Genomic DNA, 144,179 nt, shown 5'->3' on the forward strand with positions numbered 1-144,179 from the left:
AGAACACCAAGTTATAGTTCAAGTTTATTCGAAATCACTGCTCTGAAAGCTTGGGATTTCAAATAAACCTGTTGGACTCTAACCTGGTGTCACCTGACTTCTGACTCCACCCCAGTCCAACACTGGCACCTGCACATCATGGCTACTCGATGTGACCACGGATTTGGTAAGTGCTCTCAAATAAGGCTTGGTGATTCACTGCAATGTATTTTGTAGATCACATACACGCAGATTGTAAGTTTGCTCACTGAGCTGGTGGGTTTGTTCTCAGACATTTTGTCACCATATTCGTTAAAATCATCAGTGAACCTCTGGTGAAGCTGGACAGAACATGAGCGCTTCACCAGAGGCTCACTGATGATGTTACTGATCATGGTGATGAAACATCTAAGAGCAAACCTACCAGCTCAGTGAGCAAACTTACAACCTGATCCACAACCCGAGCTACAAATCTCCAAAATCTCACTGGTACACACAGTCGCAACTCTGTGCCAGCAATGGAGGGAGTAAGTGTTAAAAGTGGTGGACAAAGTTCCATCTGTGTTTTATTGGATAAATCAAATGTCCTGAATGTTGTCACAGCTAAATAAATTGAGAGTACTCCATTGTATTGTTGCTTTGTGCCCTGTGGATGGTACAGAAGGAGTCAGGAGGAGTGCTACACACTGCAGAGACTCTACTTATGCAATGTCTTTAATTATTTCAGGAGGTCCCAAAATGTTTTTCAGATGTGTGAAGCGCATAAATTGGCTGCTGCATTTTCTCTATTGCAAGAGTGGCAACAACTTCAAAAAATATTTCGTTGACTGTGCAACACATCAGGTGTCCTGTGGTTGTGAGACGTGCTGTATGTGTGTGAATAAAATTCAACATGAATTACAAGAAAATTACAGGAAGCTTTCAGCATTTGGTGGTTTTCATTTACCAAATATTCTGTTCCAGGTTGCAACAATCCTGATAATGTAACATCTTACTCTATGCAGTGTATTACCTTTGGACAGATCATTGGCACATTCCATTTGAGCTTTATGCGCTTAGAACTAATTTTCTGGTAATATAGGAAGTGGTCTTGGAATTAATTTGCTGTCAGATCAGTGGTGTTCGAGTGAATATTTCATGATTGTGCATTAGCTGTATTTGTCTAAAGTTGTGACATGATTGAGTCATTCTCTGAGGGAAGCATATTAATAATTAAACTCTGTCCAATACACTGCGTCAGGAATGACAGCATAATTGTGCATTTTCACGGGCTATTTCATTAGGCAGAAAATGAGAATGCCCTGCCACCATTTAAATGCCAATTTAAACTTTCTTCCTGAAATTAAAATGCTACTCTGGAATGAAAGTTTGTGTCAAATTTCAATATCATCTCATTGCTTTTGTGCTTTGAACATGGATTGAGTTCAAATGGCTTGTTCCATTTCTTCCGTGTGCAGAATTAACTGTCAACTTGGAGTTTTTCTGAGCTACATCATACTGCCAGCAGTCACCAGACCTCTGCTTTATAAGGGGTAACATGTACCTTCTTCACCTAGTAATACCAGTTAACCAATCCTCGGCTTCTCCCGCTCCACTTCACATAAGTCTATGCTGACTTTTCCTGTGCCAAGTGCATCCTCTCAATTCATCCTTTGAAGCTTGAATTTGGCCTCACTTCAAACGTTTCCCCTCCCCTCCCTCCCTCTAAAATCATAAACTTGCTTTTGCTTCGAATTTTGTTTTATTCATTCACACGATGAGGGCGTCGCTTAATAAAGGCCAACATTTATTGCCCATCCCTCATTGCCCAGAGGGTAGTTCAGAATCAATCAAATTGCCGTGGGTCTGGAGTCACATGTAGGCCAGACCAGGTAAGGATGGCAGTTTCCTTCCCTAAAGGGATGTTATTGAACCAGATTTTCCCAACAATCGACAATGAATTCATGGTCATCATTAGACTCTTGCTTCTAGATTTAATTGAGTTCAAATTACACCATCTGCAGTGGTGGGATTTCAACCCAGGTCCCCAGAACATTACCTGGATCTCTGCATTAACAGTCTAGCGATAGTACCACTGAGTCATTGCATGCCCTGTATTTGACAGCACCCCAGACAAACATGTACAGGTGATCAATTTGTTCAGGGATTTTATGACACACACCTGGAGCAGGTGGGGCTTGAACCCAAGTGTCCTATTTCAGAGGCAGGGATTCTACCACTGAGCCACAACAGCATCCATGAACATGGAACTGTACAGCACAGGAACAAGCCCTTCAGCGCACAATATTGTACCGAACATGACACCAAATTAAACCAATTCCTTCTGCGTGCCCTTGGTCCATATCCCTCCATTCCTTACATATTTATGTCCTTATCTAACAATCCCTTAAACTCCCCTATTGCATCTGCCTCCAGCACCACTCCTGGCAGTGCATTCCAGACTCCTACACTCTCTGGGCATAAAATTGTCCCTCAAGTCTCCTTTGAACTCTCCTCCATCACCTTAAATGCATGTCCTTTAGTTTAAACGTTTCAACTCTGGGAAAAAGATTCTGACCATCAACTCTACCTATGTATCTGATACCTTTATAAACTTCTATCAAGTCTCCCCTCAGCCTCTGCTGCTCCAGAGAAGACACCTCGAGTTTTTCTAGCCTCTCCTTACAGCTCATGCTCTCTAATCCCAGCAAAATCCAGGGAAACCTCTTCTGCACCCTCTCCAACGCCTCCACATCCTTCTTGTAATGTGGTGGCCAGAATTAAATGCAATATTCAAAGTGTGGAGTGTGGTGCTGGAAAAGCACAGTCAGTCAGTCAGGCAGCATTCGAGGAGCAGGAGAATTGATGTTTCGGGTGAAAGCCCTTCATCAGGAAGTGTCAATTCTGCTGCTCCTTGGATGCTGCCTGACTGACTGTGCTTTTTCAGCACCACACTCTCTACTCTGATCTCCAGCATCCGCAATGCTCACCTTCTCCATATTCAAAGTGTGGCATGACCAAAGTCTTATAAAGCTGTAACATGACATCCTGACTCTTGTCCTCAATTTCCTGGCCAAGAAAGGCAAGCATGCATTATACCTTATTTACCACCCTATCTACTTGTGTGGCCACTTTCAGGGAGCTATGGACCTAACCCCAAGATCCCTCTATACATCAGTGCCTACTATTAACTGTATACCTTTCCTTAACATTTTTCTCCCAAAATGCAACACCTTACACTTACTCGCATTAAACTCCATCTGCTATTTCTCCGCTCAAAGCTGCAAATGAACTGTATTCTCCTATATCGTTTGATAACCTTCTACACCATGCACAACACCACCAATCTTTGTATCATCTGCAAACTTACTAACCCACCTATCTATGCTTTTATCCAAGTCATTTATATTTATCACAAACAACAGAGGTCCCAGTACATGTATTAGATTTTTTTTAGATTACTTACAGTGTGGAAACAGGCCCTTCGGCCCAACAAGTCCACACCGCCCCGCCGAAGCGCAACCCACTCATACCCCTACATCTACCCCTTACCTAACACTACGGGCAATTTAGCATCGCCAATTCACCTGACCTGCACATCTTTGGACTGTGGGAGGAAACCGGAGCACCCGGAGGAAACCCACGCAGACACGGGGAGAATGTGCAAACTCCACACAGTCAGTCGCCTGAGGTGGGAATTGAACCCGGGTCTCAGGCGCTGTGAGGCAGCAGTGCTAACCACTGTTCCACCGAAATTAATGACTGTGGTTAACAACGTGATAATGTCCAGATAGTTTGCTTTTTAATGTTGATTGAGAGATGGTTATGAGTCAGAACATTCCAGATAACTCCCTGGCTCTTCACTGAAAGAGTGGCATGGGGTCCTTTCTGTCCATTTGAATCTCGGTTCCATGATACATCTGAAAGAAGGCAGCCCTGACAGTGCAGTACTCCCTCAACACTGCGTTGGAATGGCAGTCTGGGTTTTTTATCCTCTTTTCACACAGTGCTAAACCAGATGGAATCAAATTAACACCCTCTGAAAGGACCAAATTTCCAGTGTCTTAAAGGAGCAAGTAGCAAAAATCAAATCCTTGAGGGAAACTTTGAAAATTAAATTTAAATGCTGAGGACTTGGGATGTCGTGTTGAGGTTGTATAAGGACATTGGTGAGGCCTCTTCTGGAATACTGTGGCAAGTTCTGGTCACCTTGTAATGGGAAGGACGTTAGTAAGCTGGAGTGGGTTCAGAAGAGATTTACCAGCATGTATGGAAGCCAGGTATGGAAGCTCTGAGTTACGAAGGAAAACTGGATAGATTGGGACTTTTTTCACTCGAGTGTGGGAGGTTGAGAGGCGACTTTATAGATGTTTATAAAATAGTGAGAGGAACAGATAGAGTTAATGGTAGGTGCCTTTTCCCTCGGGTGGGAGATTTCAAGATTAGGGCGCACATTTTTAAGATGAAAGAAGAGATATTTAAAAAAGACATGAGGGGCAAATTTTTACACAGAGGATGGTTTGTGTGTGGAATGAACCTCAAGAGGAAATGGTAGATATGAGTATAATTACAACATTTAAAAGATATTTGGATAAGTACATGAATAGGAAAGGTTTAGGGGATATGGGCCAGGAGCAGGCAGGCAGGCAGACTAGTTTGATTTGGGATTATGGTCAGCAAGGACTGTTTGGACCAAAGAGCCTGTTTCCATACTGTAGGACTTCATGACTATGAAATGATGCCCTTTGGTACCCACCAGTGGTAAATTCTGCAAGTATTATAGCTGAAAATTTTCACCTCTCCCAATGCAGTATTCCCTCCAAATTACCCTGGTGTACCAAACTTGATTTTGTAAGCTCAAGCCCTAACGCAAAACTTGAGCCAGCACAATGTGGGTCAGGGTCATGAGTGCTGCTAACTAAGCCACAGCTGGCACCCTACCTGGGGCACCTTCTGCTTTTCTCCCTTAGCATACTCTGGGCTCTGTTGATAATTGAACAGATCAATTGTGCTCCCCGTCCCCTCACTCATTCATCTCGTCTCCTGGTTCTGGTGAACTGAGTGCGTCTCTTACCCACCCCTCCCTGTAGCAACCAATCAATGTCAGCTTGGTGCCCTGCTCTAAAGTTTCCCCACCCAACACTCACTAAAAATCAATCCTTTAACAAAATGAATGATCTCAACTCGAGTGTGCCCTCTGCAATTGGCAGCTCTTACCCCCTCCTCAACCAATGCCATAAACTCCCTGCCCTGCAAACCTACTTTGAATATGTTCTCAGAAGAATTTCAAAGCGATCGAGTTTGAGTAAATTGAAAATTGTACAGCTGATCATTTGTTTAAAATAATATCACCAGAAACCTGTTACCTGAGAAGTAATTCTTAACAGTCCATATGATTTCTGCAATTAAGTTACTGAATCTAGTTTTGTTGCTTTCTTTTTCAGACTGTTTCAATTAAAGAAGAGCAGCAGGTAAGAGATCTTTGTTTTTGTGAATCATGATCGAAGGTTCAGAAACATAGAAAAGAGGACCAGCAGTAGGCCATTCAGGTCTTTGAGCCTGTTCTGCCTTTCCATCTGATCATTGGTTAGAGACAAAAAAAACCACAAGCAGGAGGCAGGAAGAACACAGCAAACCAGGCATTTGTGTGGCATTCAATATGATCATGGCTGATCGTCCAACTCAGTTCCCTATTCCCATTCCTTCCTGTTCCCTTTGAGCCATTTAGCTCTAAGAACTGTATCTAACTCCTTCTTAAAACCATTTAATATTTTAGCCTCAAATGCTCTCCATTCTCTGGATTACAAAATCTCTCTTTATTGCAGACCCAAAAAGGCCTAATTATGTATCTTTAGATTCTGATCTTTCGGTCTGGAACCCACAGCCATCTAGAAAATCTTTCCTACATTCATTCTATCCATTCTTGGGTTTGATCTGAAGCAACTTTGATACAATTAAGGTGATTGCATTTATTGGAATGAGTGATCCAAGATATCCTCACCCTACTGGGGCAAACTGCAGATGTCAATGCAAGGTGAGAGTGGGCAGTGGGAATGTTGCATGATCCCTGATTTCCATTGGGATCCAGGTCCAGCTGTGGACCACTGGTCTCCTGAGGGTTGAGGCATTAATCAGGCACACTGTTTAATTTAACACTGTTCTACCTGATGTGACAGCAGAGGAAGCTGACTGAAGCATATCTCACATACGCAACAGACCATGAAACATAGGAGTTGGGACATTATGTTGAGGCTGTACAGGACATTGGTGAGGCATCTTCTGGAATACTGTATCCAGTTCTGGCCACCCTGTTATGGGAAGGATATTATTCAGCTGGCGAGGGTTCAGAAGAGATTTACCAGCATATTGCTGGGAATGGAGGGTTTGAGTTATAAGGAGAGGCTGGATAGGCTGGGACTTTTCTCATTGGAGGTAGGAGGCAGAGAGGTGACCTTATAGAGGTTTATAAAATAATGAAGTATGGATCAGGTGAATGGCAAGGGTCTTTTCCCTTGGGTGGGAGATTTCAAGACTAGGGGGTGTATTTTTAAGGTGAGAAGAGAAAGATCTAAAACAAAACATAAATTGTATACCTCCAAAAGATGGGACTAATCATGCAAAGTATCAATTACTAGATTAAAAAGATGTAAGAGAGAAATTGTGATTGCAACACAGTGTTCATATACAAGACCTGCATCTACACACGTACTTGTCAAGCTGCTAGTTGTGAACATGCTTCCTTCTTGCATCAATTGGCAATTCAGGGGCCAATTAAATGCAGTACATGCAAAGACATACAGCTACATTCCAACATTATGCTTCAACTCACTATATCTGAATAACACAGCTTATTGCTCCAATTCCCAGCCCATACATCCTTATGGCCTATCTTAGCAAGATCAGCCAATTAGCGTTGAATTATAGGCAGTTATGTGCAGTGGACTCATGTCCACTGGGAAGAGAATTGTGTCTGTCGCAACTAATTTTACTTAGGGCCTTTAAATGCAATTGGAGATTCAACATCTTTTTTAAACCTCCACAGATTCCAACTGTGAAATGAAGGCATCCTAATTTCTCAAGCAATTGCTCAGTTCCATGAACGACATATTATTTTAACACTTGTTTCTTTTTAACTTTGTCTCCAGAATATGAAAATAATGTCCGAGGGGGATATTTTGGAAGTCTCTGTTCCCTTCGTCTTTAAAATGCAAACATATATTTTTTTTGAGCTGTTGAGAAAAACAACCAAGTCATAGAATGTTGGCGCTTTATATGTGAAGCGGAATAAATAGATATTTCTTGCTAAATGTGATCACTAACAGAAACCAATTTCAGTGCACAAATTAAGGAACAGGAGTCAGAGAGAAAATGCCCAGCATTCACCCAATGCATCATCGTTGCGAGTTAAGCACCGCAGTTAATTTTTTTAAGTGTTAGGTAGCCAAGCCAGAAAGCCAGTTTACACACAGTATGGTTTAAGCAATTATTTATTTAATCATTTATGCAATCGCCTAAATCCCATAAGAGTGCATCAGTAACTTGCTCTGCATCTCTCAAGGCAACATAGGAACAAGAGGAGGCTGATTCAAATTCAATTCATTCGCGGCTGATATGTATCTTAAATCCATTGACTTGATGTTGTAACTCACAATATCTGTCCTGACATTTTTATTCCATATAAGTGAATGGGTGGGTCTGCTCCTGGGGCTGGCCAGACTGGCTATAACCAGGTCCAGGCAGCGAGCTGTGGAGGGGATCATGCCTGCCAAATTTTAATCTTTCCACAGCTATGTTCATGCCCGGGTGGTCTTGGAGACGGAGCACATGACATCCACCAGCACTCTTGATCTCTTTAGAAAGAGGTGGGCACCACTGGGTTGGAGCACTTTGTTTCTCGATCCAATTCTGTTTTGATTTAATCCCCTCCCTCCCTCTTCACTGTCTTCATGTCAGCATTACCTTTTTTGGGCTTTGCTTGTCGCTGGTTCCTTAGCATCTTTCTTATTGAATCATTGCATTTACACACACACACACACACACACACACACACACACACACACACACACACATACAGACACATGCACACACACACTCACGTGCACGTGCGCACGCACACACACACACATTCACACACACACAGACACACACACATGCACACACTCTCGCACACACACATTCACACACACACACAGACACACACACACATGCACACACTCTCGCAAACACACATTCACACACACACACATGCACACACTCACACACACGCGCACACACGTGCACACACACACAACACGGGTGCTATGGGGGAAAAAGTAATCACTACTGCTGTGAGGTGGTAGTGTAGGGGGACAAAAAACAAAAAAAACCCAAGGGATTCAGAATCTCCTCAGTTCTGAAACTGAGGAAATCTAAATACAGGGAATAACCTCCATCCAGAGAATGCATGGAACCTCAGGCTTTGAGCATATTCAAGATGGAGATTGATAGACTTCCAAGGTATCAATGGATATTGGGATAGTGCAGAAACACAATGTTGAGCTAGGTGATTGGTCATGACCTGAATGCATTATGTAACAGGCTCAAGGGACTGAATGGCCAGTTCCAGCTCCTATTTCCATTAAACTATGCATGTTGGGCATCTCATTCTCAGTCAACTTCACAGCAAATGGCTCTTGCCACAGTAGCTTGTCTGATAGAAGTGACTAAAATCATGTCTGCTAAGCTCTGCAGCTGTGTGCAGAGGACTCTGAATGTTTGCAGAGGGATATAGAGAGTTTAAGTGGGTGGGCAAAGGTCTAGCAGACGGAGGACAAAGTTGTGAAATGTGAAATCATCCATATTGTTCGGAATAAGGGACTATTGTTCGAGTGATAAAAAATTGCAGCATGCTGCTGTCCAGAGGGACCTGAGTGTCCTTGTGCATGAATCACAGAAGGTTGGTCTGCAGGTACACAACATAATTAGGAAGGCAAATGGATTGAGTTTAAAAACAGGGAGATTATGTTGCAGCTGTACAAGGCACTGGGGAGGTCACACCTGGAGTACTGTGCGCAACTTTGGTCTCCTTAAGAATGTATTGGCACTGGAGGGAGTGCAGAGGAGGTTCACTAGATTGATTCCGGAGTTGAGGGAGTTGGCTTATGAGGAGAGACTGAGTAGGATGGGATTATATACATTGGAATTTAGAAGAATGAGGGGGAATCTTACAGAAATATAAAAGTATAAAGTGAATAGACAGGATCAAAGCAGGAAGGTGGTTTCCGTTAGTGGGTGAAACGAAAACTAGGGGCATAGCCTCAAAATTAGGGGAAGCAGACATAGGACTGAGTCGAGAAGGATCTTCTTCACCCAGAGGGTTGTATATCTATGGAATTCCCTGCCCAATGAGGTAGTTGACGTTACTTCAGTGAACATTTTTAAAGCTAAGGTAGATTTCTTTTGACAATAAAGGAATTAAGGGAGACAGTGAGAGGGCAGTTATGTGGAGCTGAGTCCACAAAAAGATCAGCCATGATCTTATTGAATGGCGGATCAATGGACCAGATGGCCTACTCCTGATCCTGTTTCTTATGGTCTTATTTTTATGTTGGTTGATCCCATAAACCTTCCAAGAACATGCATCAATTATTCATGCCTATCTTCACTGATAGGCATGGGACCCCAGACTACAGATAAAGTCATGAAAACATTATTCACCTGCTTAACAATTGCTCTGGTATTTCTCAGTTTAGAGTTATGACCATAAATTGTCAGAGAAAAAGTAGGCCATTAGGCCCATCAATTCTGTTTTGCTATTCAGTGAGATTCTGGGTGATCTGAAAATCCCCAGCTCCACTCTCCTGCCTTTTCCCTGTAACCTTTGATTCCCTGACTGATTAAAAATATTCACCAATCGTACCCTTGGTGTAAGCCACTTAGAAGCGAGATTAGAAAGCACAAACCACATTTCAAACCTGGACTCTGTCCCCCCAAAGAGCAGTGGAGGTTGTTGGTGGAAGGGGGACTCAGTTGAAGTTTTCAGCACCAACTCTGACCACAGTTTTTGCTTTGTAAAGCTGGGGAGTAGAGGGGGGAAATGAAACAGAGATACACATTCAGCCCAGTTCTTAACTGGTGTGTGCTCAAAGAGTTGAAAGGAGGGCTCCCCCAAGTATTCTTCATCTTGATGTGCTGCTGAATGATATTTACAGAACCTGCTGATCTACAAAAAAACATTAATTTCAGTTAAGAGCTGTATTCTAGAACTATTGCATTGTCATGTGAGGTCTGTGTGAGACAGCAAGATCACAAGACATGGCCTGACTTCTATCATGATGTCCTCATCCTCCCAGTTTCCATGCCTCCATCCACGCCCAGATCTGGAATTCCATGATTGCTGCTCCAAGTGTCCTCTGAGGAAATCAGATATCCAAAATAGAAATCCCAGATCCAATCCCTGCTCTCGTGTTGTGCAATAGTAGGAATACCATAAACATCAACTTGAATCCAATGAGTGGCATTTGACACTGACCGTATTCAGACATCTGAAGCAGAGGTGAAAACTGACTGTGAAAACTTCCATATCATTTGATATCTTATACAGTTCCTTGGATGTATGTTCACTTGCTGAGCTGGAAGGTTCATTGTCAGACGTTTCTTCGCCATACTAGGTAACATGTTACCTAGTATGGTGATGAAACATCTGACAATGAAACTTCCAGCTCAGCGAGCAAACCTACATCCAAAACCTCAACCTGAGCTACAAATCCTCTCAAAACTAGCTGTACATTTCCTGCCTGCGTATCTTACTTCCCTATTTTCATTTCTGCTGATCACTGCAGAGTGTCAAAGTATTGGTTTATGTGCTGAAGACTGTCTCTCTGCACCCAGTGTAAGTGTCAGGGAGGGGACTAAGTGGCTTGCTCAGTTTTCTGTAGATTTTCACTGATTGGGCCTTTCTGACCCTCTGCACCTGGAGGTGTTACCTCAAAGAGCTACCGATTGGAAAAGGCCAACAAAGTTGGCAGCAAGGTGCAATGGTGCCATCAGGAGTGGTGCTCACAGCTGGTACTGCAGCAGGCCCATGAGGAAGAGCTGACAGGTTCACCACAAGTCAAAGGTGAATCCAGGATTCATCAGTGCTGGACTGAAAGGTCTGTTGATGAGATTGGGAATGTATTGGACAAGAGCAGGAGTACTGGGAGGGAAAACTCTTAGGAAAGGGATGGATGGCAGAATGGGGCTGGATTGGATGGGTATTGGGATGGAGGGGGGAACAGAAGGAAGATATACACCAACCACACTGCCTCTCCCACCTCCCCCCCCCCCCCCCCCCCAACTTTCATTGGTCAGCAGGCCAGATGATGTGGCATTAGACAATGTCTTTAAGTGGACATGAATTGTGAGCTCAGTTGGGTTTCAAGTGGGTCACTTCTGCTGCCAATCATAAAGATGACGTGGCACGGTGACCTATTTTGTCAGTCCATTTGCCTGTTTGCCCAGGTCCTGGAGACCGGTGGGGGGAAGGGCATGGTTATTACCTCAGCTGGTTTGCAAAACAATGTAAGACCAACAGCACAGGTTCAATTCCCACACTGGCCGAGATGACCATGAAAGTCCCAGCTACTGAATCTCCCTCCTTACCTGAGGTGTGGTAATGCTCGGAGTAAACCACTGCCAGTTGTTACTTCATCTAACGAGAGAGCAGCCCTGTTGTTCTCTGGGACGACTGTGACATTACCTTGGAATCTAGCGGAATGTTTCCCATCCAGTTTTGCAATGGTCAGCCATCACAGTTACAAGCAGTGTCCAGCAGGTGACACTGTAGAGTGAGGTTTTGAAGATTCTCCATCTGTTGCCATCCTGCACATGAAAAAAAAATTAAGATTCATCAAACATGCGCGCACAGTTATGGGCTATTTACTGGCAGCTTCTGAGGTAGAGTCAATGGAATGAATTCAATCTCCATTGTTGCCAAATTACCCAAAAGAACCACAGCTGAAAGATCTTAATCTTGAGGGTGATAGTGCAACCAGGTGACAGTGTTTCCAGTGAGGAGGTCACTATTGTCACCCAGGATGGGTGACATGGCCCTGTGAGTGCAGCTCCCCTAGCTGCAAGTAAGATCACAGCTCGTGACTTCCGAATGCATCAGAATTTTTAGCGAACATCTTTTGCACGGTACATAAAACAGCCCCAGATGTTACGTGAGTCAGTCAGGGTGTTTCAAAGTGTAAAAGAAGTATAGATCACAGATGGACTCCCCTGAGTTCCTGAATGTGTCACTTTGAATTGCCTGAGATTGGTTACTGGATTACCTGAGCAGCCAATAGGAATCAGCTGCTTGACTGGATATTTTGGGAAGGCATATTGCATTGAAACATGGAAACAGAGTAGGAATCATTTAACCCCTCAGTCCTACTCCACCACTCAGAGAATCATAGAATCCCTACAGTGTGGAAAAAGGTCATTTGGTCCAACAAATCCACACCGACCATTCCCTTACCCTATTACTCTAACATTACCCCTAACTAATGCAGCTAACTTTCGCATCTCTGAACAATATGGGCAATTTAGTATGGCCAATTCACCTAACCTGCACATCTTTGGACTGTGGGAGGAAACCGGAGCATCTGGAAGAAACCCACACAGACAGTCGCCCAACATTGGAATGAAACCTGAGTCCCTGGTGCTGTGAGGCAGCAGTGCTAACCACTGAGCCACTGTGCCGCCCTGTAGAGATACTTGTCCCTTCCCTGCTATATCATTAATTAAGTGCTGAGCGAGAATTAAAGAAAAGACCGACTCCCCAAACCACTTTCAACAGCATCTGTTGAACAACATTGATATGTACCTGGAATCACTTGTAGACCAGTTCAGATTGGGAGTCTTCCTTCATGAAGGTATTAGTGAACTGGACATATCTTTACAACTATTGATGATAGTTTACCGTTGCTAAGACTGACTTTGTATTTCAAGTTTTTTAAAAATTGACTTATATTTCACCAGCTGCTGTGGAGGGATTTGACACCAGTGACCTCAAATATCACCAAGAGCCCCTGGATTACTAAAATGTAAATGTAAAGTTGCCATGGTCCCATGACTAGTGGTGGTTTAACCTGAGGTAAAGGGGAAGGGGTTGAGAAGAGTCCTTCATGGTAATCTCAACCAGTGCAGGAATTGAACCAACGCTGTTACCTCACTCTGCATCACAAACAAACTGTCCAAATTATCTGATATCCTTCCTTCAAGAATACTGGTCCAGCAATATCACACTATCATGTCCCTGCTTTTGGATGAGATAGTTTTGGTTATGAAATGGACATGAAGTCAGGAACTTAGCTCAAATGGGACTTTGTGGTTGCACATGGTTTGGTTTGACTTTAGACCTTGGCCAGACAGAACGACTGCGGCAGAAATTAATCTCAGAAGGTTAATTCCCTGTTTCTCTGCTATGATTAAGTGGCAGAACAGACTCAATGGGCCAAATGGACTAATTCTGCTCATATATCTTATGGCCTTATTCTCTGTATTAACGAAGTCCTTTTTTAATGTGATTTGCTGAAAGACTTATCCACCAATTGCCATCCCGTGGGCTCCTTTGACGTGATGAAACATGCAAAGAAGATAAATCCATTTATCAATTTAAGGATCATGGAGTGCGGGTGAAAGCAGTAATTGGCTCCACAATCTGATCCACAAAGTCCGCAGGTTAATAGATATCAGAGCGACAAGCAATACAGCAATAGGAGACATGTTCCCTTTCTTCTTGCAAAGAGCCGGATGAAATTATTAGCTTAAAAGGCTCGTCAAGACTATAGTAATGTGAGGACAAGTCTGTTTCTTGCCATAGGGTGACAGTTTTATGCATAAAAACTTTGCGGAACATTGCCCTCCTGTTGAGAAGATGAATTAGCCCCGATTTATTTCCACGCGTATTATCAGCCCCACTGTTAGTCTTTGTGTCTCTTCTTAATTTGTGAATTGCAGTCCCCTTGTCCCTCTTGCCAGCCTATTACTTGGTTACAGTTCATTTTAACAGGGTTGTAACTATTCAACATGAAGCAGGTATCTCTTTTAAAAGACTGACTATAAATTGTTCTATAAAATGTTTATGGATGTGAGTCTGCGATTACATTACTAGGCATTAACATTTCAGGTTAGATGAAAGGCGTTCTTAAACTTTAACATGGTTCCTTGCCTTGATCTTGGAAGCTCAAAGACAGTTTTTGTTTTTCCCTCTGTCCCAGTGACGCACCTTGTCATTGCTTTCTGTGTCTAACTAGTGCTTTGAAAAATTATTTATTGGCAAATGAGTGAGCTTTGTTGCTTCAATGGCTGTTGTAGTTATGGATGGGAGAGGATGAAAAGACCAGGCTGCCATTGCCAGAAGTGGGAAGTGAAAGTTGAAGACATTGGATTCACAGAGGCAGGTCTGAAAAGAGAGTATGAGCAATTAGACCATAAAAACCTGAAGATACAGGAGCATAATTAGGCCATTCAGCCCATCAAGACTGCTCTTCCATTTGATCATGGATGACGTGTTTCTCAACCCCATTCTCCTGCCTTCTCCCTATAACCTGTGATCTCCTTACTAATTAATCAACAATTAATAATCAATCTAGCTCTGTCTTTAATGCACTCAATGGCTTGACCTCCACATCCTTTATCAGCACTGAGTTCCACAGGTTCCCCACCCTCTGGCTGAAGGAATTCCTCCTCATCTCAGTTCTAAAAGGTCATCCCTTCACGTCAAGTCTGTGCCCTCGGGTTACAGTTCTCTCCTACTAGCCTTCTCCACGTATCCTATATTCAGGCCTGAACCTGCATGTTAAGCTTAAAAGAATCCTGAACTAGGACTCCCAATTCCCTTTGTGCTTCAGATTTCTGAAGCTTTTTCCTGTTTAAAAAAATAGTCTAAGCCTCTATTCTTCCTATCAAAGTGCATAAGCTCGCCCTTTCTGACATTGCATTATATCTGCCACTCCTTTGCCCACTCTGCTATCCCTTCTGCAGCCTTCCATTTTGTCAACACTATCAATCCTTTTTCCTCCTTGTGTCCTCTATCCAAATCTGTCACCGCGATTGTAATCAAAAGGTCAATGTGCAAACTATTCTTACTGATGTTAATGTTTTGGGTGGGCACTCATCATCATAACACTAGTGACAGATTTATCAACGTTTATCAACCCATGGTTAGATGTTGCTGTAAGCTGCTGGTCATTTACTGTAAGTTCAGTCTGTACCCATCAAGCTTGTGACTCACCCACTCTTGAACCAAGGTATTTGCTGTCTCCAGTTAAGAGGCAGAGCAATTGAATTGAATTGAATTAGCTTTATTGTCACATGTACTCACGAGTACAGTGAAAAGTTTACAAGTCACCAATTAAGGGCTGTAGATAGAGATTTTTTGAGTGCAAATTCTTAGGAAAAGAATAGAATGGTAAATAAATAAAAAGTCCAGTATTACAGACTTCAAAATCACAGTAATAAGTTAGAAAACAAATGAAGAAATAGGAAGTTCAGTATAATAACACTTCCACTATAATAAACAAAAGAAAAAACAACTTGAAAACAGACAAATAAGACAGTTTCGTGGCTTTGGGCTCAAGGATCCACAACTTGCCCCACCACTGCCCCCACCTGCCTTCTCATGCCCTCCCTATCCCCAACATTTGGATCCCAGGCCAGGCCCTGGTAATGCTGAAGAAAAGTCGCATGGAGTCACAGGCTGACCCTGACAAAAAATGTCCCCACCACTGAAACTGCCAAAAAGGAGTCCCAGGCTGGTCATTGGGATCCCAGGCCTGGACCCACTTCAGCTTCTAAGCCACTGTCTGGTCATAGGGCCCACTGGGACGCAGACACAAGGAACGGCCAAATCTACACCGCTTTCTCCACGGCATCTGCCTCTCCGTGCCACCTTCCTTACCAAAAGCAGCCAGAAGAAGATAAGATAAACTCGATGTTAAGGATGTGGCAGGGCCTGATGGTTGGAGCAGATGGGGCCAGGGGTCCTAAGAATAGATGGGAGAATCCTGCAGGCTAGCAAAAGATATGCAAAACTAACACTAAACTCTGATACTCGTGATTGGGCAGAAGAGGTGTAGGCACTTTGTAATTCTCATCACTCTTGCAGTTGCAGCACCAAACTTTCCTTCAAACAGATCAATTAAACCTCCGATCTAATGGAAGCCAGCAAAGAACAACCAACAATATCAATTCTATTCATCCTCAGAGACTTAACTGCTCTACATTACAGAAATAAATGAAACAAGTCAAAGATATGGGATGAGGTGAAGAAATAACGACAAATGAAGAATAAATGTGAAAAGGAGTCATCTGAGTCATTTTGAGTATATACATTACTGTTAATAATTGCTCTTGACAAATGTCTGGAAAGGAATGCTGTGTAAGTACATTTGGACCCTGAAGCAACCTTGTGATGGTATCATCGAGCTGCACATCACTAAATATAAATAGCATACTGTGGGTGGATTGACTGTAACAGATTAGAAGAATGAGACAGGAGCATGAATGAGATAGAACGGTTGATGTGGTTAATACCACAACAGCTGCTGGAAATTGGATTCAATTCATAGCTATTGATTATAAATGGTGACCAAGGGTGGAAGAGTGCCTCAGTAGTTGGCACTGCTGCCTCACAGCTCTAGAGACCCAGGTTCAATTCAACCACCTATGTGGAGATTGCACATTCTCCCTGGGTTTCCTCCAGGGGCTTCGCTTTCCTCCTGCAGTCCAAAGATGTGTAGGTCAGGGTGGATTGGCCATGCCCAATTGCCCACAGTGTCCAGGGATGTGCAGGCTAGGTGGATTAGTTCTGGGAAATGTGGGGTTATGGGGATGAGGTAGGGAGAAGTGCACTTCAGAGGGCAGGTGTTGACTCGATGGGCCGAATGGCCTATTTCTGCACTGTAGGGAATCTATGAAGCTATAATCAATTGTTGTAAAAACCTAACTGCTTCACAAATGTCCTTTAGTGAAAGAAATCCTCCATTCTTGGACAATCTGATCTCCATGTAATGCCAAGCCCACAACTATACTGCTAGCTAAAATGGTCATCCAAGGGGCAATTGGAAATGGGAAACAAGTCCTGGCCTTGTGAATGATACACACATCCCATGAGAGAACAGAACTAAAGTGACAATGCCCCACGGCCAGACACACTCCAATCAGCCTGCTCAGCCTCTACCAAGAATCTAATCTGCAATTTCTCGGCACACACTCATCTCAGTTACATCTGGACAGAACATTGAAATAAACTTCGAAAAATGTTCCTGAGTTGAGTAAAGCTCATTTATAATTCCTCTCAGTTCTGCTGACATATTCTAGATAAAATCTGCCTGCAAAATATTTCTTTCTCTCCCTCCTAGATAATGCATAACATATCATCAGCTGCATGATTTTCTGAATCATCTTTCCAGGGCATTTTTTTTCTATTCATTTATATTTTTTGGTTCAGGAGTCCTATGTAGCCTTCAAAGGGCTTAAAGGGAGTTATCTCACCTGTGTCATTGAAAAGCTTTGTTCCCTTAATATTTCTCAGATACCTGACAGGCTAGTGTCGGTCTGATAAATGGACAATACATCATTGCAATGTGTTGAAGGCATTATGTCTCAGATTCTGGGAAAGCACAATACTCAAACATCACTTTGTCAGGGCAGAGCGCAGTTTAATTTTACTTGATTGAGTCTTTCTGATAGCAGAGACCCATCGATGATGCTTTATTGCCATGTCCTATCAGTGTTACAATGTCAGGGGCATTGTTGTTTTAATGGGATGTTGTTCATTGGGTCCCATCACCTTCTGGCGTTTTATGACCTACTATCTGAAAAAGGAGCAAACCCTCACAGTGCCCTGGTCAAAGTTTCTCCAACAGCCAACATTTACAGGGTATATTGGAGCTGGATTTAAGAAGGTGCCATGGTCTCCCCCCACAACCCTGCCAACCTATTACTTCCGGAGTAAAAAGTCAGGTGATGAGAAACTGCTGCGCCATACCGATAAATGTTAAAAAGCAGGATTTCTGCATCCTGCAGGATTATGCTGTAGGTGTCAAACCGATGGATCCCTACAAATGGTGGAGGAGCTTTCCATATAGGAACAATCACTGGAGTTCTATGACTTTTTTTTGAGAAACATATAAATGTACATTTTTAAGAAAAGCAATTTTTAATTCTCTCCTCCATCCCTGTGGCTATTATACATATAATCCAGCCTAGAGGATCAGTTAGCTCAGTTGGCTGATTTGCAATGCAGTGTGATGCCAAAAACATGGGTTCAATTCCTACACAAGGACTGGTGTCCTGCCTTCTCAAACCTGGCCCTAGAGTGGTGAGTGTCAATAATCATCCCTCTCTAGTGAGGGAGCAGCCCTATGGTCCTCTGGGACTGTGATGACTTTGCCTCAGCATTGACATTCCTCAAGTACTTTGGTCTAGCTGTGCAACCAGCAACCTCTACCCTGGAAGCACTACCACTGCTCACAGTGTATGCTGACTGTGATTTGTCTGCAGCTTCAAATGAAGTGGGTGTTACCATTCCAGCTGAAATGTTACTTGACTAATCTTGCAATGGCTTTGGCTACTTCTTTAGGGACATGGATTCCCAACTGTTGGATGAACTTGAATTTGAGTAATAAAATCTGAAATTGAAAGCAAATCTTTGTAATGGTGGCCTGTAAAACTATAACTGATAGTTGTCAAAAGCTTACCTGGTTCACTGCATCAGTGTTGTCTTACCCTGGTCTGGCCTACATGTGACTTCAGATCCACAGTAATGTGATTGACCCGTAACTGTCCTCTTAAATAGCCACTAACAAACCACTCATTTCAAAGATGATTAGGGAAGGGCACCAAAGTGCTGGTCCTGCCAATGTTCCCTCCAACGGAAGAATAGAAAAGTATCCAATTTCTTTAGTTACTCATTTCAAAAGACCTGGTAAAGTAAAAATTGCCTAACATCCATAGACACAAACAGTTTTATAACAACAAGTGACTCGCTCCACAAGACCAGCTCTGTATTCTTGTCAGTTAGTAGCCCCTCCCAACCACCCAGCATCATGTTTATCTATTTCCCCTGAAATATATCAAAATTTTCACCTCAAACCATTGTATTCGGAAGATTCGCATTTCAACGACTCCATGTAAAGAGATTTCTCCTGAATTTCTCATTGAATAGATCTGTGACTTTTATTATTTAATCATTTAATTTAATTATCTTAATTATTCCCAACTGTGGACATCCCCATAAGTAAAAAAGTCTTTGCCTCAACCTGTCACTCCTCCTCATACTGTTAAAGACCCCTATTGGATCAACTCTCCATTACTTCTTTTCTAGAAAGTCACAAATTTGTCCTCTTCCTCCTGGTATCATGCTTATAAATCCTACTCCAACGACTCAATGTTTTGACAACCTAAAAACCCTTAAACCCACTTCACTGACATAATTACAGAAATTAGGCTGGTTCAGAGATTACAGTCTACAGTCACACTGTGAAATAATGTGTAACCTCACTGTTAAGTCAGTCATTCAGGTCACACAGTGAACAGCCCATCACCAGTGAAGGGATGGATGCAATTAGGTTTTCATTGACATCTCCCCATTGTACTTTGCAAAGGTTGTGCACCCACAAGCCTAAACTGGTAATTGATCTTACATTTAAGAAAAAAAAAATTGTCATATTTTGTCAGCTCTTTTGAGAGCCTGTCCAGTGCTTCTGTTGGGTTTCCATCTCCCTCCCAGGTGTGTGTACGATTATTTTAAATTGTTTCTTTTTGCTCAAATTATAGCCACACACCAAATCGTCTCTCATATGACGGTTCTGACCCTTTCCAAGCTAAGGACAGAGAAGCTGGCATTTCACTGAATTCTGAGGGATCATTAAAGGGGATTTGAGCAAATATCAAACTTTCTTTTTGTTTTCTCTGGGTATTACGTGTAACATAAGTTGAATCCCGACTGAGAGTTAGAACTGCAGTCCTCAGCATAGTAATAATCTCTAAACCACCAGCCAAGCAAATGAAAGAAGTGTTTTGGGTATCAGATAATGATTTTCCTCATTCAAAAAAAACACATATTGAAAATGGTCACTGCCATTTGACCATTATGAGAATAATCAAACAAACATAAAGGTTGACGTTTCTTACATATTGCACTGAGGCGATACTTAGCAAGAAATCCATTTTAATATCCGTACTCTTCATTCACAACAGCATCCTCTAGGCCACACAAAATTCACTTAATAAAACATGTACATGACTGGAGAAACAGAGTTTATTCTCTTTAAAAGAAAGAAAGGAAGTTTGTAAAAGCATGTTCAACATGAAATTGATTTTTGCAGTAGATAGAAAAATCCCATCTGGTTCACTAATGTCCTTTAGGGAAGGAAACTGCCATCCTTACTTGGTCTGGCCTACATGTGACTCCAGACCCACAGCAATGTAGTTGACTCCTAACCCCCTTCAGGGCAATTAAGGATGGGTAATGCATACAAGCCCAGCCAGTGATGTTGTCATCCTGTGAATGAATTAAATAAAGGGATCCAGCATCAGGGGTGCAGTATCAGGAAAGGAGTTGGCATTGAAAACCACTCCCCTGTCATTGCTTCTCAGTCCTCAGCATTCTTCCCCATCACCACACTCACTCTCTCTCTCACACACACATACACACACACACACACACTCACTCGCTATCACACATACACACACACGTGCGCGCACACACACTCTCTTCCTCTCACACACACATACACACTCTCTCTCTCACATACACACACACACTCTCTGTCGCTTTCTCTCTCACACATACTCTCTCTGTCTCTCTCTCTCACATACACACACACACACACTCTGACACACACACACTCTCTCAGACACACATACACACTCTGTCTATTTCTCTCTCACACACACATGCTCTGTCTCTTACACACACACACACACACACACACACACACACACACCCTGCTGGATTAACACTCCAGTGATGACACCAATGGGTCATCATCTCCCATTCTTACTGAAAATGAACACATTTGGACAGATTAAAAGCTGAAACAAAATGTGTCCTTTTTTTCGGAAAAACTCTGTATTCCTCCAATTTTGGTCTCTTGTGCGTTTTCAGTTTATTTTGATCCAGCACTAGTGGCCATACCTTCACGTTGAGTGTGGCCAACCTGTGAAATTCCTTCTCCAGACCTTAACACCTGCCTTGGACACTTGTTAAAACTTTACCTCTTTGAGCAATCTGTTTGCCAACTGTCAGAGCATCAAATGATATTGGGTAACAATCCCGGAAAGTGCTTTCATTACTGCAGAAGTGCACGCTCTTGGTGTTGCAATGAAAGCTCACAAAACGTACAGGCAAAGGAGACAGTTTTTCCTGATTGCTTTGCAAAGATTGATGTGCTGCTTTGTAGTTGCACCACCTGAGGACACCCTGCTTGCCTGGCCCTGAACAGCCCAGCCTGAGCTGTGGACAATGGATGTTCCACATCAATGAATGAAATTTGCACACCATTGAAATCCAGGCAGTACACTTGTCAAAGTTGACAAGTTAACTTATTGATCATTCCAGTCATGCATTTACATCCATCATAATGGTTTAGCTTGATATTAGTGCAAGTATATGAGTGATACCAAGTCCAGGAATTCTGTTGTGCATATTGAATTGTTGTTTTATGTCTGTCAACAGAGAGCTTACTGCATTTTTCTTCTGCTTCTCTACGTAGCCCTTGGACATGAGGTGGAGTTGTTCTAATGAAAATGAATTGGACAGCATTAGACTTTCAAAAGCCTGATGTCAGATATCACCTGACTGTAAAAATAGCTCTCTGGATGCATTCTGTCGCCTCTGGGTTATGTTGAATTTTCAAAATGAGGGAGGTGGTGGTGTTGTTTGGGGGCTGCTGCTTTCAGTCATACATTTACAGGATGTGGGCATTACTGGCTCAGCCAACCCAGTATTTATTGCTCATCCCTAATTGTCCAGAGGCAGTAAACAGTCGACTATATTGATTGTGGATCTGGAGTCATATGTAGGCCAGACCAGGTAAGGATGGCAGCTTCCTTCCCTCAAAGACTTTAATGAATCCAGATGGGTTTTTCCCTTGACAGTTGTGTCATTGTCAGACTTTTAATTCCAATTTTTTTTTGCATAAGTTCCTATGCCGCTGTGCGTTTTGAACCCAGGTGTCGAGAGCAATGCCTGGGTCTCTGGATTAACAGTCCAGCAGGAACCCCAATAGGTCATTGCATTCACTGTGAGGCAGTGCAGTGATTTTGTTATGAAGATGAAGATTTGAAACGGAGTTCAAATTCTATTGGATTATTTGGGTCTCCAGACCAGTCATAACACCACTAAGCCATCACCTCCCCATGCCAAAGCTAGGGAGGAACCCACTTCCACATTAGATTCCTAACAGTGTGGAAACAGGCCCTTCAGCCTAACACTGACCCTCCAAAGAGTAACTCACCCAATTCCCTGTGACTAATGCATCTAACACCATGGGCAATTTAGCATGGCCAATCCACTTGGACTGCACATCTTTGGACTGTGGGAGGAAACCCACACAGACACAGGGAGAATGCGCAAACTCCACACAGACAGTCACCTGAGGCTGGAATTGAACCTGGGTCCCTGGTGCTGGGAGGCAGCAATGGTAACCACAGAGCCACAATACCACCTCATTTGCTGTCAGTAAACTCATTGAAATGCTTGTTAGTGATCTGCAGAGGGATAGAAGGGAGTTTTCAAAGCGAACTGGTGCAATTGTCAGTGTTTTTTTGAAAAGCAGCAAATTAGAGTTTGTACCTATGACCCCAGGGCCACGCCAATGTGAGTTACAAGCCACTCAGTTTGAGGTCAATCAGGGAAGGCAGCAAATATAATGTCTGTGCCAGCAATGCTCACAGGATAGAATGTTATTTTTAAATTTTTCAGCAGCATTGCAGGGAGCCACAATATAGTGCTTCTGCTGAATTAAATTAACAGTGAGCAAAGATCACTGGTGCGGTCTCCCTCTGAAGATTGCAATCCAGAGCCAGTTCCGTAACTACTTGGGGATCAAATTTGCCATCAGCTCAATCATTTTATTTGAATATAATATTAAAATAATATTGAGCCTGTGGCAGAAATCCAGCACTGCGCCTCTGCCTGGATCTGATCCATCCACCAGAATTCCTGATCCTGGATTGAAAATCCAAGCTTGTGATATTGCATTGATTGAAATTCCTCCAGTATGGAAACAGGCCATTTGGCCCATCGAGTCCATACCAATCCTCCAAAGAGCTTCCCACCCTAACCTTGTGACACTTAACCTGCACATCTTTGGCCTGTGGGAGGAAGCCAGAGCACCTGGAGGAAACCCACACAGACACAGGGAGAACATGCAAACTCCACACAGACAGTCACTCGAGGGTGGAATCAAACCTGACTTCCTAACCACTGAGCCATCATACCACCAAAACATGCCATGGAGTGGTTGCAGTTGAGAACTAGCAATCCATTTTATGTGATTCTAATTGTGTACTAAGGTTTTAGCTAACAGCTGGAGGATATTTATTGATTCAGGATCTTGAGCACATTTGAAGGGATCTTCTGATGTGGTGATAATAACCTCTGAGAGATGATGCCTGGGTTCAAATCCCACTTGCTCCAGAAGTGTGTAATAATATCAGTGAGCAAGCTGGGGTAGAAAGAAATATCGCAAATACATTTGGGGAAGGTGGTGTTCTCTGGGTGTTGGTCCAAATCCTGCCATGGCAGACAGTGAAGTTTGTTTTCAGTAAAAATCTGGAGCTAAAAGCTCACCTCATTAGACCATGTTACCATTGACAATTACTGTGATAAAACACCATCTGGTTCACTAATGCCCTTTAGCGATGAAAACCTAGTTTATCCTACATGTGATTACTGACCACAGCAATGGCACTGGCAAGCCACTCTGAACATGAGACAGCCAAGTTAAGGCAATAAGTGCTGGGAGACTGTGAAACCCACAATGTCCCATCTGTCCCTTGTTTTTTAAAGTCATTGCGCTGCCTTAATGGCCTGTGCTCATGATTTATTTCCTTAATTAGAAACACAAATGATTTGGAGGGGGTAAGATCATTCTTAAGTATAGTTGGGAACTCTTGTGGCACAGTGGTAGTGTGCATAAGTTTTCACCAGGAGGCCTGACTTCATAATCCCATATGCTCCAGACTCCCAAACCAATTAGGGCAGCACAGTGGCTAGCACTGCTGCCTCACAGCACCAGGGACCTGGGTTCGATCCTGCCTCGGGTGACTGTCTGTGTGGAGTTTGCACATTCTCCCATGCCTGCGTGGGTTTCCTCCCACAGTCCAAAGATGTGTAGGTCAGGTGAATTGGCCATGCCAAATTGCCCATAGTGTTAGATGCATTAGTCAGGGGCATACCTGGGTTGGTGAATGGGCCTGGGAAGGTTGGTGTGGACTTGTTGGGCTGAAGACCCTGTTCCCATATTGTGGGGGATCTAATCTCTGACAGGTTAATTAGAAAATGCATCTTACCACCTTCAAAATAATTGTCCAGTGAACATTGGGACCTTCAGGGGCTGGTTTGCATCATCATTGTTCCACAAAATGGCATACTAATTAAACTTCTGAAATTTCCTTTTGGATTTGAGGCAACCTGTTCAGGCTTCCAGATTCAAACCCACATTTTCCCACTCAGAGAGAGGAGCGTTATCACAGAACCACAAGAACCTTCGACATTAGCAACTACCAATGGTGCAAACTCCATTACTGGGATTAGCTTCCAACTCCAGATTTCATTCATTGTTTAAAATTCCAGCAGCTGCCCTGGTAAGACTTGAATCCCCAACCAAAGCATTGGCCTGGACTTTTGCACTGTCAATACAGTGACATTACTAACGTGTGACCATCTCTCCCAGGGAATTCTTTCAGATTTTATCCTTTGTTACTGTCTCCCTTAAGGGGAATGATTCAGGTTAATTGTTTTAAGTTATTTTGTCAAAATAAAGTAAAAGAGGTCGCACTGGTAAGATGGCCTCCTTGTGGCAATGTTACTGGGCTAGTCTAGAGGCCAGATTAATGTGTTGGGAATCATGAGTTCAAATCTCACCCATGGCAGCGTTTGGAATTTAACTCACTTGGATACCTAAGTCAGGGCTTAGAGTAGTAATCCAAGATGGAGGAGGGGAAAAATTCTGGCTTTAACAGCTGCTCCTTTTGTCGACGGTGTTGGAGGTGATTTCTTCAAATTCCAAGAGCAGCAATGACTGTTTTATATGCTGTTGAACTGTTTCAGAACTTGAGAGAAAAAAAAAGTCAAAACACTGGCATATTTAAAAGGGAGAAGGGCAGACAAAGGCAGCACATGATCAGGTCAGTGCAGGAGAGAGAGAGAGACAGAGAGAGAGACAGAGAGAAAGAGAAACCCACACTGCTAACTGACACAGTAGTGAACCTGTGCAGTTACTGCCTTTGCTATTTGGATTCATGTATTGCTGGACATCAGATGTATCTGGGAAAACTAACAAACAGCGAAGTTCACAACTGATCGTGGAGGAACCTGTTTGGGTGAGGTCACAGCACAGAACCAGATAAGTGAATAGTTGTAAGTGTGGCCTTTCTGTGAGCCGAGTGGGCTCTTTGTTGATTATATGTTTTATTGATTATATGTTTTATTGATATATGTCCCTTGATTAAACCTAAAGTTATAAGCCATAATAGTATGGACAATTCACCTGACCTGCACATCTTTGGACTGTGGAAGTAAACCAGAGCACCTGGAGGAAACCTACACAGACACAGGGAGAATGTGCAAACTTCATACTTTGAGGGTGGAATTGGACCCAGGTCCCTGGCACTGTGAGGCAGCAGTGCTAACCACTAAGCTACCATGCTGCCAGTTAGAAGCCATAAGCAATTTACCAGAGCAAAGGGGTGTGATGGATGGCAGTTATAGGAAGGGAGAAAAGCTGCACATACAGACAGGTAGATGGGTTAACTCCAGGAAAGGTAGGAAGGGTATGCAGATAGTGCAGGAGTCTCCTATGGCTATCCCCATTTGAAACAAGTATGCTGTTTTGGAAAATGTAGGTGATGGATTTTCAGGGGAATGCAGCACGAACAGCCAAGTTTCTGGTATTGAAACAGCCTCTAATTCAATGAAGGGTAAGTTGGGTTCCAAGAGATAGATTGCAATAGGGGACTCTCTAGTCTGAGGCACAGACAGACGTTTCTGTGGCCAGCAGCGAAAAACCAGAGTGATGTGCTGCTTCCCTGGTGCCAGGATCAAGGATGTCTCAGAGGGTGCAGAATGTTCTTAAAGGGGAGAGGACCCAGCAAGAGGTTATTTTACACATTGAAACCAATGACATAGGAAGGGAAAAGGATGAGATTCTGAAGTGACAATATGGAGAGTGAGGCATGAATTTAAAAAGGAGGTCCTCGAGAGTAGAAACATCTAGATTATTCCCGGTGCTACAAGCTAGTGAGAGCAGGAATGGGGGGATAGAGCAGATGAATGTGTAGTTGAGGGGTGTATGGGAAAAGGATTCACATTTTTGGATCATTGGAATCTCTTCTGGGCTAGAGGTGACCTGTACAAGAAGGACAGATTGCACCTGAATTGAAAGGGGACTAATACATTGGCAGGGAAATTTGCTAGAGCTGCTTGGGCGGATTTAAACTAGTAAGGTGGGGGGTGGGTGGGGGGGGGGGGGGGCGGTGGGGGAGGATGGGACCAAGGGCAATGGCAATAGTGAGGAAAGAGATCAATCTGAGACTAGGGCAGTTGAGAATAGAAGTGAGTCAAGTAGTCAGGGAAAGCAGGGACAAAGCAGAGAACAAGGTAGGACTGATAAATTAAACTGTATTTATTTCAATGCAAGAGGCCTAACAGGGAAGGCAGATGAACTCAGGGCATGGCTAGGAACATGGGACTGGGATATCATAGCAATTACGGGAACATGGCTCAGGGATGGACAGGACTGGCATCTTAATGTTCCAGGATACAAATGCTACAGGAAGGATAGAAAGGGAGGCAAGAGAGGAGGGGGAGTGGCTTTTTGATAAGGGATAGTAGTACTACTGTACTTAGGAAGGATATTCCTGGGAATGCATCCAGGGAAGTTATTTGGGTGGAACTGAGAAATAAGAAAGGGTTGATCACCTTCTTGGGATTGTATTGTAGACCCCCTAACAGTCAGCAGGAAATTGAGAAACAAAGTTGTAAGGAGATCTCAGTTATCTACAAGAATAATAGGGTGGTTATGGTAAGGGATTTTAACTTTCCAAAAATATACTGGGACTACCATAGTGTTAAGGATTTAGATGGAAAGGAATTTGTCAAGTGTGTACAAGAAAATTTTCTGATTCAGTGTGTGGATGTACCTACTAGAGAAGGTGCAAAACTTGACCTACTCTTGGGAAATAAGTCAGGGCAGGTGACTGAGGGGCCAGTGGGGGAGCACTTTGGGGTCAGCAACTATAATTCTATTAGATTTAAAATAGTGATGGGAAAGGATAGACCAGATCTAAAAGTTGAAGCTCTGAATTGGAGAAAGTCTAATTTTGACTTTCAAAAGCTGACTGGGGACAGATGTTTGCAGGTAAAGGGACGGCTGGAAAACAGGAAGCCTTCAGAAATGAGATAATGAGAATCCAGAGAAAGTATGTTCCTGTCAGAGTGAAAGGAAAGGCTGGTAGGAATAAGGAATGCTGGATGACTAAAGAAATTGAGGGTTTGGTTCCGAAAAAGAAGGAAGCATATGTCAGGTATATACAGGAGAGTTCGAGTGAATCCTTAGAAGAGTATAAAGTATACTTAAGAGGGAAATCAGGAGGGCAAAAAAGGGACATGAGATAGCTTTGGCAAATAGAATTAAGGAGAATCCAAAGGGCTTTTACAAATACATTAAGGACAAAAGGGTAACGAGGGAGAGAATAGGGCCCCTCAAAGATCAGCAAGGCGGCCTTTGTGTGGAGCCTCAGAAAATGAGAGAGGTACTAAATGAGTATTTTGCATCAGTATTTACTGTGGAAAAGGATATGAAAGATACAGAATGGAGGGAAATAGGTGATGATATCTTGAAAAATGTCCATATTATAGAGGAGGACATTCTGGATGCCTTGAAACACATCAAAGTGGATGTCTTTTTCCTAGGATGATGACGTCAGCTTGTACGAGGGGGCATAGCAACAAACTGAGGGGTGATAGATTTAAGACGATGTCAGAGGCAGGTTCTTTACTCAGAGAGTGGTAAGGGCGTGGAATGCTCTGCCTGCCAATGTAGTTAACTCAGTCACATTAGCATGATTTAAACAATCCTTGGATAAGCACATGGATGATGATAGGATAGTGGAGGGGAATGGGCTTAGATTAGTTCACAGGATGGCACAACATTGAGGACAGAAGGGCCTGTTCTGAGCTGTATTGTTAAAACAAAAATCCCCAGGACCTGATCAGGTGTACCCTAGAACTCTGTGGGAAGCTAAAGACGTGATTGCTGGGCCCTTTGCTGAAATATTTGTATCATCGATAGTCACAGGTGAGGTGCCAGAAGACTGGAGGTTACCTAACGTGGTGCCACAATTTAAGAAAGGTGGTAAGGACAAGCCAGGGAACTATAGACCAGTGAGCCTGACCTCAGTGGTGGGCAAGTTGTTGGAGGGAATCCTGAGATACAAGATGTACATGTATTTGGAAAGGCAAGGACTGATTAGGGATAGTCAACATGGCTTTGTGCATGGTAAATCATGTCTCACAAACTTGATTGAGTTTTTTGAAGAAGTAACAAAGAGGATTGATGAGGGCAGGTCAGTAGACGTGAGGCAGTCGGGCATTCGAGAAGGTTCCCCATGGGAGACTGGTTAGCAAGGTCCCACTGAATACAGGGAGAACTAGTCATTTGGATACAGAACTGGCTTGAAGGAAGAAGACAGAGGCTGGTGGTGGGTTGTTTTTCAGACTGGAGGCCTGTTACCAGTGGAGTGTCACAAGGATCAGTGCTGGGTCCTCTACTTTTTGTCATTTATATAAATGATTTGGATGTGAGCATAAGAGATATTATTAGTAAGTTTGCAGATGACACCAAAATTGGAGGTGAAGTGGAGAATGAAGAAGGTTACCTCAGATTACAATGGGATCTTGATCAGATGGGCCAATGGGCTGAGAAGTAGGAGATGGAGTTTAATTTAGATAAATGCAAGGTGTTGCATTTTGGGAAAGCAAATCTTAGCAGGATTTATACACTTAATGGTAAGGTCCTAGGGAGTGTTGCTGAACAAAGAGACCCTGGAGAGCAGGTTCAAAGCTCCTTAAAAGTGGAGTCAAAGGTAGATAGGATAGTGAAGAAGGCGTTTGGTATGCTTTCCTTTATTGGTCAGAGTATTGAGTACAAGTGTTGGAAGGTCATGTTGCAACTGTACAGGACATCGGTTAGGCTACTGTTGGAATACTGCATGCAATTCTGGTCTCCTTCCTATCGGAAAGATGTTGTGAAACTTGAAAGGGTTCAGAAAAGATTTACAAGGATGTTGCCAGGGTTGGAGAATTTGAGTTATAGAGAGAGGTTGAATAGGCTGGGACAGTTTTCCCTGGAGCATCAGAGACTGAGGGGTGACCTTATAGAGGTTTATAAAATCATGAGGGGCATGGATAGGGTAAATAGACAAAGTCTTTTCCCTGGAGTGGGGGAGTCCAGAACTAGAGGGCATAGGTTTAGGGTGAGAGGGGAAAGATATACAAGAGACCTAAGGCGCAACCTTTTCATGCAGAGGGTGGTACATGTATGGAATGAGCTGCCAGAGGAAGTGGTGGAGGCTGGTACAATTGCAACATTTAAGAGGCATTTGGATGGGTATATGAATAGGAAGGGTTTGGAGGGATATGGGCCGGGTACTGGCAGGTGGGACTAGATTGGGTTGGGATATCTGCACGGCATGGACAAGGCTCTGTTTCCGTGCTGTACGTCTCTATGACTCGCTGACTCTATATCATCTTAACCCCTCTACCCGGATACAATCTCTTCCATCAGGCAGGACATACAAAGTTTCAACACACATACTAACAGATTCAAGAACAACTTCTTCCTCACTCTTATTGGACTTCTGAATGGACCACTCCAGTTTTAAATTTAATGTTGATCTCGATCTTTGTGCACTTTGTGTATTTCTTGCTTTGTTCTATTACCCTAATGCACTTTGTGTGGTATGACCAGCCTGTACTGCATGCAAAACAAAACTTTTCACTGTACCGAGGTACATGTGACAATAATAAATGAAATGAAATCAAAATTTGTTTTTAATTTCACCAGTTTGTTTCAACAATTTGACTTTTTGTTGTTCTGCTCTTCTGTCATCTGAATAACTGTTTGTTTCCATAAGATAGGATAAAAGGAATTGTTAATGTTCTGTACATGAGGCAGATCTGTGCAATGCTGCAGGTTGGCAGAATCTGTGGCGAGAGAAACAGAATTAGTGTTTCGACTCTGGTACGACTTGTCTTCAGAAGCATCTGTTTCTCTCTCCACAGATACTGCCAGACCCGGTGAGTTTCTCCAGCACACTCTGTGCTTGTTTCAGATCTTTAGCATCCACAGATCTTTGCTTTCATGTGTCATGCTGCACTCTGTGAATAAACTTGAAAAACAAATGAACGATCTACGTCTGCTTCATGTTACCATTTGGCCACTTAACAATTGACTAGATTTCCCATCAGGACAAGGTGTAAAATGCTGTCTCACCAAATCTGCATGCTCACACATAAAATAAAATAAACAGCTGGTCCATCAATGTTCATCACCTGCAGACACCTAGTCAGGGTCTGCTGTCTCAGATGAGATGAACAACTCTCACTGCAAACAACCCACCAAGCCGCTTGGGTGGAAACCTTAAATTGTTCTGGTGTAGAACCCCCTCCTCACCCCTTCAGAAGAAGGAGTTCTCCCCAGTATTCAGGACAGTATTTGTCCCTCAGCAGGAACCATCCATCTTGCCTGTTAGTGGGACCTTACTGGATGCACAAGGAGTCATTTGTTTACCAATATTGCAATGGCAAGGCACAACCTTCAAGCTTTTCTGGATACCCCAAATCAATGCTTTTTAAATGCAACATCTTTCTTTCTGTCATCTTCCTGTGTGCTGTCTCAGATTTGGGGTGAGTGGTGAATTGGTGCTTGATAGTTTGGCAAAGGACAGCACAGTGGCTCAGTGGTTAGCACTGCTGCCTCGCAGCACCAGGCATCCTGGTTTGATTCCATCCTCAGGTGACTGTCTGCCTGGAGTTTGGACTTTCTTCCCGGCCCTTGATGTTGCGTTGACCAGTCTGTGTATTCCTGCCAGTGGGCCGAATAACTGTAAATTACAGTAATATCTGCTCTGGTTTTAAGCTCAAAGGCCCTGCTTTATCACCCTGCTGGGTGCTCTGGTTTCCTCCCACAGTCCAAAGATGTACAGGTTAGGGTGGAGTAGCCATGGGAAATGTAGGGTTATGGGGATAGATCTGGGGGCTGGGCCTGAGTGGGATCCTCTTCGGAGGGTTGGTACAGACCCAATGGACCAAACGGACTGCTTCCTCAGTATCGGGATTCGACGAAACAGAACGGCAGCTGAAAGAACCTGTGGGAGTGCACCAGCGAGACCCTGGAGCCTGCTCACTTAGTACTGTCATGGCTGATCTTCTTCTGCCACTTGACCTTCCAAATCCCCCATTCATTCATATCTCTTGTTTCCCTGAGGGACTAAATATATTTCTATTCCAGCCATGAATATATTCAACGATGAAGGATCCACAACATTTTGAGTATAAAATTCCAAAGATACACAGTGCTCGAAGTGACTAAGTTCTCCTCATCTGAACACTGAATGATTGACCCCTTCTTCTGAGACTGTGATCCTGTGTCCAAGATTTGGCAGAAGGTCCCAGTGATATTTGAGGGGTATACATTTCATGCAACATTCACCTCTGAAATGATGTGAACATCGACAGTACCTGAGAAATGCGACTTTGCAATTTAAAAGAAAACTTTCTCCCATTGAGCAACGTAATTTTAACTTGTTTGTACAATCAGTGTGTTCAGAGCTGTTATTACACACCTCTGGAGAAGGTGAGACTTAACCCAGGCCTCTCAGTTCAGGGAGGCAGGTGGGAGTTAGGGATTCTACCTCTGAACCCTTTACAGCACAACAGCCCCTTGCAGATGCGGTTTTCATAGTTAGTGATTTTCCTGTCAAATCATAGAACGTAGAACATTACAGCGCAGTACAGGCCCTTCACCCCTTGATGTTGCGTTGACCAGTCATACCAATCTGTGTATTCCTGCCAGTGGGCCGAATAACTGTAAATTACAGTAATATCTGCTCTGGTTTTAAGCTCAAAGGCCCTGCTTTATCACCTTTTACACAGAACTCTGTTAAACACCTTCCAGGTCGTTCTGTTGTGCTCCATCCTGAAGTTCATTATCGCTCATTCTCTCTTGATCTCTCTGAACAGTTTGTACTCACAGCCTTTACTGTGGAGTGATTAGATCTCAGCTGTGCCTTTGCCTTCCATCATCCTGAAGTTCACCAGAACATCAGACATTATTTGAGGGGTATACATTTCATGCAACATTCACCTCTGAAATAATGTGAACATCGACAGTACCTGAGAAATGCGACTTTGCAATTTAAAAGAAAACTTTCTCCCATTGAGCAACGTAATTTTAACTTGTTTGTACAATCAGTGTGTTCAGAGCTGTTATTACACACCTCTGGAGCAGGTGAGACTTAACCCAGGCCTCTCAGTTCAGGGAGGCAGGTGGGAGTTAGGGATTCTACCTCTGAACCCTTTACAGCACAACAGCCCCTTGCAGACGTGGTTTTCATAGTTAGTTAATCGACAAATACAGAAACCAGGGCCTCTGCTAGTCACTTGGGAGCAATAACTTGGTTGTTGGCTACGTAAACCGTACAATTGTACTTCCTTTAATCTGTTTTCATGGAAAACAAAAGTTGTATCCCTCGCTTTCAATTGTTTCAAACTTTGATTGTGGCTTGCAGCTAGTTTGGATTATTCATTTCACCGATTATACTGCCATTGCCAGTATCTGCTGACTTCCGGCAACACGTGTAACTGCGCACGCGAGCAATTCTGGAAACATGATCTCATCACGTAGAATTCCGATGTTGTCACACATAAAGGAGCTGCACATGTGCAGAGGAGAAGCACATGGTTGAAAGGGAGTGGGACAGAGAGAGGACATGGGAGATGGGGGGTGGGGGGGGAGGTGCGGGGAAGTGGGGTGGGGGAGGATACGTGAGGGATTGAGCATGCGGGGAGGGGAGAGAAGTCACAGGAGAATGTGAGAGCACAGGAGGAGAGGAGTGTGGACAGTGAAGCAAGGGTGTGGTGGGAGTGAAGACAGGAGAGAGTAAGGACGGGGAGGGAGGCAAGAGAACGAGGGGGGGGTTGGGGAGTGAGGAAGGGGGTGGTAAAATAGAGAAAGGCCATGGGGAGAATGCTGATTTAGGGGGAAGGGGTCACCTCTACATGTGATATCATTATAGCATATGATGCTGAAGGCATTCCTCAGTATTAACCCTTTCAGACCCTCACAGCCTCATGCAACAAATATGTATTGGCACTCTCTGTTGTAATTCTGACGGCGATGTTGTCTTAAAATCGTTATCAGGGTCTTACAAGGTACTGCATCTCCCTTCAGCCTCCTCACCTGCTTTTACCCTCATTTTCAATGTTATCTTATTTACCTACAGGATTCGGATATCTCTGGCTAGGTCCAGTGTTTATTGCCTGTCCCTAGTTGCCCTAGAGAAGGTGGGATCCAAGGAGCAGGAGAATCGACGTTTCGGGCATGACCCCTTCTTCAGGATTCTCCTGTTCCTTGGATGCTGCCTGACCTGCTGTGCTTTTCCAGCAACACATTTTCAGCTCTGATCTCCAACATCTGCAGTCCTCACTTTCTGAGCTGAGCTGCCTTCCTGAATCGCTGCAGTCCATAGGTTGACTCGCATTGATATTTGGGGTTGGGGAAGTTCCAGGATTTTGACCCAGTGATGGGAATGTGATATATTTCCAAGCCAAGGTAGTGAGTGGCTTGGAGGGGAGCTTGCAGGTGGCGTCATTCCCAAGTATCTGCAGTCCTTGTCCCTCTAGATGAAAATGGTCAGGGTTTGGAAGGTGCTGTCCAACGAGCTTAGGTGAATTTCTTCAGTGTATCTTGTACATTGTGCTGCTATTGAGTGTCAGTGATGGAGGAAGTGACTGTTTATGGATGTGGCGCCAATCAAGCGGGCTGTTTTATCCTGGATGATGTCAAGTTTCTTGCATTGTTGTTGGAGCTGCACGCATCCAGGCAAGTGGGGAGCCTTAATCCAGTGGTTGACAAAGATGTTATTTTTCTCTATCACTCCTCTACCTCACCACCCCACACCCCCCTCCTCCCTACCACCATTACGTTCAGACTTGCACTGTCCTCCCCTTCCATCCTGAACCTCTCTCTTCCCACACTCCTGTACAAAGTTCCACAATGTTACATCAGTTCCTGAGGTACTGTCTGCCGAAGTGGAATAACCATGGCTTCTTAACGATTAACAGTTGTGTTATTTTTTTCGCTGAGCCCATTTCCTACAGATGAGAGTAGAGAGTGTTAGGGAGTCAAAAAGGTGGAGGAAGCTGAGGGGATAAAGCAAGGAAAAGTGGGACTTTGCAAGACTCTTTACAGATAGATGGAATTTCTTTTAAGATTTAATGTATGGGATAAGGGTGCTGGCTGATGATTCAACCATCTATATAACCCATTGTATTATCTAGATTAGAGTGGTGTTGGAAAAGCACAGCAGGCCAGGTAGCATCTGAGGAGCAGAAAAATTGACGTTTTGGGCAAAAGAAGGGCTTTTGCCTGAAACATCAATTTTTCTGCTCTTTGGATGCAGCCTGGCCTACTGTGCTTTTCCAGCACCACTCTAATCTAGACTCTGATCTCCAGCATCTCCAGTGGGCGGCACGGTGGCACAGTGGTTAGCACTGCTGCCTCACAGCGCCTGAGACCCGGGTTCAATTCCCGCCTCAGGCGACTGACTGTGTGGAGTTTGCACATTCTCCCCGTGTCTGCGTGGGTTTCCTCCGGGTGCTCCGGTTTCCTCCCACAGTCCAAAAGATGTGCAGGCCAGGTGAATTGGCCATGCTAAATTGCCCATAGTGTTAGGTAAGGGGTAAATGTAGATGTAGGGGTATGGGTGGGTTACGCTTCGGCGGGGCGGTGTGGACTTGTTGGGCCGAAGGGCCTGTTTCCACACTGTAAGTAATCTAATCTAATCTGCAGCCCTCACTTTCGCCCACTGTATTTTCTGTCAATCAGCTGACAGTAAGACAGCAGGTGGGTTTCTTGGCTAACTGACAAAAGGTGGAAGAAGTTTGGAATGCTCTTCCACAAACAGCAGTGGATACTGGTTCAGTTGCTAGTTTCAAATCTGAGATAGATAAATGTTTGGTAAGTAAAGATATTAAGGAATATGGGCCAGAGGCAGATATAAAGAGTCAGGCTACAAATCTGCTGTGACTTCATTGAATGCCAGACTCCAGAGGCTGAACGACCTCCTCCTGTTCTTTTGTTCCTAATTACAGGCCTTGAGAATAGCATCCTGGGTCATGAGAATCAGAAGCCAGCAGCATCTGGGTCCTAAAGTCCATCAGTCCATGTCTAATCTTCAGCTGTTTCAGCTTCTAATACACTTTGTCCTGCAGAGGCTGTGGACAGAGGATGATCATGGGGGTGAGAGACAAAGGCAGTAGGGTGGCTTTCAAAGGCTTTGCTCCTTCCATCCATGACTCCAATTGCCTCCATAATATGGCAACATTATCCCAATCTGACAGGAATGTCACCATGGTTTCCCAGTCAGGACTACAGCCACTTTTCTTAGCCACTGGGGAGGGACATGATTGGAGACTTGGTATGTTGAGACACTTAAGTGGCCATTTATTGAACATTTAAGTGTTACTCTTCGGAGGGTCGGTGTGGACTTGTTGGGCCAAAGGGACTGTTTCCACACTGTAGAAAATTTAATCTAATCTTAAGAAATGACTGTAATGATTGACATTTTAACTTTATTTCCTTTTGTTTCTACTTCTATGGTAAGAAGACTGTATCACTGAACTTCTTAATTTATTTCTTTATTTTTCGATTTCTGTAACTAAGATTTTGTACCTGGGTACTCTCTACTTAAGATGGCACCACGTGTGGTGACATTGTGCACTTTTCACTGTACTCTTGTCCCCCGCACTTGATACAAGTGACAATAGAAAACATAGAAAATACGTACGAGAGTAGGCTTTCGGGCCTGCACCACCAATGTTGATAAAGTGTGGAGCTGGTAAAATCACAGCAGGTCAAGCAGCATCAGAGGAGGAGGGGAGTTGATGTTTCATCAGTCCTGATGAAAGGTCCCGACCTGAAACACTGACTCCCCTGCTCTTCAGATGCTGCCTGACCTGCTGTGCTTTTTCCGGTGCCACACTTTATCAATGCCGATTTTCCAGCATCTGCAGTCCTCATTATCCCCAGCTTGCCCCTCCATTCAATATGATCACAGTTGATCATGCAATCTCAGTATCTCACTCTCACTTTCTCCCCATGTCCCTTGATCCCTTTAGCCACAAGAGCCGTGTGAAACTCCCTATTGAATATAATCTAATGGACTATCCCCAACAGCTTCCTGAGATAGAGAAATTAAAGCGTAAATCTAAATCTAAATCCTGCCTCCTCCTCATAACCCTTGATCCTCTTACTAAACAATTTCCACAAAAGTAGAACTATAAGCAAATCTAGGCCATTGGGCCCATCAACTGTGCTCCACCATATGATCATGGTGGATATGTTTCTCAACTCCATTCTCCTGCCTTCTCCCTAAAACCTTTGATCCCCTTACTAAAAAATCTCTTCAAAAGCAGATGATATGTCTGACATGTAATATGCCATATGGGTTAGAATTCTCTTGCCTACAGCTTTCAGACATATATGTTTTGCTAGCTTGCTGCATGGACAATTATTTGGGTCATATGTAACATCGTTGTTTAGTATCTGTCTTCCACACAGTTCCTCTCCTGATGTGAGTGTTGGTTTACTTGTAAAATAAAATACACAGTGCATTCGCAATTAGACATTAAATCTATTAGGCTATAATTAAAACGCTGGCTCTGTTCCCAACACTAAAGAGTAATGTTGGGGAGAAGAAATTAAGTCTGAACAGCTCGTTCTCCTGTTCATATTCCACTGGGATTTGAATGGCTCAGCAGAACTCAACTGCTTGTATCCATAGAAATATTACTTTTCATCTCATTATAGATTTATCATAAGCTTGTTTTGTACACACTTTAAATGTAATAAATAATCACATTTTACTCTGTATTTTAATTAAGTGAACAAGGGGTTGTAAACTGATTTATTAATTTTGCGGCAGAATTAGCTGTAATTGCACACTGAATTGTCTTTATATTTTTAATATTTAATAAATATCAGAGACCGGTGAGCAGTGAAAGGTCAGTAGGTCCTTAAGGCTTATCCCATATGAAAGCAGACCCTTCCTAATCTTCCGCAGCCATGGAGACAGGAAAAGAATCTGCTCCATAGAATCCCAACATTGCAGCAATTGGCTATTCGGCCCGTAGTGTCCACACTGACTGTCCGAAGAGCATCTCATCAACACCCATCCCATCCCTGTAACACTGCATTTAGAGTCACGGAGGTGAGGTACTGTACGGAAACAGACCCTGTGGTCCAAATCTCCCAGGCCAACTCGATATCCCAACCTAATCTAGTCTCATTTGCCAGCACCCAGCCCATATCCCTCCAAACCCTTCCTATTCATATACCCATCCAAATGCCTCTTAAATGTTGTAATTGTACCAGCCTCCACCACTTCCTCTGGCAGCTCATTCCATACACGTACCACCCTCTACGTGAAAGAGTTACCCCTTAGGTCCCTTTTATATCTTTCCCCTCTCACCCTAAACCTATGCCCTCTAGTTCTGGACTCCCCAACCCAGGGAAAAGACCTTGTTTATTTATTCTATCCATGCTCCTCATGATTTTATAAATCTCGATGAGGTTGCCCCTCAGCCTCCGATGCTCTATTCAGCCTCTCCTTGTAGCTCAAATCCTGGCAACATCCTTGTAAATCTATTTCTCATGACTAATCCACCCTGCACATGCCTGGTAATTTAGCTTGGCCAAACACCTAATTTGGACATCTTTGGACTGTGTGGAAACCCCCACAGGCACAGGGAGAATGCGCAAACTCCGCTCAGAGAGTAGACTGAGAATGGAATTGAACCTGGGTCCCTGGTGCTATGAGGCAGCAGTGCTAACCACTGAGACACCACACTATCAGCACCATTATTCAATGATGGCTGATATGTTTGTCAACCCCATTCTCCTGCCTTCTCCCTATAACCTTTGATCCCCTTACTGAACAACCTCTTCAAAAGCAGATGGTATGTCTGACATGTAAAGTGCCATATGTGTCAGAATACACAGGAAAAGAATTGCAACATATATAGGGAAATAAAATCTGAAGAATTCGTCTCTGACGTTCTCAGGAGATCTCTTGGACAATATTTTTGTTCAATGTAACATTCGACCTCTGCCTCAGGTAAGAAACTCCCTTTCCGAATTCCCTTTTGAGCAATTTAATGCTTGGATGCAAGTTCCTTCCAGAAATTAGATTAGAGACAAGCAACATTTCTCTTTGGGAGCATTCTTTCCTCCTCATATCGAAGGCATTGATTTGGCTGGGCTGGAGATTGACAGGGTACAGATGCTCTCTCATATGGAAACCATAGCAGCAAGGTCAAAGCACAAAAGCTCAAATTACTGCAATAAAGCGGTCAAACCATTGTGTAATTGATTGAGGCTGCGGAATATGGCATGGTGGCTCAGTGGTTAGCACTGCTGCCTCACAGTGCTGGGGACCGGATTCAATTCCAGCCACAGGCGACTGTCTGTGTGGAGTTTGCACATTCTCCCGTGTCTGCGTGGGTTTCCTCCGGGTGCCCTGGTTTCCTCCCACAGTCCAAAGGTGTGCAGGTTAGGTGAATTGGCCATGTTAAATTGCCCGTAGTGTTAGGTGCAGGGGTAAATGTAGGGGAATGGGTCTGGGTGGGTTGCTCTTCGGAAGGTCAGTGTAGACTTGTTGGGCTGTAGGGCTTGTTTCCACACTGAAGTGAACCTAATCTAATTAATCCTTATTGGAATACAATCTGCCAACTTGTATCGCACATGTCTGGAAGTTGGGAGTAAAAACTACCGATAAGTAAGTCATTTGTTTGATCTTGAGGCTGGTGTAATATTGATCCTGGAGATAGGAAGGGAGGTAAGTAGGGTTTAGCCAATTCTCTGTCATAAATCCCAGTGGATAACATAAAATAAAGAACTGTGGGCACTAGAGATCTGAAACATAAACCAAAACGGCTGGAGAAACTCAGCAGATGTGGCAGCATCACTGGAGAGAGAAAGCAAAGTTTTGAGTCCAATCACCAGAGTCAAGTTCTGAAGTACAGTTCTAAAGAAACGTGAGCTCTCTTTTGAGTTTTCGGATTTGGTTCCTGATGCAGAAGTTAAAGAAGAAAATTGTTCTCCACTACCTCCATCTCTGGAAGCCTTGGGATTGGTAAAAGAACATTGGCATGATACACAACCCAAGAATAAATCAAAAGGAACATGTACTACAGGAAGTTTAAGCCTCCACTAAAACTTCAGAGAAATTCCCAAGAGCAATCAAGAAATATATTTGAGGGAAATATGTGAAGACACAGTGGACATTAAGCTTGTACTAGAAACATTGGAGGCTGGCATGGTGGCTCAGTGGTTAGCAGTGCTGCCTCACAGTACCAGGGACCTGGGTTCAATTATAGCCTCAGGTGACTGTGTGGTGTTTGCACATTCTCCCTGTGTCCGCATGGGTCTCCTCCCACTGTCCAAAGATGTGCAGGTTAGGTGAGCTGGACGTGCTGAATTGCCCATTGTGTTCAGGGATATGTAGGTTAAGTGCATTAGTCAAGAAAAATATCGGGTCGGGGAATGGGCCTGGGTGGGTAACTCTTCGCAGAGTTGGTGTGGACGTGTTGGGCCAAAGGACCTGTTGGGATTCTATTTCAAAATGCTGTCTGATGCTGTTTACAAATAGGAATCCCTAATCATTACTGGAAAAATGATCATAACTGGGTTATACTTAGTGAGCACTAATGCGGAGTAAATACATATCTAACATGCTCTGGCTATCCTGTAAGCATTGGATGTTTAGTCTCCCCTAATCAAGCCTCAGCTGACACACCTGTACCTGCTTCTCAGGTACTCTGACAATGAACAGAAAGAAACTCTGACTTTCAATACAAGACTGTTTGCTTGTGAGGTATACATGGGAAAACTTTCTTACTCCACTCTTCAGAATTACTTTTTGGCTGTGATGTGGTATTGCCTCCAGCTGGGGTAATTTTGTTTGGTACAGCACTGTTAATGTTCTCGCTCATTACCTAAAAAAGTCAGCGTGGATATTGTGGTGTTGAAGAATCCAACTGCTGGGTTTTTTTTGCATCTAACTATTGTACACAAAAAAAATGCACTCACAGATACATGTGTTTGGGTTAGTATTAAGGTATGAGATTACAAAGACAGTGTACTTTCAGTAGCATGCAATAAAGTGTCCCTGGGGTAAGATGAGAATGGGACCTTAAATGCCTCAGATCATTTGCAATGATACAGTTGATATCATAAGCACATCTCTTAATGGTACACTGGCATACCAATAGTGAGACAAGATGAAGCACTTTGGGAGTTTTTGAGGTTGTGAAGTATGATTTATCAATGTGAATACCTTATTTTTTATTTAATATCATTTCATGCTTTCATTCTTTCTTTTATTCAAACCTGCTTATAAATGCCTGTGCTAATCTGAGTTAATCAAGGACCAGCTACAAGTTTTAGATTTGAGCTTAATATTATTATCTATATTTCATAGTCATAGAGATGTACAGCATGAAAACAGACACTTAGGTCCAACCTGTCCACGCCGACCAGCTATCCCAACCTAATCTAGTCCCACCTGCCAGCATCCGACCCATATCCCTCCAAACCCTTCCTATTCATACACCCATCCAAATGCCTCTTAAATGTTGCAATTGGACCAGCCTCCACCACATCCTCTGACAGCTCATTCCATACACGTATCACCCTCTGCGTGAAAACGTTGCCCCTTAGGTCTCTTTTATATCTTTCCCCTCTCACCCTAAACTTATGCCCTCTACTTCTGGACTCCCCGACCCCAGGGAAAAGACTTTGTCTATTTATCCTATCCCCTCATAATTTTGTAAACCTCTTGTAAGGTCACCCCTCAGCCTCCCACGCTTCAGGGAAAACAGCCCCAACCTGTACAGCCTCTCCCGGTAGCTCAAATCCTCCAACCCTGGCAACATCCTTCTAAATCTTTTCTGAACCCTGGAGAGAGAGAAAGGTTTGCATCTATAACATCAGTGGTGCCTTGTATTTAAAAAAGATATGTTAGATACAGAGTTGTAAATGTTTACCCATGGATCTCTTATGCTGTTGTAATCAGTAATTGCTTTACAGTGATCAAAGTGTTCCTTAATATAATGAATTGTATTATTCTGCAACTTACTTGTTTGGTTTTTGGCATCAAGATGTTCCAAATTCTTGAATTTAATTATTGGACCCGACATGAAAGGAATGAGATATTTTCAGCTTTTTTATTGATGGAGTGATGCCCACAAAAATACTTTGGAATAGGCCATTTGAGAGCTAACTCATGTTTGGGTGGTAAATAGGGCTCAGACCATTAATTAACACATTGAATTTTTCCATTGCTATGATTTCAGTGAAGGTGAAAGTCAGATGAATTGTCAAATGAGCAAATTATTCACTCTGCCAGTTCACCCCTCATGCAGTAAAAGCTATTTATGGAATGTCTACAGTGTGGAAGCAAGCTATTCAGTCCACTGAGTCCATAATGACCCTCCGAAGATCATCCCACCCCAATCCTGTATTTCCCATGGCCAATCTACCTAATCTGTGTATTTTTAGATTGTGTAATAAACCCAAGTAGACACGGGGAGAATGTGAAAATGCCACACAGAGAGGTGCCCAGGGCTAGAACTGAACCTGGGTCCCTGGCACTGTGAGGCAGCAATGCTAACCACTGAACTATTACACTGTCCTAATCTGTAGGTAGATTGTAGAATCATAAACACTGAGGATGTGTATATGGCCCATTGTGCTTTGAAAGAGCGATCTAATTGACACCACCTCTCTGTCTCATTCACCATTATTCTGCAATGTTTACCTTTACAAGTATTCATTTAATTTTATTTTGAATATACATCCGGCATTGCAGATCCCAACAACCTACAAAAACAAAAGAATTAATCTGATCTCTGGATCTTCCGCTAATTAGCTTAAATCTACACAGGCAGGAGGCTGGAAGAACGCAGCAAGCCATCAGGAGGTGGGGAATCAACATTTCAGGTGTAACCCTTCTTCAGGACGAGGGGTGGGTGTGGGGGGAAGCTGTAGGTAAAGGGGCAGGGTGTGAAGTGGGGATAGGTGAAGACAGGTAGAGGTTACAACCTGGCTGGTCAATCAGCCAGCCCTCTTTTCCCTATCTATTCCTACGAAGTCAGAAGTCACACGACACCAGTTGTAATCCAACAGGTTTATCTGAAATCACAAGCATCACCTGATGAAGGAGCAGCGCTTCGAAAGCTTGTGATTTCAAATAAACCTATTGGACTGTAATTTTATATATCAGAATATAGTGAACAGTTTTGGCCTCCAGTCTGAGAAAAGACATTGGAGACAGTTCCAGAGAATGTTCTTGAGGTTGATCCTGAGTTTGGAGATATTTTTGGTGATCCACAGGAGAAAAGGTTGAGTAGATTGGGCTTGTGCTCACTGGAGCTGAGGAGAACGAGAGGTGGCCTTAACGAAACATATCAGATTCTTGGCAGGAGTTTGATAGGGTAAGACAAAGAGGTGTTTCCCCTAGTTGTAGAGTCTTGGACCAGAGGTTATAATTTCAGAACAAGGAGTCCCTCAGACTGAGTCATCAAGTGTATTCAAGGCTGAGATTGATCGATTTTTAATCAGTAAGGGAATCAAAGGATTATGGAAATAACGCTGTAAAGTGGATTTGAGAATTATCAGATCAGTCATAATTTCATCGAAATCAGACCAGGCAACGATATGCCGAATGGTCTAATTCTGCTCCCCATATCTGCAGGGGACCCTTTTAGTGTTCCTCAGGACTGCATTCTCTCAATAAAACAGAGCCTTTTTTGCAATGGCTATGTTTAGCTTAACTGCAGAAAATTGCCTTTTAGTAAAATTGTCTATTAGTAAAATCAATTTCCATACTAATAGCTATTTGTTGTAAATAATGGTGTAAACTAGCTAAAAAATTTGTGGTTAGACTATAATCAGTGTTCAACGGTCCTTGTGTGAATTACAAGCAAATTAGTTGAATGTGAGTTTCCTGAGCTCCCTGCAATGTTGTGGCTCTGTTTATAATTTAAGGACTTTGCAAAGATAATTTGTTTTGTTTTTGGCATCACCTTCAATGAAACAAAACCATTATTCATTCTGCTTTAGTTGTTCATTTGCATGCCTGTGAGCTGCCATTATTCCTTGAGCTGGTGAACAGCACACCAATGCGTCTTTCATTTATTCTAGATCTACTTTTCCTAATTAACCTATTCAGAGAGGTGATAGCACATCTCTGGAGCAGGAGCGGAATTTGAACCCAGGTTATTTGGTTTCCGGGGAGGAGAGAAATGCTAACACTGTGCCACAAGAGGACCCCTTTACACAGATTGAATAGTGAGCTTAGGGGCCTTGTTCCTTACATGTTGAAGAAGAAGACCATAAGCTTGTTATCACATTTCAAATGATCCGCTGTCTGAGAACAAGACAAAAGAAAGAGCTGCATTTAAGATATTTTCAATCACCTACGGATTTAAAATCTTTTACACAGAGAGTGGTTTGCATGTGGCATGAACTTCCTGAGGAAGTGTTGGATGTGGGCACAATTACAAAATTTAAAAGACATTTGGATAAGTATATGAGTAGGAAAGGTTTGGATGGATATAGGCCAGGAACAGGCAGGTGGGACTAGCTTGGTTTGGGATTATGCTCGGCATGGACTGGTTGGACCGAAGGGTCTGTTTCTGTGCTTTATGACTCCATGACCTTGTTCCAATTTACTATGGCATATCTGCAGAGCTTGGTGAGATGTGAACTCAGACCTCCTCGCTCAGGAGTGAGGGAACTAACACTTCATATAAGAACCAAGAATATGCAACTCTGGACTAAGTGGGACTTAAATCTGGACTGTCTGACATGCATGTTTTTGTTTCATCATTCATGGAACATAGACATTGCTGAGTCAACATTCACTGCCCATTCTGAAGTGCCATTGAGGAGATGGCAGTGAGCTGCCTTCTAAAAATATTTTAGATATTTTTAGCCAACTCTTTCAGAGATAAGTTTGAGGCAGGCGGGATTTGAAGACAGACCTTCTGGCTGGGACATAAGGAAAATACCACAGTGGTGCAGGAGCCCTCGAGATTTCATTTGCGATATTTTTAATCAAACTGTTTACAAGTTGTATAACATACATCTAGGGCAAGTGGAACTTGAACACAGATCTTCTGGCCCAGAAAAAAGGACACTACCTCTGCTCTGCATTTCATTATATGCTGAGGTCAAGAACAGTTATCTATAGGTGAGGAGGATTATTTCTAGATTAACATGAAAGCAGCTTAATTGCTTGTCTGTCCTGATTTCCTTCTGCAGTAGTAAATATGCTCTTATTCATCTCTTTGTTTTTCGCCTGGATGCAACTTGGAATTCCAGGACTTCAACAACAACTTATTTTATAAAGTGCTTCTGACACGAAAAACTCCCCAAGATCCTTCATGATGCGCAATCAAATAAAATTCAACACAAAGAAAGAGAAGTAGGGTGGTACGGTGGCTCAGTGGCTCAGTGGTTAGCACTGCTGCCTCACAGCACCAGGGTCCCAGGTTCGATTCTGTGGTGGAGTTTGCACATTCTCCCTGTGTCTGTGTGGGTTTCCTCTGGGTGCTCCAGTTTCCTCCCACAGGTCCAAAGATGTGCAGGTCAGGTGAATTGGGCCATGCTAGATTGCCCATAGTGTTAGGTGCATTAGCCAGAGGGAAATGGGTCTGGGTGGGTTACTCTTCGGAGGGTCAGTGTGGACTTGTTGGGCCAAAGGGCCTGTTTCCACACTGTAGGGAAAATAGATTATCTAAAATAGATAATAGGGCAGGTAACCATGAGTTAGGTCAAAGAGGTATGATTTAAGAAGTGTCATAAAGATGGAGAGGAAGAAACAAAGCAATGGGAGAGTGAAGTGTCCTGGATTCCTGTGTTATGAAGATGCTCATGATAGAATCATAAAATTTTACTACACAGAAGGACAATTTGGTCCATCTTGTCTGTACAGACTCCTGGAAGATCTACCCAGCTAGACCCATTGTCTAGCCCTATCTCCACAGCCCTCTAAATTCATCCTTTTCAAATATATATCAGCTCTCTTTTGAAACCTCTCATGGAATCAGCCTCCACCACTCTCCCAGGCAGCACATTCCAAGTACTAACAACTTTCTGAATGAAGAGTTTTCTCCTCATCTCACTTCCTTTGTTGACAATTGTGACTCCTAGTTACTGATCTACCAAGTAAGGGAAACAGAATATCCTTCTTTACCATGTCAAAATTGTTCATAATTTTAAACAACTCAATAAGGTCACCTCATAATCTTCTCTACTTCAAGATGAATAAGACCAATTTCTCTAATCTTTTCACCTATCTAAAATCCATCATTCCTGGTGTCATTCTAATAAATCTCCCCATAGCTTTAACATCCTTCCTTAACTAAGGTGCCCAGAACTGAACACAATACTCCAAATGTGGTCTGGCCAATGAGTTGTTGAGGTGTAGCAACACTAAGAGTCAAAACCATGCAGTCATAGAGATGTGCAGCATGGAAACTGAGCCTTTGGTCCAACTCATCCATGCCAACCAGATATCCTAAATTAATCTCGTCCTATTTGCCAGCATTTAGCCCATATCCCTCCAAACCTTTCCTATTCATAAACCCATCTAGTTGTAAATTATTTGCACCAGCCTCCACCACTTACTCTGGCAGCTCATTCCATACACGCACCACCTTCTGTGTGAAAAAGTTGTCCCTTAGGTCCCTTTTAAATCTTTCCCTTCTCACCCTCAACCTATGCCCTCTAGTTCTGGACTCCCCAATCCTAGGGAAAAGACCTTGTCTATTTACTTTATCCATGCCCCTCATGATTTTATAAACCTCTATAAGGTCACTCCTCAGCCTCCAACACTTGAGAGGAAACAGCCCCAACCTATTCAGCCTCTCCCTGTAGCTCAAACTCTCTAACCCTGACAACATCCTTGCAAATCTTTTCTGAACCCTTTCATGGTTCACTTCCTTGCTCTTATACTCTGTGCCTTTATTTATAAATCCAGGTATTCTGCACAAGAGCATAAGAGCTAGGAGCAGAATGAGGCCTTCCTGCCCCTCAAGCCTGCTTTGCCATTTCATGTGATCATGACGGATCTCAAATTGGTCTCAACTCCACTTTCCTACCTGTTCTCCATGACCCTTCAATACATTATTAATTTTTTAAAAAGTGTCCTTAAATGTTCCAGTATCCACTGCACTCTGGGCTAGTGAATTTCACAGATGTGTAGGTTAGGTGCATTAGGCAGGGGTAAATATAGGGTAGAGGGATTGAGCCTGGGTGGGTTAATCTTCAGAGGGGTGGTGTGGACTTTTTGGGCTGAATGGCCTGTATTCACACTGCAGGGATTCGATGATTCACAATCCTTAGAGAGAAGGAATCCCTCCCCATCTCTGTTTCAAATCTGCTACCCTAATCCGAAAACGATGATCTCTCATTTCATAATGCCCCACATGAGGTAACATCCTTTCTCTATGTACTTTGTCAATTCCCTTCAGAATCTCATTTACCTCAATTAGCTCATTCTTCTGAACCTCAGAGACTATCAATCAAAATTACTGAATCTCTCTTTATGAGATAAACCCCTCATCCCTGGAATCAATCTGGTAAACCTCCTCTGAACAGCCCCCAATGAAATTATATCCTTCTTCAAGGAAAGGGACCAAGATTATACTCCAGATGCAGTCTCAGTAATGCCTTGTACATTTGCAACAACACTTCCCTAATTCTACACCCTATTCCTTTAGCATTAAAAGTCATGACATGGTGAAACAAGGGAAATTCAGGACGTGCAGGAGGTAAAATTGACAGAATGTAGAAATCTTCACCAGAATAATGTATTATATCTTGCATGGCATAGTTTCTTTTTGCTGAACTGCATAACAGTGAAGTTTTGGAAGGAACGAAGTAGGAAGACTGTCAGTATATTTAATGTGACAAATTTAAAGCAGCATTTATTCTGCATCTAACAGCCTTAGGTCAGTATTTATTGAAGGTCGTGTACTTTTGGAAGACGTGACTTATGTTGCATCCTACATATCTTGGCAGGAATTATCCACAGGGGAATTCTAATTGTTTTCCTACAAAACTCTAGCTAATTTTTAATGCCTCGTAACAAAGTTTTAAGTGTTCCAGAGAGTCCAGTGGAACTTCAGGACTCTTTGTAAACTGCCAGATGGAAGCTCTGGAGAAATGAGTGGGTTTTTCTTTTGGCAGACAGGTTATCACAATGCTTGATTTTTGCAAATTGTAAAGTCATATCCTGATCTGTTATGTTATTATCTCTCATAATAGCACTTAAAAGACTTTTGCATAGATGTTACATCACTACAGTGACCTAGTAGTTATGGTGAAACAAAATAGTGGACTGCAGATGCTGAAGATCAGCGACCAAAACAGAAATTGCTGGAGAAATGCAGCAGGTCTGGCAGCATCTGTGGAGAGTGAAACAGAATTAACGTTTTGAGTCCTTTTCTCAGAATCAATTCATCCTTCTAGCTGTTATACTGCTTTGTTCATAAGTTCATGAGATAAAGGAGCAGAATTAGACCTTTCGGCCCATCGAGTCTGCTCCGCCATTTGATCATGGCTGATGTGCTCCTCGGTGTTGAGAGTATGTTGCTGGAAAAACACAGCAGGTCAGGCAGTCTCCAAGGAGCAGGAAAATTGATGTTTCGGGCTGGAGCCCTTTTTCAGGAATGAGGAATACTCCTCACCTCATCTTCTAGTCCATAATCTTTGAGATCAAAACCCACAGTCACAAGTTATGATTGTCTCTTTCTGTGAGCTCACATGAGGAAAATAACCATGAAGGTTGAAGGAGTGGCATTAAAAAAAAATAACTAGTGCCCGTCAGGAATGGATCTTGTTCTGACTTCTGAAACTGAAGCAAGAAACATATTCAGATGAGCCTGCTGATGTTCTTTAATGACAGAGCACAAGTTTAACATGCAAAAGAAGGAAAGGAAACAAAGATGTAAGCATGTACATACGCACACAGATCATTTGAAGATGGAGAATGCAGTTAATTAAGTATTCTTCAGTTTTATTAACAGGACATAGAGTACAAGAGGAAGAAGGCATTTGTTAGGCCTCAGCTGGAGAATTGTGCACAGTTGTGGATGCCACTTTATAGGAATGCGTTGGAAAGAAGTGATCTACCAGAATGGTTCCAGGAATAAGAAATGTCCCCAATGAGGATGGATTGAAAACTTTGGGAGTGTTCTCCCTGAAGACAAGGAGGTTAAGAAGAGATCTCCTGAGGTTTTCAAAATCATGAGCAGACTGGACAGAGTAGATAGGGTGAAGCTATTTCCCCTAACTCAAAGCCTTAAATCTGCGCCTCCTAGTCCTTGTACTATCAGCCAATGGGAATTTGTTCTTTTAAGGTACACTTGTCATAATCCTGTACACCAAACCTCCCACCCCCCTAAATCACCCCTCCTCCCCCACCTCCAGATCTCCTTAACAACCCAAGCTTCACCTATGTAAGCTTTTAATCTCAGGGAAGTTTAATCATATTGGAGCCCACATGAGGAGGAATTCCTTCAACAAAAGGTGGTAAATCTTCGGATTCCTCTATGCCAGAGACAAGCCGGTAATCTCACATAGATTGTCACTCTGCCCCATTGTTATTCTTCCTTTCTGAATGATAGAATCAGAGAATCCCTACAGTGTGAAAAGACACCATTTGGCCCATCAAGTCTGCACCATCCCTCCGCAAAGCATCCCACCTAGACGCACCCTCCCTCCTTCACCCCCTAACCCTGAATTTACCATGGCTAACCCACCTAGCCTGCACATCCCAGGACACTATGGGACAATACAGCATGGTCAATCCACTGTAACCCGATGGGAGATTCTGATCAGGAGCCACATTTTGTTTGGACAGTTCTCTCATAGCACAAAGCTATTGGGGGAAGGGAAACCACACACCCATCCCCCCCACCCCTTCGCCAGTACTCAGCTGTCCAAATGTAAAGGTCCAAAATCACAGGCAGCCACAGCTGCTGCCAAATAGCAAGTACATAAGATAAGTATGAGGTTAGGTATGGAAGTGGGGTTCCAGCTAAGTTGGGTGTCAATATGCCAGGTTAATAAAGTATCAAGGTATTGGGTGCCAGTTGGATTGGGGTGGTAGGTTGTCTGGGAGTAAACTAACAGGTGGATGGGATACCAAGAAGGTAGGATGTCAAGAGGGTAACATTTAAGGGTGCAAGATGACCAGGGGGAAAGTGTAGAATGGAGCAGTGAGGAGGAGGGTGGATAGGTGTCTGGAGTGGGGTGGTTTCAGATTCAGAGTGGAGAACGGGCTGGAGTGATGTCCCAGGGATGGAGCAAGAGAAGAAGGGGCCATGTCTCAGTCACTAGGCACATCAGATCCAGAGCAGGGGGAATAGGAGAGCTGGAGAAGAGGAAGACTGTTGTCTCCAATGGGGGATGGGGTGTGAAGAAGGGAAATTGGGCCTTGAGCAAGGTGAGGGGTTGACCAAAGAGGAGAGGGCCTGGTGCAAGAGACATGCTGAGGAGCAGGTCTAGAGGCAGAGATAGAGTCATACAACACAGATACAGACGCCTCAGTCCAACTCATCCATGCTGACCAGAAATCCTAAATTAATCCAAGCCTATATTATAGAATGGAGCAGGAGAATTGACGTTTCGGGCATAAGCCCTTCTTCAGGAATCTGAAGAATGTGCAGACTTCATACAGACAGCCACATGAGGCTAGAATTGAACCTGGGGGCCCTGGTGCTAACCACTGTGGCACCGTGTCACCGTGTCACTCAGCATTTGCCAGCACTTGGTCTCTCTCCTTTTAAACCCTTCCTATTCAATATACCCATCCAGATACTTTTTAAATGTTGTAATTGCTTCAGCCTTCACCACTTCCTCTGGCAGCTCATTCCATACACACCACCATCTACATGAAAAAGTTGCCCCTTAGGTCCTTTTTATATCTTTCCCCTCTAACCTTAAATCTATAACCTCTACTTTTGGACTGCCCTACCCTGGGGAAAAGACCTTGGCTGTTCACCCTATCCATGCCCATCATGATCAGAGGGACATATAGTTTGAGGGTGTGTGAGGTAAGTATGAGGTTACTTAAAGAGTTACTCAGGGATTAGGTAATGTAGTCTAATTTGCCTGAGTACCTACTTACTTAGTTTATTCAGAGCCCTCTAAATGTTCCGATTTAAATGGAGACTTTCTGCGGAATTCAGGCGAAGAGGAATTGCCCAACTAAAAATTCAATTTCTCGAGCAATTCCTTTGGAGAGTGTCCTCGGGGCCCCCATGCACAATTCCAATTTGCGCTAGAATAAACAGGAAAATCCAGGCCAATAGCTTCGTGGCTAAGTGTCAAATCCTTTCTCAATAACTCTTCTCGGCTGTGCTTCAGGAAGTTTTGCTTTGTGAACGGCAGTGTAATTGCAAGCTGCTGCATTTGGTTTTGTGAGTGGATAATACTTGTTCCTGTGACATGCCATGTCCATTCGAGCTCAGTTTCTGATGAGCAAGCAACTAAGAGTCAACATGAATGCATTATTCTCAGTTTAACACACTCCTGTGACTTTGTCTTGCTCTCCTCTTTCCATTTCTGATAATGTCGCAGTCTGGTAGAACAGCCTCATGGCTGCGATATTCTACTCTCTGAGATAATTTATTGTCTGCCAAATTGGTTGTGAGCGGAGACTTAATTCACATCGACAGCAGATGCGGGCTCTGATTGTCAGATGAATGTTCTCATTTATTAATTATTTTGGCATCTTATGGTTGCCCCTCAGTCATAAACAGCTCCCCAAATGAGCCTGTCATTATTATTAACATAAATATTATTCAAGACCAGGTGTAGCAAGCTCAGCACCTTCTAAATGAAAGACCTTCAAACAGCTTCCTTGTTTTTAAGCTGCATACAATGTCAATCAATTTAGCAGTATTAAATTAAACTCTTATTTTACATGGTGCTGAAAATATGTCACTGCAACACAAATGGCATTGTCTCTCTATCTATTAAAGAGACACCATCTGTTTTGTTGGCAAATGCTCTGTTTCAATGCAGTGTTAGCAACTAAATGGCATTATACCATTTATTTTTATAAAAAGGGCAGAATCAACTGTGCATGCTGGAAATGCAAAGTGAAATCCTAGTCCCACTTGGGAGAATCTGTGGAGAGAGAAAAAGAGTTAACAATTCAAGTCTGTGGTGACAGGTCACAGACTGAAATTTGGACCAGATTCTTGTACTGAAGGTTGAATGAAGTTGACTTAGAAGTGGGGGTGATTACAAATGGTACCCATGGACTGCCTGCCAGTCTACATCCATGATCCCCACTCAGCCAACGTTCCCAAGAGTGGGAACAGAGGGAAAGTGTAGCTACATTTCTGTCCAAGTTCACCAGGAGCTCATCCTGAGATCTTCATGCCACTGGAAGTCGTGCAACATCTGGAACGTGCTGGGCGCAGTGGATGTTCTGTCCTTAGATTTCCAGAAGGCACTTAGACCATAAGACATAGGAACGGAAGTAAGGCCATTCGGCCCATTGAGTCCACTCCGCCATTTAATCATGGCTGATGGGCATTTCAACTCCACTTACCCGCATTCTCCCCGCAGCCCTTAATTCCTTGTGACATCAACTTGATAAGATGCCACCTCAAAGGTTATTACAGAAAATTAAACTCATAGAGAAGGGAGTAGCATATTGACATGGATAAAAGATCGGCTGGCAAGCAAGAGACAGAGAGTAGGAATAAATGGGTCTTTTTCAGGCTGGCAAGATGTCATGAGTGAAGTGCCACAGGGATCGATGCTGAAGCCTCAACTCCTGACAATTTTTATAAATAAATGAGATGAAGAGATCATAGTTACAGCAGCAACATTTGTTGATGACATAAAGGTGACATAAGGCCAAAAGAAATAGGAACAGAAGTAGGCCATTTGGTCCTTTGATCTTGCTCTGCCATTCAATATGAACATGGCTGATCTAACGTTCCTCATATCCTCTCTCCTGCTCATTCCTTGACTGAACAAGACTCTATTTATCCCAGCCTTAAATTTCCAAAAGAACTTCACTTCCACAGGTCTCTCTGGCAAGGAATCGCAAGACTCACAACCCTCTGGGAGAAGAAATCCTTCCTTATCTCAGTCTTAATTTGGTTCCCCTTTATTCTGAGGCTATGTCTTCTGGTCCTAGACTCTCCCGTGAGGGAAACATGGGTGGGAAAGTGAGTTGTGAAGAGGATGTAAAGAGCTAAGTAAATGAGCAAAGATCTGCTGCATAGAATACAATGTGGGAAAATGTCAAATGAAAAAAAATAATGAAAAAAACAAGCATTCCATCAACATTATGAGAGGTTGCAGAGCTCTGAGATATAGAAATATGTGGGTGTCATAGGTAATTAGGTAAGTTAATGCTGTGGTTTATTGTGAGGGGAATTGAATGCATGACTAATGAGGTTGTGCTTCAGTTATACATGGCTTTGGTGAGACTGCATTTGGGGAACTGTGTACGCTACTGGTTGCTCTACATATGGATCGATATTAATACATTGGAAACAGTTCAGAGAAGGTTCACTAGGCTAAAACTGGAATAAGCTAGACAGGCTAGCCTGTATCCTCTGCAGTTCAGAAGAATAAGAAGAAACTTAATTGAAACCTGTCAGATCCTAACAGGCTTGACCAGGTGGATGTCAAAAGGATCTTTCCTCTTGGGGCAGAGTCTAGAACTAGGGGTCATAGTTTGAAAATAAGAAGTCGCCCATTTACATCAGAGGTGATGAAGCTTTATTTTCTATCAGAGGGTTGTGAGTGTTTGGAATTCCCTTCCTCAAAAAGCAGAGGATGCAAAAGATTTAAATTTTTTTTAAGGCAGAGGTCAATAGATTTTTGATACCAATGGGATAAAACTTTGAAGGATGTTTGTAGCAATGCAGAGTTGAGATTAAAATCAGGTCAGCCATGATCTTATTGAATGGCTGAGCATGCTTGAAGGGTCGAGCGGCCTTCATTTGTTCTTTGTGTGTAGTAACGATCCTGTATTGTTGAAAACATTTTAAGCAATTTAGAAATCTATTTCCTGGCAGTGAAGATTTTTGGAGGAGAAGGTAGTCATGTGGTGGTAATGTTTCTGGCATATTTCTGGGGAGGAAGATTCAAATCCACAATGACAGCTGGTAGACATTTAAAGATTCAGAAACCATTAATGAGCCAATTGACACCAATTATTCCAAAGCCGACATGACATTCATAGCGACTAAGGGATGAAACAGAAGTCACTTGATTTTCTGGATCCCCCACAGACCTCTGAGCAAGTGCCTTCAATTCCTGATTGAGGAACCTTGTGTCAAGAAGTCAGTGGAGGAGCATTATTCCACTTGCATCTTGTCCACATGTTTCTCCCTATACTGGCCCTCCAACAACCTCTCCCCCCCACCCCCCCATCACCCACCCCATGCCTTCCTCCCACACCCTTTAGTCACATATGTCTGAGTAGCTAACTGTGATCTCAGGTCAAGTCCATGGATCATTACGGACAGCATCCATCGCTCATGGAGACACGCCCAGCAACTGAGAGATGCTGGCTTCTCATTGGCCAGTTGCTTTCAATGCGGAGGATTTCTGCCACCAAGCTCCTAAATCATGGAGAAGCTTTCAAGCTAGCTTCCTGTGCAAAAAGGATGTGAACTTTCCATCCAATCCTGAAACAACAGATGACAATGGGATCTTGATCAGATGGGCCAATGGGCTGAGGAGTGGCAATGGAGATTAATTTAGGTAAATGCAAGGTGCTGCATTTTGGAAAAGCAAATTTTTAGCAGGACTTATGCACTTAATGGTATAGTCTTGGGGAATTTTGCTGAACAAGGACACCTTGGAGTGCAGGTTCATAGTTCCTTGAAAGTAGAGTCGCAAGTAGATTGAATAGTGAAGAAGATGTTTGGTAAGCTTTCCATTATTGGTCAGAGCATTGAGTATAGGAGTTGGGATGTCATGTTGTGGCTGTACAGGACATTGGTTAGGCCACTTTTGGAATATTGTGTGCAATTCTGATCTCCTTCCTATCGGAAGGATGTTGTGAAACTTGAAAGGGTTCAGAAAAGATTTACAAGGATGTTGCCAGGGTTGGAGGATTTGAGCTATAGGGAGAGGCTGAATAGGCTGGGACTGTTTTCCCAGCAGCATTGGAGGCTGAGGGGTGACCTTCTAAAGGTTTATAAAATCGAGACAGGAATGGATAGGATAAATAGACAAAGTCTATTCTCTGGGGTGGGGGAGTCCAGAACTAGAGGGCATAGTTTTAGGGTTAGAGGGGAAAGATTTAAAAGGGACCTAAGAGGCAACATTTTCACGCAGAGGGTGGTACGTGTATGGAATAAGTTGCCAGAGGATGTGGTGGAGGTTGGTACAATTGCAGCATTTAAAAGACATCTGGATGGATGTTTGAATAGGAAGGGTTTGGAGGGATATGGACCAAGTGGTCACAAATGGGACTAGATTAGGTTAGGATATCTGGTCGGCATGGTCAATTTGGACTGAAGGGTCTGTTTCCATGCTGTACGTCTCTATGACACCATAAGTCTAATTTACCAAAGATCCTCAGATAGCACCTTTCAAACCCATGACCATTTCCATCTAGAAGGACAAGGGCCAGAGATGCATGGTAACACTAGCATCTTCAAGTTCTCCTCTAAGCCCCTCACCATCCTGATTTGGAAATATATTGCCGTTACTTTACTGACACTGGGTCAAAATCCTGGAATTCCCCCCCGAGAGCATTGTGGATCAACCTACAGCAGGTGGACTGCGGCAGTTCAAGAAGGCAGCTCACACCCACCTTCTCAAGAGGGCAACAAAGGACAAGTAATAAATGCTGGCCAAGCCAGCAACACCCACATCCCACAAAAGAATTTATAAAAAAATTACCCCAGTCACATGATTCTGGAAAGTCAAGTGTTTCTCTTGAATCTTCTTAACATGTGCTGCAGGAAAAATTCATGTGTCTATAAACTCTTCCTCAAATTCTCATTTGACCCCTATCAATGAAGCCCAACATTGCTGTGACAGTTTCACTTAGAACATTTTAAAGTACTTTGTCAAAGACTAACAGGTTGTTTCAATAAAACGCAAGGTCATTACTATGTGTGGGACAAAGCTGGTCCAACTTGCCTGATCTGATATTGTGCACAGCACTTAATGGATGAGCTGTCAGTGGAAATACAATCCTGTCAACCTTTCCCCGTTTAACCACAATAGCTTCTAATATTTATAAAGCAGAGCTCACGTCTCAAAATTGACCATGAATCTTTGCAAGGCAGGATGGAGCACAATGAGGAGGCAGTATGGATGAATGATGAACAGAGGCTATGTAAAACATACCCAATGCTGAAAGGAATTGGATGACAAGCATCAACATTTTGAGCTTTCAAAATATAAATTGAATGTTACACCATGAACAAGCTTCTTTCCAACCAAGTTGGTGGACATTTTAAAGATGGGTAAAGTTAATAATGGCAAAAGAGTTGGCAGCAGAGTAGGATTAGGAAGATCATTTGAGAAGTCCATATGTATTCTTGATAAAAAAGCTGTTCTGTCGATGAATTTAATGAGTTAAGTAATTATTCACATTGTTCAAATTTGCAAAGAAAGAATTTGTCTGTATAAAATACTGTTCATAACTGGGATTGAAACACATCAGAGGTTCATTTTTGGTTAGACAGAGGTCAGGCATTAACATTTCCAGTTTTATTCCAGCTCACACATCACAAATCTCCATCACACGGATTACTTGTTACTTATATATATGCACATATACCATTCTCACCCAATTATCCTTTCATTAACAAAAATCATCTGTTCCCTGGTTCTACTTAGTTTCAGATATCCCCTGCTGTATGATAACAAAGATGTCCCAAAAAATGTGTAATTCTTAAAGAGTAACAGGGTGGGGGAAAGATAGTGAGACTTATTAAGGGTCAAAAAGGAGATCTATGAAAGAAGACAAAGGCTACGAATTATTAAATAGGAACTTGACTTTTTTTTTTACAAAAGAAGAAGATTCTCCCCAAATCGTATTAAAAGAGGAGGTGGTAGAGGAGCTAAAAATTGATAAGGGTGATTCATTAGGTAGGTGGCCGTAATTACAGTTCATAAATCACCAGAGTTGAATTAGTTTAAGGTATGCAAGGCTGGAAATTGCAGGGCTACTGGTCATAATTTCCAATCCATTTTGATACATGTATATTGCCAGAGGTCTGGAAAGTTATAAATGCTGCCCCCTTTTCAGAAAAGAGCACAGCAATAAGCTCAGTGGCTACAGGGCTACTCGTTTAACCCCAACATTGGAAAAGCTTTCAGATTCAATATTTAAAGGGTCTGCTTCCATGTTGTATGGCTCTATAACTCTATAAATTGGCAGAACATTGATGGAGATTAAATGTAAGTTCATCAAGCACAGTCAGCATAAATACTTGAAGTCCAAATTCTGGGCAACCAACTTGTCTAAGTTGAAGTAATGGAGAGGATTAATAAAGGTAAACTAGTTGATGTGGTGCAAGTTAAGCTTCCAAAAAGATAAAATGCCACACGTCATGCTTGCAAGCAAAGTTAAGGAAGAGTACAGCCAGAAGCTGGTTGAGTAGCAGAAAATGAGAGAATTTTCTACCAGACTGGAGGAGGATACATATTGGTGGGCAGGGCAGGGGTTTCCTCTCATTCAAACATGTAAACATATACTAATGGCCAAGTTATGGATTTGTTGTGCACAACATAATTTGGCAATATCCCATAACCTGAGATGCAGGTATGGATGGACTCCAGAATATATAGATACATAAGAACATAAGAACTAGGAGCAGGAGTAAGCTATCTGACCCCTTGACCCTGCTCCACCATTCAATAAGATCATGGCTGACCTTATCATGGACTGATCAATCAGTGGTTGTGGCTGATTTAACTTAATGGAGAGAAATATGAAGTCGTACATTTTTGAAGGACAAATGAATGGATGTAAAACAAGTTAAAGATTGCAAATCCACAGAAGCTGCAGGAGCAGAGGGACTTTGGGTATTTTTCTGCAAGATTCAAATAAGGTAGCAATTCAGATAGAGAAAGCAGTACGGAGGCAGAGTATTGAGTCCAACTTGTCCATGCTGACCAACTTTCCCAAGTTAAACTAGTCCCACTTGCCTGGGCTTGGCCCATATCCCCCTAACCCTAACCTATCCACGTACCTGTCCAAATGTCTTTTAAATATTCTAACTGCACCTGCATCTACTACTTACTCTGACAGTTCATTCCACATGCAAACAACCCTCTGTGTGAAAAAGGTTGCCCCACAGCTTCCTTTTCAATCCTCTTCTCACTTTAAAAATATGCCCCTTAGTTTTGAACATCCCCACCCTAGGGAAAAGACTGTGGATATTCACCTTATCTGTACCACTCATGATTTTATAAATCTCCATAAGATCACCCCTCAACCTCCTGCGCTCCAGACTATCAAGCCTCTCCTTATAACTCAAATTCTCCAGTCCCGCCAACATCCTGGTAAATCTTTACTGAACTCTCTCTAGCTTAATAATAGCCTTCCTAGTGCAGGGTGACCAGAACTGGACAGAAAGTTGCCTCATCAACATCCTGTACAACCTCAACATGATGTCCCAATTCCGATAGTCAATGGTCTGAGCAATGAAGGCAAGTGTGCTAAATGCTTTCTTAACCACCCTGTCTACCTGTGACACAACTTTAAAAGAACTTTGTACCAAACCTCTAGATCTCTCTGTTTAACAACACTCTCCACTGTTTAAATCCTACCCTTGTTTGTTTTACCAAAATGCAATACCTTGCATTTATCCAGATTAAGCTCTTTCTGCCACTCCTCAGCCCATTGGCCCAATTGATAAAGATCCCTTTGTAATCTTAGATAACTTTCATCACTGTCAACGATACACCAATTTTGATGTCATCCACAAGCCTACAGACCATGTCTCCTAAATTCTCATTCAAATCATGTATATAAATGACAAACAAAAGTGGACCCAGTACTGATCCCTGTGCTACATCGCTTATCACAAACCTCCAGTCCGAATAACAACCCCCTATCACTTCCTTCCGTTTCCTACCTTCAAGCCAGTTTTGTATCCAATTGGTAAGCTATCTCTGAATCCCAAGTGATCTAACTTTATGAACTAATCTGCCATGTGGAACCTGGTCAAAGGTTTTACTAAAGTCTATGTAGACAATGCTACCACTGTCTGGATTAGTGGTGCTGGAAGAGCACAGCGGTTTAGGCAGCATCCAAGGAGCTTCCACTCTGCCTTTTTAGGTCACATACTCAAAACACTCTATCACACTTGTAAGACACAATTTCTCACACACAAGGCAATGTTGACGATTCCTAATCAGCTCTTGCCTCTTCAAATGCATCTAGATCCTATCTGTCAGCATCCCCTCTAATAACTTACCCACCCCCGATGTCAAACTGACTGGTCTACCGTTCCCAGGTTTGTAAGTTATGAGTTATTTATTGCCAAACATATCGAGAAAATGGAAAGCCTTTTGTCACCATATGGCATCATTTATGTTACAAAAAGAATAAAAATTAAAAAGTTCATCTGCTTTACAAGGGGTCTTCCAATACAGCTCCAGGTCTTCTGCAAAAGTCTCTGCAAGGCGTCCCAGGCCTCAAAGAGGCCTCACTCTGGACACCATCACCACCACAGCCAACTACTTGCAGAGATGTTAAGTTCCTGCTCTGGGTCTACCACAGCCAGGAATCTCCAGTCCAGGCACCGTCATCACTGCTGCAGGCAACCCACTGACACTGCTCTGGCTTCTATATGACGTCAGAGATGAAGAAAAGGAAAAAGAAAGAAAAAGAAGAAAAAAGAGAGAGAGAGAGGAATGCAGTTGGCCTGGAGTGGACAGGCTCAGAACAAACACTACCTACCATTCCAGTGTTGCCATCTTCTCCTTACAGCCTGAGATGTCATGTCTCCTATACACTGATTAAAGCTTAAGTTATCTCAGGACTGCAACTAGAAAGAAATTTCTGGAGTTGTTTATTAATCAATCAAAACCTGCATCTCCATTCTAACCGATGAAAAATTCAACAACCACCTTAGGTTTCTTTAACACTTTCACATCAGTTGTATGACCCTTTGATCTTTTACTTATAAATTCAGTGTCTGATGTTCCCTGTTGGACTACAGGTGATTCTTAGATAACAAGCATTCTGCCAACACGATTTAGCTATAATGTCGCTGAAGAATGAGGGAATGGTATTCTCAAGAATGCTTACCTCTGTTTGCAATCGTGTGATTCCAGAGGGGATCAGTTTGTGTGCTTCGTTCTGTGTATGCACTGATGTCAGCTGCTGGTGGAGTAGTTTTCTGTGAGATGCATTGTAGAGAGAGCAGCTTTCTTACATTTTTTTAATGTACTGTTAAATTTACTTTTGTTTTATTAAGAAATATGCTTTCAACCTTCATTCAGGTTGTGCTATACTTTGTGTTTGACTTTTGGGTGGTTTTTGAGTGGTTCTGAATGATATTTTTTACTGTTTTAACCCTAATCCCACTTTTACCTTAGGCCCCATTATTTGTATTAAGGGATCTTATATTAAGCAAGGTATCGCAAGGACACTGGCATTATAGAGCTACCTGTAAAACTTGGTAATGTGTGAGTTCTGATCTTGTCCATATCAAGCCTTTCTGAAATAAAGTCACAACATTAGCCATCTTCCAGTCCTCTGGTACCTGGGGTAGCACCGTGGCACAGTGGTTAGCACTGCTGCCTCACAGCGCCAGGGACCCAGGTTTGATTCCTGCCTTGGGCTCACTGTCTGTGAGGAGTTTGCACATCCTCCCTCTATCTGTGTGGGTTTCCTCCCACAATCAAAACGTATGCAGGTTAGGTGCATTGGCCAGGCTAAATTGCCCATAGCGTTCAGGTTATGTGTGTTAGTTGGGGGCAAATGTAGAGCAGTGAGGGTTGGTGTGGATTTTTGGGGCCAAAGGGCCTGTTTCCACACTGTAGGGATTCTATATCTATATCTACCTCACTTGTGGCTGTGGCTAATATGCTAGGGCCCCTGCCAATTTTTCCCTAACTTCCCACAACACGCTGAGCTATTCTTGGTCAGTTAACAAGGCATTCAAGATCCTGAGCTGTACGAGAGGGAACAGAATACAAAAACAGGGAAGTTATACTAAACCTTTATAAAACATTGGTTCAACTTAACTGCTGAAGTGGTCTGCCAAGTTTGGGCATTATGATTTACGAAAGATGGGAAGGTTTTTGACAGGGAGTGGAAAGAAACTTCAGAAAATTAGAGACTTTGGTTATAGAACATAGAACATAGAACAGTTGTATAAGACTCTGGTGTGGCCGCATCTGGAATATTGTGTGCAGTTTTGGTCGCCATACTATAGGAAGGATGTGGAGGCACTGGAACGGGTGCAGAGGAAGTTTACCAGGATGTTGCCTGGTATGGTAGGAAAATCCTATGAGGAAAGGTTGAGGCACTTGGGGTTGTTTTCATTGGAGAAAAGAAGGTTTAGGGGTGATTTGATAGAGGTGTACAAGATGATGAGGGGGTTAGATAGGGTTGACAGTGAGAACCTTTTTCCACGTATGGAGTCAGCTATTACAAGGGGGCATAGCTTTAAATTAAGGGGGGGTAGATATAGGACTGATGTTAGGGGTAGGTTCTTCACTCAGCGAGTCGTAAGTTCATGGAATGCCCTGCCAGTAGCAGTAGTGGACTCTCCCTCTTTATGGGTATTTAAGCGGGCATTGGATAGGTATATGGAGGATAGTGGGTTAGTGTAGGTTAGGTGGGCTTTGATCGGCGCAACATCGAGGGCTGAAGGGCCTGTACTGCGCTGTATTCTTCTATGTTCTATGTTCTAACAATACAGCACAGAACAGGCCCTTCGGCCCACGATGTTGTGCCGAACTTCTATCCTAGATTAAGCACCCATCCATGTACCTATACAAATGCCGCTTAAAGGTCGCCAATAAATCTGACTCTACCACTCCCTCGGGCAGCGCATTCCATGCCCCCACCACTCTCTGGGTAAAGAACCCACCCCTGACATCTCCCCTATACCTTCCACCCTTCACCTTAAATTTATGTCCCCTTGTAACACTCTGTTGTACCCGGGGAAAAAGTTTCTGACTGTCTACTCTATCTATTCCTCTGATCATCTTATAATTCCTCTGATCATCTTATAATTCCTCTGATCATCTTATGTTGATGGATTGGTAATGCTGGGGCTGCTGTCCTCAGAGAAGCAAAGGCTGGGGGACCTTTAATGGAGATACTCAAAATTGGCAGTGATCTGGACAGAGTACATTGGGATTGTCCCATTGACAGAAGCAAAAGGGTGGATGAAGGTTCATGGCTAAAAAAACCAATGTCAACGTGAGGAAAAGCGGCTTTATGCTACGTTCATTAGGATCAGCAATGTATCGTCTGAGAGTATGGTACAGGGAGAATCAATTGTATCTTTCAAAACGAAATGGGTTAATTACCTCAAGATGAATAAATTCCAGGGTACAATGCAGTGGAATGTTGACCATACAGAGATCCAGCACAGACCTAATGAGCTGAATGGCTGTATTTTTATTAATGCTGCAACCATGCTATGAATGAAAACACTGCACAGTATCTGAAGTATACTGACTGCTGTAAGTCAGGGGAATGCTACTATCAAATTGCGGTGAGCTAAGGTTCCAAATACAATTTAAGGAGTGGGTAATCGGTTCAAAGTAATGCTGGTTGAGGGATGTATGTTGGCCAAGGCACAGGTGATAACTTCCCTGCTCTCCTTCAAAATGTCCACGGAAAGGGAGAGACTCAATGCTTTATTCAAAAAGGCAGTGCCTCCCTCCTCAGTAACGAACTCAGTGAAAGCCCACTTAAACTGTTCATGTCTGTAGGAAGCACAACTTTCTGATTCGAAGGCAAGTGTGTTACCTATTGTACCATGACTAATGCATTTTGTAAATGCAAGAAAATTCCTGACATGTCACACAGCCTCTTACTGAATCATTCTTCCCTCCAGATGGTTTGTTAGAAATGACAACTGCCTTTCCTTTGCAAGGCAGGAACAGAACGAAGCAATCTGTTGAACAATAATTACCACGCCTCCTTTGAACAACCAAAGATTGTGCATAGTTCCCTTTGAGTGATACATTCCTGATTATGAGCAGGGGCATCAGTCTGTGGGCTCAGGAAACAAGGTGCAGTTATTGTCAGTGAGACTTGTCGACCGTTTGAGTTGTTTTAGAAAATTACACACAGCAGTATTTACCTAAAAAATCAAGCATGTGAACAGTTGGATTTTGAAACCAACTCACGAGTGAATATTAGGCATCAATTGTTCATAAGCGAGCGGCTTGAGTTAACAATCTGTGTTGAGTGAGCAAGGAGAGAGCTGTGAAAGGAGATTTGGCACGTAGAGTGCTCAGTATCTTTCTCTTACAGGTGTAAGGACAAGCAATTAAAATGCCTGTACTGCTGTTCTGTACTTATGCTTTGTTAAACCATATTAAATAACAGCTGCTGGCAAGTTACTACACAGCTCCCCTGATGGCTGAATGGCTGGTGAAAGTCATTCCTTTTCTTGTTATTGATCTACACCTTGCCAGAAGCCATCATCCAAATAAGTGACAATGGTGGTGTTGACCGAAGATGTGAAGAAGGAGCTCGAGCCTAGGGAGGTGATCTCATCAAAAGCGTGTACACGTGGTGAATGTGTCATAGTTATGAGTTGAAATGGGCCTTTAGCCCAACCAACTTGAGTAGATATTATGGTGTTCTTGCAATGAAATAGTCCCAATTAAATCTTCTTTGCGATCCTCGCCCCTGCGCAATCTGTTCCCTTATGTCTAGATCCATCTGCCATCCTAGCCTCTGTTGGGTTTAGTATTGGCAGAAGCCAATTAAAGAACCATAGGAGCTTGATTGGTTGTGTGAGACTTCTGCACCATTCCCCCTTCCCCCCTTAGAGCCATTGATTCCAGGGCAAGCCTGCCATTGCCCAGTTAACTGCTTGATTGGCTCTTAATTTGACAGAGCTTCCTGGAAAGATGATGTGGAGATGCTGGTGTTCGGCCGGAATGGACAAAGTTAAAAATCACACACCAAGTTCTAGTTTAACAGGTTTATTTGGAAACACAAGCTTCTGGAGTGCTGCTCCTTCATTGGGTAGCAATCTAATGAAAACACAGTGCTCCAAAAGCTTGTACTTCCAAATAAACCAGTTGGACTATAAGCTGGTGTCATGTGATTTTTAACGTCCTGAAAAGAGACTATGTGGGACCCTCACCAGCTCTTCAGTTAATTGGCTTGACCCCATAACTGTTGTAGATGTTGTGAATGGCGGAAATACGCCTCTTTGGTTACCCAACAGAGATCTTCAGAATTGTGTAAGGTGAGCAGAAAAAGTTCACTGTCATGATGTCAACTACTTATGGATAATGAACACATATAAGTAAAAGTACAGTTCATTAAGGCTGGGCAGTGGCATAGTGATAGTGTCACTTGACTAATCCAGAACCCCAGGCTAATATTCTGGGAACCTGGCTTCAAATCCCACATGGAAGGTTGTGCAATTTGAATTTGTTGAAAATCTGGAATTATTGATAAAATAATTCCATGATGGCAACCAGTCTTGATCATCTGTCGTACAAACATATCTGGTTCACTAATGTCCTTCAGGGAAGGAAACTGCCATCCTTACCTGGTCTGACCCATATGTGACTCCAGGCCCACAGCAATGGCGTTGACTCTTCATTGCCCTCTGTGCAGTTAAGAGATGGGCCATAAGTGCAGGCCCACACATTGAAACCCATTGCTTCTTAAACTGAAAATCTGTCGCACCTTTCCAATCACTGGCTCCTCAGACTTGTTGTCTGTGTGACATCTTCTCAATAATCATACACACTCGATGATTAACCATTTCATAACAGTATATAACAATCCGATCTATTGAATGTCACCCTCTGAATTAATCCTGTCAAATTATTTCATCATTTTGAAACTTTTTGACCAGATGACCCCCCTCAATCATCAATGCTCAAAGGGGTACAAGCAAGTCAACTTGAACTTACAATCTACCCCGTTAACTTGGATACCATTCTGGTAATTCTATAGTCCAAGTGCACATAGCAGAGCCGGTTCAAGATGGAGACTGAGTCGAAAAGTGTGGCGCTGGAAAAGCACAGCAGGTCAGGAAGCATCTGAGGAGCAGGAGAGTCGGGCATAAGACCCTTATCAGGAATGTTGGGGAGGGGAAAGGGGGCTGAGTTAAAGAGGAGGGGTGGGGCTGGGGGGGAGGTAACTGGGAATACAATAAGGTGGATGCAGGTGGGGGGGTGATTGTGAGAGATTGGTGGTGGGAGGTGGAGCAGATAGGTTGGAAGGAACCTGGATAGATAGGACAGTTCAAGAGTGAAATGCCAAGTTGGAAGGTTGGATCTGGGAAAAGGTGGTGGGGGGGAGGGTTTGGATGAGGAAACTGGTGAAGTCACATTGATGCTGTGTGGTTGGAGGGTCAAAAGGCGGAAGTTTTAGATTAGATTCCCTACAGTGTGGAAACAGGCCCTTTCGCCCAACCAGTCCACACCAACCATCCAAAGAGTAACCCACCCAGACCCATTTTCCTCTGACTAATACACCTAACACTTTGGGCAATTTAGCATGGCCAATTCACCTAACCTGCACATCTTTGCACTGTGGAAGGAAACCAGAGTACCCATAGGAAGCCCACACAGACACGGGGAGAATGCGCAAACTCCACATAGACAGTCACCCGAGGCTGGAATTGCACCCGGGTCCCTGGCGCTGTGAGGCTAACCACTGAGCCACTGTGCTGCCCATAAGTTGAGGCGTTCTTCCTCCATGCATCGAGTGGCTAGAACTTGTCAGTGGAGGAGGCCCAGGTCTTGCATGTCCTTGGGGGAGTGGGAGCGGGACTTCTGTACAAATGAAGTGGGTGTCACGGTGGCACAGTGGTTAGCACGGCTGCCTCACAGCACCAGAGACATGGGTTCAATTCCCACCTCAGGCAACTGTCTGTGTGGAGTTTGCACATTCTCCCTGTGTTTGTGTGGGATTCCTCCCACAGTCCAAAGATGTGCAGGTCAGGTGAATTGGCCATGCTAAATTGCCAGTAGTGTTAGGTGAAGGGGAATGGGTCTGGGTGGTTTGTGGGTCGGTGTGGACTTGCTGGGCCAAAGGGCCTGCTTCCACACTGTAAGTAATCTAAAGTTTTAAATCCATCACTTGCAGTCCAGAACCTTGTAACATTTTATTGCTTTTGGTGCCTGTACCTTTGAATTAATTATATCCTTGAAGAACCCCTTCTTGGATTTTTTTTTTGATTTTAAGCTTTATTGTCATATGAACTCAAGGTCAAAAATACAGGCGTACAGTGAAAAATATACAATGTCACCTCACAGGAAGCCATCTTCGACACAAAGGTACCTAGGTACAAAGAAACGTACACACAAGTAATAATTTAGAGAAACAAAATTAAAAGTAAAGCATTGTCATTGTTCTTAGTATAAGTAGAAAAATAAAGAAAAAAATGTTCTGAGTTAACTTCCCAGGATTAAGAGGAAAAATAAAGGAATAAAGGTCAAAGTTCACCAGTCTTAAGTGCACTTCCTCCAAGGGCCCAGTCTCCTCTGCTTTGGCCCACTCTCTGGGAACCGTCAGGTTTCCACTCTCAATGCTGCAGATGCCGGGGGACTGACACGTTGGGGATTATTTTAACCACTTTGGGCTCAGATCTCAGCCACTTCCCACACCTGGTCTCCAGCCAACACAACTCCAGACTCACAGCTTCTTCCCAGCACTGGTCCCCCAGCCAACACTGCTCCGGGTCCACAGTCACTCCCCAAACACTAAGCCTCCAGTTGACACTGCTCTGGGCCGAGAGTCACACCCCACACTGGACCTCCACCCCAACATCACTCCAGATCCACAGCTTTTTCCTCACTACTCCCAGCACTACTCCGGAGCCACAGATCCTTCCCCACACACGGGACCTCCAGCAGACACTGCTCCAGGCCCACAATCACTCTCCACACACAGGACCTCTAGCCAAGACTGCTATGGGTCAACAGCACTTTCCCCACACACCGGACCTCCACTGGACACCTCTCCGGGACCACAACCACTGCTAAGCTCCCCACAATGCCAAAATGTCTGGTACCTCTCCCGACAGCATTCCAGAAAGTAAGTTAATTTGCAAAGGACAAAGAGTGAGAAGGAAAAGTAAAGAATACAGCCAGCTTGGAGTGGATGGGCCTACTGTTCCAGTGCTGCATTTCTTGAATAGTTGGCTCACTCTCTTCTCCGTACTGCCTAGCCCCATTCCTTCCCCTCAGCATGACCCCATCCCATTCCCTCCCCTCCACACTCCTCCATCACACTCCCTCCCCTCCACACTCCCACCCCCACACACCCCCATCCCACTCCCTCCCCTCGGCACTCCCCATCCCACTCCCTCACCCCCACACTCACCCCCCCACAGACCGCCATCCCACTCCCTCCCCTCCACACTCCCCATCCCACTCCCTCACCCCCACACTCACCCCCCCACAGACCGCCATCCCACTCCCTCCCCTCCACACCCCCCATCCCACTCCCTCCCCTCCACACCCCCCATCCCACTCCCTCCCCTCCACACTCCCCATCCCACTCCCTCCCCCCCACACTCACTCCCCCACCCCCACACTCCCCCATCCCACTCCCTCCCCTCCACACTCCCCATCCCACTCCCTCCCCCCCACACTCCACATCCCACTCCCTCCCCTCCACACTCCCCCATCCCACTCCCCTCCACACTCCCCCATCCCACTCCCCTCCACACTCCCCATCCCACTCCCTCCCCCCCACACTCCACATCCCACTCCCTCCCCTCCACACTCCCCCATCCCACTCCCCTCCACACTCCCCCATCCCACTCCCCTCCACACTCCCCATCCCACTCCCTCCCCCCCACACTCCACATCCCACTCCCTCCTCTCCACACCCCCCATCCCACTCCCCTCCACACTCCCCCATCCCACTCCCCCCCACACTCCCCATCCCACTCCCTCCCCCCCACACTCCACATCCCACTCCCCTCCACACTCCCCCATCCCACTCCCCCCCACACTCCCCATCCCACTTCCTCCCCCCCACACTCCACATCCCACTCCCCTCCACACTCCCCCATCCCACTCCCCTCCACACTGCCCCATCCCAATCCCTCCCCTCCACACTCCACATCCCACTCCCTCCTCTCCACATTCACCCTCATCCCACTCCCTCCCCTCCACATTCACCCAATGCCACTCCCTCCCCCCATACTCACCCCCCAAACACCCCCATCCCACTCCCTCTCCCCCACACTCCCCCATTAACCTCCCTCCCCCATTCCACTCCCTCTCCCCCACTCTCACCCCCGACACACCCCCATCCCACTCACTCCCCTCCACACATCCTCCCGTACCACTCCCTCCCTTCCACACTCCCCATCCCACTCCCTCTCCCCAGCACTCACTCCCCCACCCACACACTCCCCCATCCCACTCCCTCCGCTCTGCACTCCCCATCCCACTCCCTCCCCTCCACACTCAGCATCCCACTCTCTCCCCCACACCCCGCATCCCACTCCCTCCCCTCCACACTCCACATCCCACTCCCTCCCCTCCACATTCACCCCATGCCACTCCCTCCCCCCCATACTCACCCCCCAAACACCCCCATCCCACTCCCTCCTCTCCACATTCACCCCATTCCACTCTCTCCCCTCCACACTCCCCATCCCACTCCCTCCTCTCCACATTCACCCCATCCCACTCCCTCCCCTCCACACTCACCTCATCTCACTCCCTCCCCTCCACACTCCACATCCCACTCCCTCCCCTCCACACTCACCTCACCTCACTCCCTCCCCTCCACACTCCCCATTCCACTCTCTCCCCTCCACACTCCCCATCCCACTCCCTCCTCTCCACATTCACCCCATCCCTTTCCCTCCCCTCCACACTCCCCCCCTCCCACACTCTCCCCTTCACAATCCATCATACTCCCTCCCCTCCACACACCCCCATCCCACTCCCTCTTCTCTGTTTAGCTGGATCCTGTTCTCTCCTGTTGCCACTTGCTTAAAAGGCCTTAAAAAGAAAAGAACAAAAGAAAAAGTGAAAGAGAAAATCAGAATGCAGATGGAGGCAAACAGCCCCAGACTACCAGCCCAAATGCAGCACTGTTACTCTGTTGCTGCCATCTTGCAATGTCTGTATGTAATTTTATCAATCATTTACAGTTTTAATCACTTGTGATTTATCTGGTCAGTCTTACTTGAGGAAATATAAATATTATACCTCATGGCTCTTCACATTAATTCGTATTTAATGGTGTTTAGAAGAATATTTTCAAATGATAGTCACGATTTTACGATTCAGGAAGGCCACAGAAGTGACCAGAGGATGTTTTGTATAATGAGAGAAAGAGATCAAAACCGGGGCTTAATAATATTGCAGAGCTTGAAGATTATCCGGCTAGAATATTTTGTATGAGAGCCTAATGCATCCATACAAAATTCCTTCCCAATGCTACCTTTGTAGGTTAATATCTTCTGAAAATAGCTTATGAATACATTTGTAAGAAAGTTCTAGCCTTTATCCAGTGCAATTTCAAGGCAGCAGTGCATCATTGTACAGACAGGGGAGCACTGCATGACATTCATCCAGTGACTAATCTACTGCTTTCCATGTCTGGTGTATTCCGCTACATTTGCACCTACGTCCCTCTTTACCAATTCAATGGTTTGAAAGAGTGTGGAATCTAGGATACAAATCAACTTGCAGTAAAGGAGGTTTTTATGCTGGAAAACATCTGCAGGTGTTTCACAGGAATGTTCCAAAAGAAAATATACTGAGTCAAATAAAGAGATGTTAAGGCCAATGTCCAAATGCATGGCCAAAGTAGCATGTTAAAGGAGAACGAAGACAATGAAAGGTGTGGAGGTTTATGGAGGGAATTTCAAAGCTGAAGTTCTGGGAATGTTGAATAGTTGATGTTCTGAATGTAGCAATGAAACAGAGCATCAATGTTTGACTTCCATCATCTTATTTTAATCAGGGACCTTTATGGACTAAATCACCTGACCACAGATTGGCCCAGTTCATGAAGCTGGGAATAAATAAGAGACGGTTCACACAAGCCATAAAAGAGAGTGAAACCAGCCACTCAGATCCATATCAGAGCCAAAAAGCGAGGCGCTGGAAAAGCACAGCAGGTCAGACAGCAGGCGAGGAGCAGGAGAGTCAACGTTTTGGGCGTAAGCTCTTCATCATTCTTGATGAATGGCTGATGCAGGAAATGTCGACTCTCCTGCTCCTCGGATGCTGCCTGACCGGCTGTGATTTTTCAGCGCCACACTTTTTGACTCTGATTTCCAGCATCTGCAGTGCTCACTTTCTCCTGTTCAGATCCATACCTCCTGTTTGATTTATACCTTTCTGGAAATAACCCGCATTGGGATGAAAGTTGTCTGGAGATGATCCAGCTTCAAAAGGAAATGAAGCCAGACACGGGAATGCTCACATGGGCTGCATTTCACGCAGCAGAATTTGGCAGAAAGAGAGAAGAAAGTGGATCCCTAACAGTGGAAGTGCTGTGTTTGCAAAACCAGCATTTATTGCCTTTTGTATTTATTCCTGTGCTGTTGGTGTCGAGTCACTTTCTTAAACTAAACACTGTTGAATCTTCCTTTTGTCTCTCAGCAATTTCAGTTTTGCACAGGATTCATAGCATTCCTGTTTGGTCAAATGGTGTCTTGATGCTGTAGTCAGTGTTCTCACTCCTCACGACACTCAGTCCTGACACAAATGTGGGTGCAGTGGATATCAACAGCTATAGAGTCATAGAGATGTACAGCATGGAAACAGACCCTTCGGTCCAGCCTGTCCATGCTGACCAGATATCCCAACCCAATCTAGTCCCACCTGCCAGCACCTGGCCCATATCCCTCCAAACCCTTCCTATTCATATACCCATTCAAATGCCTCTTAAATGTTGCAATTGTACCAGCCTCCACCACATCCTCTGGCAGCTCATTCCATACACGTACCATCCTCTGCACACACTGAGGTGTTTTGATGCCAATAACTCCTTGATCTTCAAATGATGCATGGACAGAGGCTGATAGGATGGTAACTCAGGTTTGATATGTGTTGAGTAAAGGATACCCAAGGACATATCATAGCTTCCCATTTTTTTTCCAGTGATCAAATTTCACTCTCACATTTTTGGTTTTTAGTATTAGTTGCTCACTCTTTTCAATTTCAGTGGTAAAGTTATCTGTTATTGTTCTCCAATCAAGGTGTTTGCAACGACTTTAGGTCAGAATGTGTTTCGGCAAATGTAACATTGTGACCAAAGAGGAATTAATACAAATTCCTTTGGTGACGCTCACCTTCCATTCCAAGTGTAGAGCCAGATATTACTGCGATTAATAAATGATATGATTAACAAGATTAAGATGTTTATCTCTTCAGGTTTACTTTCTTTTCCAAAGAGATTGGGAACACGAAAGCCAAATACTTTGACCTTTCTTGCTAGGGTGGCACAGGGGCTCAATGGTTCAATTCCAGCCTCAAGCATCTGTCTGCGTGGAGTTTGCACATTCTCTGGGTGCTTCACTTTCTTCCCACGGACCAAGGTTGTGCAGGTTAAGGGGATTGGCCATGCTGAATTGCCCCATAGTGTCTAGAGATGTGTGAGTGACGTGGATTGGTCATGGGAAATAAAGGGTTACAGGGGAATGGGATGGGTCTGAGTGGGATGTTCTTGAGAGGGTTGGTGTGGATTTGATGGGCCAAATGGTCTGCTTCCACGCTGTAGGGATTCTATGATTTTTGCTGAAGCCTCGAATCCTTTATATTATCCATTGACTAGATAAGTGGCAGATGGAGTTTAATTCAGATAAATGCAAGGTGCTGCATTTTGGGAAAGCAAATCTTAGCAGGACTCATACACTTAATGGTAAGGTCCTAGGGAGTGATGTTGAACAAAGAGACCTTGGAGTGCAGGTTCATAGCTCCTTGAAAGTGGAGTCGCAGGTAGATAGGATAGTGAAGGATGGTTTGGTATGCTGCCCTTTATTGGTCAGAGTATTGACTACAGGATTTGGGAGGTCATGTTGCGGCTGTACAGGACATTGGTTAGGTCTCTGTTGGAATATTGGTGCAATTCTGGTCTCCTTCTTATCGGAAAGATGTTGTGAAACTTGAAAGGGTTCAGAAAAGATTTACAAAGATGTTGCCAGGGTTGGAGGATTGAGCTATAGGGAGAGGCTGAATAGGCTGGGGCTGTTTTCCCTGGAGTGTCGGAGGCTGAGGGGTGACCTTATAGAGGTTCACAAAATTTTGAGGAGCATGGATAAGGTAAATAGGCAAAGTCTTTTCCCTGGGGTTGGGGAGTCCAGAACTAGAGGGCATAGTTTTAGGGTGAGAGGGGAAAGATATGAAAGAGACCTAAGTGGCAACTTTTCACGCAGCGGGTGGTACGTGTATGGAATGAGCTGCCAGAGGATGTGGTAGAGGCTGGTACAAATGCAACATTTAAGAGGCATTTGGATGGGTATATGAATAGGAAGGGTTTGGAGGGATATGGGCTGGGTGCTGGCAGGTGGGACTAGATTGGGTTGGGATATCTGGTTGGCATGGACGGGTTGGACCGAAGGGTCTGTTTCCATGCTGTACAACTCTATGACTCAATTTGAAATAATTTTCATGAATATAACACTTGTCATAAATTTGAGTTCTATCCAGTCACTGAAGGAATCTTGAAGTGTATGACTGGTTGAATGTGGCAATCATTTTACACAGCCACAACTTCCCAAAAACAACAAAGCGATCACAACCCAAAAATCTGAATTTGATTGATGCTATCTTGGCTCGACCAGGTTTAATTGATGCACATTGGTCATAAATCCAAAAATAATCAATACTGTGTCCTGGTCACTGGTCATAACATCCTAGCATCCTTTTTTCCATGGCACAGAAGTTTGTCAAGAAAATATGGAAATGGCAAACATCACAACACTGACAAAATTTGGAGATGCCGGTGTTGGACTGAAGTGTACAAAGTTAAAAATCACACAACACCAGGTTATAATCCAACAGGTTTAATTGGAAGCACACTCGTTTTCGGAGCGACGCTCCTTCATCAGGTGGTAGTGGAGGGCTCAATCCTAACACACATTAGGATTGTTAGGTGTGCTAGGATTGAGCCCTCCACTACAACCTGATGAAGGAGCGTCGCTCCGAAAGCTATTGTGTTTCCTATTAAACCTGTTGGATTATAACCTGGTGTTGTGTGATTTTTTTAACTATCAACACTGACAAGTGGGAGACTGGCGATGCTGGCTGTCCATTCCGGAGACTAGAGGGTCATGGGAAGAGGCAGGCAGAAATGGAAAGCTCAGCTGAAGGAGAAGATGCACCTTGTCCACTCAGTCTTTATCCTCTGCAGCAAATGAAGTGGAGAATGCTACATCAGCATGAGGCTACTAAGCTGTGTCAAATTGCCTGTGGCTTCTTTTACATCTTTTGTATTTTGTTTTTGTTTCTGGGATCATCTTACGCACGGGATGCCATCATTGATTTTTGTAACTAACAGCTGGCATCATTCACCTTTCCAAAGGTAGCCTTATATTTATTACCTTTAATAGGACTTCATGTTGATTTTAAGTGCACTGTTTATGTAACCATTTTCTGATGATGCCTATTATTCCATTTAACTTGTCACAATTGGCAGTAACACATGAGTCCTTACACAGCTTCATGCAGGTAGAATGCCACTCTGCAATGCTTGCTATACAAGGCAACAGAATAGGCATTAATAGGTAAACATTTCCAACTCTGTCAACTGTAGTCACTTGGGCAGCACAGTGCCAGGTTTTGATTACAGCCTCAGGCAACTGGCTATGTGGAGTTTGCATGCTCTCCCGGTGTCTGCATGGGTTTCCTCCTGTTTTTTTTTCCCACACTCCAATGATGTGCAGGCTAGGTGGATTAGCTGTAGGAATTGCAGAGTTACAAGGTCAGTTGGACCTGGATGGGATGTTCTTCAAAGAGGTGGTGTGGGCTCGATGGGCTGAATGTTAGGCTAACTGGCTGGTCAGTTTTTGGCTGTCTCCATTTTTGAGTAGGGGTGTCACATTGGCAGTTTTCCAATCCTCTCGTACTTCTCTGGAATTCAAGGATATGATCAGCTTGAGCTTATCTCTTCTCGGGAAAATTCAAGTCCTGTGCAACCAAGTGAAAATTTTATTTGCGCTTTATATACCCTCCTGTGTTCAATTCTATCCACTTGCTGAGCAAACACTGGAATTTCCAAGCCTCTTTCCGAGTAGGTGGACCATGGAGTGTTAGCACCTTACCTGTTGGGGGCCTATGGGTCAGGATCTTCAGGTGTGCACTGTTTGACCAGTGGGAACCAAAGGTCACTCTCTCCAATGAAGGCACCTCTAGGCATCCAATCAAACTACAGGGTGTACAGGAGTACACCCTCAAGTGTAAATCTGATCAATAACTTCCGAGTCAGAAGAATGAAGAGCACTCTCATTGAAATGTAGAAGATTCTGAGGGGACTAGACAGTGCAGATGTTGAGAAGATATTTTAACCGGCAGGGGACTCTCAAACTAGAGAGTGTAGAATAGGGAGATTTTCATTTTAAAAAAATGAGATATAGAGGAATTTCTTCTCCCAGAGGGGAGTAGGTGTCTGGAAGTCCTTATCCCAGAAAGTTGTAAAGGCTGGATCACTGAAAGTATTTAAAGACAGGGTAGATAGATTTTTGAAACAAGAGGGAGTTGATGTCTATGCTGAGCAGACACGAAAGAGGAGTTGAGGCTGGGGCAGATCAACCAAAATTGTGTAGGACAGGCTGGAGGAGCTGACTGGTTTACCCCTGTTCTATTCTTATAATTTTATAACTTGGACAGCCAAAATATCAGAATTCCCCACTGAGGCTGAAGGAACAAAACGGCTGACATTGGCTTAAGGGTAGGAGTTGTCAGAAAGGTGAGATATTTAGATATCATCCACCTCTGGGCTCCACTCTAGATTTTTATTCTGGGTTTAGTCACTTCGCCTTCAACTCACCCAAGTTACTGCAAAGCAGTGGAGCTACTCACCTGTACCTGGGAGTTTGGCTTGTGAGCACAAGGACCTGTCTGCCTTTTGGTGACCCATCATGCTGCAAGATGTTCTTGGTACCAAATGTCTTCTGACTTCACCCTGGGACCACAGGGGACACTATTTCCATGTATAGCAATGGCAAGGCACAGCTGAGGAATTACCAATGTAGAGAGCTCTGTAGGAGTTCCTCAGAGTGGTTTCCAAGGCCCAAACATCTTCAACTGCTTCATCCAAGACCTTGTCTTCATCATAAGGCCATGAGTGGAGTTGTTCGCTGATGATTGCACAATGTTCAGCACCATTCATGACGCCACAGGTACCAAAGCAGTCCATGTCCAAATGCAGTAAGACCCGCACAACATCTAGTCTTGGGCTGATAATTGGTAGGTAACATTCACGCCACACAAGCCAGACAATGACCACCTCCAACTAGAGAGAATCCAACTATTGCCATTTGACATTCAACAGCATTACCGTTACCATCTCCCCCATTCTCAACATCCTAGGAGTTACATTTGATCAAAATTATGAACTGGGCCAGTTATATAAATGCTACGGATACAAGTACAGGTTAGAGGCCGGGAATTCAGTGACATGTAGCTCATCTCCTGATACCCTGAAACCTGTTCATCATCTGTAAAGAACATTGGGAGCACGTTGGAAAACACCCTACATGCTGTTTGAGTGAAGCCCCAATAACACACAAGAATCATCCAGAACAAAGAAGCCAGATTGATGCCATATTATACTTTGAACATTCATTCCCTCCAGCACTGACAAACAGCAACAACGTGTACCATCTACACTGCAATTACTCTCCAAATATGCTTAGACAGCACCTTCCAAACCTGCAATCTCTACTGCCTGCAATTACATAGCAGCACCACCCATTTCAAGTTCCCCTCCAAACCACAGTCTATTCTGATTTGGAAATACATCCACCATTCCTTTACTGCCACTGGGTCAATATCCTGGAACTCCCTCGCTAAAGAAATGTAGGTATATTTACACCAAATGGACTGCAGTGATTCTTGAACTCATTTATCAGTAGCAATTAAAGATAGGCAACAAATACTCCCCTTGCCAGTGACACCCATGTCAATTAAATAATGAAAGAAGGAAACTGTGCTCTGACAAGAAGAGATTTAGATATTTGTCTCTCCTACAGATGAAAATGAAAAGAGGTTAAGGAACAGATAATTAGCTCAGTCAATTTGTGGGAGAACATCTGGGAAAATGAATCTCCAACATCCCCCCCCCCCTCCCCCCGCCACCTCGACAATCGAAACAGGTTCAGGCTATCACTCTGACCCTGATCGCTTCAAGTGTTGTACCAAGTGATGCTTTCACTTGGATTTGCTTAATGCTAATTTCTCTTCAGCTTCCTTCAAGTTCGAGAACAGATGATGAGAATTTGCCAGGGGTGACCCATTTCTGTTTCTCCCTTGCAGTTACAAAATGGATTAAGAAATGATTGCTTGGAATAAATGGTAATTTAAGGAGTTTGTTCATCTGAACAATTAAAATGATACATAATTTATAATTTCAGCGCAAAGCTGATTCAAATGATTATATCACAATTAAGAAAAAAAATTAAAGTCAGTATATTTGGTTTAATTAACATCCAGTAGTGGAGCTTTATTAAAGTTTCTAAATTAGTGAAAACACTGAAGGAGGTTGCAAACTGACAAAGGTAAGTAATCTCAATGAATATTCCATTGATTCTACTAACATGATGTTGATAATATTAGCCAATTTGTCAACTATTTGAGTACAGTTTTTATTAGTTAGCACACTTGTTATTTTTCAGGGTAGGAGAGGGTGGTACTTCCATAGACTGGAGTTATACCATGACAAACAGATGAGTCGTTGTTGGAAGACAGGCAGCTCATTCCTGGGACATTACTGTAGGAGGTCCTGAGGATGGTGTCTGAGAGATATCCATCTTCAGCTGCTCCATCAATGACCTTCCCTCCATCATAAGGTCAGAAATGGGGATGCTCGCTGACAATTGTGCAATGCTGAGTACCATTCATGACACCTCAGATACTGAAGCAGTCCACGTTCAAATGCAGCAAGATGTGGACAACCTTAGACAATGGATGGGTGATTTTATTTTTTGTACTTTTCCAAAGGCAGGTCTGACCTATAGCCCTCAACCTTCACTACAAGGAGGGAGAATAAGGCCAACCAGGCTAGGTGTGGAATCGGGCCCTATGCTATTTGATCCATGCCAGCCATCTCAGCCCACTGGCCTCCCTAATGAGTCTGAGTTGCTGTGGCAATATACACCTTTACCTCCAAGTTATAGCCCGGAGTGATTGATAGTTATGGCAGAGGTACCAATTTCTTTCCATCGCATGCCTGACGAGAGCTCTCTCTCCCACTCCTACTCTCTGCCAATGGAAGGGTTTGCAAGTCAATGCTGAATCTGTGGGCTGACATTTTGAATGTATCCTTCCATGGACAACATATCCTAGCCTGTGACTTCAACAAGAACCTCTAGCTCAGGGTCAGGGACATGACCACTTGCCACAAACGTCTCAGTAAGTAATGATTCTCATATTGGGATCTTGGTAACAGGCACTGGCAATTGTTACTAGAGGTATTTTGCTAATATCAATCCTCCTTTCTTTGATAGTCTCAGGACCTCTATTTTTCTGTTATTCGTCTGAGGGATGTGAGTGTCACTGGCTGACCCAGTTTTATTGTCCATCCCTCGTTGCCCTTGAGAAGGTAGTGGTGAGCTAGCCTTCTTGAACTGCATTAAAAATCACACAACATCAGGTTCTTGTCCAACAGGCTTAATGGAAGCTGTGCTGCAAAAGCTAGTACCTCCAAATAAACCCTGGTGTTGTGCGGTTTTTAACATTGTCCACCCCAGTCCAACTCCACCTCCTCCACATCAGAACAATGTGTGGCTTATTGCAATAGGTACAATTAACAGTAATGAGTTGTACAGTTAGAACTATCAGGAGTCAGGTATGTCACATCAGTCTCCATTAAGGCACCATCTAAGACTGGAGAATCTCTACAAAAGACTGTCTTAAATCATCATGTTGGGTGAAGCGAATGCATCTTCAGCATTAACTCGTTAACTTTTACAACAGCGACCATCTCTAAAAACAAAACAAAAATTCCCCTTGACACTCATTGTCATTGTCATCACTGAAGCCCCCACTATCAACACTCCAGAAACCAAAAGCTGAACCATGCCAACCCATTTAAATAGGAACTGGTCAGAGGCTGATAATTCTGTGGCAAGTGATTCACATCCTGACTCCCCAAAGCCTGTCCACCATCTAAAAGGCACAAGTCAGGAGTGTGATGGAATGCTCTCCACCCGCTGGATGGGTGCAACCCCAATCAAGGGAATTCATAGCTATCCTGAACAAAACAGCCCATGTGACACTCTATCCACCATCCTCAATATTCATCCCTCCAACTCCCTCCAGTCTCTCAGATGAATCGAAAAGTTCTAATGAAACTATTTTGAAAAGAACTGTGAAATATTCCCTTGGCCTTGACCAATATTTGTCAACATCACAAAAACAGATCATCCGATCATTATTTCATTGTATTTGTCGGGGGATCTGGCTATGCACAGATTGGTTGTGGTGCCTGCAACATTTATGACCTTATGAACAAGGAACAGGAATCACTCTGTCCCTCAAGCCTGCTCTACCATTCCATAAGATCATGGATGATCTGATTTTAACCTCAACTCTATGTTCCTCTAACTCCCCCGATAATCTTTCACTCCGTTGGTCACCAAGAATCAATCTCCCTCTGCCTTAAACATATTTAAATATTCTGCATCCATGGCCTGTTGAGGAAAGGAACTTCAAAAGACCTCTACCTCTGACAGAAAAACATGTGCCCTCTTCTCTGTTTTAATGGGTGACCTCTTACGTATAAACTATGACCACTAGTTCTAGATTCTTCCACAAGAGCAAACACCCTTTCAACACTCACCTGGTCAAGTCCTCTCAGAATCTTATGTGTTTCAATTAAATCTGACTCTGCAACAGTGATTTTACTTCAAAAGAACAATTTGACTGTAAGGTGCTACGTAAATGTAAGTCCTTACTTTCTCCTTGATTTGGAAATGTACAAAAAATGTACCTGCTGTTCCTCCAGAGCAGAATGGGGCTGTATTGTTGATCATGCTGTCCCCTGGGTAAGGCATTAGGCTGGATTTGCAACAAAACAGAAATTGCTGGAAAAGCTCAGCAGGTCTGGCAGCATGTGTGAAGAGAAAGCAGAGTTAACATTTTGGGTCATGTGACCCTTCCTCAGCATTCTGATTAACTGTGGTTTGTTTCTGATTTGCTGCATCTGCAGTTCTTTTTATTTCAGCCACTCCCGGCCTCTGGCGATGAATCCCGGCCTATGACAAACCCGGCTTCCTGTGATGGCCTCTTGGCCTGGTGTAGTGGCTTCCTGCCTGGTGTAGCAGTCTCCCAAAGCGATCTCCTGGCGTGAATCGAGTCAACTCGGCCGGGCATGGCAGCCCAGAGCAATCTCCCAGCCTCATGATCCTCAAAGTGAACCAGGGTCCGGAACAGATTGGAGCCAGAGCCTGCTGCAGGCTGGAGCCAGGACCCAGTACGGACTGGAGCCAGGGCCCAGTATGGACTGAAGCCAGGGCCCAGTGTGGACTGGAGCCAGGGCCCAGTGTCGACTGGAGCCAGGGCCCAATGTGGACTGGAGTCAGGGCCCAGTATGGACTGGAGCCAGGGCCCAATGTGGACTGGAGCCAGGACCCAGTACGGACTGGAGCCAGGGCCCGGTGTCGACTGGAGCCAGGACCCAGTACGGACTGAAGCCAGGGCCCAATGTGGACTGGAGCCAGGGCCCAGTATGGACTGGAGTCAGGGCCCAGTATGGACTGGAGTCAGGGCCCAGTATGGACTGGAGTCAGGGCCCAGTATGGACTGAAGTCAGGGCCCAGTATGGACTGGAGTCGGGGCCCAGTGTGGACTGGAGTCGGGGCCCAGTGTGGACTGGAGCCGGGGCCCAGTGTGGACTGGAGCCAGAGCCCAGTGTGGACTGGAGCCAGAGCCCAGTGTGGACTGGAGCCAGAGCCCAGTGTGGACTGGAGTCAGGGCCCAGTGTGGACTGGAGTCAGGGCCCAGTGTGGACTGGAGTCAGGGCCCAGTATGGACTGGAGCCAGGGCCCAATATGGACTGGGGCCAGGGCCCAGTGTGGACTGGAGCCAGGGCCCAGTATGGACTGGAGCCAGAGCCCAGTATGGACTGGAGCCAGGGTCCAGTGTGGACTGGAGCCAGGGTCCAGTATGGACTGGAGCCAGAGCCCAGTGTGGACTGGAGCCAGGGTCCAGTGTGGACTGGAGCCAGGGCCCAGTATAGACTGGAGCCAGAGTCTGGTGTGGACTGGAGCCAGGGCCCAGTATGGATGAAGCTAAAGTCGGTAGAGTTGTGGATAGTGCTGAAGAATGTGATAAGGTGCTACTTAAAAGCAAGCCAACAAATTTCCAACATTATTTCAAATGCACACTCAGGATAGGCACAGCTATCCGACTTATCTCAGTGCGATCACCGTGTCTCGATGGACAGCCTTTCAATGTTGTTCGAAAAGCCCCATCACCTGAATCAGAAAGACTCCAGACAGCTCAATAGTGATAACTCATTTTTTGAAAAGTTCAGTGGGAAAATACTGGCTGTTTCCAAAACAAAACACATTTAAGAACTTGTTGTTTTCTTTCGCATTGAGACGGTTTCCATGGACTGCGCTTTTGTGAAGTCCCTTCTATTGCTGGAATGTGCTGTCAGTCACTGTTAGCGATCAACACTGGAGACAACCACAATGTCTTTATCTGGTTGGCCTTTAGGGAGATAGACAACAGCAGCAGCATTTGTGGAGAAGTTTTGGGAGTTGCTTTTAGTAGTTACAAGAACATTGTGGCAATGAAACCTTTTTACACCCCCTCTGAGCCTTTGGATTTATAGAAACAATGCACACCGGGTGAGGTTTGATTTGATTTATTGTTTTTGATTTGATTTTAATTTGAGTTATTGTAGTCACGTGTACCTAAGTACAGTGAAAAGCTTTGTTTTGCCAGCAGTACAGGCAGATCAAAGCAACCAAGGACAAGGACACCCAGATCATTGGGTGCCTAGACAGAGTGAGGCATACAGGGTTACAACTGCATAGGAGGGGCATAAAAGCAAGATCAACATTATTTGAAGTGAGAGAGGTTTGTTCAGCAGTCTTACAAGAGCATGGAAGAAGCTGTTGTTTGATTTGATTTGATTTTGATTGATTTATTGTCACGTGTACCTAAGTACAGTGAAAAGCTTTGTTTATGAGCTGTACAGATCACAGTAAGCAGGGATATACAGATCATAGGGTGATAAAAGAACTAGACAGAGGCCTACAAGTTACATTGCACAGGGTGTGTGCGAGGCATGGTCAACATTAGCAAGATCAGTATTATTTGAAGTTGGAGAGTCCATTTCTCAGGAGAAAGTGAGGACTGCAGATGCTGGAGATCAGAGTCATAAAGTGTGGTGCTGGAAAAGCACAGCAGGTCAGGCAGCATCCGAGAAGCAGGATCACACTTGAAATATCTATACTCTTGCTCCTCGAATGTTGCGTGACCAGCTGTGCTTTTCTAGCACCACACTTTTTGAGTCTATTTGTCAGTCTAGTAACAGCAGGGAAGAAGCTGGGTGCGTGTGTTCAGGCTCCTGTATCTTCTGCCTAACGGAAGAGGTAGTAGGAGCTGATTAATCTGGTGGGAGGGGCCTTTGGTGATGTTGGCAGCCTTTCCGTGGCAACGTGAAGTGTAAATGGAGCCCATGGATGGGAGATTGGCTTCCGTGATGGTCTGGGCTGTGCACGCAATTTTCTGCAATTTCTCACGATCATGGCCAGAGCAGTTGCTGTACTGGCTGTCATGTACCCAGATAGAATGCTTTCTATGATGCATCTAAAAGAGTTGGTGAGGGTCTTCCGTTCTCTTTAGGTATAAAAAGTAATTCACATCCTGCAACTGATGTTTCTAATTCTGTTGAACCGACACATGGTCAATGCCACATTCTTGCAAAGAAACATTTTGAGTCTCTCACTCTGGGAGTATTGGTTCACTCAACAGAGCCAGCGGCTAATGTAAAACTCTCTGAAGTATCTTTCACTCTGTCCATAACAATTGTGGGTTTGACTGGAATTCACCCTGAAGTGGTGACTTCCTTTACAGTGTGCCGCAGAGGCTCGGGAAAAGCAGCTATTACTTGATAATGAATCCCTGGCTTACAGCACAAAATGGGAGTCCAATTGCTCAATGTACTTCACCTTTCAAATAAATGCAGGCTGGGGGAGGTGAGAATATTTTCCATCTGTTGGTTGTGACAGCTTGAAACAAAATCAGTTTGAACTGTCCTCAGCCCAGGTTATACATATTGGAGGGCACAGCACACAGAAATAAACCTGTTACACAGCAACATAGGAACAGGAGTAGGCCATTCAGTCTGTTGAAATCGACGTTTCGGGCAATTGCCCGAAACGTCGATTTCGCTGCTCGTTGGATGCTGCCTGAACTGCTGTGCTCTTCCAGCACCACTAATCCAGTATTTGGTTTTCAGCATCTGCAATCATTGTTTTTACCTCATTCAGTCTGTTGAGCCTGTTCTACCACACAATGAGACCTTGGCTGAAATGTGGTCTCACTCCATATACCTGCATTTGGCCGATATCCCTTAATATTTAGAACTGACAACTGATCCAGCAGTTTGCGGAAGAGAGTTCCAAACATCTACCATAGGTGTAGAACTGCTTCCTAACATCTCTCCTGAACAGTCTGGCCTCAATTCTCAGACCTAAGGGGCAACATTTTCATGCAGAGGGTGATATTTGCATGGAATGAGCTGCCAGAGGAAGTAGTGGAGGCTGGTACAATTACAACATTTGAAAGGCATCTGGATGGGTATATGAATAGAAAGGGTTTAGAGGGATATGGGCCAAATGCTGGCAAATGAGACTAGATTAATTTAGGATACCTGGCTTGCATTGATGAGTTGGACCAAAGGGTCTGTACATCTCTATGACTATTCTCCAAACAGTCTGTCTTTTCCTGCTAATATTTTTGATCAGCTCACACCTTAACCTTGTAAGTTTGAAAGAAAACTGGCCTAATTTGTATAATCTCACTTCATAACTTAACTCCTGATGTCCTGGTAGCATTCCTGTAAACCTAGATTGTAGCCCCTTCAAGGTCAATAAGGTGTGATGCCTTGATCTGCTCACAGAACTGCAAGTGAGGTCTAACCAGCATGTTCATAGATATTAAACTAAAACAGAAATGACTGGTAACACTCAGATTTTGTGGCACATGTGGAGAGAAAGCAAAGTTATCATTTTGAGTTATAGTGATGGTTGGCATGGACAATTTGGACAGTAGGGTGGGCGGCACGGTGGCACAGTGGTTAGCACTGCTGCCTCACAGTACCAGAGACCCGGGTTCAACTCCCGCCTCAGGCAACTGACTGTGTGGAGTTTGCACGTTCTCCCCGTGTCTGCGTGGGTTTCCTCCCACAGTCCAAAGATGTGCAGGTCAGGTGAATTGGCTATGCTAAATTGCCCGTAGTGTTAGGTAAGGGGTAAATGTAGGGGTATGGGCGGGTTGCGCTTCGGCGGGTCGGTGTGGACTTGTTGGGCCAAAGGTCCTGTTTCCACAGTGTAATGTAATCTAATCTTTAAAAAAAAGGTCTATTTCCATGCTGACCAGATATTCTAAATTAATCTAGTTCCATTTGTCGGCACTTGCCCCTTATCCCTCTAAACCCTTCCTATTCATGTACCCATCGAGATGCCCTTTAAATGTTGCAATTATACCAGTCTCCACCACTTCCACTGGCAACTCATTCCTAGCACACACCACCCTCTGTGAGAACAAATTGCCCCTTAGGTCCCTTTTAAATCTTTCCCCTCTCACCTTAAACCTATGACCTCCAGTTTTGGACTCCCCCACAACTCCTCTGTTTACCCACTGATGCTCCTCATGATTTTAAAAACTTCTGTTGAATTTTCTTCAAAACTGATAGCAATGAGGGAATCATGGTATAGATGCTGAAGGCAAGGTTGAAGGGGAGAGAGGTGAGGTGAATGGACGGGTGGAGACAGAGCCCAGAGGCAGACAGAGAGAAAGATGATAGGGGTAGACAGGTGAGGGGATTATTGATAGTAAGCCAGGACAGAAGAGAAGCTGAATAAGTGATAATGAGAGCTGAGGGTAGTAGGGAATGAGTTAGCTGTGCCAAATACTGGATTAGTGGCGCTGGAAGAGCACAACAGTTCAGGCAGCATCCAACGAGCAGCGAAATCGACGTTTCGGGCAAAAGCCCTTCATCAGGAATAAAGGCAGTGAGCCTGAAGCGTGGAGAGATAAGGTAGAGGAGGGTGGGGGTGGGGAGAGAGTAGCATAGAGTACAATGGGTGAGTGGGGGAGGAGATGAAGGTGATAGATCAAGGAGGAGAGGGTGGAGTGGATAGGTGGAAAAGAAGATAGGCAGGTCGGACAAGTCAAGGAGACAGTTACTGAGCTGGAAGTTTGAAACTAGGATGAGGTGGGGGAAGGGGAAATGAGGAAGCTGTTGAAGTCCACATTGATGCCCTGGGGTTGAAGTGTTCCGAGGCGGAACATGAAGCGTTCTTCCTCCAGGCGTCTAGTGGTGAGGGAGCGGCGGTGAAGGAGGCCCAGGACCTCCATGTCCTCGGCAGAGTGGGAGGGGGAGTTGAAATGTTGGGCCACGGGGCGGTTTGGTTGATTGGTGCGAGTGTCTCGGAAATGTTTCCTAAAGCGCTCTGCTAGGAGACGCCCAGTCTCCCCAATGTACAGGAGACCGCATCGGGAGCAACGGATACAATAAATGATATTAGTGGATGTGCAGGTGAAACTTTGATGGATGTGGAAGGCTCCTTTAGGGCCTTGGATAGAGGTAAGATACGGCGGAGGCGGAGAAATTGGGAATACGGGATGGCATTTTTGCAAGAGATGGGGTGGGAAGAGGTGTATCCACCGTATCTGCTCCCAGGAGGACCAGTTCCACCACAGACCACACCAGATGGCCTCCTTCTTTAGAGATCGCAATTTCCCTTCCCACGTGGTTAAAGATGCCCTCCAATGCATCTCGTCCACATCCCGCACCTCCGCCCTCAGACCCCACCCCTCCAACCGTAACAAGGACAGAACACCCCTGGTGCTCACCTTCCACCCTACAAACCTTCGCATCAACCAAATCATCCACCGACATTTCCGCCACCTCCAAAAAGACCCCACCACCAGGGATATATTTCCCTCCCCACCCCTTTCCGCCTTCCGCAAAGACCGTTCCCTCCGTGACTACCTGGTCAGGTCCACACCCCCCTACGACCCACCCTCCCATTCTGGCACTTTCCCCTGCCACCGCAGGAACTGTAAAACCTGTGCCCACACCTCCTCCCTTACCTCTATCCAAGGCCCTAAAGGAGCCTTCCACATCCATCAAAGTTTCACCTGCACATCCACTAATATAATTTATTGTATCTGTTGCTCCCGATGCGGTCTCCTCTACATTGGGGAGACTGGGCACCTCCTAGCAGAGCGCTTTAGGGAACATCTCCGAGACACCCGCACCAATCAACCACACCGCCCCGTGGCCCAACATTTCAACTCCCCCTCCCACTCCGCCGAGGACATGGAGGTCCTGGGCCTCCTTCACCGCCGCTCCCTCACCACTAGACGCATGGAGGAAGAACGCCTCATCTTCCGCCTCGGAACACGTCAACCCCAGGGCATCAATGTGGACTTCAACAGCTTCCTCATTTCCCCTTCCCCCACCTCATACTAGTTTCAAACTTCCAGCTCAGTAACTGTCTTGACTTGTCCGGACTTGTCCGACCTGCCTATCTCCTTTTCCACCTATCCACTCCACCCTCTCCTCCTTGACCTATCACCTTCATCTCCTCCCCCACTCACGCATTGTACTCTCTGCTACTCTCTCCCCACCCCCACCCCCACCCTCCTCTACCTTATCTCTCCACGCTTCAGGCTCACTGCCTTTATTCCTGTTGAAGGGCTTTTGCCCGAAACGTCGATTTCGCTGCTCGTTGGATGCTGCCAGAACTGCTGTGCTCTTCCAGCACCACTAATCCAGAATCTGGTTTCCAGCATCTGCAGTCATTGTTTTTACTTAGCTGTGCCAAAAGCAATCCGAATGTCCTGGTTTAGGGGAGGTGATGGCTTAGTGGTATTATCACTAGATCCAGAGATCCAAGTAATGTGCTGAGGGTCCCCGTTCGAATCCCACCCTGGCAGATAGTGGAAAGCAATGTTATGACAGGACTAGGGTTTGGTAAGGGTAAAAAGGATGGAATCAAGCTCTATTATTAATGAACTTCATGCTGAGATCTAGAAGCTGCAGGGTCCTCAAGTGAAAAATGAGATGTCCTTCTTTCAGCTAGCACTGAGACTCGTTGGAGCACTGAAACAGCGATACCGTTACATATTGAAGCTCAGACCTCCTGATTTGAAGTTAGGGACACTACCACTGTCCCACAAGAGCTTTTAATCTGATACTAAATTGATAGTTTATCATTCTCATAAGTTAGCTGGGAATGGGGTACCTTATGTATTGGTGCTGACAAGGGAAAATTCTTTGAGGCTGTGTGGAAGATACTTTATCCCTTATGTTCAACCCAAGTAATTTATGTTCCTAATGACCACCTGGAAAGAGGACGTGTCTCTTCAGCAAGGATGCACTATCCTTCTATTGATGCCCAAAAATAAAGATGGGAGGTGAATGGTGACCAGGAATATTTAGCATTACCACTAAACCTTTCTTCATCTCATGATTTGACTTTCCCAGTTTCGCAAACGCAGGAAGCAGTGTCAACGATTTGAACGATACAGTGTGTGTAGTGAATATTGGTACAAAGAGAAAGAACTTGAACTCATTCAACACATCTTGCATTCAAAGGGTCTCCTCATACATCTCACAGTCACTTAATTCATTTTTGAAGTGTAGCCACTGTTATCACGGACAAATGCAGTTTATACACAGCAAATTCCCAAAGACAGCCCTAAGAACATAAGAACATACATAAGGACATAAGAACCAAGAGCAGAGTAGGCCATCTGACCCCTTGAGCCTGCTCCGCTATTCAATAAGATCATGGTTGATCTTTTAATGGCCTCAGCTCCAGTTGCCTGCCCTCTCACGCTATCCCTTAATTCCTTTACTGTTCGGAAATTCTCTTTCTTAGTATTGAAAGCATTTACTGAGGAAGCCTCAACTACTTCACTGGGCAGGGAATTCACCACCTGAACCCCCAACCATCCCTGCTCTCCCACTGCGCACCTGTCCCCCCTTTCCCTCCCCTTCCTTTCCCCATCTCCCTCCTATTCCCAACCTGTCCCTCTCTCCCTCCCTCTCTCCCTCTCTCTCCCTACCCATCCCATTCAAATGTCTGGATCATTTCACTTCTTTGTGCTGGCCTGGAGATCATGGGATCATAGGACTACACATATTACAGTGCAGAAGAAGTTATAGGGGCTGCTGTACCTGGAGTTGCTCTACGAAAGAATTCTCTAGTTTGCTACCACATTCCCACAATCTTCTCCAAAACGCAACAAATTTGATTTCTTCAACTGCATGTAAAATTACCATTTAAAAATTCCTATGGAATCTAACCCCCACCCCCATTAACTACTGCATTCCAGATTTTACCAACTCAGTGCATGTGTAAAAAATTCAATTCTATTTCTCATTGTTGTGACTTTTATTTGGAAAAATTTCTTTTACCCACCCACTTCATCAAAGCTCCTCATCTTTTTGAAGACCTCAATTGTCTCCATGTTTAGCTTTGTCTGCTGTAAAGAGAACAGTTCCAGTTTCTCCTAACTCAACATAACTGTATTGAAGTCAACCCACCTCTCCAGGAACACTGGCATTGTGGTAATTCAGAGACTTCTTTGTGAGACTGTGGGGGCACATCTCTGAAGCTCAGTCCATTACCATCTTTCTGATTTATTTATTTGTGGATATTGTTGGTTAGAGTTGTTGTCTCTGCCACACAGTGTGTTTAACTCATATATCTAGCAAAGAAACTGTGAGTTCACTCTTGATAGTAATAAATGATAATATTTATTCATTTAACAGAGTCAGTATTATAATAATAAAATACATGACTAGTTCTTCCAATTAAACCTGTTGGACTATAACCTGTTGTGTGATTTTTAACTTTATACTATAAATATAATCAACTATCTTGTGCTTTAACTTAACTCTGGATGATCATATCCAGATCTTGACAGTGACCCACGCAACGATGATTATCTGGTCGTCTTCTCCTGTTGGTCTCAGGGATGTCTTCTCTTTACAGTGGTTGGTCTCGAGTTGTTGCCTCTGAGGGTGATGTTGCGGTGATTCTTATACTTAAAAGTCCTTGCAATCTTTTGGGAGGATCTTCGAAGTCCACCAATAGATCAATCAGGGCTCAATCACCCTGATCAATCGGATCCAACCAGGCGGTGACACGTTGATGGCTGGATGGTCCTTGGGCATCCATTCCTTGGGGTGTTGGGACCAAGTAGGTCATGTAGCCCTTTCCAAATAAGGGTGGGAGATGCCCCTGTACATGGCAAACAACTCGATGTTTCCAATTGTCCTGAGGATGGCATTCAGGTTGATTCTATTCAATTCCAATTCACTTGTATATTGTATTGTCTGCAGCTGCTGGGTCAGTTGCATACTGTCTGTCGGTCTGCACTCTATCTGCTTTCTGAAACATGTTTATTCCATAGTCTTTATTCCAGACTCACTTTTGGTCTTTGCTTGTCTCAGTTTCCCAGCAGGCCTCATTTATTATCCATTTTTCATTTGAGTGGCCCATCCAGCTACAGAGTCATAGAGTCCTACAGCGTAGAGACAGGCCCTTCACCTCAAACTAGTCCATGCCAACCAAAATGTCCATCCACACTAACCCCATAGGCCAGTATTTATTGCTCATCTGAGTTGTAGAATCCATAAAATCCCTACAGTGTGGAAGCAGGCCCTTCAGCCCGTCAGGTCTACAGTGACCATCCGAAAAGCAGACTACCCAGACTCCCCAATTACCACCTCCCCCCTCCACAACTCCCCCCCCGACTTTCTCCTCCCCCCCCACCCCCCCAACCATACCCTGTCCTTGTAACCCTGCATTTCCAATGGCCAATCCACCTAACTTGCACATCTTTGAACTGTGGGAGGAAATCGGAGCGCCCAGAGGAAACCCACACAGACACGAGAAGAACGTGCAAACTCCACACAGACAGTCGAAACCAGGTTCCTGGTGCTGTGAGGTAGCAGTGTGAACTACTGAGCCACCATGCCACCCCACGAATAGAATTGGAGGGGTTGAAAACCTAGATTTTTAAAAAATAACTTAGTTATTCTGATCAACTTGTTCAAAGATGTCGTTACACACCTCTGGAGCAGGTCAGACTTGAACCAGGGCCTCTCAGTTCAGGGCGAGGCAAACTACCACGATGTCACAAGAGGGCAGTTAAAAAATCAACTGCATTGCTATAGATTTGAGGTCATATTTCCTTCCCTACAGAGCATTTGCGAACCAGGTGGAATTTTAATACTGTCAACAATACTGCATGCAGTTCTGACCTTGCTGCTATAGGAAGGATGTTGTGAAACTTGATAAGGTCATAAACAATTTACAAGGATGTTACCTAAGTTGGAGGGTTTGTGCTATAGAGAGGCTAATAGGCTGGGGCTATTTTCCCTGGAGCACTAGAGGCTGAGGGGTGACTTTGTAGAGATTTATAAAATCATGAGGAGAATGGATAGGGTAAATAGACAAGGTATGTTCCTTGGGGTGGAGGAGCCCAAAACTAGAGGACATAGGTTTAAGGAGAGAGGGAAACATTTGAAAGGGATCGAAGGGGTAACTTGTTCATGCAGAGGGTAGTGCTTGTATAGAATGAGCTGCCGAAGGAAGTAGTGGAGGCTGGCACAATTAAAACATATAAAAGGCATCTGAATGGGTATAAGAATACGAAGGGTTTAGAGGAATATGGGCCAAATGCTGGCAAATGCTACAAGGTTAATTTAGGATATCTAGTTGGCATAGACGATTTGGACTGAAAGATTTGTTTCTGAGCCGTACATCTGTATGACTCTGTAACTGTGATTAGATTAGCTTTTTAATGTCAGATTTCTATTGAATTCAAATTTCACCAAGTGCCATGGTAGGATTTGAACCCATGCTCCCAGGGCATTAACTTGTGATTCTGGTCTCGTAATATAACCCTTATCTCCCCTTATAATTCTGGGTAATAGCTTAGATCTTGTGTTGATTCACCACCATTAATTATATTTTCTGTTAATAGTCTAAGCTACTGGTGAGTATGGGAAAAGATATCCTCTCAGACAGAAAAGGAAGTCAAAATCGAATAAGAATAATATTTTGTTTTCTTTGTTTGTGAGGTAACAACAGGTACGGGAGCACCATTGGGTTAGCTTTTCACTCCACACACAGTGCTCGAAGTATGCATGTCACAGAGCCGAATTTTACAGCTGTTTTACTTTACCAGTCCATTCCAATCCTTTAATCATCTTAGGCACTTCAGTCTTTACACTCAAGGGGATACGAGCCTAATCTTGTAGCCATAGCCATCTGACTCAGACAACGGAGTGCTGCAGGCTGCGTCAAGACATTGTTTTGAATGGAGGATACTCTCACAGTGTACACTTCAAAAGCAGATTCAAATCAGCAGAAATCTTATTTATCTGGAAATAGATATATTTTTGTGAACCACTGTTTCTAGTTTCTGACTCATTTTCTTAACTTTCTCTTTCCAATGAAAGTATATGTTAATGATAAGACCAAAGTAATACAAATAAATGTGAAGTTATGCACTCATGTTGACATGGACAACTTGGCGGTGTTACCAAATCAGAAATAATGCCTATTTTTAGATTAGATCCCCTACAGTGTAGAAACAGGCCCTTCAGCCCAACAAGTCCACACTGACCCTCCGAAGAACAATCCACCCCACTCTGACTACTGCATCCAATGCTATGGCCAATTTACCTGGCCTGCACATCTTTGGACTGTGGGAAGAAACCAGAGCACCCCCACGCAGACACAGGGAGAATGTGTAAACTCCACACAGATAGGATGGAATTGAACCTGGGACCCTGGTGCTATGAGGCAGCAGTGCTAACCACTGAGCCACCATGCCACCCTAAATAGGTAACAGTTTAAATAGTTAAAAATCACTCAACACTAGGTTTTGATCCAAGTGGTTTATTTGGAAGTACTAGCTTTCAAAGCGCTGCTCCTTCATCAGGTAATTAGTGGAGCAGGATCATAAGGCACAGAATTTACTGCAAAAGATCACAGTGTAGTGCAATTAAAATTTCATCTTTTAGAATGGTTTTGGCTTCGGTTCATTAATATGCGCAGAAGAACCTTGATCATCCAAATGACATGGATGGGGAGTATTTTGTCCGGATAATCAAATGTTCCGATAATCGATGCTGAATGACAGTTTCGCCAAGCATCGAGACCTTGCGACCTTGTTCAGGTAATCCAAAATGCAGATAATCAAATGCCGGATAATTGAAGTTCCTCTGTAAATCTCAGAACTTCTATTAAGTCACATTCTCGAGTTAACTTAAGGTTTTACTAAAAAAAGGTGACATCTCAGCTCAGACAATGTATTAAAGGTGTGAGGTTAAAGTCTGTCCGAATCCCAATCTTGAGTCAGACTGGTTCTATTTCCAAAGTAGGAAGTTTTAACATGTTATATGCATTGACTGTTTGCTGGCTGTGTGCTTTTTGAGCAAAAATAGAATGGAACTGCAAATACAAATTCACCCATTAGACGTGTGTGTGTGTGTGTCTGTGTGTGTGTGTGTGTGTATGTGTGTGTCTGTGTGTGTGTGTGAGGGGGAGAGAGAGAGAGAGAGTGAGTGTGTGCATATGAGTATGCGTGTGTAAGTATGAGTGCGCTGAGAGTGCGTGTTTGCATGCTTGGTAGAGTGTACACATGAGTGTGATGGAGTATAAGCCTGTGAAGGGTATGTGTGTGGGTGTGAGTGTGGGGAGTGTATGTGTGTGTGTCTGAGAGACATAGGGTTTACATGAATGTGTGAGTATGTAAGAATGTGCTTGTGTGTGTGTGTGCGTGAGAGAGAGAGAGAGAGAGAGTGTGTGAGTGTGTAGTGCAGTGGGGTCACCTGTAGTGTGACCTGAACCCAAGGTCATCCCCATGGGTACCGAACTTGCCGATCAGCCTCTGCTTGGCCATTCTGTGTTGTTGCGTATCCTGAAGTCTGCCTTGGAGGATGGTCACCCGAAGATACGAGGTCGAATGTCCCTGACCGCTGAAGTATTCCCCAACTGGGAGGGAGTATCCATGTCTGGCAATTGTTGCCAAAAGAAATTCTGGGATTTGCATATTAATGAACCAACACCTGCAACCCATTCTAAAAGATGAAAGACTTAACAGCAATCTAGGTTTGTTCAATGTATCATTTTAATTGCATGACACCACGATCTTTTGCTATAAATTCTGTGTCTTATGATCTTGCCCCACTAGTTACCTGATGAAGGAGCGGTGCTCAGAAAGCTTGTACTTCCAAAAAAACCGGTTGGACTACAACCTGGTCCACCCCAGTCCAACACTGGCACCTCCACATCATATTTTTAAATACCGCTGGTATGTTCTCACATGCTGCTGAATACGTGCTCAGCTCTGTGTGTTAACTCAAGCAGTAAAGTGGAAACCTGGAGTGGGAAATGGTAGGCTGGACACCAAAGACTGATGTCACACTTCACCTCATCTTTATACTTCTGAAGCACGTGCATAATGCCAGCACCCATGCCCTCACCAACTTAGTATTCTGTACAAACTGCAGCAGAAGTCGTCAGGAGTAGAAGGGAATACCACTTTCCTTTAAACTGGCACACACTGTGCCAAAGGAGCCAATACTACAGAGCTAAAGTCTCTTTATTAGTCCTTTCCCTTCCTTTTGTCGTCTTAAACACTTCAATCTTTACACTCAATTCACATCTTGAAGTCATAGTCTTCTGACTCAAAAAGGAGTATCACAATGGTATTTAAATAGAGGATACTCTCATTTCAAAAGCAGAATGAAATCTTAAAATAGATACATTTGTGTCAGCCATTATTCTTGGTTCCTGACTCATTCTCTTAACTTTCCTTTCCAAATGAAAGTGCACATCAATGACATGAGCAAAGCAACGCAGAGAGGTATGAATTTATGCGTTTATGTTGGCAATGGGCAAATGTTGCTACTTTGAATAGGGTGCTTAAGTTGGCAGGGACTGCTGATGGTCGATCTAAGAATGTAGTGACGATGTGAAGATGCAGCTACTGGACCTGGGAAGACAAAGTCAGAAGCCACATGTTACCAGATTATAGTCCAACAAGTTTATTTGAGATCACAAGCTTTCAGTGCACTGCTCCTTCGTCAGGTGAAGTGACTTCACTTGAAGAAGACACAACACTCTGAAAGGTTATGATTTCAAATATGCCTGTTGGACGATAACCTGGTACCATATGACTTCCAATTAAGCAAGAGCATGGAGTTTTTGACTTTATAAATGGGGATATTGGAGACAAAACCATGGAATCAATACACAACCATTGCAAGTTCCTGGTTTGGGCCTCAGCCAGTGCCTAGAGTTTGTTTTTCTTTATTATTACATGAAATATACGCATCGCTGGTGAGGCCCATCCCTAATTGCCCTTGAAGTGATGCCTTCTTCAGCTGTTTCAGAGGGTAATTAAGAGTTAATCAGGTCTGGAGTCACATTTAGGCCAGATCATGTAAGGATGAGAGATTTCTGTTCCTCAAAGAATCAGATGGGTTTGGATAACAATTGATGCCAGTTACAATGGTCACCATTAAGGAGATTAGATTTTAAATCCAGATTTATCTGAATTTTAATTCCACTAGCTGCCATGCTGTGATTTGAACCCATAAATCCGGACCATTAGCCTGGGCTGCTGTATGATATAAGACAGAATCTGGAAAGGTGAATTGATATCACAAGACAATCTTCACCGAACACAATATAAAAGATTGATTCTGGGAATAACTAACCAATCCTACTGCTGGTTTAGTGCTTAGACCATAAGACCATAAGATGTGGAACAGAATTAGGCCATTTAGCCCATCACATCTGCTCCATCAATTGATCATAGCTGACATATTTCTCCACCACATTCTCCTGCTTATTAAAAATACAGAATAAGAATGTTCAGTTACTATAATGTGAACTTACTCTTATGTTGAGATTCACAAGAGATCGTGATATATCTTCGCTGAAATGTAATTTGCTATTAATTAAAGTACAATAAATGTGGGAAGATCGTGGTATTGTGATAGATTGACAGGTTTAGCAATCCATGGACCGAAGTCGATGAGCTGGACCATGAGTTCAAATCCAGATAGTTGAAAAATGAATTTGGGAGCATGTGAGTACTAACAGTAAAATTTATTCAACTTTCCAGTTAGTAGTTTAACATTAACTATTGTCTCTGGTTGTGGAAGTGCTGGATGTTTGAACAAGTTCAGAACAACTTGTAAAAATCTGCGATGTGTGCATATTGGGGAATGTGTTGTTGCTGTGGAAGCACTGCCTGCTCCCAGTCCTGGGGGTGTGGAGTGCGAATGTGGATTGGGGTGGGGTGGTGAGAAATGCAAATCTCTTGGGTGAATGCATCATTGGTAAATAAAACACAGAGAGATAAAAGAGCAAGCTGCGTAATATAGAGGAAGAGAAAATGTTTCTTAGGGACGATGTGCAGATTAGGTGGATTAGCCAAGGGAAGTGCAGGTTTACAGGGATAGGGTAGCGGGATGTGTCCAGGTGGGATGCTCTTCAGAGAGTCTGTACTGACCCAATGGGCCAAATGACCTGCTTCCACAGTATAGGAATTCTACTATTCACATCTTTACCAAAATCAGGAACAATGTGTCCATTCATCCCATCAACTTACCTGTGTTTCTTTGAAATCTATCACAATTCTCCTCACAGTTCACAATACTTCAAAGTTTTGTACCATCTGCTAATTTTGAAATTGTCCCCTGAATGGCGGAGCATGCCTGATGGGCCGAATAGCCTACTCCTGTTCCTATTTCTTATGGAATGATAAGTGGTGGATGAGAAAGGGGGCAAATAGCCAGAACATGCATATTTTGGTCAAAGGGTCACTGAACCTGAAATATTAACCCTGCTTCCTCTCCACAGAAAAAATTTACAAGGATGTTGCCAGGGTTGTAGGGTTTGAGTTATAGGGAGAGGCTGAACAGGCTGGGGCTGTTTTCCCTGGGCCGTCAGAGGCTGAGGGATGACCTTATAGAGGTTTATAAAGTCATGAGGGGCATGGATAGGGTAAATAAACAAGATCTTTTCCCTTGGGTAGGGAAGTCCAGAACTAGAAGGCATAGGTTTAGGGTGAGAGGGGAAAAATTTAAAAGGGACCTAAGGGGTAACTTTTTCATAGAGAGAGTGGCATGTGTATGGAATGAACTGCCAGAGGAAGTGGTGGAGGTTGGCACAATTACAGCATTTAAAAGGCATCTGTATGGGTATATGAATAGGAAGGGTTTGGAGGGATATGGGCCGGGTGCTGGCAGGTGGAACTGGATTAGAATAGGATACCTGGTCAGCATGGATGAGTTGAACCAAAGGGTCTGTTTGTGTGCTGTACATCTCTCTGACTCTCTGACTCTATGCTGCCAGACCTGCTGAGTTTCTACAGCAACTTCCGTGTTTGATGCTTATTTTGGACGTATCACTTCTCCTGCCCATTATGAAACCCCAGATCTCCGTTGTTCACCCCACTGCCCACTTGACCAGCTGTCTTTTACAACTCATCGGTGTGTCCTCTTGACCACAGCTGATAATTAACGTGCCAACCAAACTATTGGATTGGAGTCTGACACGACCCCCAATCCTCCAAATCCCAAAGGAAGGTCTGAAGGTTTGATGAAGGAAGAATCAGTTGAGACGTTTGAGATGGAATTGGATTTTAATCTGAAACAGGAACAATGTGCAGGGCTGTGGCAGGATAGTAGGTGTTAAGAGGAGCAGGTGAACTGTTCCTTCAGGACAGCCCATATAATACAAGAGCAGATGTAAGCCATTCAGCCCATTGTTTCTGGTCTACCATTTGATCATGGCTGATATGTTTCTCAACTCCATTCTCCTGCCTTCTCTCTATAACCCTTGATCCCCTTACTAATTAAGGTATGCCTCTTGATACAGTAACCATTCCATCCTTATTTTATGATGCAGTGTCAACCTTGGTGCAATGTGTAGATTTTGACGCCATGTGTTGAACAGCTGTCAGTACTTGGTATGTTCAAGTGTCAGAGTAACGCAGTCTGCTGTCAAAACAGTTTGAGATGTTTCCAGTGTGTACTGCAAAACATTCCTTGGTCAAGCCAGGATTCCAGAAAGACTGCATTAAACACGAGTGAAATTCCCAGAACCCAAATCCTCTGTGACACCTAGCAGCTAATAGATAACGAAAGCTTCCTATTTGCTTCTGCAGGCGTGTACATATCACAGTCTCTAGAGATACAGAATGGAAGCTAAGTATAGGCCCTCCTGCACACTGTAAACCATCCACGAATCTCATTAAGCGGCAACTCTTGGTGACTTGACATTTTCCAGCTGCAGTGCTGATTTGCAAATTAATCTCATTCCATTTGTTTTCTTCGATATTTTACATTAGGGAGAAAAATGGCAGCTTTATGACAGATACAATTATATTTTAAATCAACATAAGCATCAATATATCTCGGCCTGATTACATCCAAATTTGTGAAATTGACAGTGTGCTTCTGCTGACAGACCAGAGCCTCCAAGTAACGATTGGAGATATTACCTGACACAATCATCCTGCATTCCTCAGCTCCTGTAACACAGGCGTTACCATAGTTATTTTTAAAAAGGCTCACATCTCTGCCAGAATAGTGGATAAAGGAACATCGCATGAAAGACTTGGCACGGTTGTTTGCCAATATCAGCAAGTTCAATTTACCCACTTGTACTGTGTAGGAAGAATAGTCAATACAACAGGCCTTGAATCTGCACAAGTGGGGGAAGGAAAAGTAATAGCTGAAAATGTGCTGCTGGAAAAACACAGCAGGTCAGGAAGCATCCAAGGAGCAGGACAATCGACGTTTCGGCCACGAGCCCTTCTTCAGAAGAAGGGCTCATGCCCGAAACATCGATTCTCCTGCTCCTTGGATGCTGCCTGACCTGCTGCGCTTTTCCAGCAACACATTTTCAGCTCTGATCCCCAGCATCTGCCGTCCTCACTGTCTCCAAGGAAAAGTAATACACAAGTCCAACTCCTGATCACCAGCAGTTCAACTCATTGTCAACGTGACACCTCGGGTGCAGTGCGAAGGGAGCCTGAGGTGCTATCTTTCAACTAGATATTAAATAGTGGTTCCATGGGGAGAAGGGTCAGGGAGGCTTTCCATAAGATCCTAAAAAATAGGAACAGGAGTAGGCCATTCAGCCCTTCAACATGCTCTACCATCCAATATGATAATGGCTGATCTAATATCACTCAAGTCCATTTTCCTGCCTTTTCCCCTGGAATACCTGAACAGAGACCGATATCCCATCACCTAGTCACCCTTTAGTTAGAGCACATTGGCTATGGTCTACCAGCTCGACTAGTTCCTGAACTGAGGAGGTTCTAAATCCCCATTTATTTTATTTTTTAGGAGAGTCCAGCTCCCTCAGAGGCAGCTCTCAGAGTGAGCAGAGGTCTGACACTCTTTTGTTTTAGTGCCTATTTTTCCCCAGCACCCATGTCGTGTGCATGCAAGTTCAGGACACATTGAGGAACAACAAGTGTGTAAACCTTTATTTATATTCCCTGTTTTTTTTAACCTTTCCCCTGTTCATATCTGTCAGCCAGGGCTCCCTGATTGGCCCAGGTTAACAACCCCAATTGAGGAGATTGCATCGTCAATGTGACCCACCTGATTCCAATCACTGTCCCCATAACCCTTTGGTTCCTCATCTAATCGAGAATCTAGTTATCTCAGCCTTAAATATACGCGATGTGGAGGTGCCGGTGTTGGATTAGGGTAGACAAAGTCGAAAGTCACATGACACCAGATTATTGTCCAATAAGTTTATTTAAAGTCACAAGCTTTTAAAGCACTGTTCCTTCATCAGGTGAAGTTACACTTCAGCTGACTAAGGAGCAGAGCTCCGAAAACATACAATTTTAAATAAACCTGTTGGACTACAACTTGGTGTCATTTGACTTCTGACTTAAATATACACAAAAACTCTGCCCTGGCAACTCTTTGTGACAAGATGCCCTCCATGTCCTGCTCAATATTCTATCCAGCAACCGACATCACTAAAACAGATGATCTGGTCTTTATATTGCATTTTATTCCTTTTTTACTAACAGTTGCTATGCACTAATTAGCAACCATGTTTCCCTACATTACAACAATAAATACCTTTCAAAATTATAACATCATCATTAAAATGCTTAGGAATATCCTGGGGTTGAGAAAGGCTCTATGTAAGCACAAGTTTTTTCTTTCTAACATGCTCTGCGAGTATGTCTATTTAATATCTCTTGTTCGCAGGAAGCACAATAGAAAAAAGGTTAGCTTAACTTGCCACATTTCTGACTGTGGTACCTTGCAATGCACACAAATTAGCTCTTTTTATATTTGTTCGTGGATTGTGGGCATTGCAGGCAAGGCTAGCTTTTTTTAGTTGGATTTGTGGTGCTGGAAGAGCACAGCAGTTCAGGCAGCATCCAAGGAGCAGTGAAATCGACATTTCGGGCAAAAGCCCTTCATCAGAATTCCTGATGAAGGGCTTTTGCCTGAAACGTCGATTTCGCTGCTCCTTGGATGCTGCCTGAACTGCTGTGCTCTTCCAGCACCACTAATCCAGTATTTGGTTTTCAGCATCTGCAATTATTGTTTTTACCTAGCTTTTTTTAGTTACCTATTCATATTTATGGGTTGTGGGTATCGCTGGCTGGGCCAGTATTTATTGCACGTCCCTAGTTGCCCCTTGAGAAGGTGGGGGTGAGCTGCCTTCTTGAACCGCTGCAGTCCACCTGCTGTGGGTTGACCCACAATACCCTGAGGGAGGGAATTCCAGAATTTTGACCCAGTGACACTGAAGTGTGATTATTTTTCATATGAGCAGCAAGTCTGAGTGAAATTGTCCCTCAGATATGGAACAGCTGAATCCTAGATAATTAGCTCAAAGGGCGGCACGGTGGCACAGTGGTTAGCACTGCTGCCTCACAGCGCCAGAGACCCAGGTTCAATTCCCGCCTCAGGCGACTGACTGTGTGGAGTTTGCACGTTCTCCCCGTGTCTGCGTGGGTTTTCTCCGGGTGCTCCGGTTTCCTCCCACAGTCCAAAAATGTGCAGGTCAGGTAAATTGGCCATGCTAAATTGCCCGTAGTGTTAGGTAAGGAGTAAATGTAGGGGTACGGGTATGGGTGGGTTGCGCTTCGGCGGGGCGGTGTGGACTTGTTGGGCTGAAGGGCCTGTTTCCACACTGTAAGTAATCTAATCTAATCAGAGAATCACAGAATTTTACAGTACAGAAAGAATCCATTTGATCTATCGTGTCTGAACTGGCTCCTGAAAGAGTTACCAAACTGGTCCCATTCCCCAGCACTATCTCCATAGCCCACTAAATAAATCACTTGCAAATATATAACCAGCTCTCTTTTGAAACTTTCTGTGGAATCCACCTCCACCACTCTCCCAGGCAGCACATTCCAAATCCTAACAAGTGTCTGAGTGAATGGTTCCTCCTCATCTCACTACTACCTCTTTTGCTGATGATCTTGAAATTGCTACTCTTAGTTACTGACAGGCTGATGAGTGGAAAAAGAACATCTTTCTTTACATTTTCAATGTTGGTTATACTTTTGAACACGTCAATAAGGTCTGCTCCAAACCATGACACCCATTGGCGCATGACGACATTGTAATTGTGAGCAGGAACAAAAGACATGACCGACCAGCAGCTAAGGTGAGGGACTAATTATCACATTAATTATACAGTCCACATTATAGAACTACACCAACATTTTTTAAAAATTCATGAATAGGATGTGAGTGTTACTAGCCGGCCAGCATTTATTGCCCATCCCTCATTGCCCCTTGAGAAGGTGGGGATGAGCTGCCTCTTGAATCGCTGTAGTCATTGTGCTGTAGGTTGACCCACAATGCCCTAAGAGAGGGAGTTCCAGGATTTTAACCAGTGACAGTGAAGGAACGGTGATACATTTACAAGTCAGGATGGAATGCAACAAGGTGGTGATTGTTCCCATGTGGCTGTTGCACTTGTCCCTTTAGATCGTAGAGGTCAAGAGTTTGGAAGATGCTGCTTAAATAGCCTTGGTGAAATTCTGCAGTGCGTTTTGGAGATGGTATACACTGAGGCTGCTGAGCATCAGTGGTGGAGGGAGTGGATGTTTGTGGATGTAGTGCCAATCAAATGGGCTGCTTTGTCCTGGATGGTGTCAAGCTTCTTAGAGTGTTATTGGAACTGTACCCACCCATGCAAGTGGGGAATACTCCATCACACTCCTGACTTGTGCCAAAATATTTTGCACTGCAGTCTTAAAACTGCAGTTACCAGCACGATTCTCAATTTTCTGCATGATCCTTGTTGCATGTTGAAATGAAATACGTTTGCACAAATAATTTATGTCCTGGCAATGATAATCTACTTAGAGCCAGAGACAAATTGCACATCCCTACTTCTTGATTCATTCTGCCTGCCTGCCTATTAATATGGGTCACTGCTCTATCTGTTTGTTTTCAGAGATATGTGACTTTCCAAAATGTCACATTCAGTAAATAGTTTCAGAGGCTGATTATCATACAGTCTGCTGCACTTATGTACATGCCTGCTCTGAATTTCCACCCACCCTGCCCGACTAATATTACTGGGAAAAAGCACTGCTGATAGTAATCATCTTTAAGCCAAACAGACTGCATAATTCCAAGCCAAGGAAAAACTAGACGTCCTCTGGTTGGAACAGAGGGTCAACTGTGCACCCTATTCTCATCCAGGATCACCGACTCGTCAATATTTAAGAAGGGGAAAGGACGAAACTTGAGGCAGACTGGGGAACAGAATATTTAAGAATGTGTAGTTTATAAAGAATCATTAGAGAATTATTTTTGGTGGCACGGTGGCTAAGTGGTTAGCCCTACTGCCTCACAGCATCATGGTCCCAGGTTCGATTTTTGCCTCGGGCGACCGTGTGGAGTTTGCACATTCTCCCTGTATTTGCATGGGTTCCCTCCCACAGTCCAAAGATGTGCAGGTCAGACAAATTGGCCATGCTAAATTGCCAAGGAGAAAGTGAGGACTGCAGACGCTGGAGATCAGAGCTGAAAATGTGTTGCTGGAAAAGCGCAGCAGGTCAGGCAGCATCCAAGGAACAGGAGAATCGACGTTTCGAAGGAGGGCTTATGCCCGAAACGTCGATTCTCCTGTTCCTTGGATGCTTCCTGACCTGCTGCGCTTTTCCAGCAACATATTTTCAGCTCATGCTAAATTGCTCACAATGTTCAGTGTATTAGTCAGAGGGAAATGGGTCTGGGTGTGGACTTGTTGGGCCGAAGGGCCTGTTTCCACGCTGTAGGGAATCTAATCTCAGAAGGAGATGCATTGTTCCATGGCATGTATTTCTGGTAAAATGACAACATGGAAAGGTTGACATTAAAACTCTGCATTTGTATAGTGCCTGAAGATGCTTTAGGCTGAGGCACTCACTGTCAGCTTCAAATAGACAATAGGTGCAGGAGTAGGCCATTCTGCCCTTCAAGCCTGCACCACCATTCATTATGATCATGGCTGATCATCCTCAATCAGTATCCTGTTCCTGCCTTATCCCCATAACTCTTGATTCCACTGTCCTTACAAGGTCTTCCAACTCCTTCTTGAAAGAATCCAGAGACTGGGCCCTCACTGCCCTCTGGAGCAGAGCACTTCACACAGCCACCACTCTCTGTCCTCATCTCTGTCCTAAATGGTCTACCCCATATTTTTTAGCTGTGTCCTCTGGTTCGGCACTCACCCATCAGCAGAAACATGTTTCCTGCCTCCAAAGTGTCCAATCCTTTAATAATCTTATACATCTCAATCAGATCCCCTCTCAGTCTTCTAAACTCAAGGGTATACAAGCCCAGTTGCTCCAATCGTTCATAAGACTAAGATAGTCCAGCCATTCCAGGAATTGACCTCGCGAACCTACGCTGCACTCCCTCATTAGCCAGAATGTCTTTCATCAAATTTGGAGACCAAAACTGCACACAATATTCCAGGTGCGGTCTCACCAGGGCCCTGTACAGCTGCAGAAGGACCTCTTTGCTCCTATACTCAATTCCTCTTGTTATGAAGGCCAGCATACCATAAGCTTTCTTCACTGCCTGATGTACCTGCATGCTTGCTTTCATTGACTGATGTACAAGAACACCTAGATCTCGTTGTACTGCCCCTTTACCTAACTTGACTCCATTTAGATAGTAATCTGCCTTCCTGTTCTTGCCACCAAAGTGGATAACCACATTTATCCGCATTAAACTGCATCTGCCATGCATCCATCCACTCAACTAGCCTGTCCAGGTCACCCTGTATTCTCCTAACATCCTCCTCACATTTCATCCTGCCACCCAGCTTTGTGTCATCAGCAAATTTGCTAACATTACTTTTAATACCTTCATCTATATCATTAATGTACATTGTAAAAAGCTACATTCCCAGCACTGATCCTTGTGGCACATCACTGGTCAACGCCTGCCATTCTGAAAGGGAGTCGTTTATCACTACTCTTTGTTTCCTGTCAGCCAACCAATGTTCAATCCAAATCAGTATTTTGCCCCTAATACCATGCGCCCTAATTTTGCTCACTAACCTCCTATGTGGGACTTTATCAAAGGCTTTCTGAAAGTCCAGGTACACTATATACACTGGATCTCCCTTGTCCATCTTCAGAGTTACATCCTCAAAACATTCCAGAAGATTAGTCAAGCATGATTTCCCCTTCATAAATCCATGCTGACTCTGACCTATCCTGTTACTGCTATCTTGATGTGTCGTAATTTCGTCCTTTATAATTGACTCCAGCATTTTTCCCACCACTGAGGTCAGACTAACTGGTCCATAATTCTCTGTTTTCTCTCCCCCTCCTTTCTTAAAACATGGAACATTAGCCACCCTCCAAACCGCAGGAACTGATCCTGAATCTATAGAACATTGGAAAATAATCACCAACGCATCCACGATTTCTAGAGCCACCTCCTTCAGTACCCTGGGATGCAGACCATCAGGTCCCAGGGACTTATCAGCCTTCAGACCTAACAGTCTCTTCAGCACCATTTCCTGCCTAATATAAATTCCCTTCAGTTCAGGTCCTTCAGGCACTATTACATCTGGGAGATTGCTCATGTCTTCCCAGTGAACACAGATCTGAAGTACCAATTCAACTCTTCTGCCATTTCTTTGTTCCCGTAATAAATTCACCCGCTTCTGTCTTCAAGGGCCCAATTTTAGTCTTAACCACTTTTTTTTTCTTTTCACATACCTAAAAAGGCCTTTATTATCCTCCTTTATATTTTTGGCTAATTTACCTTCGAACCTTATTTTTTCTTTGTGTATTTCCTTCTTCGTAATCCTCTGTTGTTCTTTAAAAGCTTCCCAGTCCTCCGATTTCCCACTTATCTTTGCTATGTTATACTTTTTCCCTTTTGTCTTTATATGGTCCTTAACTTCCCTCGTCAGCCACGGCCACCCCTGCCTCCTGAGCCAAGCACATATAATAAAGCATCTGAGATCCTGACAGTTCAAAGCAGACACACCCAAAATTTGAATCACTAACTTGATTTAATGCGTTCAGAAAAAGTCCAAATAATTGCAATTCAATACGGGTGTTCTTGACTGTTGTATAACACAGGTAGTAACTGGGTAAAAACAATGACTGCAGATGCTGGAAACCAAGTACTGGATTAGTGGTGCTGGAAGAGCACAGCAGTTCAGGCAGCATCCAACGAGCAGCGAAATCGACGTTTCGGGCAAAAGCCCTTCATCAGGAATAAACAGGTAGTAACTGAACTGACATAATTGATTTAAACCCAAGGCATCAGGATTTAAAGGACTAATCTGAGAAAGAGTTAACCAGTTGTTGTCTGGTTGCAGTGTCACAGTTATGGTTCAATTGTCTTTCAGTTTTGTACTGGAGTGTTTCAGTGGTATCCATATGTAATTACTCTTAAGTTGAACTGAACGCTTATGAGAGAGACTTGAGTTTTGTGGATGTATTGTCAATTAGCTATGAAGTAATGTATTCACATTTACTGTTCACCAAGACTGAACCTATGTTCTGCTGAATACTTTGTCAGTCTCATTCCCAACATCACATCAATATCTTAGATGAAAACCTGTAAGATGCCTTTGTGGGAGTGAATGTCCTCAAAACCTCTCAGTTCCACTATTAGATGTCTCAAAGTGCTTTACAGCCAGTAAAATGTTTTCGAATTATACACATGCACTGTTGTAATAAGACAGACAATTTGCACAGAGCATACTCTTACAAACAAAAAGGTGGCAATGATCAGGTCATCTGTTTTTTTGAATTGGTGAAGAGATAAGTATTAATCAGGTCTCTTCTCTGGGTGGAATGGGAAGATTTACATTGACCTGAATTGTCAAATGGGGCCATGGTTTTACATCTCATCCAGTGCAGCACAGGAGTGGCAGCCATTATTTATCTCCTCAAGCCCTGGATTGGTACTTGAATGCAAAGGTGAAGAGACAAGAACAGTTACCTCTGAGCCACAACTGAGACCAGAAACAGAGATGGAAACTTCAGAGACAGATACACAGAAAGTTTTGAAGAAAATGATTCCAAGGTTGGGGATATAGATACACTGGAGAGGTGAAGTAAGAAAGACAGCCCTTGATATCAAGGTTACATTCAACTCACTGTGGCATTAGGGAGCCCCAGCAAGATGGAATCAATTGGTATTATGGGCAAACTCTCCACTGGTTGGAATCATACTTCACACATATTGTTGGAGGTGAGTTATCGCAACTCCAGGATCTCTGCAGGAGTTCCTCAGGGTGTTGTCTTAGGCCCAACCATCTTTAGCTGGTTCGGCAATGACCTTGCCCCCATCATAAGGTCAGAAATGGGTATGTTTGCTGAACATTGAACAATATTCAGCTCCATTTGCAACTCCTCAGATATTTCTGAGGGATTGTCCAGTGAAACTATACCATTAGAAATAAGAAAGGGATGATCACCTTGATGGGATGATACTATAGGCCTCAACTGTCAGCACAAAATTCATGAGCAAATATGTGTAGGATGTCGAATATATGTAAGAATAATAGGTTGTAATAGTAGGGAATTTCAACTTTCTAAACATTGACTGGGATTACCATAATGTTAAAAGCTTGGACGGTGAGGAACTTGGTAAATGTGTTCAAGAACTTTTCTTTATCAATATGTAAATATAACTACTAGAGAAGGAGCAAAACTTACCCTTCACTTGGGAAATAAGGCAAGACAGGGACTGACGTGTTGGTAGAGGAGTACTTGAGGTCTAATGATCATAATTCTATTAGTTTTAAAATAGTTACGGAAAAGGATAACCTTTCCATAAAAGTTAATGCTCTTAATTGGAGTAAGGCAAATTTTAATGGTATGAGACAAGAACTTTCAAAGGTTGATTGGAGTGGACTGTTCACAGGTAAAGGGATGACTGACAAGTGGGAGGCTTTCAAAAGTGAGATAATGAGAGTTCAGAGGCATGATGTTCCTGTTGGAGTGAAAGTTGAGTTTGGTAAGAGTAGAGTGTAATCAATGAATAAAGATATTTAAGTTCTAATCAAGTATAAGAAAGAATTATATCTTAGATATAAACAACTGGGATCAAATGAATCTCTTGAAGAGTATTCTTAAGGGATGTTCTTAAGGGGAAAGCAGGAGGCCAAAGAGAGGATTTGAGGTAGCCTTGGCAAATAAGATTAAGTACTGGATTAGTGGTGCTGGAAGAGCACAGCAGTTCAGGCAGCATCCAACAAGCAGCGAAATCAAGGACAATCCAAAGAGATTCTACAAATGCATTAAGAGCAAAAGAACAACTAGAAAGTGACTATGGCCCCTTAAAAATCAACGAGGTCTTCTTTGGGTTGATCCTCAGGAGGTGGGATAGGTGCTAAATGAATATTTTGCATCAGTTTTTACTGTGCAGAAAAAAATGGAACTCAGGAAATAAATATTGATGTTTTGAAAACAGTTCACATTACAAAAGAGGAAGTGCTAGAGAGCTTAGAAAACAAAATGGTGGATAAATCTCTGGGTGGGACTTGATCATGTATATCCCAGGATGGTGTTAGAAGTTAGGGAAGAAATTGTGTGAGCCAGAGCAGAGATATTTGCATCATCTATAACCACAGGTGAGGTGCCAGATCTCATTTTAACAAGGCTATAAGGAGAAGGCTGGAACTATAGATCTGTGAGTCTGACATTGGTAGTCGGTGATTCTGAAAGATAGGATTTACATGCATTTGGACAGACAAGGATTGATTAGGCATAGTCAGTATGGCTTTGTGTGAGGGAAATTGTGTCTCACAAACTTAAGTTTTTTGAGGAGGTAACCAAAAAAATTGATAAGGGCTGACTGGCAGGTGTTGTTTACATGGACTTTAGTAAAAGCTTTTACAAGGTTCTGCATGGTAATTAGTAAAGTTAGATCATATGGGATTCAGGTGAGCTTCCAATTGGATACATAATTGGCTTAATGGCAGAAGATAGAGAGTGGCGGTGGAAGGTTGTTTTTCAGACTAGTTCCACAGGGATTGGTCCTGGGTCCACATTTCTTTGTCATTTATGTACATGATTTGGATGAGAATATGAGAGGCTTCATTAGTAAGTTTATGGATGACCCCAAAATTAGTTGTATAGTGGACAATGAAGAAGGTTATCTAAGATTACAAAGAGATCTTGTTCAATTGGGTTAATAGGCTGAGGAGTAGCAGATGGAGTTTAATTTGGATAAATGAGAGGTATTACATTTTGGTAAAACACGCAGGGGAAGGAGTTATCCAGTTAATGGTAGGGCCCTAGGTAGGGTTGTAGAATAGAGAGACCGGGAGGTTCAGCTTCACATTTTTTTGAAATTGATGTCACAGGTAAACAGGGTCATTAAGATGATGTTTAGTACACTTGCCTTCATTGCTCAGACCTCTAAGTCTAGAATTTGGGATGTCATGTTGAGGTTGTATAGGATGTTGAAGAGGCCTGTTCTGGAGTACTGTGTGCACTTCTAGCTGCCCTGCTATAGGAAAAATATGATTAAATTGGAGAGGGTTCAGAAAATATTTATCAGGATGTTGCTGGGAATGAAGGGTTTGAATTACAAAAATAGGTTGGATACACTGGGACTGTTTTCACTGGGGCGCAGGGAGTTGAGAGGTCACCTTATAGAGGTTAATAAAATCATTCGTGGCATAGATGAGATGAAGAACCTACTGTGAGTGAGTTGAAAGCTAGGGGGCATATTTTTAAGGTGAAAGGAGAAAGATTTAAAAGATGCTTGAGGGGCAACCTTTTCCATATGGAAGGTGGCTCGTGTTGTGGAATCACAGATGACGCTGGAGATGCAGGTACAGTTACAACATTTAAAAGACATTTGACAGGTAGATGAAGAGGAAAAGTTTGGAGGGATAAGGGCCAAATGTAGGTAAATGGGATTAGTTTAGTTTAGGAACATGTTTGGTGTGGACTAGTTGGACCAGATAGTCTGTTTCCATGCTGTATGAATCTGTGACTCAGTTGTTCCCATTTGAGGAGGAAAAGCGAAGAGGGTCAGTCCAAATGCTGAAAGTCAGAAAAGGTTTCATTAGCTGCATTGAATCTATAAAAGCTGATGAACAAGCAGTAAACCAATCCAATTCATATAAAGTCTCTTCTTGTGATACATACTTGCGATAGATGAAAGGACCACTCTTCAAGAGATCTGTTTTTAAACATGAATCTACCAACCATCATAGTGATCTGTTGTCTTTGGTATTGAAATCTGTTTGGCTAGTGTATTTAAGAGAGATTGCTTCCAGTGGTTGGAGGTCTTGCACCATCGGGCACAGGATTGAGGTGATTGGCAAAACAACCTAAAGTGTCTCAAAAAAATTTGTTTTGGAATGAGGAAGTTTACTTTTAATCCTTCAACTGTTTATGTCATTGCCTTTTGAAGATTACCACTGAATCTTTATCTGCCACACAGCAAAGTCACACTTTAAAATGTTAACCATTAATTGGATCAAAAAAGCTTTTGGAATCTTGCTGGAAAGAGAAGCTCATTGTAGAAGCCTTTTGGGCAAGTCAGTACCAATAAGAAAGCAATTAGGAAATATAGGTTCCCCAAACCTTCAGTAATTCAAAAAAATGGTGAGTGGCTCAGTGGTTAGCACTGCTCCCTCACAGCGCTAGCAGCCCACCCTCGGGTGACTGTCTGTTTGCACATTCTCCCAGTGACTGCGTATGTTTCCTCCGGGTGCTCTGGTTTCCTCCCATAGTCCAAACATGTGCAGGTTAGGTGGATTGGCCATGCCAAATTGCCAATAGTGTCCAGGAGTTGCAGTCTAGGTGGGTTAGCCATGGGAAATGCAGGTTTATAAGGTCGATATGGGTGAGATGCTCTTTGGAGAGTTGGTGGGCACTTTATGGTTCAAATGGCCTGCCCCAACAGTGAAGGGACTTTAAATTTCTATATTCCTTTCATTGGAAGAGAATGGGGTCGCCATATATGAAGGAATGGCATATTTAGCAAACGTAAATCAACTACGCTGTGAGTTCAACTGATTATCTTAAATGGGTTTTAATATTGCTCGAAGTGCACTCAGAATCATTCTGCAAATTGTTGGGGGTTTTGCTAATAAAATAGAGTTTAAATTCTGCCAATTGCAAATAATCAAGGAACATGTTGTTGATTTGATCAACCAATCACTTTGATATAAGGCCTATGAACTATCAGTGAAATTCATTCATAAAACTTCTCAATCAGAATTAAATTGACAACCAATTATCATCCTGTACTCCTGTATAAATAATTGAGATTGTTTGAAATTCTTGCATTTGTCCCAAAGAGTGTAAAATGCAAACTTTCAACAACATTATAGACCTCATAGAAGTTTATAAAATAATGAGAGGTATAGATAGGATTAATGATTTGTGTCTTTTCCCCTAGGATTGGGGATTTCAAGACTGGGAGGCAGATCTTTAAGGTGAGAGGAGAGAGATTTTAGAAACCTTTTAAAAACAGAGGGTGGTTTGTGTGTGGAATGAACTTCCTGAGAAAGTGCTGGATGTGGGTACAATTACAAAGTTTAAAAGACATTTGGATAAGGACATGAATAGGAAAGGTTTGGAGGGATATGGGGCTGGAGGAGGCAAGCGGGACTAGTTTAGTTTGGGATTATGTTCAGCATGGACTGGTTGGATCAAAGGGTCTGTTTCCATGCTGTATGACTTGATGACTCTTTCACATGTCTCCCTTTTCAGCAATAATGATTAGGATTTATAAAGCAATGCTTCAATGGATGTTGGATACAAATTCAATAGTAGGCTTCAAAAGGCAGTTGGATAAATACATGAAGAATAAAAAATTGAGGAACTTGAGCAGAAAGCAGAAATTGACACTATACTGACTGACCTCTTTGTGAGCTGTACTATTCTATGGTTTCATGATTCAGAGAGCTCACTGTAGCTGACAGAACTCAAATAACATTATGCACTGCACTGTGAACATGACTCTTCCTATGAGAAAATCTCTTAACATGTATGCTTAGCTCCTTGCTATACCCTCAAATGATATTATTTTAAATAATGCAAAGTCCTTTAATTAAGACATTGACATTGATATCAAAAGATACTCTGAAAATCCAGTGGATTTCATTGAGTACATAAAACTATTTGAGTATTATTATTGACCACGATGTCAGTAGCAGTAAGATTGAAGACAGTACTTATATTTATATAACACATTACCCAGCAGGTTGAACAGCTTGTGCAGAATGGGTTATTGCAAAGGTTAAGATGTTTTTAACGTAGACAAGTATGGCAGATATTCCATACATCTGTCCATTCCAGGAACAGTGCTGAACTAGATATTCACTTATAGGAACAAGCCTGATCCGAACCTTTCCGTAGCTGGTCATTTTAACACAGCTTCCTGCTTACATGCCAATGTGTCTGTCCTCAACATGGTGCAGTGCTTCAGTGAATCACAGCGCAAACTGAAGGAACAACATCTCAGCTTCTCACTAGGTACTTTATAACATTCTGAACTTAATATTGAGTTCAGCACCTTCAGATTGTGAACCCACTCCTATTTATTCCCTTTCTTTTAGTTTTACATAGAACAAATGATGGAGATTACGGTGGGTCAGGCAGCTGAAGCTCTGATGAAGAATCATCTAGACTCAAAATGTTGGCTTGCTCTATCTCCATGGCTGCTGCCTGACCCGATGTGATCTCCAGCATTTGTTGTTTCCAGTACAGATTCCAGCTGGAATTTGCTCCTAAATTGTGTTCTAGTTTTAGTTATTGCATTCTGTGTCACTATGTCCTCTCTCCCATCCTCCCTTGAGTGGAACCATCTATTCTTTCCAGTATTGCTTTTAAACATGCTATTGGGGTGATATGGTGGGTCAGTGGTTAGCACTGCTGTCTCACGGTGCCAGGTTCGAATCCAGCTTCAGGTGACTGTCTGTGCGGAGTTTGCACATGCTCCCTGTGTCTGTGCGGGTTTCCTCCGGGTGCTCTGGTTTCCTCCCACAATCCAAAGATGTGCAGGTTAGATAAATTGGCAATCCAAAGATGTGTAGGTTGGGTGCGTTAGTTAGGGACAGAATGTAGAGTAATAGGTTCGGGGAATAGCCCTGGGAAGGTTCCTTTGGAGGGTCAGTGTTGACTTGCTGGGCTGAAAGGCCTGTTTCCACACTGTAGGAAATCCAAGCTCTGCCATTCTCATATTCCGATCACTTAATCTGAAATATCTCCACTCCCTCCCCCCTACTATTGCACAAATGCTATCTCCTCTACATTTCACGTCAGCTCTGATGAAGGGCCATCTAGACTTGAAACATTAGTTGGCTCTCTCTCCATGGATGTGATCTCCAGCATTTTTTGCTTTCAGTTGATGATACCCTGTTTTTGGTGACCAGTGTTGAAGGAAAATTGTTAGTCAGCACAGCAGATTTCTTTGCTCTTTCTCAGAAGGTACTGACCCCATGTTATTTAACTTGCACGGTGTTATTTCCAATCATATGGTAAACTGAGCTCCCATCAGCTGAATGTAAAAGATTATGTGAAAGGTGTGAAAGGACGGCACAGTGGCTCAGTGGTTAGCACTGCTGCCTCACTGTGCCAGGGAACCAGGTTCGATTCCATGCTCAGGCAACCGTGTAGAGTTTGCACGTTCTCCCCGTGTCTGCGTGGGTTTCCTCCAGGTGCTCCAGTTTCCTCCCACATTCCAAAGATGTGCAGGTCAGGTGAATTGGCAATGCTCAACTACACTCTGACTAATGCACCTGACGCAATGGGAAGTGCAGCTGGGTGGGTTACTCTTCAGAGGGTGGTTGTGGACTTGTTGGACAGAAGTCCCTGTTTCCACACTGTAGAGATTGTATGTGGATTAGCCACAGGAAATGCATATCACAACAATGGGGTGGGGTGCTTTTTGGAGGGTTAGTGTGAACTTCAGTACTGTAGGGATTCTATGATCTTTTTGATTAGATTCTTTACAATGTGGAAACAGGCCCTTCGGCCCAACAAATCCACACCGCACCTCCGAAGAGAAACCCACCCAAACCCATTTCCCAACTCTATATTTACCCCTGACTAACACACCTAACACTGTGGGCAATTTAACATGGCCAATTCACCTGACCTGCACATCTTTGGATTGTGGGAGGAAACCGGAGTACCCGGAGGAAACCCACGCAGACACGGGGAGAATGTGCAAACTCCATACAGACAGGCGGGAATCGAACCCAGGACCCTGGTGCTGTGAAACAGCAGTGCTAACCACTGAGCCACCATGCTGCCCCTTGTTTTGAAGAGAATGGATCCCTGCATCCAAAGGAACAGCCTGTTTGGCAAACATAAATTAGCCACGCTGTGAGTTCAACTGATTTTCTTAAATGGGTTTTAATGTTGCTCAAAGTGCACTCAGAATTATTCTGCAAATTTATGGGGGTTTTGCTGACAGAATAGTTTAGATTCTCCCGATTGCAAACAATCAAATGAACATGCTGTTGGTTTGATCAAGCAAGTGAATTGACATAAGACCTATGTGCCTGGAATCACACCAGCAGTGAAACTCATCCAAAAACTTTCTCGATCAGAATTAAATTGACAACCAACCATTGCCCTTTACTCCTGCATAAATAACTGAGATTGTTTGTTTGAAATTCCTGCATTTGTCCCAGTGAGTGGAAAATGCAAAGTTTCAATGACATATCTCTCTTCTGAACAATAATAGTTAGGATTTATAAAGCAATGATTTATGGGTGGTTTTGGCCTGGTCTTCATTGCACTTGATGGCCTCAATGTTCTCAGTCTGTGACTATCGGTTCACTCACACCCCATGACTGTTTCATTATGTTGTTGTTTGGCTAACTGTGCCAATCGCAAAGTAGCCCTCTCAATATGTCACACACAGTAAGGGAACCTGGAGCACCAGGTGCATCCTGAGGGCTGGAGAGCATTCAAACTGAAAAGAAAATATGAAAGACCCACCGTTAACTTGTGATTCATGGATTGTGGTCATCATTTAAGCAGGGTGTCATTACAGTTTCCCAGCTTGCAAAGAAAACTTTTACAAAGCATTCTTTTCATTCCTGTGCTGACCTACCGAGGTTTTGTCTACGAGGCTACATTATGTGTTGGTAACAGGAAAGTAAATTGCTTCAAAGGGGCTGTTTTCGTAAAATGATTGACATTGTCGTCAGGTGTCCTGCAGCACTCTTGTCTAAGCAGATTTTCACAATGATAGATGTTGTGGAAGAGAATTTTGTCTGACACTAAGAGGCTCAGTCAAAGACATTCTCTCAACAATTCTCTTCAATCAATTCTGACTTAAAACACACAGCAGTGTTTGTACTTTACTGCTGTTTTAAAAGCTATGACTGCATAAATTAACTCTTTAAACTCTGATTTCCTCAGAGACTTTGATTATTTGATTCTGCATTTTAAAGGAAAATGATTCTGCTATTCCAAAAAGAAACTCAGAAATGGCTGACAGAAATGCTAAATCGAGACAAACTTTTAATTTGCAAAGAAAAACTTCTTCAGTTAGTGTACAGAAGAAATAATGAGAAACTGCTTTAAGTGGCAGAGAGACCAGTAACCAGAGGGCACGGATTTACGATAATTGGCATAAGAACCAGAGGGAGGAGATGAGGGGAATTTTATTCATGCAGTGAGTTATTTTGATCTGGAATACACAGACTGATGGAAGCAGACTGAATTGTATACTTAGGAAGGAAATTTGAGATACAAAGATAGGAATCGTAGTCCATCGCCCCCCTCCTGCCTGTTCCTCCATTTAATAAGATCATGACTTATTACTCTACATTCCCACCTACCCCAGATAACTTCCGACCTGCCCCATTCCTTATCAAGAATTTATTTATCTCTGCCAGAAAAATATTGAAAGACTATTCTTCCAAAGCTTTTGGAGAAGAATTTCAAAGATTCTCAACTCTCTAGGTGAAAAATAAACCTCTCCAAAGAAAAGCATTGCAGGGTTATAAAGAAAAGAAAAGGGATGGGGATAATTAAATAGTCTTTCAAAGAGCCAGCACAGAAATCATGGGCTGAATGGATTTCCTTCTGTGATCTACTCTCCTTTGAAGTTCTATGCTATTCTGTAGCGACTCATCTGACTTCCACAGCTGATACTCGTCTTACTGAAAATAGCAGCCCAAGAGATTGTACAAGTTGCAACATTGAGAAAGTGTTGGTCTTTCCTTGAATTGGTACCTTGACAGATATGTCCTCTCACTTAACAAAACAAAACCAAAGAACTGGGGATGCTGGAAATCAGAAACACAAACAGGAATTGCTGGAGAATCTCACCGGGTCTGGGAGCATCAGTGGAGAGAAAGCAGAGTTAAAGTTTTGGGTCCAGTGACCCTTCCTCAGAACTTAAGTTCAGGACAGTTCTGAAGAAGGGGCCCTGTGCCTGAAACATTAACTTCATGGAGCCTAAGACCATTAGTCCAATGCATATTAACCACGATTAGAACAAATCATTTGGCTCCTCTGACAAGCATTTTCACTACTTTGGACTCTCGAATCCCAGATTGTCTGGGCAACAAATGGTACCTTTGGTGGTAATAGTGTCAGGCGAAGTAACTTACCCTCATCCTATTGGTTAGGCCACTTTTGGAATGCTGTGTTCAATTCTGATCTCTTTGATTTAGGAAGTATGTTGTGAAACTTGAAAGGCTGCAGGAAAGATTTACAAGGATGTTGCCAGGGTTGGAGGGTTTTAGTTTTAGGGAGAGGCTGAATAGGCTGGGGGTGTTTTCTCTGGAGCATTTGAGGCTGAGGGGTGACCTTCGAAAGGTTTATAAAGTCATGAGGGGCATGTATAAGGTGAATAGCCAAGGTCTTTTTCCTGGAGTGGGGCGAGTCCAGAACTAGAGGCTTAGGTTTAAGGGGAGAGTGGTAAGATTTAAAAGGGACTTCAGGGGCAACTTTTTCACGCAGAGGGTATGCGTGTATGGAATAATCTGCCAGAGGAAGTAGTGGGGGCTGATACAATTACAGCATTTAAAAAGCATCTGGATGGTTATATGAATAGGAAGGGTTTAGAAAGATATGGGCCAAGTATTGGCATGTAGGACTATATTAATTTAGGATGTCTATTGGCATGTACGAGTTGGGCCGAAGGGTCTGTTTCAGTGCTATATATCTTTATGACTCTAATAACAGGAAGAAAACAATGGAAATGCAAAATGAACTCCCAGCTCCAAATTTAAGACTAGATCATCATACAACCCTCAATAATAATGGTGCGTGATCTTCTCATTAGTGGAGGAGACTAAATACATTTTCAACACTGATCAGTCATTGTGTAGGAAAAGGCAGAGAATTAACATCTGCAACAACTTTGCACTGCAATAAAGAAGCCATTAAATCCTCTTTGATTACAATTAAGATACGTCTTTTAATCACCACTAAAACAGACAATCATGTTCCTCTTCCTAAAATAAAGATAATTCTCTCATGATCAAATTTTAACTCCTAAGGAAGCACAGAACTTGAAACAACTGAGTAGGCAAGAGATTTTGAAAAACCTCTATTAACTATTTTAACAGACAATTGTTTCACGCAGTCAGCTCTCAGGAAGTAATGCTGAATTAATATAGCAGAATAAATTAATTACAAATTCAAGGACAAAAACATAAGTGCAGCCCATCATTCCTTACCCGACTGCAATTTAAATTTTCTTTCCACAACAGGGAATTGGACACTCACAAGGAATGAGTGCTAGAATTGTACTGCCTCTCCACAAGTTAAAATTCAATGATATTGCTCACTTCTTGTGAAGAAACTCAGACCAGAGTTGTGCTCAACACAATTCCCAAATGTGTGAAATCTTCATACATGTTGAATTTAGTCCTGCATCCCAGCCCTAACAGCCTGTTCCACACAAACAACCTGCGAGCATAAAGGGAAAATAATGTGGATGCTAGAAATCTGAAGCAAATGCAGAAATTATAGGAGAAACTTAGCAGGTCTAGCAGGAAAGAAGAAGAGTTAACATTTCCAGATGGGAGCAAATTACTACAGATGCTGGAATCTGTACTGGGCTGGGTTCTGATGAAGAATCATCCAGACTCGAAACGTTAACTTGCTTTCTCTCCACTGATGCTGCCTGACCCGCTGTGATTTCCAGCATTTTCTGTTTTTATAGAGTCATAGAGATGTACAGCATGGAAACAGACTCTTCGATCCAAGTCGTCCATGTTGACAAGATATCCCAACCTAATCTAGTCCAATTTGCCAACACTTGGCCCATATCCCTCCAAACCCTTCCAATTCATATACCCATCCAGATGTCTTTTAAGTATTGTAATTGCACCAGTCTTCACCACTTCCTCTGGTAGCCCATTCCTTACATGCACCACCCTCTGCATGAAAAAGTTGCCCCTTAGGTACTTCCCCACTCACCCTAAACCTATGCCTTCTTGTTCTGGACTCCCCCACCCCAGGGAAGCAACTTTGTCTATGTATCCTCCCCATACCCCTCATGATTTTATAAACCTCTATGAGGTCACCCCTCAGCCTCTGACGAGCCAGGGAAAACTGAGCCCGGCCTATTCAGCCACTCCCTGTAGCTTAAATCCTCCAACCCTGACAACATCCTTATATATCTTTTCTGAACCCTTTCAAGTTTCGCAACATTCTTCTGATAGGAAGGAGACCAGAATTGCATGCAATATTTCAAAAGTGGCCTAACCACTGTCCTGTACAGCCACAACATGTTCTCCCAACTCCTATACTCAAGGCTCTGACCAATTTTTCAGTTCACATTTCAAGGCTGGTATGACTCACTTTTTTTTAATATAAACTTTTGACATTGATAAAGATAAACTATTGCCATTTTTGAAGCTTCTAGAATTGGGGGCATAGTCCAGGAATTAGGACCAGAGTGTTGAGAAGAGATGGTGGGAAGCACTTCTACATCCAAAGGGTGGTAGATGTTTGGAACTCTCTTCCATCAATGGTGATGGATACTGGATCAGATGTTAATTGTAAATCTGAGGCAGATAATTTTGTGTTGAGCCAAGATATTAAGGGATATGGTCCAAAGGCAGGTATATAAAGTTAACACGCAGATCAGCCATGATCTCATTGAATGTGGGATAGGCTTGAGGGGCTGAATGGCCTACTCCTGTTCCTCAGACAGAGGCAAACAGGAAAGACCAGAGGATAAAACAGACACAAAATGTGGGTCAATTAAGGTGTGAAAGGGTGGGAATGGATCCTCTCAAATAAAAACAAAACAAACAGGACAAGAATATGGAGGGGAGGGAGAAGGAAGAGAATATAAGAAAAATGGAGAACAGACATGATTTATTAAATTATGCAATTTAGCATAGAGACCTGAAGGCTGTAAAGTGCCTAAGTGAGACATGAAGTGCTGTTTCTCAAGCTTATGTTTCCTTTTCTCTTTCTGAACCATTAGTCAACTCTTGTCTTTTGTACTGGGTCTCTACCTCTGTCAAATCCAATCTCCAACCCCCTTTCAGTTCTGAAGAAGAGTCAAACTCTGTTTCCCTGTCCACAGATGCTGTCAGAGCTGTTAGTATTACTGTACGCTAACAGTGGGTTGTGCAGTATACTCACCACCTCAGCTACCACCGAACTTACATGAAACTGGTAAGAGAGTCAGAAAGGGTTGAGATAGGGGTGTGAGAGTACGCTGCCTAACACAAGTAATACAAACTCTGCAAATCAACAGAGTAAAAACAGTGAAAGCAAAGGTCAAATCTGGAAATCAACATGCTGGTCATACTGGGCCTCCATTTTGAGAGATGCATGGCAAATCAGAGCAGTATGTATCACTTAAACAAAACAAAGTCTACGGACACTGGAAATCAGGAAATTGCCAGAGAAATCCAGCAGGGCTGGCAGCTTTTGTGGAGACTGAAACCGAGCTAACGTTTCAGCTTATTTCTGAAGAAGATTTCACATCTGCCTGCATCTTCTGAATTCCAACATTGCTCTGAAAGTGTAACACATTATCCCATGCGGCTTAAGGACAGGAAATCTGCTTTATAAAATAGACGTCAGTTTGCATAACCTCACAAAGAGTACCTGCCTACTGGAACTGTTCCTAATAAGGGTAGTGGAGGCATATTCACTCGACTCTCATAAGAACGGCTAGACACTTTAATGGGATCAGCTTGTTAATGTGGGGGAAAAGAGATCAAAAGGGCAATAAGGCCACCTTCCTCAGCAGCTGATTTCTGAGCTGGTATAAGTCATCTGGACCTGTTCCAGAGAAAGCCAAAACCTTGTAGCTCAGATTTTGCAGCATAAATATTCTGTCTGTTTGTTATTGTATTCAGTTTAATTCATGTTACTGGCGCTCTTAATTATTGATCAAATTAGGAAATGCATCCTTAAATGAGACAAACTGCTGTCTGGTAACTTTACTCCGACCTACCATTCCCCTACTGTGATGAGACTATGTCTGACATGCATGTTAATCAATAAAAGCAACATTATTATTGCAGGGCTTTATTAAGATGTTTCTGTAGAGTCCATTAGGACAATTATGTTGAGCAAGCTCAATTCAAAATGGATGTCTGTTGGTCCAATGATTTGTAATATTTAAGTAAAAAGAACATTTTATTGTTGCTGCTGCTGATTTTAGCACTGTTTGTCATGCTGCCTCAGGAACTCAGTCTCTGTAGCCTCGTGGAACAGAGGGTTGTGTCATGGATGATGGCAAAATACCATGATGCCCTATGTGGTGGACCCAGATCACCAAGGAGCAGATCAGAGGTCAAATGACACCAGATTATAATCCAACACGTTTGTTTGAAATCACAAGCTTTCAGAACACTGCCCCTTTATGAGGTGGACTGCAGAGAGGCACATAGACACAGGATTTATAGCAGAGAGATCAAAAGATCATACAATGCAGGTTCATAGCTCCTTGAAAGTGGAGTCGCAGGAAGAGAGGATAGTGAAGAAGGCGTTTGGTACGCTTTCCTTTATTGGTCAGAGTATTGAGTATAGGAGTTGGGAGGTCATGTTGCGGCTGTACAGGCCATTGATTAGGCCACTATTGGAATGTTGCATGCAATTCTGGTCTCCCTCCTATTGGAAAGATATTGTGAAACTTGAAAGGGTTCAGAAAAGATTTACAAGGATGTTGCCAGGATTGGAGAATTTGAGCTACAGGGAGAGGCTGAACAGGCTGGGGCTACTTTCCCTGGAGCTTCGGAGGCTGAGGGGTGACCTTATAGAGGTTTACAAGCTTTCGGAGTACTGCCCCTTCAGTAGGTGATGTGCAGAGAGGTACATTGGCAAAGAATTTGTAGGAGAGAGATCTAAAGTTCACACAAATGGTTGGTTTGACACTGAGCATGCAATTCTTAAACCTATTCAAGCCATTTGGTTTGTCTCCAGCACCACCATATTTTTAATCTTTTGAGGGGCATGGATAAGATAAATAGACAAAGTCTTATTGCTGGGGTGGGGGAGTCCAGAACTAGAGGGTATTGGTTTAGGGTGAGAGGGAAAAGATATAAAAGAGACCTAAGGGGCAACCTTTTCATGCAGAGGGTGGTACGTGTTTGGAATGAGCTGCTAGAGGATGTGGTGGAGGTTGGTACAATTGCAACATTTAAGGGGCATTTGGATGGGTATATGAATAGGAAGGGTTTGGAGGGATATGGGCCGGGTGCTGGCAGGTGGGACTAGACATCTGGTCGGCGTGGACTGGTTGGACCGAAGGGTCTGTTTCCATGCTGTACATCTCTATATCTCTATGACTCCAAATGGTCAGAGTCGAGCGTCGACAGGTTGAATAATAAGACTTTGCAGATGATTAAAAGTCGAAAATGTGGTGCTGGAAAAGGACAGCAGGGCATGCCTGAAACATCGATTCTCCTGCTCCTTAGATGCTGCCTGACCTGCTGACCTTCGGCACCGCACTCTCGACTCTGATCTCCAGCATCTGCAGTCCTCACTTTCCCCTAAGTGATCAAAAGTGTCAGATGGTTTGAGTGAAGTGTCAACAGCTGAATAACAAGTGAAGGGATGACCTATAAACCAATTAATTGAGGCAAAGAGGTAATTACAAAAGATTAAAAATATGGTGGTGCTGGAGACAAACCAAATGGCTGGAACAGGTTTAAGAATTGCATGCTCAGTGTCTAACCAACCATTTGTGTGAACTTTAGATCCCTCTGCTACAAATTCTGTGCCAATGTGCCTCTCTGCACATCACCTACTGAAGGGGTAGCACTCTGAAAGCTTATGATTTCAAATAAACCTGTTGGACCATAACCTGGTGTCATGTGACATCTGACCTTGTCCACCCCTGCAGTCCAACGGCAGCACCACACCAGGGAACAGAGGCAAGGAAAGCAGTGTGGGGAAATCAGAGAGTGAGGCCGTCTATATAGGTCTCTGCCCACCTCGGGCTGTCAGATTGGCAAGGGTCACGTTAGTGGTGGGTGGCATGGGGATTCTTTTGGAGGGGAAAGTGAACCAATTAAAACTGAAATAAGAGGAAAGCATCAATTGCAAACAAGAAAAAAAAATGAGTTGTCGCCACAATGATTTATGGTGGTTTGCCTCTCTCTGGAGTTGGGAGCTTGATGAAATGAATGTGGAGTTTATTACATTGGTAAGTTAGCAAATAGCTACACTCTGTAACACATCACAGAAAGAAATAGTCTGAGGACAGGGAGAAAATCACATCCAAACGAAAGAACAAAGGAAATCTGAAAGGTAGGGGAATGGGATGAAAAAAGCATGGCCAGTGAGAACGGCTGAGGCAGTTGGTAAATCTATAGAGAATAGCTGAAGAGGCACAATTTGTTTAGGCATAACGTTCCAGACAGAAAGGGTCGAGTGATTGAAACGATAGCCGCCCCCTGAAAAAGAGGGAATGGGAATTATGAGTTACCCATGGTTGGTTCAGAGGATGGGTGTGGGTATTGAGTTCCAATGGAATATATTCCACCATTTCCGGCCTCTTGTGCATCTCCAATTCTGATCGCTCCACCATCGGCAGCAGCATCTTCAGCTGCTGAAACGAGACACTTTGGAATTCCCTCCCTAAATCAATCTGTCTCTCGCTGTCCTCCACTGGGATAATCTTTAAAATCTACCTCTTTGACTTCTCTTAATCTTCACTCATCGTGTCAATTGCCAGATAGTTCTCTGTAAAGTGCCTTGGGACGTTTTGTGACATGCAAGGCTGTAGATAAATGCAAATTTTTATTGTTGGAGGATTTGAGAATTACAACCTTAAATTAATTTGCTGGGATACATCTGGGATCTCATCGAAACACAATTTTTTACAAGGTGATGGGACTTTGGGATCAAATAGTAGGGAAGCAAGGTTTTAATTCAAACAGTAATTAGTCACAAAATTAAACCTTTCAGCATGTATTTGCAGGACTCCTTTTAAGCCAATAGCTGCCTGCTAATCCTTACTGACTTATATTTTTAGCATCAGAAATTGCTAGAAATACTCAGCAGGTGTGGTGGCAGCATCTGTAGAGAGATGAAATGGAGTTAATAGTTCAGGGTGGATGATGTCTTAGCTGGGAAAAGTTAGGAAGGTTTTGAACAAGTGAAAGGGGGTGAGAGTAGAAGAAAAGAAGAGAAAGGGATGATCTGTGATAGGGTGGAAGACAGGAGTGATTCAACGACAAAGGAGTTGGTGATCCAGAGACAGGTAAAGATGAAATGTGTCCTGGGTATGTGCGAATGGCAGAATGATGAGCAGCTCTCATCCCTAAGACAGTGAAGAAGGGAAACAAGGTTGAATCTATTCCTGCAAAGGAGGAGAAGAAACAAAATGGGGGCAGAGGATATAACCTGTCATTGTCAAATTCAAACGTTGGGTCCTAAAGACTCCAAAAGTATTAAATTGATAGTTCAAGCTATTGTAAAGCTCACTGGAACAGTCAAGCATTGAATGGTCACAGCACAGAAGGACGCCATTTTGTTGGCCAAAACAATGTGCTAATTTTCTTTACTTCTTGCCACATTCATGCTTTTACCCCATGTCCCTGTACATTCTTCATTTTTATTGACCCTCACACTATCCTCAGGATATGCATTCCCCAGATCCACGCCACTTGCTGAGTCAAAAGACTGTTTCTTTATCCAACTATTTAGTCTGTAGTCTCTCATTCTCAATCCTTCCAATACTGGGAATAGTGTCTCCCTATCTACTCTGTCCAGTTTTGAATAGATTTACCTCTGTTTATGCAGATTCACTACTTGTAGATCCAAATACCCATGAAGTACGCCTCAGACCCAATATATTTTTTCTAATTGACAAGTTCTGATGGGTCATACTGTCATTCCAAGTAGAGAGGAGATTTCTCTACCCTCAAATCTTCCAAACTCCAATGAATACAGTCCTATCCAATTCAATCTCCCTTTACATCAGTCCTGCCATCCAGGGAATCATTCCAGTCAGACGATCTCATTAATTACTCTGTTGTCAGTTTTGTTTTGTTTCCCTCTTTTCTTTGCCCTATCTTTGGGGTTTTCTTCCTCTCTCACTGTTTGCTGTTTCTTCCCCTCGAATGTGGAAATCCTTTCTCAGAGTTCTTTCCCCTCTGTTCTTTGTTCATTTTGTTTTATTTAGTTGGTCCTCTGTTGCTGCTGACAGATGCTTCATTAGCACTGAATATGGTGCTCAGCATGGGAGCTCCATTGAGCCTATTGATGGAATTCATGGGGGTGTCGGAAGGTGAGGCATTACAGCTGTGGGACTGAGGGCTGGTGCATCTGGCATCCCCGCTCCCAAACCATCTGGCACCCAGTGTGCCAGTTCCCAGAGTCAAAGCTTTGGAGCAATGTGGATGTCCTTGGGACTGCCCTGGTGGTTACACCATCTGCTCAAGCATGATTTCTCAGTTAAAATCCATCTTCAATACAGTCCTGCTCTTCACAATTTAGGTTGCCTTCTCTCTTCACAAAATGCAGTGGCTGCTGGAAATCTGAAATGAAAACAAAATCAGGTAATACTCAGCAGATTAGACTGGCTCTATGACGAGAAACAGACTTAACATTTCAGGTCAAGCTGACTTTCATCAGAACCTGACAAAAGGACGAACCAACTTGAAAAATAAATTCTGTTTCTATTCACCTTCTGTTTACATATAGTTAGCATACAGATTATGGGCAACACAATGGTTCAGTGGTTAGCACTGCTGCCTCACAGCGCCAGGGACCTGGGTTTGATTCCAGCCTTGGGTGACTGTCTGTGTGGAGTTTGCACATTCTCCATGTGTCTTCATGGGTTTGCTCTGGTCTCTTCCCACAGTCTCTTCCCACAGTCTGAAGATATGCAGGTGGATTGACCATGCTAGATTGCCCTGTAGTGTGCAGGCTAGGTGGATTCAATGTGGTAGATGTGGGAACATGGGGATAGAGTGGGAGGGACCCTCTTTGGAGGGTAGGTGCAGACTCTGAGTTGAATGATCTTTTTCTGCATGATAGGCATGCTAGAATTCCAGGCATGACACTGGGTGATAGGCTTTAAATTAACAGGAGAAAGTGAGGACTGCAGATGCTGGAGATCAGAGCCGAAAATGTGTTGCTGGAAAAGCGCAGCAGGTCAGGCAGCATCCAAGGAACAGGAGAATCGACGTTTCAGGCATCTGCCCTTCTTCAGGAATGAGGAAAGTTTATCTTAGCCTGCTGGACACAAGGTAGGGAGGAGGGACTTGGGGGAGGGGAGTTGGAAATGCGATAGGTGGAAGGAGGTCAAGGTGAGGGTGATAGGCCAGAGTGAGGGTGGGGGCGGAGAGGTCAGGAAGAAGATTGCAGGTTAGGAAGGCGGTGCTGAGTTCGAGGGATTTGACTGAGACAAGGTGGGGGGAGGGGAAATGAGGAAACTGGAGAAATCTGAGTCCATCCCTTGTGGTTGAAGGGTTCCTAGACGGAAGATGAGGCGCTCTTCCTCCAACCGTCATGTTGCTATGGTCTGGCAATGGAGGAGTCCAAGGACCTGCATGTCCTTGGTGGAGTGGGAGGGGGAGTTGAAGTGTTGAGCCACGGGGTGGTTGGGTTGATTGATCCGGGTATCCCAGAGGTGTTCTCTGAAATGTTCTGCAAGTGGGCGGCCTGTCTCCCCAATATAGAGGAGGCCACATCGGGTGGAGCGGATGCAATAGATGATGTGTGTGGAGGTGCAGGTGAATTTGTGGCGGATATGGAAGGATCCCATGGGACCTTGGAGGGAAGTAAGAGGGGAGGTCCCAAACGATTGTTAAAGTGAGTGAAGTCCAGAAATTAAAGGATCATAACCTTAATTCAGAGTGTAAACACAGAGTGCCATCCGAGAAGCATGGCATTCCAACTGGAACTCTATCAACAAACACTTTAACTTGGATCCCATTTACCACTCCCTGAGAAAAAGTACAGGAAATGACATCACCACAGGAAATGGCATCACCAACCCAGGGAAACCTGAACACATAAAAAGAAAGCGGGCTACACCACCAGTGCTTCATCCAGAGGCTCACTGAAGATATTACTTAGTATGGTGACAAAATGTCTGAAAATGAATCTTCCAGCTTAACAAGCAAACCTACATCCAGAACCTCAACCTGAGCTACAAATCTTCTCAAAACTCGTTGTCAGAGTGTGAGCATTCAGGGACAATGTAGGTGCTCTAACAGCAGTTATATGATAGAGATTCAAGAAAACTACTTCTCAAGGACAATTAGGGATGACCAACAAATTGCAGTTTTGCTAATGATGCTTGCATACCATGAAAGGAGTTTTTAAAAATCTTCTTAGGTCGGTTGTTCTAACAATCACAAATCAATTCAGTTCAAACATTGCTTCCCATTTTGAAGTTTGTTGAGGGTAAATTGCTAATCCATTAAGTATCAACATAAAAATGAAAAGAGAAAGAAAAGAAAAATTGCGTCGCAAGCAGTGAGTACTTTTAAAACCCCATGTCCATAAGACCATAAGACATCGGAGAGGAAGTAAGGCCATTCAGCCCATTGAATCCACTCCGCCATTCAATCATGTCACTGTGCTGCAACATCATTTCGGTTCTTGGTACATCAGAAAAACTCTGAATCTTGGTGAGATGGCGGGAGCAGGAGACGTGGAGAATGTGGGTGGGGGTGGGCTCGATGATGGGAAGGGGATGGTACAGGGTGTGTTTGGAAGTCAAAAGCTTTCCAGCGAGAAAGTCTGAGAGATGCAAGGACAAAGGGCACATACAATAAGTCAGTTCTAGGTAACTAGCGGTCTTCAGTCTATTTAGGCTTCTGCTCTCTCCCCTACCATGATATAAGTCTTGTTCGGTATCCAGACATCACTTGAGCCGGACATGAAGATGATCTCTCGATCCTATCATGATACTGAACCATTAGTTAGTTACGGCTGTAGACTGCAAAGGCTCAGAACATCAGCTTCTCCAACCAGTGACATCAACTCAATACATCTCACTTGGAGCTCAGTCTGATCATTTTGGATGTTGGTAACTCCATTCTAGAATGACACAGCTCTCTCCAGCAGTGAAATATAATGCAAGAGACTCATCTGAGATTGTGGAGTACACAGTATGGAGGATGGTGACACTGATGTAGCCATATCAGTGATGACACTTCAAACATGTTCTACTGGCTGTCAAATCTTTTGTGACGACCTGAGGCGCTGACAAGTGCTATATAAATATTTGTTCTCCTGTTGAGTAAGCAGGCTGCTTCATCAAGTTGGTGCGCTTTTTATAGTGAGAATCACAAACTCAAAACTGAAGAAAACATGAAACAAACATCCTTTTAATCCAACCTTCATAGCAGTTCTACGGGGAAGAAGAGATTGTACATTCAGGAAAGATTAAACAGACAGGGCCGATATTCTCTGACATTTTGAAAAACGTGCAACAATCTAATTCCAGCAGAAAATTCCCACAGTACAGGACAGGATAGATGCAGGAAGGATGTCTTTTTACTGAATTGGGGCTATCTAGAAGCAGGCAACACAGTCTCAGAATAAGATATAGGCCAGTTAGGACTCCGATGAGGAAGAAATTCTTTACACAGATGATGATAAATCTTTGGAATTCTATTTTTAAAATTTTGGAATAAAAAGCTAGTTTAATAATGATCATGAAGCCATTGTTATAGAGTCATAGAGATGTCTTAAATTAATCTAGTCCAATTTGCTAGCACTTGGCCCATATCCCTCTGAACCCTTCCTATTCAAGTATCCATCCAGATGCCTTTTAAATGTTGTAATTGCACCAGCATCCATCACTTCCACTGGCAACTCATTCCATACACGCACCACGCTCTATGTGAAAGAGTTGCCCCTTGGGTCCCTTTTAAACTTTTCCTTTCTTACCATAAACCTACGCCCTCTAGTTTTGGATTTACTCATCCTGGGGAAAAGACCTTGGCTATTCACCCTATCCATGCCCCTCATGATTTTATAAACTTCTATAAAGGTCACCCCTCAGCGTCTGACACTCTAGTGAAAATTGGCCCAGCCTATTCATTAAAGAGGAATTTCCCCGATCCACCACTTTAATGTCATTTGGCTGCATATATGGCGAGAGATCAGGTGAGATTCAGTGGCAGGCTTATTCAAACATCTCTGACCAAATCGTTAAGGGCTAAAGGAAAAGAACTTTCTGGCTTCCCTCAGTGCTTACACAAAGTGTTTCAATCATATCCTTGATATATAAGGCAGATGTAGAGGACGCTCCTGATTAGCTTACTCTGTCTAATCATTAGTCTTAATCATCAATCATGGCAGGGTCAGAGAGACATCCTGCACAACTTTCACTTAAGTGATTAAAGTAATTGTAATACGGTCTATTACAGGTGATTGTGTATGATTTCTTGGAAGGAGTGAGTTGTACCGAATCCTCTCTTCCCACTTAGACCCTAATTTCCGAAATTTCCTCTGTTGACCTTCATCGCCTCTCCAACTCTCGTTTTTTTTCTAATTATGCACACTATTCAGATCCTAGATCTTGGATGAGATTTTCAGCCATCTGCCCTTATAATTTCTAAGCTTTGTGAAGCTCTTGAGTCTTGTGATATTTCATTACTTAAAAGGTGATATATAAATGCAAGTTTTTGCTGTCATTGTAGCCTTGTGTTCTGAAGTACACCAGAGGAACAAGCATATTATCAGAAAAAGGTTTTCTAGAGAACCATGCCAGGAATGAGGGATTTCAGTAACATGGATAGATGAGACAGGCTGGGGCTGATTTCCTGAGAGATTATAGAGGTGCTCAAATCCTGAACAGATTAGACAGAGTAAACCAGGAACAGACTCTCTCTTTGTGGAACACTTGAGAACCAGAGGACACAGATATAAAGGTGTTTGTCAAAAGAGCCAAAGGGTATGTGTGAGAAAGTGATGCAGAGAGAGCGTAGATTTGGAATGCTTTGCCTGAGATTTGTTAGAAGGCAGATCCAATTGTGGCTTTCAAAAGCCAATTGGGTAAACACCAGTGTGGAGAGAACTTGCAGAGTCCATGGATGTGCAGTGTTATAGAAAGTCGAATATAAGTGCAGGAGTAGGCTATTCAGCCCTCCGAGCCTGTCCCACCATTCAATATGATCATGGCTGATCATCCAATTCCATACTCTATTCCCATTTTCTCCCCTTGGATTCCTTTACCCTTGAAAGCTGTATCTAACTTCTTCTTGAAAATATTCAACTTTTTGGCTTCAACTGCTTTCAGTGACTGAGAATTCCATGGGCTTGCCACCTCTTAGTGAAGACTTTTCTCTTCATCTCATATCCTTAGACTGTGACCCCTGGTTCTGGACTCTGTGATCATTGGGAGCATCCTCCCTGCGTTCAACCTGACAAGTCTTGTTAGAATTTTATAGATTTCTATGAGATTCCCTTTTCATTCTTTTAACTCCAGTGGATATGGCGCTAACCAATCCAGTCTGTCTTCATAGGTCAGTCCCGCCATCTCAAGAATCAGGCTGGTATCAGTCTAACCCTACTTCTGGGGCAGGGGTTCAAGTCCCAAAGTGAATAAGCATTTAGTAACATACCCAACAATTTGAGTAACGGCCTGCAAATCCTTCTAACATTTTTAAACGTGAGAGGAGAAAGCTTTAAAAGGGGACCTGAGGGGCAACCAGAGGAAGTGATAGATGCAGGTACACTTACAACGTTTAAAAGGTATTTGGACAGGTACAGAAAAGGTTGAGAGGTGTACAGGCCTAACACAGACAAGTGGACTAGTTTAGTTTGGGAACATGGTTGGCATGGACTGATTGGACTGAATGACTTTCTGACTCAATGCAACAGATGGCAGGATTGCTGACCAAGAGTCTATGACACTCTTAAGAGTCTTCTGCAAAAAGCAGTGACAACCCACTACAGTACTTCACCCACAGGCTTGGACTAATCAAATGAAAAGTTCACAGTCTAACCTGGGGATGGGAGAAAAAAAAATGTGGAAAGCAATGGGTGTTGGATCCAACTAATTTACTGTTAAGAGAACAGGCAGAGACTTGAGAAGCCAAATTGCTCCTTCTGGAATGTAACTATTCTAAGAAAGGAAACTGCAGGTTCTGAAATTCTTGAAATAGTTGTGGATAGAAAAGATGAGTCGAAATTTCCTTTAATGATTGTAACTCAGATGTGATGCATTTTTATTTTATATTCAGAATACATAAATCGATAACACAAAAATAGCAAACAAATGAAATTAGTCTTACTGTGAGGCTTGAACTGGAACCCCACTGATAGGAGATAATTTATCCAAACCCCCATAGTTTACTCATGTTTCAGAAGTGTAAATGCATTCAATTAAGTCAGTCTCTGCTTCGGCGGTGGGGCTCAGTAGAGAATATCTTTGTCACTGCTTCAGAAAACAATGGGTTCAAGCCCTACTCACAGCACATCAGTTGAATCAAGGAGTTAAAACTCCAGTGTGGTGCTGAAGGTAAGATATGAGATGCCAAATCAAGACCAATCTGTGTGGGTAGTTGAAGAAGAGCAAAGAGCATGCCCAGTCCTGAAGAGGAGCCAAACTGGTCTCGAAACGTTAACTGTTTCTCGCTCCACGCTTCCTAGGTTTGTTTGAGATTCTCTTTACTTGTTTCAGATTTTCCCCTGCGGTCTTGGAGTACGTTATTCCTTCAAGCCATGCCAACACAGATAATGATTAATTGGTAATTCGTTTGTCACTGTTTTTTGGCACTTTAATGATCTCAGGACGGTTCACTGCTGTATGTTTGTCTGTAGGTTTCAGCACAGTTCCATTGTACAGGAAATACACTGGACCATTTTTAATGGTGTAATAAGGTGTTCTGTAAATCAAAATGTTTCTTTTCCTGCCCAGTGTATGCTTAACTAGATGAGCAGAGAGTGGCATAAGCTGTTATTGGGGATATTGGGGAAAGGTTTTACCATCACGGAATCTCCATTATCAACTTCCTGGATGTTACCATTGACCAGAAACTCATCTGGACTTGTCATACAGTGGCTTCAAGAGCAGGTCAGAGGCTAGGAATACTGCAGCGAGGAACTCAGCTCACTGAATCCCCAAAGCCTGCTCACCATCTACAAGGTACCAGTCAGGAGTATGATGGAATACTCCCCACTGGCCTGGAGGGTGGAGCTCCAATTATCCTAGAAGCTTGGCACCATTCAGGACAAAAGCAGCCCACTGAATGATCATGAGACCAAAAGACCTGAATGATATAGGAATGGAAATAGTCCATTCACTCCATTAGGTTTGCACAGCCATTTGAACATGGCTTTTATGCATTTCAACCCCGTTCACCTACCTTCTCCTTGTAACCCTTGATCTTCTTGCTGCCTGAACTTCTGTGCTCTTCCAGCACCACTAATCCAAAATCTGGTTTCCAGCATCTGCAGTCATTGTTTTTACCTTATTAATCAAGAACACATCTATCCCCATCTTCAAAACACTGAATGACTCCACCTCTAAAGCCCCCTTCAGCAATGTGTTGCTGATTCACCACCCTCTGACTTGAAAACCTTATCTTAATTCTAAAGGATCATCCCTTCACTCAGAGGCTGTGCCTTCATACTAGCCTCTCCTACTGGCGGAGGCATCTTCTCCACATCCACCCTATTCAGGCCTCTCAGTGTTCTTTAAGTTTCAATCAGGTCTGTTCCTCATCATTCGGAACTCCATTGAGTACAGACCCAGAGTCCCCAACCATTCCTCACATGATAAGCTATTCATCCATAGAATCATTCTGGTTATTCTGGTCTGGACCGCCTCCAAAGTTAACATATCTTTCCTTAGAAATAGGACCCAAAACTGCCCACAATATTCCAAATGCGATCTGACCAGAGTCATATATAGCCTCTGCAGTAATCATTACTCGTGTACTCTTGCCCTCTTGAAATAACTGCTAATGAAAAAATGCATCTGCCTTCCTAACTTCCAACTAAACCTGCATGTTAACCTTCAGAGAATGCTTAACTTGGACTCCCAAGTCCCTTCGTGCTTCAGATCTCTGAAGGCTTTCTCCATTCAGAAAACAGTCTCACCCTCTTTTCTTCCCACCAATGTGCATGACCCCCACCTCCTCACTCCTCTGCCTGTCACTCTAATGCTTGCAGAAGTTCCAGCCGGGAAAGTGAGCACGCATCTCATCAAGAGACTGTCAGTAGACCTGGGCCCTCTAGAACCAAACCCCCTCAGGGATGACCACCCAAATCTCCCAGGCCCACGACAGAGTAGATTTTCTCCACCCCAGCTGTGGGGGTCAGGTCTGCATGGAAACATAGTGCGAGGGAGACAAAGAAAAAAAAATTCTTCACATAAAAGTGCCACATAATCATAAGTTATTATGCACTTTTTCACTCTTAAAATGTCCAGTATCAGGTCTTTGCCATTTTTGGACACAGTTATAGTCATGATGGTGGGAGATCGCTACACCACAGAAAGCATTCGATCCAGATGCATCATAGTACATAGGGATCTGGAGTACTAATCGAGGATTCTCGAAAAGGTAAACATGCAGGTTGAGTCCATGATTTAAGAAAGCAAATGCAATGTTATAATTTATCTCAAGAGGGTTGGAATATAAAAGCACCGTTGTGCTCCTGAGACTTTAAGGCTCTGGTTGGGCACCATTTGGAGTACTGTGTCCACACCCCAGGAGGGATATACTGGCACTGGAGCATGCCCAGCTGAGATTCACACAGATGATCCCTGGAATGGTAGGTCAAACATACGAGGAACGGCTAAGGATCCTGGGATTGTACTCATTAGAGTTTAGAAGGTTAAGAGGAGATCTAATAGAAACTTACAAGATAATACATGGCTTGGAGAGGGTGGATGCTAGGAAATTGTTTCCGTTAGTCGAGGAGACTAGGACCCGTGGTCACAGCCTTAAAAATTGGAGGAGGTAAATTCAGAACAGAAATGCAGAGACATTTCTTCAGCCAGCCAGAGTGGTGGGCCTGTGGAATTCATTGCCGTGGAGGGCGGGACGCTAAATGTCTTCAAGAATTTATCAATCGCTGCCTTGATGTCATAAGGAATTAAGGGCTACGTGGAGAATGCTGGTAAGTGGAGTTGAAATGCCCATCAGCCATGATTGAATGGCGGAGTGGACTCGATGGGCTGAATGGCCTTACTTCTACTCCTATGCCTTATGGTCTTACAGCTTGGTACGGTAACTGCTCTGTCCAGGACTGTACGAAACCACAGAAGCTGTGAGCACAGCCCAGACCATCACAGAAACCAACCTTCCATGCACTGACTCCATTTACACTTCCCGCTGCCTCAGGAAGGCAGTCATCATTATCTCAACATGCTCCTGCCCCACTGAACTCATCTCTACCGACCTCAACACTGTCCTATCCCCCCTAGTCCAGGAACTCCCCATATATGTTCGAGACACCACCCAATCCCTCCACCTCCTCCAAGACTTCAATTTCCCTGGCCCCCAATGCCCCATCTTTACCATGGATTTCCAATCCCTCTACACCTCCATCCGCCATGACCAGGGCCTCCAAGCCCTCAGTTTCTTCCTCTCCCGACGTCCCCAACAGTACCCTTCCAACGACACTCTCATTCGTTTGGCCGAACTGGTCCTCACCCTTAATTTCTCCTTTGAATCCTCCCACTTCCTCCAGACCAAAGGGGTAGCCATGGGCACACGTATGGGCCCCAGCTATGCCTATCTCTTTGTTGGCTACGTAGAGCAGTTGATCTTCCGTAATTACACTGGCACCACTCCCCACCTCCTCCTCCGCTACATTGATGACTGCATTGGCGCCACCTCGTGCTCCTGCGAGGTGGTTGAGCAATCCATCAACTTCACCAACACATTCCACCCTGACCTTAAATTTACCTGGAACATCTCTGACACCTCCCTCCCCTTCCTGGACCTCTCCATCTCCATTAATGATGACCGACTTGACACTGACATTTTTACAAACCCACTGACTCCCACAGCTACCTGGATTACACCTCGTCCCACCCTACCTCTTGCAAAAATGCCGTATTCCCAATTCCTCCACCTCATCTGCTCCCAGGAGGACCAGTTCCACCACAGAACACACCAGATGGCCTCCTTCTTTAGAGACCTCAATTTCCCTTCCCACGTGGTTAAAGATGCCCTCCAATGCATCTCGTCCACATCCCGTACCTCCACCCTTCGCATAAACCAAATCATCCGCCGACATTTCCGCCACTTCCAAAAAGACCCCACCACCAAGTATATATTTCCCTCCCCACCCCTTTCCACCTTCCACAAAGACCGTTCCCTCCGTGACTACCTGGTCAGGTCCACGCCCCCCTACAATCCACCCTCCCATCCTGGCACTTTCCCCTGCCACTGCAGGAATTGTAAAACCTGCGCCCACACCTCCTCCCTCACCTCCATCCAAGGCCCTACAGGAGGCTTCCACATCCAAAGTTTTACTTGCACATATTATTTATTGCAGCCATTGCTCCCGATGCAGTCTCCTCTACATTGGGGAGACTGGGCGCCTCCTAGCAGAGCGCTTTAGGGAACATCTCTGGGACACCCGCACCAATCAACCACACTGCCCTGTGGCCAAACATTTCAACTCCCCCTCCCACTCTGCCGAGGACATGGAGGTCCTGGACCTCCTTCACCGCCGTTCCCTCACCACCAGATGCCTGGAGGAAGAGCGCCTCATCTTCCGCCTCGGAACACTTCAACCCCAGGCCATCAGTGTTGACTTCACCAGTTTCCTCATTTCCCCTTTCCCCACCTCACCCTAGTTCCAAACTTCCAGCTCAGCACTGTCCCCATGACTTGTCCTACCTGCCTATCTTCTTTTCCACCTATCCACTCCTTCCTCCTCCCTGACCTATCACCTATTGTACTCTAAGCTACTTTCTCCCCACCCCCACCCTCCTCCAGCTTATCCCTCCACTGTTCAAGCTCTCTGCCTTTATTCCTGATGAAGGGCTTTTGCCCGAAACATCAATTTTGCTGCTCTTTGGATGCTGCCTGAACTGCTGTGCTCTTTCCGCACCACTAATCCAGAATCTGGTTTCCCGCACCTGCAGTCATTGTTTTTACCGACCATCATCAAAGACTGGTCCCACCCCGGTTATAAGCTCTTCCAACCTCTTTCATCAAATAGAAGATGCAAAAGCTTGGACCAACAGATTCAAAACAGCTTCTTCCACGCTGTTATTTGAGAGGACCATTTGAAATCTAATTTTAAATTTAATGTTGATCTCACTCTTTGTGCACTTTCTCTGCAGCTGTATCATTGTATTCCTCACTGTTCTACTACGCTAATGCACTCTGGTATGGTCTGCCTGTACTGCTTGCAAAACTAAATTTTTCACTGTACCAAGCTGCAGGTGACAATAATAATATGGACAAAGTAAAAAAAAACAAATCACACAACATCAGGCAAATAGTCCAACAGGTCCAGCTGGAAGCACTAGCTTATGGAGCGCTGCTCCTTTGTCAGGTAGCTAGCTGATGAATGAGCAGTGCTCTGAAAGCCTGTACTTCCAAATAAACCTGTTGGACTATAACCTTTTATCGTGTGATATTTAACTTTGTCCACTCCAGTCCAACACCAACTCCCCCACATCAATAATAGTGTGAGAATTGAACAAGTTCTTCCATCAGTGCAAGGATGAAAAAGGTTTTAATAACTTAGATTTGCTCACCACTATCAAACACTGACTCTTAACAACCTATCAAATAAAATAGATGCAAAGACCAGGCTCTGGCTAGAGTTCCCCAATTTGTTACACTTCCAGACAGATACCCCAGACCGTTACACCCTAGGGTGTCAAGTGATGAACTGGCTCCCTTTCTTTATTCACCAGCAAGTCAGTGGGTGTAACAAAAGGTACTCCTTCCCTTTTCTCCCAGACCCAAAATGAAATTGTGTTTGAAAAGGAATCAAATTTAACAGGGTTTTCTTCCAATTGTTTTTTTTTAAAAAAACAATGCATTAACGACTAAACATGAGAAGAATTATATGGCAGTGCACACAGCTTTGAAATAAAAGGAAAGTGCAAAAATATGGAAGTCTAAAAAGCTAAGGTACGTGGATCAGTCTACAAATTATTCCTGAACAAATAATTGTGCTTTGCAGATATTACAGTGGAGATTAGAAGCAGCATTGACATTGACGATTCGACCAGACAAATATTGAGATTCTTGATTTGTTTAGCTCAATGAAGGACTGATTCCTTTTAAACTGTTTTGCAGCACTCAGAGGGACATTTGAAGCCTCTCCATCCACATTATAGTCTGCTTCCACTAAGAGTGGCAAAAGGGCAGTGTTCAATTTGAAGGAATATCTGTTTATCAGCCGAGTGTTAGTGATGGGGAGGGTGGACGCATGTTGGGTTGACAGTGCACAGAGGCTGGTATCTTATCACCAAGTCACCCTTTGTTTACTTGTGCATAGTACACTGGCTGTGGCCATCCAGGTTGCAGTCAGTCTAGTGAACTGAGGAGATTCTCATCTCCTGGTTATAATATTTTATTAAACAATTCACAGTTTACAAAAGAGTTAACATTTACAGCTGTATACAGAGAAACAGCAATTTTACAAGGGAGGGGAATGGCAATGCCAGGCCCCAAACCCTGACATTCAACTGGTTTTCAGGGAAATGAGGACAAACTTCAAATCATTAACAACAGTAACAATGACATTTGTACATAAAAGACAATTAAATTACATTAAAAAACAATGCATACAATACAGACCCCCAGAAAACCCAGCAAGCCCCCCCCATCCCTCCCACCTTCCGGCCACTCTAAGGCAGCCTGCCCCTACACACCTTCCGGCTCAGTCCACCCCATGCCCCTTCCAGTTCTCGGTCCACCCTGACACACCTTTTGACCATAGTCCTCGCCCTGGGTGACAGCAGTCAGGACAGCCTACCCACCTTCCGGCTCTCGGTCTGCCCCTATGCACCATCTGGCCCATGAACTACCCTGACACACCTTCCGGCCACCTTTAGGACAGCCCGTCCCCCTCCCCCAGGACAACAGCGTGCAGGGTAACCCACAAGCCTTCCGGATCTCACCCTGCCCCTCTGCACCTTCTGGCTCTCGGCTGCTCTGACACACCTTCCGACCACCTCTAGGACAGCCCGTCCCGATCACCCCTTCTCGGGACGACAGCACTCAGGACGGCCTATCAACCTTCTGGCTCTTGGGGAGACTGGCATCAGGGAGGCTTACCCACCCTCCAGCTTTTAGGGCAACCTACCAACCTTCAGGTTCACAGGATGGCCTACCCACCCTCCGGATCTCAGGGTGGCAGCTTTCAAGACAACTATGAGCCTCCCAGCTCACAGTAAGGCCTGCCAGACCCAGGGACATAAGACTGGGCAGGTGATAACCCCAACAAACCACATGACAGAGTTAATTACCAACAAACAGAGTCCTTTCTGATAGAGTCCATTAGCATAGACAGTTCTCTTCAAATGTAGAGTCCATTTCCAGTATGCAAAGTGCATTAACAGAAATGGAGTCCACTCCAAGCTGCAGAGTCCATTGCTAAAAACAGAGTCCATAACTGAGGGCAGAGTCCACTCCCAAAGGCAGCAAATGTACACCCCACAGCACACAGGTATTCAGTCACCATGGAGTCCTGGCCCACTCACAGGAACATAGTACATTGTAAAGGTGCAGTTAACTCACAGGGGTTTGGTCCATCCTGAAGGTAAAGTCATCTCCCAAACTCCAGGATACAGCAAGTGCTCACCTCCCAGCACACACACAGGTGTTCAATCTTCAGAGGCCCAGTCCCAGGGCTAGGCCTCCCCACTGGAACAGCTCCTCTGGTAAGATGTATTTCTTCACAAGGGCTCAGTCCAAACACCAAAAAACAGTGGAGACACATACAAAAAAAACCCAAAGAAAGCTAGAGTACAAGGGCTAAGCCCTACCACAAATTCAACATTGTTCTTTTCGCAAAGAGAAAAGAGTAACACACAGGCTGTAACCAGCCAGTGAAACAACAATCCCTTAATGAGAACTGAGTTACATCTGAAACATATTGTGTGCATCAGGAGTTTAGAAATCAGTCCTCACTAAAAGGAATACCAGTTAATAAACTGGCTAAATAATTCAGCCAGTTCAGGAATCAGGTAATGAGATTTTTTCAGGCCTGAGTTATTACCAAGTGTCTGTCTGATTTAGAGTCATAGAGTTGTACAGCATGGAAACAGACACTTCAGTTCAACCCATCCATACCAATCAGATACCCCAACCCAATCTAGTCCCACCTATTAGCACCCAGCCCATATCCCTCCAAACCTTTCCTATTCATATACCCATCCAAATGCCTTTTAAATGTTGCAATTGTACCAGCCTCCACCACTTCCTCTCGCAGCTCATTAATTTCACTGTTTGTTAATTTTCCCAGATGCACTCCAATATCCAGCAATGCATGAATTCAAACAGTAAAGGCAGTAACTGTGCAGGTTCACTGCTGTATCAGTTTCTTTCTCTTGCACTGACCTCACCATGTGCTTCCTTTGTCTGTTCTTCTCCCTTTTAAAACTGCTGTTATTTTGACTTTTTTTTCCCCCAAAGTTCCAAAATTAATGCAACAGCATATAAAACAGTAATTACTGCTCCTGGAATTCGAGGAAATCACCTCCAACACATAAAATACCTCAATAAAGGAGCAGCTGTAACAGCCAGAAATTTTTCCCATTCTTCATTCTGGATTACCCAGAATCCTCCCTCCTTTTTAGCCTTTGGGACAACTGTGCAGTGTGCTGAGTCATTTCAGCCATGTTGTAGTGTGGATCTGTAGTCACATGTTAAACAGACCAGGTTCAAGATGGCAGATTTCCTTCTCTGAAAGGCACCAATGGAATTTTAAAGTAGAAGTTTACAATTATCATTCTACTTTTAATTCAAAGATTTAAAAAAATTAAAATCCAGTTCCATCATTTGTCATGGTGGACTTTGAACCCAGTTCAAGAACATTACCAGTGTTTGTAAACTAGTAGGCTATCGCCAGCCTCTGTAGCTGTGTGGTTCATGTGACAATAATGTCCAAGAAACTCATGACCATTCACCATCAGTATCTCTTTGAGGAGACTCAATTCTTGGTCATTGATATTCTTTTTCCATCCACAGTCAGTATCTTATTTAGTGTTGTGTAAGGTGTTGCAGCTAACATTCAACATAACCTCTATATAGTAAGATTACAGGATTTGTACCAGCTCATAGCACAGCAGTAATACTTGTTGGGCAGTCTTCAGGTCAAAGTCATGCTGAATTTGAACTGGCATTTCTGTCAATAGCCAACCACCAGACATAAAGGTTTAAGTCTCCATCTTATCTGGGACGACTTGCAGCATGACATGTTAAGGGAAGCATTCACCAGTTTGCAACTGAGTTACTCAGTATTAACCTGACAGAACAGTGCTTTGTGATTATAATATATGTAAGAGCTATGTCAAATATCTAATAACTCTTTCTCTCGTAAATGGCCTCAGTCTCGTTCTTATGCTACAGAACCAACATTAGTGTCACATCATTAGGCCCAAGTACGCTGCTGAAGGTTAGAAAAAAAATTCTTTGCATTTACTAGAAAGGTCAGATCAAATTATCATGGCTATTTCAAGAGAACTTGTTTCCCCTGTTATCTCCACAATGATTCAAGGAGAAAGTTGAGCATTTTACCAGAATACCGAGAGATGTACAATAGAAGGAGTCTTGCCAGAATTACGCTAACCATAAAAGCGAACTAAAGGGCTTCGATAATTTATTCTGGAAAGCTGTCAGCTCTGAGTTAATTAACCTGTTCACCATTTAGTCATTATAAATGCTCCCTTTATATAGTGCTGCTCATTGAAGATGCGGAAATCTTAAGAGCTTCCTGGTTACTACATTTGGAAAAAAAACTTTTATTTATTTCCTTCACTCCGGAATTTTCCAGTTAATTATAGCCTTGAGTTCTGATAGTTCAGATAAACACTTGAGGATTTCCTGAATATAATGGCTTGTGACACAAGGTCAGTCAACTGATGTGGTTGTGGCTAAATACTCAAATTCCCATACCTGCAACTGGCAAGAAAAAACAAAATTGCAGTCAATCAGGATTTGTACCAGCTCATGGCAAAGCAGTAATGCTCTTCGGCAGTCTTCAGGTCAAAGGCATGCTGAATTTGAACTGGCATTTCTGTCAATAGCTAACACTTTTTGTTTTTGCTGCCCATCAGTATAAAAGTAGTTCTCCCTTGATGGCCCTCCTGAATTCAGTCTGCAAAGTTACTGCATTGGAAGCAGTAATAAGCTACTCCTTGAAAAATCAAAACCCATTTCAGTGGATGAAAAAAAAATCAGCAAAGAGACAGAGAGACAAAATAAACATTTGCATCTAACTTGCTTCGAGGAACTGAATCCCTGGATGATTGTCATCATCACTATCAGATACACATTACATTAAATACAATGTGGTGCATCTGGACATGCCCAAGAATCTGATGTGTATTTGATAGTAAAAGTAAATACAAAAAGACTTTCTAAAGCTCAGCAAGGCTTTAGATGTAGTTGGATCAATATCAGTCTTACCACAGGTAAAAGTTCATTGCATGCGTTATTGAACTGCAAGCTCAGTATGTCAATACCTCGTGTATAATTTAGCTCCATCTTCCCTTTCTAAAGTTTTCAATTCCTTCAAGTCAAAAGCAGACATATTTGTAATCATTGATATGAATAATCTCTCTGCATTCTGTGAGGGTTTCGATAATTATTTTGATGCACTAGATCAGTTGCTTTGTTTTAAGCCATGTTCATCTGTCATTCGGAATGGATGGTTAATTTTATCATTCGACAAGTAAGTAACCTTGGTACTAACCTGGCTTGCCCTATTACTTGGATCAAGTGTTAGATGGGAGGAAAGGGGCATGTGCATGTGGGGTTGATATCGTGAAATAACTAGGATGAAGGGCTTATACCCAAAACATCGATTCTCCTGCTTGTCCAATGCTGCCTGACCTGCTGTGCTTTTACAGCACCACAATCTCGACTAGATGGTGAAATAACTGAACAGAGGCCGGTATCCCATCACCCTTTATTTGTGTGTGCACAGTACACTGGCTGTGTCCAGCCCGCTCAAAGTCAGTCTGCTGAACTGAGTCTTGCCTTATTACTTGAATCGTTGTTATGAGTGGTTGACAATAATGCAAATTGTTTGGAGAACCATTTAATCTGGTGTTAAAGTCGCAGTCAATACGAAGGGGGAATGGGACATTTTCAGCGAATGTTGATTCTCAGGAAAACAGGTAATGGATCCTCAGGTGGCAAGTAATCATCCTGTTAGCTTCAAAATTTCCAAATAAGGACATTAACAAACTAGGAGATAGTGAGGACTGCAGATGCTAGAAAGTCAGAGGTCGATACAGTTTGGAGCTGGGAAAGGCACAGCAGGTTAAGCAGCATCAGAGGAGCAGGGGAAGTCTTTGTTCAAAAAGGGTAGTAGAGACAACCCTGGTAATTACAGACCAGTCAGTCTCACTTCAGTTGTTGGTAAAGTGTTGGAAAAGGTTATAAGAGATAGCATTTATAACCATCTAGAAAAGAATAATCTGATCAGGGACAGTCAGCATGCTTTTGTGAAGTGTAGGTCATGCCTAACGAATCTTATTGAGTTTTTTGACAAAGTGACCAAACAGGTAGATGAGAGTAAACCAGTTGATGTGTTGTGTATGGATTTCAGCAAGGTGTTTGATAAGGTTCCCCACAGTAGGCTGATATACAAAATGCGGAGGAATGGGATTGTTGGAGACATAGCAGTTTGGATCAGTAATTGGCTTGCTGAAAGAAAACAGAGGGTTATAGTTGATGGAACATGTTCATCTTGGTGTCCAGTTACTAGCAGCGTACCGCAAGGGTCGGTGTTGGGTCCACTGCTGTTCATCATTTTTATAAATGAGGGCTTAGAAAGGTGGTTAGTAAATTTGCAGACGACACTAAGGTTGGTGGAGTTGTGGATAGTGACGAAGGATGTAGTAGGTTGCAGAGAGATATAGATAGGATGCAGAGCTGGGCTGAGAGGTGGCAAATGGAGTTTAATGTGGACAAGTGTGAGGTGATACACTTTGGCCGGAGTAATCGGAATGTAAAGTACTGGGCTAATGGTAGGATTCTTGGGAGTGCAGATGAGCAGAGAGATCTTGGTGTCCATGTACACAGATCCTTGAAAGTTGCCATCCAGATTGACAGGGTTGTTAAGAAGGCATACAGTGTTTTGGCCTTTTTTAATAGAGGGACTGAGTTCCGGAACCAGGAGATTATGCTGCAGCTGTACAAAGCTCTGGTACGGCCACACTTGGAGTATTGTGTACAGTTCTGGTCACTGCATTATAAGAAGGATATGGAAGCTTTGGAAAGGATGCAGAGGAGATTTACTAGGATGTTGCCTGGTATGGAAGGAATGTCTTACGAGGAAAAGCTGAGGGCCTTGAGGCTGTTCTCGTTAGAGAGAAGAAGGTTGAGAGGTGACTTAAAGAGACATACAAGATAAACAGAGGGTTAGATAGAGTGGACAGGGAGAGCCTTTTTCCAAGTATGGGGACAGCAAACATGAGGGGACACAACTTTAAAGTGAGGGGAGATAGGTATAAGACAGATGTCAGAGGTAGTTTCTTTACTCAGAGAGTAGTAAGGGTATGGAATGCTTCGCCTGCAACGGTAGTAGATTCACCAAGTTTAAGTGCATTTAAGTTGTCATTGGACAGGCAAATGGATGCACATGGAATAGTGTAGGTGGGATGGGCTTGAGATTAGTATGACAGGATGGCACAGCATCGAGGGCCGAAGGGTCTGTACTGTGCTGTAATGTTCTATAAGTCGATTGGAAAGCAGGACTGATGAAAGGTGCCAATCTGAAGCATCGACTCTCTTGCTCCTCTGATGTTGCTGTGCCTTTTCCATAAAAGTTTTAAGAGCAAGTTTAGGCCATACAGCTCTTCAAGCCAGTCATGCTGTTCAACAAATTTTGACTAATCTTATATGTGCTTCAATTCCATTTTTTAGCCTGTTCCATCTAAGGTTTGACCCTCCCATAGTTCAAAAGTCTATCTGTCTCAGCCTTGACTGTACTCAATGACCCCAACTCCACTGCCCTCTGAGGTGGACAATTCCAAAGATTCATGAGCTTCTGACATAAGACTTCCTTCTCTCAAAGACTTGTGAATCTTTGGAACCTTTGCCACAGAGAGCTGAGGGGGGAATCCTCACATAAATTTAAGGCTGAGACAGATTCTCCATTGGTGGGGGAATGGAGGGTTATGGGGAAAGCACATGAGTGTCGGATCAGCCATGATCCTCTTGAATGACAGAGCCAGTATGAGGGATTGAATGGCCTACTGCTGCCCCTATTTCTGATGTTCTCCTTATCTCTTTCTTAAATGGGTAACCTTTTATTCTGACACTGTGCCCCCTGGTGCCACCTGCCCCTTGGGTAGCATCCTCTCCGGGCTATAAATCCCCTCCAAATATTATGTGCTTCAATAAGATCACTCTTCACCTTTCTAAATTCCATCAAGTGTAAACTTGGGCTGTTCAACATTTCCTTTATAAGACAATCCCTTCATCCCTGGAATAACCAAGTGTACATTCCCTGAACTAGAAAAGTTCTTTGATTAGTAACGGGATTGAGGGTTTCAGGGAGAAGGCAGGAGAATGGGGTTTGAGAAACATATCTATCATGATCGACTGGTGAGGCAGACTCGACAGATTGAATGGCCTAATTCTGCTCCTAAATCTGATGACCTCATGAACTGCCCACAATATGCATGTTTGGTTCTTTCTCTTAAGTTCTCTGTCCAAATGCAGATACTTGGAAAATATTCACGAAACAATGACTAAGTATGCCACAGAAACAAAAACTGAAAGTGCTGGAAAAGCTCAACAGGTCTGGCAGCCTCTGTGGAGAGAAGTCAGCGTTAATGTTTCAGTTCAAGTGACCCTTCCTCAGAACGTTAAGAGTGCCATTTTTTTTTAACTCCAGGTAGGATGATGCAACAATGTCCCTGAGTCTACTTCAGATGGGATTGGGTTCAAGCCTCTCTGCTGTTGATGATGATCCTCACTGCTTTGTCTTAAGTTAAAAATCACACAACACCAGGTTATAGTCCAACAGGTTTAATTGGAAGCACACTCGCTTTGATTTTTAACTTTGTACACCCCAGTCCAACACCGGCATCTCCAAATCATGCTTTGTCTTAGACCGTGTTGAACTTCTTGAGTGTAGTTGGAACTGCACTTATTGGAATACAATCTGGCCAAAGAGACATTAAATTGATGCCCGTTCAACTCCTTCAGGTGGCTCTATGTAATCTTAAAAGACTAGTCCAAAAAGCAAGGGAGTTCTTTCTGTTCAATTTTTATCCCTGAACCTAAACCTGAACATTTTCCCCTTGTTGACTGGGGTAGATTGCTCTGTGGACATGCTTCTTACTTTATAAGAGTGACTAATCTTCAAAAGGTGTTTCATTGGTTATAAAACACTTTGAGACACCCTGAGGTCATGAGAGGTGCTATATAAATGCAAGTCCTTTTTGTTGCTTTCCAAATGTCTTTCAGCAGTTCTGTTTTCAGTCAGAAACAAAAAGAATAAATTGCGAGAGAATGTCAGCTAGGCATTAAAAAATGCTAGAATCCAAGGTAGACAAGCAGGAGGCTGGAAGAACACAGCAAGCCAGGCAGCATCAGGAGGGACAGGCAGGAGGCTGGGAGAACACAGCAAGACAGGCAGCATCAGGAGGGACAGGGCAGGAGGCTGGAAGAACACAGCAAGACAGGCAGCATCAAGAGGTGGAGAAGTCAATGTTTCGAGTGTGACCCCTCTTCAGGACTCAGCAGCAGAAATCAACAGAGTGAATGCTTTCAACATGATATGACTTTTCTTCAGAACAGTTAATTAATTGTGAATTCTGAAGAAGAGTCATACCAGAATCAAAATGTTAACTTTGTGTTTCTCTCTCTCTCTCCAGATATTGCAAGCCATGATGAGTTTCTTCAGCATTTGCTCTTTTCTTTTCAATTTCCCGGCATCTGCAATATTTTACTTTTATTACTGTTTATGGGCAGGACTTATTATTTCTGCATTTACATTTGCTGTTTGTTATTTTTAATTCGTCCTTGAAAGCTTGACCAAAAGTGAAAGGGATTGAGAGCTAATTTTATCCTTTGTTTCATAAAAATGCATATTTCATTTCACCTGAAGAGCAGACTCTGTTCAAGAAATATCCCTGTGAAAGACAAAACACAATGGACAGACTCCCACAGACTGAGACTGATTCACAACTGATTTGTACCTTCAAGAAAAATCCCTGACTTTTGTCTGCTGAGTAGGACGATAGGTGATTAGAAAAATATTAAGAAAATCCTTTATTCCCTGGAGGACTTGCATTATAAAGCCCATCTCACATCCGCAGGACATCTCCAAACACTTGACAGCCAATTAATTAATTTTGAAATATGGTCACTATGATTATGTAGTCAGAAATAGTAATCACATGACTCCATTTTGTAAAGGAGCCAGGGAGTTCTCTCCAGTATCCATGATATTAGTCATACTTTGACTAATATCATGGATATCTAGTTATTAATATGTTTTGGGATCTTGCTGTGCAGAAATTAGCTGCCATGTTTCCTATGACAGAGCAGACTATACTTCAAAAAGCCCACCACTTTGGGATGTTACAAGGTCATGAAAGGTGATAAATAAAAGCAAGTTTCCTTCCTTCCCATTCACTGGAATTGGTTTACACATCTTCCAGAACTTGCAAATCTATACAATCACCTAAAACTAGGTTTTTCAGTTTTCAACGAACATTACAAGTGATTTCACTCTATCTCCTTTACTCACTGCCTCTTTCACTCTCTGTCCTCTCATTCAAACCATTGCTTTCCAAAGTTGAAATGCTATAAACTGACTAAATGCCAGAGCATGCATTCGTTGGCTCTGTAAATTTAAAATTTGTCAATTACTTGTCAGACTTGGAGTATACATTTTATCATGGAACCCACCAAAGCGAGAGATTGAAACCACAACATTGGAGGTAGGGCCTCAACAATGTCACCCTAATATAAGTTAGCCATAATCCCATCGGGT

Source organism: Chiloscyllium punctatum, chromosome 7, assembly GCF_047496795.1.
Source record: "Chiloscyllium punctatum isolate Juve2018m chromosome 7, sChiPun1.3, whole genome shotgun sequence".
Classification (NCBI taxonomy): Eukaryota; Metazoa; Chordata; class Chondrichthyes; order Orectolobiformes; family Hemiscylliidae; genus Chiloscyllium; species Chiloscyllium punctatum.